Source organism: Syngnathus scovelli, chromosome 2 (assembly GCF_024217435.2).
Source record: "Syngnathus scovelli strain Florida chromosome 2, RoL_Ssco_1.2, whole genome shotgun sequence".
Taxonomy (NCBI): Eukaryota; Metazoa; Chordata; class Actinopteri; order Syngnathiformes; family Syngnathidae; genus Syngnathus; species Syngnathus scovelli.
In genome coordinates, this window is record NC_090848.1 from 28,653,046 (window position 1) to 28,794,525 (window position 141,480).

At 55.8% G+C, this 141,480-nt stretch overlaps 1 protein-coding gene, 6 long non-coding RNA genes, 1 other non-coding gene and 2 pseudogenes across 10 annotated transcripts; 6 read left to right on the top strand and 4 right to left on the bottom strand.

Annotated features, from left to right (window-relative positions):
* Window positions 1–14,855: 14,855 nt before the first annotated feature.
* On the bottom strand, window positions 14,856–16,874 carry LOC137840106 (uncharacterized). The gene is made up of 3 exons (XR_011086547.1): window positions 16,118–16,874; window positions 15,428–15,859; window positions 14,856–15,196 (listed from the first exon to the last, which is right to left on the bottom strand). It is a non-coding gene; the product is annotated as an uncharacterized lncRNA (long non-coding RNA).
* An 18,003-nt stretch (window positions 16,875–34,877) lies between these two features.
* Window positions 34,878–36,474, top strand: LOC125988419 (janus kinase and microtubule-interacting protein 3-like; annotated as a pseudogene).
* Window positions 36,475–42,571: 6,097 nt separating this feature from the next.
* Window positions 42,572–50,407, top strand: LOC125988429 (uncharacterized). The gene is made up of 6 exons (XR_007488366.2): window positions 42,572–43,482; window positions 43,660–43,830; window positions 43,976–44,053; window positions 45,581–45,671; window positions 50,011–50,040; window positions 50,249–50,407. It is a non-coding gene; the product is annotated as an uncharacterized lncRNA (long non-coding RNA).
* A 120-nt stretch (window positions 50,408–50,527) lies between these two features.
* LOC125988421 (janus kinase and microtubule-interacting protein 3-like) lies at window positions 50,528–61,249 on the top strand. 3 transcript variants are annotated; one of them, XM_068649987.1, is made up of 21 exons: window positions 50,528–50,605; window positions 51,066–51,242; window positions 51,422–53,859; window positions 54,006–54,243; window positions 54,481–54,674; window positions 54,799–54,912; window positions 55,144–55,496; window positions 56,320–56,390; window positions 56,527–56,631; window positions 56,778–56,888; window positions 58,777–58,838; window positions 59,065–59,127; window positions 59,214–59,312; window positions 59,386–59,484; window positions 59,566–59,625; window positions 59,740–59,805; window positions 59,867–59,935; window positions 60,013–60,090; window positions 60,147–60,380; window positions 60,460–60,585; window positions 60,955–61,249. In XM_068649987.1, exons 11-20 carry the CDS (start codon window positions 58,779–58,781, stop codon window positions 60,574–60,576), a joined length of 945 nt encoding a protein of 314 aa, XP_068506088.1. In that variant the 5' UTR covers window positions 50,528–50,605; window positions 51,066–51,242; window positions 51,422–53,859; window positions 54,006–54,243; window positions 54,481–54,674; window positions 54,799–54,912; window positions 55,144–55,496; window positions 56,320–56,390; window positions 56,527–56,631; window positions 56,778–56,888; window positions 58,777–58,778; the 3' UTR covers window positions 60,577–60,585; window positions 60,955–61,249. The 3 variants fall into 3 exon arrangements, with proteins under 3 accessions (XP_068506088.1, XP_049609593.2, XP_068506087.1); XM_049753636.2 differs by lacking the exons at window positions 50,528–50,605; window positions 51,066–51,242; window positions 51,422–53,859; ... (5 more) ...; window positions 56,527–56,631; window positions 56,778–56,888 and having other exon boundaries at window positions 57,000–58,838; XM_068649986.1 differs by lacking the exons at window positions 50,528–50,605; window positions 51,066–51,242; window positions 51,422–53,859; ... (5 more) ...; window positions 56,527–56,631; window positions 56,778–56,888 and having other exon boundaries at window positions 57,000–58,838; window positions 59,566–59,619.
* A 123-nt stretch (window positions 61,250–61,372) lies between these two features.
* Window positions 61,373–68,121, top strand: LOC137840103 (uncharacterized). Its single transcript, XR_011086544.1, has 6 exons — window positions 61,373–62,262; window positions 62,441–62,611; window positions 62,757–62,834; window positions 64,363–64,453; window positions 67,725–67,754; window positions 67,963–68,121. It is a non-coding gene; the product is annotated as an uncharacterized lncRNA (long non-coding RNA).
* A 137-nt stretch (window positions 68,122–68,258) lies between these two features.
* Window positions 68,259–71,829, top strand: LOC137840108 (uncharacterized). Its single transcript, XR_011086549.1, has 3 exons — window positions 68,259–68,319; window positions 68,792–68,968; window positions 69,138–71,829. It is a non-coding gene; the product is annotated as an uncharacterized lncRNA (long non-coding RNA).
* Window positions 71,830–79,387: 7,558 nt separating this feature from the next.
* Window positions 79,388–79,506, bottom strand: LOC125989533 (5S ribosomal RNA; annotated as a pseudogene).
* A 629-nt stretch (window positions 79,507–80,135) lies between these two features.
* LOC125989518 (5S ribosomal RNA) lies at window positions 80,136–80,254 on the bottom strand. The gene has a single exon (XR_007488696.1). It is a non-coding gene; the product is annotated as a 5S ribosomal RNA (ribosomal RNA).
* An 11,667-nt stretch (window positions 80,255–91,921) lies between these two features.
* Window positions 91,922–96,333, bottom strand: LOC137840087 (uncharacterized). Its single transcript, XR_011086526.1, has 2 exons — window positions 92,906–96,333; window positions 91,922–92,822 (listed from the first exon to the last, which is right to left on the bottom strand). It is a non-coding gene; the product is annotated as an uncharacterized lncRNA (long non-coding RNA).
* A 9,753-nt stretch (window positions 96,334–106,086) lies between these two features.
* LOC137840091 (uncharacterized) lies at window positions 106,087–106,601 on the top strand. Its single transcript, XR_011086533.1, has 2 exons — window positions 106,087–106,264; window positions 106,407–106,601. It is a non-coding gene; the product is annotated as an uncharacterized lncRNA (long non-coding RNA).
* Window positions 106,602–141,480: the final 34,879 nt, after the last annotated feature.

A 141,480-nucleotide genomic window follows, 5' to 3' on the forward strand; every position in this document is an offset into this window, starting at 1 on the left:
ACCGTGGCGAACCAAAGTGGATTCCTGCCACTGTTATTGCACAAACGGGACCTGTATTTTATACTGTTCAAACATCTGATAGTGTGTGTTGATCAACTCCTACAGACTCAGTTAGGGCTAGCGGAGCTGTCCCTCAAAGATTTTCCTGATGGCTCTTCCAATGTCAAAACACCGGTTCACATACCCTCCCGAGTGCAGGACTCAACCACACTAACGCCAACAGTCCCAGCTGAGGATGTGCCCGAAACAGAGACTGAGACATCTCCCTTTGCAGAAGCTCCTGCAACAAGTTCGCCATTGGTCGACCATAGAGCTGATCCTGTGCCCCCTGATAGGAGATATCCTATCAGAGAGCGGCGAGCTCCTGCACGCTTGGACTTATAGGTTAGTGGATGACCCGAGTTATGGGGGTGCGGAATATTCCCATGGGTGTAAATTGAGGTTATCCCCTCTCACCCAAAGTTAGTTTTCATGGGAACATAATTGTCATAAGTAGGCTGGACCACATATGATAATTGTTTAATGGTAGTTACTGATAGATCTTGGGAATGTCTAGTTCTAGGTGCGTAAGACTATGTTGTTCATGCATATAGCACGTTCATTGTAAGGGGGGAAGGAGATGTTGTGTATTTTGGGCTAACTCATGTTCCGTAGTAGGAAAACTCCGGAAGTGGGAGGGGCAGCTTTGGGGGCGTTCAGTGTTGTGATGTACGCCCTGTGAACTGATTGTGTGCAAGGAATAAAGCAGTATCTATCACGTCGTTGTCCGAACAATTCTTGCTACATAAGAACCTGGAAAATAGTAAGGATATAACACGTCCCTGCCACAATCATGCGCCCAGCGCGTAACGGCCGCGTGCAATGGCTGCGCACAAACGCCGCGAGCAACCGCCGCGAGCAACCGCCGCGCGCAACGGCCGCTGAAAAGCCGCACACTTCCTCTTGGTTACAACTGCAATAGCCGATCGGAATTGCTGCGCGCAACAACCGCGCGCAATGACCGATCGGAAAGGCCGCGCTCAATTGCTGATCGCAACGGCGGCGCGCAACGTCCGCTCAAAAGCTGCACACTTCCTCTCGGTTGAAACCACTATGAGCGATTGGAATTGCCGCGTGCAATGACCGCGCGCAATGGCCGATCGGAACTGCGGCGCGCAATAGCCAATTGCAACGGCCGCACGGAACGGCCGCTATAAGCTGCATACTTCTTCTCGGTTGAAACTGCAATGGCCGATCGGAATTGTTGCGCGCAACGACTGTGCGCAATGGCCGATCGGAATGTCCCCTCGCAATGGCCAATTGCAACGGCCGCGCGAAACGGCCACTCCAAAGCAACACAGTTTCTCTCGGTTGAAACTGCAATGGCCGATCGGAGCTTTCGCACGCAGTAACCGCGCGCAATGGCCGATTGGCACGGCCGTGCGCAACGGCCGCGCGCAACGGCCGCTCCAAAGCCCCACACTTCCTCTCGGGTGAAACTGCAATGGCCCCACAACGGCCGCGCGCAACGGCCGCTCCCAAGTGGCACGCTTCCTTTCAGTTGAAATTACACAAAGTGCGAAGGCCCATTCATTTACTTTTGGGATTTCGGTGGAGGGCGACATTCCCACAGCGGCAATCCAACAGTAGCGCAATAACAGCGCAGAATGGCATATCGGAAACGGCCACGAGCAACGACTGCGCATAATGGACGATCGGATTGCCGTCCCACACTGACGGAAGTGTTTTTTTCGGCCACCTCGTGCTTGTGCGCGGCCTCCCGGTAGTCCCAAGAGCGCATAGAAAAGGCACAAAGTGCCGTCGGACCGCTGAAAATTGTCTATCCGCTCTCCTGGTGCTTTTTTCGGCCGCCTCAGGCGTGTGAGCGGCCTCCCGGTAACCCCAGGAGCTCGTGGAAACGGCACAAAGTGCCGTCGGACAGCTAAAAAGTGTCCATCCGCTCTCCTGGTTCTTTGTTCGTCCGCCTCGGGCGTGTGCGCGGCCTCTCGGTAGTCCCAGGAGCGCATGGAAAAGACACAAATTGCCGTCGGACCGCAAAAAAGTGTCCATCCTCTCTCTTGGTGCTTTTTTCGGCCACCTCCCGCGTGTGCACGGCCCCCAGGTAGTCCCAGGAGCGCGTGGAAAAGGCACGAACTGCCATCGGACCGCTAAAAAGTGTACATCCGCTCTCCTGGTGCATTTTTCGGCCACCTCGCGCGTGTGCACGGCCTCCCAGTAGTCCCAGGAGCGCGTGGAAAATGCACAAATTGCCGTCGGACAGGAGAAGAGGCGGATCTCCGCTAAGTGCGATTGACGGTGTATTGACACGGCGTGTCCGCCTGAGGGAGGTAATTCCCCCCTACAGCTGCAGCGGCAGCGCTGAAAAGTCTCCCCGAGCCCCTGGAACTCTGCGCGGGGGGGAGATGCGTCCCGTGCGAGGTACATAATCGCGCTCCACGGTCAGCAAAGCCGCTTTTGGTGGGCTAGCGGCCCGCTAGAAGTCTACTAACACTCCGTGATCTCCGCCGCGGAGCTTAAATAGTGTCTATCCGTTCTCCTGGTGCTCTTTTCAGCCACCTCACGCGTGTGCGCGGCCTTTATGTAGTCCCAGGAGCGCGTGGAAAAGGCACAAAGTGCCGTCAGACCACTTCACTGGTTTCTTTTATATCAAACAAATTGTTTTAGGTTATTCACCTGACATGTTTCGGCGGTTTCTTCCGCGTGATTAAATAAGGAAAAACAAAATGAACTTAGTACAATTATGCCGTCAGACCGCTAAAAAGTGTCCATCCGCTTTCCTGGTGCTTTTTTCGGCCGACTCGCGCGTGTGCACGGCCTTTCGGTAGTACCAGGAGCGCGTGGAAAAGACACAAAGTGCCGTCAGACCGCTAGAAAGTGTCCATCCGCTCTCCTGGTTCTTTTTTTGGCCGCCTCGCGCGTGTGCGCGGCCTCCCGGTATTCCCAGAAGCGAGTGGAAAAAGCAAAAAGTTCCATCGAATCGCTAAAAAGTGTCCATCCACTCTCCTGGTGTGTTTTTCGGCCACCTTGCGTGTGTGCGTGGCCTTCTGGTAGTCCCAGGAGCGCGTCGAAAACGTATAAAGTGCCGTTGGACCGGAGAAGAGGCGGATATGCGGTAAGTGCAACTGACGGTGTATTGACAAGACGTTTCCGCCAGAGGGAGGTAATTCCCCACTACAGCTGCAGCGGCAGCGCTGAGAAGTCTCCACGAGCCCCTGGAACTCTGCGCGGGGGGGAGATGCGTCCCGTGCAAGGTACATAATCGCGCTCCACGGTCAGCAAAGTCGCTTTTGGTGGGCTAGCGGCCCGCTGGAAGTCTATTAACGCTCTGTGATCTCCGCCGCGGAGCTTAAAAAATGTCTATCCGCTCTTCTGGTGCTTTTTTCGGCCGCCTCCCACGTGTGCGCGGCCTCCCGGTAGTCCCAGGAGGGCGTGGAAAATGCCCAATGTGCCTTTGGACCGCTAAAAAGTGTCCATCCGCTTTCCTGGTGCTTTTTTCGGCCGCCTCGGGCGTGTGAGCGGCCTCCCGGTATTCCCAGCTGCGCGTGGATAAGGAACAAAGTGCCTTCTGACCGCTGAAAATTGTCTATCCGTTCTCCTGGTGCTTTTTGCGGCCGCCTCGGTTGTGTGAGCAGCCTCCCGGTAGTCCCAGGAGCGCGTGGAAAAGACACAAAGTGCCGTCAGACCGCTAAAAAGTGTCAATCCGCTCTCCTGGTTCTTTTTTCGGCCACCTCCCGCGGGTGCATGGCCCCCCGGTAGTCCCAGGAGCGCGTGGAAAAGGCACAAAGTGCCATCGGACCGCTGAACATTGATTATCCGCTCTCCTGGTGCTTTTTGCGGCCGCCTCGGGCGTGTGAGCGGCCTCCCGGTAGACCCAGGAGCTCGTGGAAAAGGCACAAAGTGCCATCGGACCGCTAAAAAGTGTCCATCCGCTCTCCTGGTTCTTTTTTCGGCCGCCTCGCGCATTTGCGCGGCCTCTCGGTAGTCCCAGGAGCGCGTGGAAAAGACACAAAGTGCCGTCGTACCGCTAAAAAGTGTCCATCCGCTCTTCTGGTGCTATTTCCGGCCACTTCCCGCGTGTGCACGGCCCCCCGGTAGTCCCAGGAGCGCGTGGAAAAGGCACAAATTGACATCGGACCGCTAAAAAGTGTACATCCGCTCTCCTGGTGCTTTTTTGGCCACCTCGCGCGTGTGCACGGCCTCCCGGTAGTCCCAGGAGCGCGTGGAAAAGGCACAAATTGACATCGGACCGCTAAAAAGTGTACATCCGCTCTCCTGGTGCTTTTTTGGCCACCTCGCGCGTGTGCACGGCCTCCCGGTAGTCCCAGGAACGCGTGGAAAAGGCACAAATTGCCGTCGGATCGGAGAAGAGGCGGATCTGTGTTAAGTGCGATTAACGGTGTATTGACTCGGCGTGTCCGCCTTAGGGAGGTAATTCCCCGCTACAGCTGCAGCGGCAGCGCTGAAAAGTCTCCCCGAACCCCTGGAACTCTGCGCCGGGGGGAGATGCGTCCCGTGCGAGGTACCAAATCGCGCTCCACGGTCAGCTAAGCCGCTTTTGGTAGGTTAGTGGCCCGCTGGAAGTCTAATAACGGTCCGTGATCTCCGCCGCGGAGCTTAAATAGTGTCTATCCGTTGTCCTGGTGCTTTTTTCGGCCACCTCACGCGCGTGCGCGGCCTTTATGTAGTCCCAGGAGCGCGTGGAAAAGGCACAATTTGCTGTCAGACCGCTAAAAAGTGTCCATCCGCTTTCCTGGTGCTCTTTTCAGCCGACTCGTGCGTGTGCGCGGCCTTTCGGTACTACCAGGAGCGCGTGGAAAATACACAAAGTGCCGTCTGACCGCTAAAAAGTGTCCATCCGCTCTCCTGGTTCTTTTTTCGGCCGCCTCGCGCGTGTGCGCGGCCTTTCGGTGTACCAGGAAAGTCAAAGTCAAAGTCAGCTTTATTGTCAATTTCTCCACATGCCAAAGACACACAAAGAAACCGAAATTTCGTTCCCCCCTATCCCACGGTGACAAGACATGGCTCACAACAGACAAACAAGTAAACAAGTATGACAAAAGCGTGCTGAATAAATAATGAGTAAATAACACAACAATAAATAAATAAATAAGAGGAGCAGAAAAAAAGGAGCAAGTGCGCGTACAGCAGACATTCCCAAAAATAGCGCAACAGTGCCGCACGCTACGCAGAAGGGGGTAGCGAGTTCAGGGCCCTAACAGCCCGGAGAAAGAAGCTGTTGGCGAGTCTAGTGGTGCGGGAGCGCAGGCTCCTGTACCTCTTCCCAGAGGGCAGAAGGTCAAACAAAGAGTGAGCCGGGTGACTCACATCTCTGGCAATCGAGGTTGCCTTGCGGGCGAGATGGGAGGTGTAAATGTCCTTCAGGGAGGGGAGCGAAGCACCAATAATCTTACCAGCCGTATTCACTATGCGCTGCAGGGCCTTCAAGTTCTGTTCAGTGCAGTTACCACCCCAGACAGCGATGCAACTGGTGAGGACGCTCTCAATGGTGCCACGGTAGAATGTAGACAGGACTGCCTGAGGAGCACATGCACGCCTGAGCTTCCGCAGGAAGTACAGGCGGCGCTGAGCTTTCTTTGCCAGTGACGAGGTGTTTGCGGACCAGGAGTCACTGATGTGCACCCCCAGGAACTTGGTGCAGCTCACCCTCTCCACCACAGCACCGTCGATGATCAGCGGCAGGTGTGTTGTGTGACCCTTCCGGAAGTCAACAATGATTTCCTTGGTCTTATTGACGTTCAGCAGGAGGTTGTTGTCCCTGCACCACGTGGTCAGAAGGTCAACTTCCGGCCTGTACCGAGTCTCGTCGCCCTTCGTGATGAGACCCACCAGAGTCGTGTCGTCAGCAAACTTCACTATGTGGTTGTCGCTGTAGGTCGCAGTGCAGTCATGCATCAGCAGGGTGAAGAGCAATGGACTGAGCACGCAGCCCTGGGGGGCTCCCGTGCTCAGCGTGATGCTGGCGGAGATTTTGTCGCCAACACGCACCCCACATCTGGTGATGTGTCTTTCCTGATTGTGTAAGAAGTCCAGTAGCCAGTTGCAGAGGGAGGTACTGAGGCCCAGCTCGTAAAGCACGACGAAACGAACACATAAGACTGTCGGACGAACACTCATTAGACGAACAAATCACCGTACTGACGGGACAGAGAGTGGCCGCTGCGTGTGCGTGTGCACGCGCCGCCATCTTGAAAGGAAGGAGCGCGTGGAAAAGACACAAAGTGCCGTCGAACCGCTAAAAAGTGTCCATCCGATCTCCTGGTGCGTTTTTCGGCCACCTTGCGCATGTGCGTGGCCTCCTGGTAGTCCCAGGAGCGCGTGGTAAAGGCACAAAGTCAAGGCGTTTCCACCAGAGGGAGGTAATTCCCCACTACAGCTGCAGCGGCAACACTGAAAAGTCTCCCCGAGCCCCTGGAACTCTTCGCGAGGGGGAGATGCGTTCCGTGAGAGGTACCAGATCGCGCTCCACGGTCAGCAAAGCCGCTTTTGGTGGGCTAGCGGCCCGCTGGAAGTCTATTAATGCTCTGTGATCTCCGCCGTGGAGCTTAAAAAAGTGTCTATCCGCTCTCCTAGTTCTTTTTTCGGCCACCTCACGCGTGTGCGCGGCCTCTTTATAGTCCCAAGAGCGCGTGGAAAAGACACAAAGTGCCGTCTGACCGCTAAAAAGTGTCCATCCGCTCTCCTGGTTCTTTTTTCGGCCGCCTCGCTCGCAGAGATGCACTCGGGCGAAGCATCCAAGCTCCAAATGACGCCTCAAAAAGCCCCGAACATCAGTGAGTCACTGATTGTGTAAGAGTGCACTTACCTTTGTTGTTGCCTGGGTTGTGTGCTTAATTGCATATGACGTTGTGAACGCGTGTGCATGTGTGTGTATGTGCGTGTGTGTGTGTGCGGGTGTGCGCTTGCGCTTGTGCGTGCGTAACGGCCGCATGCAATAGCCGCGCACCACGGCCGCGAGCAACCGTCGGGCGCAACGGCCGCTCAAAAGCCGCACACTTCCTCTTGGTTACAACTGCAATGGCCGATCGGAATTGCTGCGCGCAACAACCGCGCGCAATGGCCGATCGGAAAGGCTGCGCGCAATTGCCGATCGCAACGGCGGCGCGCAACGTCCGCTCAAAAGCTGCACACTTCCTCTTGGTTGAAACCGTTATGACCGATTGGAATTGCCGCGTGCAATGACCGCGCGCAATGGCCGATCGGAACTGCGGTGCGCAATAGCCGATTGCAACGGCCGCGCGGAACGGCCGCTATAAGCTGCATACTTCTTCTCGGTTGAAACTGCAATGGCCGATCGGAATTTTTGCGCAATGGCCGCTCGGAATGTCCCCTCGCAATGGCCAATTGCAACGGCAGCGTGCAACGGCCACTCCAAAGCAACACACTTTCTCTCGGTTGGAACTGCAATGGCCGATCGGCGCTGCCGCGCGCAGTAACCGCGTGCAATGGCCGATTGGCACGGCCGTGCGCAATTACGATCGCAACGGCCGCGCGCAACGTCCGCTCCAAAGCCGCACACTTCCTCTGGGTGAAACTGCAATGGCCGATCGGAATAGCTGCGTGCAACGACCGCGCGCAATGGCCGACCACAACGGCCGCGCGCAACGGCCGCTCCCAAGTGGCACACTTCCTTTCAGTTGAAATTACAGAAACTGCGAAGGCCCATTCATTTACTTTTGGGATTTCGGTGGAGGGCGACATTCCCACAGCGGCAATCCAACAGTAGCGCAATAACCGCGCAGAATGGCATATCGGAAACGGCTTAACTACAGAAATTAGTTAATATAGCCACAGTGTTTGAACGATCAAACAGCGACATAGAGACAGACAGTTCAGTCTAACTGCATAACCTGTCAGCATAACCGTGTGATTACGCAATCCTCATAGGAGGCCAGGCACGAAGTTGCCTGCTCTGAGCGACTTGTCTAGTTTCAACATAACTATAAAAATTCAGCGACTTTGGTTCAAAATGATACAAAACTACTGAAATTGTAAAGAAAATGCCTTTATAATACAAATAATTGAATTTGTTTTTTCCCCTATTAATGATGACACGGGAGGCATGGCCTCCCTTGCCTCCACTGACCACACGTCCCTGGAAGCCATAGAAAGTCAGTCGGCATCCGGGCCGCGCAGTCGGGTTTTCTCAGGTCCTCTCGGCTCATCTCGCGAGGTTCGACCTCTCAATTTTTGTTTGACAACTGAAGCAAAAAAATCTCGAGTTTTTCGTTCGAATCCCGATTTTTATACAGTATCTCACAAAAGTTAGTACACGCCTCTCATATCTGCAATGTTTTGATTATATCTTGTCATGGGACAACACTGAAGAAATTACACTTTGATCCAACGTTAAGTAGTCACTGTAAAGTTTGGATAGCGAAGTATATTTATTGTTACTTCTAAGTAACTCGATACACAACAATGAATGTGTTTAATGCTAGCAACAAAAGTGAGTACACCCCAACTGAAATTGTCAAAATCGGACCCAAATATCAATGTTTCGAGTGGCCACCATTATTATTTCCATTGTTTATGTCACGTCTCGTCCCCAACTGCTCCACTATGTGTCTGTTGTCTTGGTTTCTGTCTGTGTGCTCGCCCCTCCCCTCCTGTGTGCCCATGATCAGTGTGATTGTTCCCACCTGCCTCTCGTTACCTGTTGTGTATAAAAGTCCTGTCTGCCCCTCACTCCCTGTCGGATCATTGGTATTGGTTGCTGCTGGTTTTGGTTTTGGTTTTGGTTTTGGTTGCTGTCGTTCGGTGTTGTCGTCCTGTCTTGGTGCCGTCATGTCCTGCTGTCTTCTTGTTCCACGTCCCGGTCAGTCAGTCAAGTTATTGTTTAAGTCATGTCAGTTTACCGAGTCTGTATTTTGAGTTGCTTCAATAAACCCTGGTCCAAGCTGCACTTGGTCGTCCTGCTCCATGCTACACCAACCGACCGTGACAGAATGATCCGACCATCACAACGACCAGCGCTTGGACCCCCCTCCACCACCAGCTCCCGCTGCGACGCCCGATCCACATCCGAGCATGTTCCAGCGCCATGGGCTTGCAGCCGCCATCGGATCTTGCTCCAGCGACGCCGGACTCACGGTCGCCATCGGAATTCCCCCCCGGCGCCATCAGCTCTGCGACCGTCGTCGGACTTCGCTGCCGCGACGCCGGACCCGCGGCCGCTATCGGAGTGCCCCCCCGGCGTCATCAGATCATTTTTATTGATCTGAAAAAAGCCTTCAACACAATAAATCATGATATATTTTTGCAAAAACTTGAAAGGTATGGGATCAGAGGGGTGGGGCTACACTGGTTAAAAAGTTACATAGACAACAAAAAAAACAGTTTGTGCAGGTGGGCGAAATAAAATCCTCTCTTTTGGATACAACTTGTGGTGTACCGCAAGGGTCGATATTGGGACCAAAATTATTCATATTATACATAAACAAAATCTGTGATTTCTCAACAATTCTGAAATATGTCATTTTTGCTGATGACACAAACATCTTCTGTATAGGTAATGATCTCCAGCAGCTGTCAGAGGCTGTTACAGCAGAATTGCGGAAGCTTAAGTTGTGGTTCGACGCAAAGAAACTATCCTTAAATTTAAAAAAAGACCAAATGCATGGTGTTTGGCAAAATAAATAAACACCCATATACTTCTGCAGAATTAATGATCGATAGTGTTAAATTGGAAAGAGTGTTTGAGAATACATTTTTAGACGTGATAATCGACCACAACTTAAACTGGAAACCACATATCAAGCATATCAAATCCAAGCTGGCAAGTACTGTGGGAATTTTATGTAAAACAAGAACAACTGAACAACAAATCACTGCAAACACTGTACTGTACACTCTTTTTACCATATCTGAATTATTGTGTCGAAGTATGGGGAAACACCTACAGGAGTAACCTGTAGACAATATACAACATGCAAAAGAGAGCAATACAGATAGTTCATATTATGAACACACAAATGCACTGTTTCTAAAAACACAGTCATTTAAATTTTGGGATCTGGTAGAACTAAAAACTGCTAAATTTCTGTTTAAAGCACGTCAAAATCCACTCCCCGGAAATAATCAGAGATTGTTTAGTGAGCGAGAAGGGGAATAGGAGCTGAGAGGCAGATTGAACCTCAAACAACCGATTGCTCATAGCACTTTGAAGAGCATGTGTCTGTCTGTCTGTGGGGTGAAACTGTGGAACACATTGCCGGAAGAGATCAAGGAATGTAAAAATCTTGTCCAGTTTAAAAGAAAGTACTTTATTCTAGAGAAGTACAAATATGATGGGAGGTAAATAAGGACCTATGGGACATTTTGTATTTCTATTTGTTTAAGTGTATTTAAATGTATAGGTGGTAGGTGGCATGTATATGGCCATGTATGTATATGTATGAACACTAGGTGTTGTAAATCAAGGAAATCATTGTTGACTTCCGGAAGGGTCACACAACACACCTGCCGCTTATCATCGACGGTGCTGTGGTGGAGAGGGTGAGCTGCACCAAGTTCCTGGGGGCGCACATCAGTGAGGACCTCTCCTGTTCCGCAAACACCTCGTCACTGGCAAAGAAAGCTCAGCGCCGCCTGTACTTCCTGCGGAAGCTCAGGCGTGCATGTGCTCCTCAGGCAGTCCTGTCTACATTCTACCATGGCACCATTGAGAGCGTCCTCACCAGTTGCATCGCTGTCTGGGGTGGTAACTGCACTGAACAGAACTTGAAGGCCCTGCAGCGCATAGTGAATACGGCTGGTAAGATTATTGGTGCTTCGCTCCCCTCCCTGAAGGACATTTACACCTCCCATCTCGCCCGCAAGGCAACCTCGATTGCCAGAGATGTGAGTCACCCGGCTCACTCTTTGTGTGACCTTCTGCCCTCTGGGAAGAGGTACAGGAGCCTGCGCTCCCGCACCACCAGACTCACAAACAGCTTCTTTCTCCAGGCTGTTAGGGCCCTGAACTCGCTACCCCCTTCTGCGTAGCGTGCGGCACTGTTGCGCTATTTTCGGGAATGTCTGCTGTACGCGCACTTGCTCCTTTTTTTTTTCTGCTCCTCTTATTTATTTATTTATTGTTGTGTTATTTATTCATTATTTATTCAGCACGCTTTTGTTATACTTGTTTACTTGTTTGTCTGTTGTGAGCCATGTCTTGTCACCGTGGGATAGGGGGGAACGAAATTTCGGTTTCTTTGTGTGTCTTTGGCATGTGGAGAAATTGACAATAAAGCTGACTTTGACTTGACTTTGACTTGACTTGAAATATATCCATCCATCCATCCATTTTCTGAACCGCTTAGTCCCCACGGGGGTCGCGGGCGTGCTGGAGCCTATCCCAGCCGTCATCGGGCAGTAGGCGGGGGACACCCTGAACTGGTTGCCAGCCAATCGCAGGGCACACAGAGACAGACAACCAATCGCACACACACTCACACCTAGGGACAATTTGGAGTCTTCAATCGGCCTACCAAGCATGTTTTTGGAATGTGGGAGGAAACCGGAGTGCCCGGAGAAAACCCACGCAGGCCCGGGGAGAACATGCAAACTCCACACAGGGAGGGCCGGAGGTGCAATCGAACCCGCACCCTCGTAACTGTGAGGCGGACGTGCTACCCAGTGCGCCACCGAGCCGCCACTTGAAATATATACATTTGTATATTTAAATGTATGCATGTGTACTGCATATGCCTACATATAAGACTTAAAGGCAAACAGGTTAGGGCATTTACAAGCTATTTAGCTTCAGCCTTAACCATTTCGGTCAGCTTTCTGAACTTTGAGCCTCAGGGCTCTTTTCCTTTTGTTTTGTTTCTGTTTTATCGTTTGTTTGTTTTTAATTCGCCTTCTGTGGATACTTTTGTACTGAATATGATGTATATATTTTGCTGATCGAAATAAACTAAACTAAAAAAAAAACCAGGTTGTTCAAATGTGCATCATTAGGCTAAAATGCTTTATTGTGTTAAGAACGTTTTCTCACCATCACAAGGTGAATGTATACTGACACAAAGTAGTACAAAGAAGACGATTACAAACACACCTCGGCAAATATGGAGATAGATTGACTAGCCACACAGTTCACGCAACAAACAGCGAGCCTAAACGCACGGAGTCCTTTTTAAGTAGCAGGTTCAATCAGTGCACCTGGTGGCACATCGGAAACCAATCACTGATGAAGCCACACCCACCCTGCACTGATGGGTCAGATGGGTATGAGGGGCACCAATCAGGAATCACCACCATTCATGTTATGAACTGCCACAAAATATTGTGGCAACGGAGGATAAATTTGCTAAAGCATTACTAGCCGTAACAGCTTAAAGCAATATCATCACATGATTAACAAAGGGATGCCCACTGCCATAGGATTGTATGGTGGTGTGTTAAGAATTAGTAAAATAAACTGGTGGATCCAAATGTTTTTATGATGTTTTAACCACTGCAGTTAATCAACAGGTTGATTCAAATGTTTGTATGATGTTTTAATCAGTACAGTTTATCAACAGTTTGATTCAAATATGTTTTATGTTATCTTAAGTTTTAATTAGTATCGTACATCAACAGGTTGATTAAAATGTTTTTATGATGTTTTATTCAGTAATCAACAGGTTGATTAAAATGTTTTTAGGAGGTTTTACACTACACTACAATACACTACAATGACAACATATTTAATGCTCAAACGCATAAACTCCATTTTATTTTATTTTTTTAAATGCAATTTCTAGAGAAACTGCATGTGAAAGTGAACTATTTAAATAACGTCTTGGAGAATGCTGCTGAATGATGTTGAAACGAGTTGAATTACTTGAGAAATGTGTGTGAGTGTGTGCGTTTCTGAATGTGATTTGAATGTGGTGAATGTTGTGGAATAGGTAGAAAAAAGATGGAGAGTTGAAAGTTGGAAAAACGAAATTTTTTAAAATTTGGTTGGATTTCAAAGTTGAAAAGTTAAATTTTTTTAACTCGGCACATGAAGAAATGACCACCTGCAAAGTTTGGTTTAGGTTTTATAAGTATCGTCGTAGCCGTAAAATGTTTCGATGACCTGCGGGCGCGGAAGCAAACATCTCTCTGAACAAACTAAAGCGACACCTCACGATGAATCGACGAGAGGAACGATAGCGAGAAAAAGGCCATTTCCTCTTGCGCAACACCAAGCAGCCGCAAACAAACAGACTCACCTTGCAGGACCTCACGCTTTGTTCCTCCTCAGAGATTCTTGACTTTTTTTTTTTTCAAAGTCAAAGTCTCCTTTATTGTCAATTCCTCCGCATGTCAAGACACACAAAGAGATCGAAATTACGTTTCTCACTATCCCAGGGTGACAAGACAGAGTTCACAACGCACATACAAGTAAAACAACACAGGAAAAATAAAACAAGAAGATGAACAATAAGAGTGATAGCACGCTAGCCGCTCCCGATGCACAGCAGAGTCCGGAAAGATGACAGTCAACCAGGCCACTGTGAACACGAGCACACAGCAGGCACGCACTGTCCGGTTCGTAGATCCTATCAGGCGAACGCAACCCATCTTGTCGTCCCGCGAACGAACGTACGCCAGGAGAAGGGAAGGCACGGCTTGGCTAGCTGGGTTGGGCGCAAGCCTGGCCCGACGTCTCCGCGCTGGCCCCTCTTCCGCTGCCTCGCAGACCCGCTGCCGACGCATCCCAACAATGCTCCAGGACGGAGCAGTCCGAGCTCACGACGCAGTCCAACCGAGGGAGGAAGAGCAGGCCAGTCCGGCGTCGCTCCATGACGAAGCAGTCCGAGCGCCCTTAATCTCTCCGCACCAAAGTCCAGAACGCCATAAAACTTCCGCCGATGTTGAGCAGAACATGCCCGCCGCGTAGCACGACGTATCAAACGAGACGAACATACACAAAACTGCCGGACAAACACTCAGTAAACACTCACAAAACACCGAACGGGACAGAGAGTGGCCGCTGCGTGTGCACGCGCCGCCATCTTGACGTCGGTATCGTAGCAGCAAATCTCTCTCCTTTCGACACAAATAATCCGCCTTTGAGATTCTTTGGATGCAAAGGGAACGAACGGCTCCGGCGCAGAAATGCGACTCACAATGACATTTCTGACATGAGCTCCTGCCTCCAGAGCCTGAAAAACATGTCACCGGCAATGATTGGAGGGACGCTCGTCTTTTCCAAAAGTGACAACTACAGGGTGTGTCAGGGTTTTCCAGATTATCTTTATCGTATGATTATGTTGCTTTGACTTTGACTGCAACCTGTAATAAATAATATTATTTATCCCTTATTTATCCCTATCGCTTATCCCTTCCTACACAAAGTCGTAAAACACCCCTTGCTATGTTTTGACTAGAGGTCAAGGGCTTTCTCTATCCAATCCACTCTAACACCCACCCTGTTTCTCTTAATAAAAATGCTCGTGCAGGAGCCGAGAGTCAGACTTCATGCGTACAACGGATGGACTCTCCACCTGCAGGTGTCCAAAAGAACTTACTTGTCTCCCGTGTGGTTCTTGCAAAATAAGTTGGAGCGAGCGCAACTCTAACAGGGTGCATTTTGCCACTAGCTGCCTACGGACAATGACGTCGCGCTCGCGGCTCATGGTTGACGGGCTGAGCAGCCGGGCGAGTCCGTCGTTTTCAGGGCACAGCGAGTGGCAAAGGCGCTGACAAAACGGGAGCTTTGAGCTGCTGAAAACGGCAAAACAAGTCTAAAGCATGTTCAAACGCGTGCGCACAATGCTCCTGCTTGAAAGGTCGGAATTTAAGGGGCCAATTTTTTGGATGGCGGCCGCCGGCCAAGCTTTGGACGGAAAAGGTTTCCTGGCGACAGCGAGCGAGTCGCCTGCCTGAAGACCTTGGACAAGTTGTCGATGATGTGCCGCTGCTCCACAACTTGAAGGAACTCCAGTTCACCGTCCTGCTGGCCGCAACCGCGGTCCAGGTCATTGAGTGAACTAGGCCTTCTCTGTGGACCACAAATGCAGTGGACTCTGTTGGCACGCCGCCGTTGTCCGCGTCGACTTACCAAGCTTGCCATCTCCTCGTTCTCCTGGGTGACAAAAGGCGCTTTGTTTTCAAGGCGACACAGCACCAGCGAGAGTTCTTCATTCTTCCTGCTCAGGCGTTTGTTTTTGTACAGGAGTGGCAGAAACTGGCTTTCTGTTTCTCTCAGTCGCTTTAGCTGCAAGCATGAAGTGCGGGATGTGAAAGACGCACAACACGCGGGCCAGAACGTATCCATTCCTTTTGCATCGGTTTGAACGGAATCGTGGCTTTGGCTCCCAATAAAAGACATCTACCAGGCAACCGATTTGCCGCGCCGCTCAACTAATAAGCAAGCGCAATGGGTGCCTCGCTGGATGGCGCGCATCAAACGTAGCGCAAACCTTCAAGCGTGCCGTCAATAAATTACCAGTTCGTTGCGCTCTTCAGAAAGCAGGGCGTTTCGATCCTCCAGTTTCCTGATGACTGCGCTGAGCTCAGCGATTTTCAGATGAAACCTTCGCGTGTCCCGATCCTCCTGAGACTGAAAACGCCCCGCAACACACACACACAACCACTCGTTCAAAGTTTAAAACTGTTTTTGTGCTACCTTCCTCCAGCAACGAACTAAGTCATGCGTACTGCAAGTGTGTGATGAGGTGGCTTATGCTATGAAGAGGATTGCTAGTAGCGGCGTTGACCCCACTTCCAGGGTAGTTTAGGCCCGCCCTTTGGGAATCCCTCAGGGCAGCGATCTGCTGCTCGGCAGCCTGAGTCTGCAGCTGAAGGCGGTGGACGTGGCCGGCCCCAGGGCTTTATCCAAAACACTAACCGCTCTGTCTTTCAGCTTGATCTCATCCATCTGGATGTGCAAACGGGGAGCGCTCAGGCAGGCGGGCAAACCCATTTGCCAGAATTGTGACAAAAACAAAGAGAGAAACCGGCCAATTTTTTTCTTGAATCGACTAGAACACCTTTGCTGTGACAAAAGCGAAGCGAGCAACCGGACGTTTTCTTCTTGTGAAATAGAATAGAATAGAATGCCTTAGGTGTCATTGCACTGCAGGTATACAACGAAATTGGGAACATAGCCACGCACCGCGCATCTGATCGGTCCTACCAGTCGGCGGATCTCCCTCTCGCAGTCTGTCTTGGTTCGGCTCAGCTCCTCCCGATGCTGGTGATGAGCCGATCGGAGCTCGGCCGCTCGGGACTGCCAGGCCTGCTGGGCCGCTGCCAGGGCTTCTTCCGCGCTCCTGGTGGAGGCGACACCGCTCGGTCTCCCGACACCGCCGCGTCTCCTCCACCTCCGCCAGCGAAGCGCCCCCGCTCCTCACCTGAGCAGACATTGCGCCACACCGGGCCGTTGAGACCGCAACGGAGCGCCGCGACGCTTGCTGGGGACAAGCTACACAATACGGTAGCGGCCGCATCGGAGCCCGACGTGGCGTGCGGATAGTCAGACACGGATTGAGCGGATCACCTCGTTCATGGAGCCGTCCCTCAGGCTGAGCACCAAGGCATTCAGTCGCTGGATCTCTCCATCTTTGATTTTGATCACTCTCATCAGCTCCATTTCATGCTGCCGCAGTAATGTCTCCCTGGTAACGGCTAACTCTTTCTGCTTCTCCTCATGGAGTTTGCTTTTGAGTTCCGTCATGGTGGCGGTGGCACGGTGGTGCTCCGCCCGCAGGTCCTGACTTCTCTCTCTCTCCAGACAGCTGACCTGACATGACTTAGACTTAGACAAACTTTATTGTCATCTTGTCTGCACATGGTGCATACAAAACGAAATTTCGTTGCATACGGCTTACAACAAAGTAGTGATATTGCAGTTGAATAGAAGTAACATATCCTATGAAAATATATATATACATACAGTGGGGGAAATAAGTATTTGACCCCTTGCTGATTTTGCAGGTTTGCCCACTTACAAAGAATGCAACGATCTACTATTTTAATCATATGTACATTCTAACAGTGAGAGACAGAATCCCCCAAAAAATTCCAGAAATTCACATCATATGAATTTATAAAAATTGATAACCGTCTGATGAGGAAAAACAAGTATTTGAACCCCTGGACAAACAGCATGTAAAAGCCATTATTGGCCAGCACAGATGTCAAACGGTTTTTATAGTTGGTGACAAGCTTTGTGCACATTTCGGCAGGGATGTTGCCCCACTCCTCCCTGCAGACAGCCTCCAAATCATTCAGGTTCCGAGGTTGTTGCCTGGCAACTCGAATTTTAAGCTCCCTCCAAAGATTTTCAATTGGATTCAGGTCTGGAGACTGGATTGTTGATCTGCACAAGGCTGGGATGGGCTACAAGAGAATTGGAAAGCAACTTGGAGAGAAAAGATCAACTGTCGGTGCAGTAATCAGGAAATTGAAGAAGCACCACACCACCGCCAACCTCCCTCGGTCTGGGCCTCCACACAAGATCTCACCTCGTGGGGTCTCCCTGATCATGCAAATGGTGAGGAATCATCCCAAAACCATAAGGGGGGAACTGATGAATCAACTGAAGGCAGCTGGGACCACAGTTGCAAAAGAAACGGTTGGTAACACACTACGCCGTCATGGATTGAAATCCTGCCGCGCACGCAAGGTCCCCCTGCTCAAGAAGAAACATGTACAGGCCCCCATGAAGTTTGCCATTCAGCACCTGGACGACTCAGAAGAGGCCTGGAATAAAGTGATGTGGTCAGATGAGACCAAAATAGAACTTTTTGGCCTCAACTCAACTTGTCGTGTTTGGAGGGCAAAGAACACCGAGTACAACCCAAAGAACACCATCCCCACCGTCAAGCATGGTGGTGGCAACATCATGCTTTGGGGGTGCTTTTCAGCCAAGGGGACGGGACAACTCCATCGTATTGAGGGGAGGATGGACGGGGCCATGTATCGTAGAATTCTGGACCAACATCTCCCTCCCTCAGTGAGAAAGCTGAAGATGGGTCGAGGGTGGGTGTTTCAGCACGACAACGATCCTAAGCACACCGCCAAAGCAACAAAAGAGTGGCTGAAGAAGAAGCACATCAAGGTTCTGGAGTGGCCTAGCCAGTCTCCAGACCTGAATCCAATTGAAAATCTTTGGAGGGAGCTTAAAATTCGAGTTGCCAGGCGACAACCTCGGAACCTGAATGATTTGGAGGCTGTCTGCAGGGAGGAGTGGGCCAACATCCCTGCCGAAATGTGCACAAAGCTTGTCACCAACTATAAAAACCGTTTGACATCTGTGCTGGCCAATAATGGCTTTTCTACAAAATATTAACATGCTGTTTGTCCAGGGGTTCAAATACTTGTTTTTCCTCATCAGACGGTTATCAATTTTTATAAATTCATATGATGTGATTTTCTGGAATTTTCTTTGGGATTCCGTCTTTTACTGTTAGAATGTACATATGATTAAAATTATAGATCGTTGCATTCTTTGCAAGTGGGCAAACCTGCAAAATCAGCAAGGGGTCAAATACTTATTTCCCCCACTGTATACTATATATATATATATATATATATATATATATATATATATATATATATATATATATATATATATATATATATATATATATATATATATATATATATATATATATGTGTGTGTATATATATATTAAAAATAAGTATAATATATTGTACCTGTCCAGGACCAGGAAACGTGCAAGTAACATCTCAACAGACCCTTCGCACCCATGTTGCAGCCTGTTTGAACTACTCCTCTCCGGACGCCGTTATAGAGCTCTGTACACTAAAACCAGCAGACACAGAGACAGCTTCTTCCCCCAGGCTGTCGCTCTGATGAACTCACACCACTCTTAGAGTCTCAGAGTCATTACTGTGCAATAACATCCCGCTTGCCACACCTTTTTTGTCTACACTGTTTGTACTATGTGTCCTCTCTGCATCCATTGCAGCCTGGTCATCCTAGAAGAGGGACCCTCCCATCTGTGGTCTCTTCTCAAGGTTTCTCATTTCCCCTAGGTGGAGTTTTGAGTTTTTCCTGGCCCTCTTGGGAGTTTAAGATCAGGGGCTGTTTGAGAATATCTTTCGTTCTTCACATGTCCTGAGTGTTGTTGTTAGTCACCTAAATGTTGAACAGAGGCTGTGATTTACCGAAGTCAAATTCCTTGTTTGGCACGCTCAAACATGGCGAATAAAAAACTCTTGAATCTTGAATCTCTTGAATCTTGAATAAAGTGCAGCAGTGATAATTATGCAATAGTGCAAGTAGGCAAAACAGTATTCAAGAGTGTGCAGTGGAATGCTAAACCTTGTATTAAACTTCTATTTAAAGGGTTTATACAAGTTCAGTAAAGTTGGTAGTGCGAGATAGTGCAAGATAGAGGTACATAGTGTCATAAAGTACAGTTCTGTGAATGTGTGATGCAGAGTTCAGTTTAGAGCTCAACAGTTCTAGTGTTCAACTGATGACAGCAGGGGAAAAGCTGTTGCAGAACCTGGTGGACCTGCAGCGGATGGTGCGAAACCTCTTCCCAGAGGGCAGCAGGGAGAACAGTCCATGGTGGGGGTGTGATGGGTCATTGATGATGTTACGGGCACGGGACATGCAGCGCTGAGATGAAATGTCCCTAATGGATGGAAGAGGAGCCCCTATGATCCTCTGTGCTGTCCTCACCACTCTCCTCACGTTCTTCCAATCGGAGGTGGTGCAGCCTCCACACCACACAGAGAGACAGCTTGTCAGAATGCTCTCTATGGTGCTCCTGTAGAACGTCCTCATGATGGGTGGGGGCAGGTGGGCTCTCCTCATCCTCCGCAGGAAGTGCAAGCGCTTCTGTGCCCTCTTGACCAGTGCCGTAGTGTTCATAGTCCAGGTGAGGTCTTCTGTGATGTGGACCCCCAGGAATTTGGTGCTGCTGACCACCTCCACAGCTGAGCTGTTGATGATCAGTGGAGCGTGGTGAGGCTGGTTTTTACTGAAGTCGATCTCCTTCATCTTCTCCACATTCAGGATCAGGCTGTTGTCTCTGCACCAGCCCACCAGCTGGTACCTCGCACGGCTCTCATCTTCCCCCCGCACGGACTTCCGAGCGCTCGGGGAGACGCTCGGAAGCTGCCGGTGCCGCCGTGGCGGGGAATTGCCTCGCTCTGGCGGACGCGGCGAGTAAAAACACCACCTCTCGCACTTAGCGCACACTCTCGCGTTGCTACGCCTCCCGTGGCACTTTAAGCGGCCGAACGGCGGGAATAACTCTAACTTTCTTAAGGTAGGCTCACTTGACATTTTTTTAACGGTTCGCGGAGGCGACCGGGACCACCGGGAGGCCGTGAGCGCGCGCCGGGTAGCCGGAAATAGCTCCAAGACGAGCGGATCGGCTGTTTGTAAGCACCGCGGATGAGATTGCGGGGCAGCATTCGACCTCCAGCGGCCGGTGCACTCGCGCACGCCGCCCGGCACCGCCGAAAGGCCGTGCGCATGCGCCAAGTGGCCGAAAATAGCCCCGGCCCAGGGTTCGGCACTTTACAAGCACCGCGGATGAGATCGCGGGGCCGCATTCGACTTCCAGCGGCCGGTGCACTCGCGCACGCCGCCCGGCACCGCCGAAAGGCCGTGCGCATGCGCCAAGTGGCCGAAAATGGCCCCGGCCCAGCGGTTCGGCACTTTACAAGCACCGCGGATGAGATCGCGGGGCCGCATTCGACTTCCAGCGGCCGGTGCACTCGCGCACGCCGCCCTGCACCGCCGAAAGGCCGTGCGCATGCGCCAAGTGGCCGAAAATAGCCCCGGCCCAGCGGTTCGGCACTTTACAAGCACCGCGGATGAGATCGCGGTGCCGCATTCGACTTCCAGCGGCCGGTGCACTCGCGCACGCTACACACCGAATCGCCCATAACCAGCACCACTCCCATTGAAGCAGACTCTCCTTCGAACTTGCCCCACCCCGAAGACTCATCGCCCATCAATCCCGGCCCACAATGTGCTACTGAATATAAAACTGATCTAACAACCTTGGACTTTGCCTTTTCTGAATGGAGACTTTCCGCTCTTGAAGGGCCCAGCGCTGTATTGTACTTTCCTGAAAACAGAGCTTTTTGAACAAGAATTGTGATTGAACTCAACCAATCTGTCTAAGTCTAATTTCTGCTTCAGTGTCTTTGCATTTTCCTAAATCTGAAGAAATCAAACGAGCACGCAGTGAGTAAATTGGATAACAGGTGATTGGCAAAGGCTTTTGCCGTGAGGCGCAGATAACGCGCTCCCTAAATTGCGGACAAAATCCAACAACATCACACACAACCAGAAGCGTAACACTCACGTAGTGCGCCATTTCCGCCGGCACGGGTTGCATAACTTGAGCATACGGGTTTTAGAGAGCTGTGCGGGCTGGACACAAAGAGATAGGGATAACGCGGAGATGAGATGGGTTAAGAGTTTGAAAACTAAATATCCACAAGGACTCAATTTGACAACAAAGGAAGCGGAAAACACTTGAATATCTGGGTTAAAATAGAAATTCTAGTGGTAATGTTTATACGTTTAAGAAAATTTAAAAGGAATGCCCTCCCAAAATGATATATAGAAATTAGGGAAAATATCATAATAGTTCCTTGGTTTATGCTCTGGTGGGGTGTGTGTTTTTTTTTTTGGTGTGTTGGGAGACGGCTGAAAAGAGGTTGGACTGGGACTGAAAGTGAATGAGGAACTTAGCCCGGACAGGAGTATGACATTGTACGTCACGTCTGGGGGCTTCTGACACTTTCCATTTAGTCAAAAAGTCTAACTCTGGTTGGCTGGTTTTCCGGCCAGCATAAATACAGTGCCCAACTCGGACACCAAATTCTAATCTTCATCCTTATTTGGAATTTACTCTAACATTAAATCTGTCAAATGCACCTCTTGGATTAAGGTGCCCCCGGCTTCCCGGTAACGGGTTTGTTTTAGCCGGGTTCGGAGATTCGTCCGTAATCTAACCACCCGAGTTAAATTAACTCCACCGGAATCAATCTAATTTCTGTACGACGCCAATCCCTCTCAAGTCACCCTAAGCTCGAGCCGAGTAACTCAATTCGAGGCAAGACTTCGAAGTGACCGCATCGTATTGATGGCTCCCCGCTAATGTTTGAAGTTCTTATTATGTTACGGATATTTTTAGATGTCTTTGTTAAGACCTCAGGGATTCGTTTGTATAGCGCACCCTAGCACTAGTTTTGCCGAAGTAAATGTTGATATGGGTCCGTTCTACTTGGTCGCTCAAGCAGCGAGCCGACCAACTTGTTTATTCGAAAGAGAATCGAATTAATAAAAGTGTGACAATAATAGCATTTAAGGAGAAAATTAATGCACTTTACGTTATTAATTCTAACTTCCTATACGTAGATCTAGCACTTAACCGTCGGAGTTCTTCACCCCACATAATTGCTTTAAAAAGAATGACAACTTTCTTAAACCGGATAAAAATGTCGTGCTCTATTTAGATTTGCCCAATAATTAATTTGGAAGGCAAGTCTATTTTTTGATCATGTCCCGTTTAACTTTTGACGCGGCCCGACAAATTTAGGAACTGGGTCGGGCCCGACGGACAATCGAAATACTTTTATCCTCCACCAACTCCAATGATTTATTTTAACCGTCGTCGTTATTTTATTTAGAAGAAGTAAATTTCCAACAATTCACTTTTAACGAAATCCACTCTTCCCTTAAATATTTACGAAAGTTAGTCAATTCTCTAACTTGCTCGGAGTTACTTTTTCCGCGGCCCGTCAAAAAGGGGAAGCGGGCCTGAGCCTTTCAAATAGTTAAATAACTTTCCGTTCTACACAAAACCAATAATCCGATTTAAACACCTCCGTTAATTTATTCAGACGAAACAAACTTTCGAACGGATCGAAATTCACCCGTGGCTCAAATAACTACGGAAGTTATTCAAGTCTCTAACTTGTTCGGAGTTATTTTTTACGCGGCCCGTCAAAAAGGGGAAGCGGGCCTGAGCCTTTCGAATAGTTAAATAACTTTCCGTTCTACACAAAACCAATAATCCGATTTAAACACTTCCGTTAATTTATTTTATTTAAATCGGCCCCAAACCATCGGTTGCATATTCAGTACAAATCCGCGCACAACGAAGTAGGTAATATACAAAACACATTTATTGAAGAAACATGGAATAGAATTACAAATCTCAATTACTCCAGAAACCGAACAATTTCACTCACTGATACCCGTGTTAACAAAATCATTCAATCCCAGAACAATTCGACTGCAAAACACAGTTCATGAAAGAGGGAAGAGGTAAATACCAGCTGCGTGCTATTTTTGGTGGAAGCAAAGTCAAGTGATCAATTCGATCTTACTTCTAAAATCCAAATTAGAGAAACAGGCTGGCCTCGAGGGAGCCGGCGGCCCGATGACTATTCCCCCCTCTCGCTAAAATACATAAAAATGGTAAACCCTCAATGTTAGAGATTTGCTCACTCCAACTTATTTTGCAAGAACGAAACAGGAGACAAGCAAGTTCTTTTAGACACCTGCAGGTGGAGAGTCCATTCGTCGCTGTCTGAACAGCGATTATCGAATGAAGTCTAAAAGTCTCCTCCCTGCAAGGGCATATTTATTAGGAGGAACAGAGTGGGGGTGAGTGGACAGGTTTGGTGAACCCCCGGCCTCTGATAAGATCAGAGTAGGGGGTGTTTTACACTGTTGTGGGAAACAGAACAACTTTGATTGCTTCCCCTGCAGCTGGTCAATCAAGCAGAGGAAGCAACCACTTCATCTTACTCTGCATTGTGAGGGCAAGACGTGATTGATTTAATCATTGCATTGTGAGGGCAAGACAAGATTGATTTAATCATTACAGTCTACATTCCAACATAATCCTACGATAAAGATAACCTGGAAAACCCTAACATCTCCCTCCTGTTTTATCATATGATTATGTCACCCCAAACAACAAAGACAAGCAAGAAGAAAAAAACACATATATATATATACGTATAATGAAGAAAGTAAAATGGTAAAAATAAAAACAACAAACAATGATAGCAACACTTTCCAGTGAAGATGAGGCATTACCTCAACACCCCAGATCAAACTTATTGTGTAAGCGAAAAACCTGCTGGCCAGATGTTATTAGCAGGAAAATTCTTACACGGCCCCGTCGCCACAGGCGGCCAGAATGCTATGAATAACAAAAAATAAAAAGAAAAACATAGAAACAGTACATCATTGTATCCATCACTTGCGAAGCATTTTCGATGGTCAAATCATCAAGTTTCTGTAAAACATGCTCAACAGAACAGCATCTACGCAATCCACGTGTCATTATCGTCATCACATCCGTCATCTCTAAGAAGTTGTATATGAACTTGGGCTACAGTAGAGGACACAAACTTCGACACAGCAGACTTCAAACATGGGATAACGCAGGTCGTAAACGAGCACAACACCACCAGCACAACAAGTACAGGAGACAGCAATTTCAAAAGCAGTTGCCACCAGTTGCCAGAGAAAAACCACGAAAAGAAATCAAACTGATGTGGGACCTTGTCATTAGACATGGCCTGCTGTAAGTTCTTCAGTGAATTCATGGCGTCGTTGATGTGGGTGTCATTTTCTCCTGGTATGTATGTGCAACAGGAAGTCCCAATGATGTGGCACACACCACCTTGTGCTGCCGTCAACAAGTCCAGAACCATCCTGTTTTGCAAGACCATCAGTCTGATAGCCTGAATCTCTCTATTTTGTCCATCGTTGACTTGCAGCGAGAGATTCACAAAGGATTGAAAACGATAGTTCAGTGTCTCGATGAAGAGCGATAGTTTCCCAACCCCAATCTGAGGGAAGAGCGCAAGGACAACTTTGTCTCCGGCAGACCATACTTTATGGTCCTCTGGAACGTTCACACCCCAGACAGGGTCATGAGGGTCAAAGGTTGTAACTGCTCTGCGTCGGCGTCCAGTAGAGTTACGTGCTCCTGTCAACAAATGGTGTCGTATCCTGTAGGTGTGGTCTGTCACCCACACTGGTGCACACACTCCTGTCCAGTTGGCGGGCAGCATCGGATAAACCTTGTGACCACAAAGCCACCAGCCATTCTGTATGAAGTATGTTCCGTTCGATGGTGTAGCCATGTTGGTTTCGTATGGGTTTTGTGGGGTCCCATGACCAGTCTTCAAAGTTCTCATCATGTGACCATCGTTTACCACGGGCAACATTGTCATTTGGTCTGTTCAGATGAGTCAATAGACCATAGCACGCTCCAACCACAACGCAGCAGAGGATCCATCTGGCATATGGAGCCCCGTTGCTACTAGGATGGCAGAGACACTGGGACATCCCCTCGCCTAGCGGAGTGGGGATCGATGAATTCTTCACCAACATTGAGACGCCTCGCCCTAAACGACAGGGCCCCTTTGTAGTCAGCCTTCCCCACCACTCCGAATTAGGGGTCCAGCACTCTCTGCAACTTGCAGTGGCTGAGGTGAATCCAGCTGGGCCGTTGAGAGATTTTTACTGCCGTGGGAGTAGCAAGCAAAACTTGGAACGGTCCCTCCCACCGCGGGCTGGCCCATTTCTTTCTTTTGATGACCTTGATGTAGACCCAGTCTCCTGGATTGATGGGGTTGTCCACCTGTGAGGAGGAAAGATCAAGCGGCAGTAAATTTGTCTTTGACACAGTTTGAGCGTCCTGATCATATAATCTGCCAAGGACTGCTCATTCATCTGTTGTTTGCAACTCTCGTAGTCAATTGTAGTGCCCATTTAACTGGCAAATAGGAATGTTTGCGGGAAGAGTTTGAACACTTCCTAATGATTCCCTTTAACCAAAAACTATTTATGCAAGCCCTGATCTGTATGTCTTGACCTCTCACATGTTATTGTCATGCTTGCTCAAAAATGTGACTTAGAGTATGGTGCTGTGAATTCTCAATCTCCCCAATGAAATTGGATCCCACCTCGTAGTTCTTATCGTTCTCATGTTCCTGTTAGCCTGCAATTGTCCAAATCAAAAAATTTCTTTTAACTGTCTGTCTTTTGAACCTCTAAATCTCTCGTGTTGCTAACCTATCTACACCAGAACAAAAAATTTACCACAATATAACACCAAATGTATTCGAAAATTCATTGTCATAAAGTGTTGTATTATTACTATCTTCCACTATCTGTCCTACTCACTCCCCCCCTTTTGAGGCTTGGCAACGCCCATGCCTCACACCTTGACAAATTGTTTGGGAGAATGCGTTCTTTACTACATACGATTCCATCATCATTTAATTTGACTTTCTTTCCAAAACGCTTCTCAATTTCTCAGTTCACACATCTTCTACATGTGTTACTGGTTCTCCAGTTTTTTTTCTAGTTAATTATCAATTCAAAAGCTACGTGTTTCTTTCTAACATTCAACCTGCTCAAAATCACTCATCAAAGTCGCTCTACTAATTTTCTATAGTAGTCGCCAACAACTTCAACCATTCAACCTTTCATTCAGGCAATCATTCATCAATGCTCATCATATGCATCTCACACAGTCTCCAAAAAGGAGTCTTCCTATCACATTGGTCCCAATTCATCCAAGCTCACCACACAACATTCATATATCATTTTCAACTCAGGTTTCCTGGTAGAACAATCCACCAATTCAAAAAAAACTTAACTAAAACAAACAATTGGCAAATTAATCTGATTTTTTTCTTTGTTTTTAAATTTGAAGAACTCAATCTCTCAGATTTAGCTTGCAATTAGAATTTTGCATAATCTTATAACACAACCAATCAATTATTCCTATTAAATGTAGCATTGCAAAATCTTAAATTCACAATTTAGCTTCTTCCAATTCCTGAAAGCATGTTCTGTCTTTTTTTTTTTTTTTTTTTCGAATTTCTCATGTGGGCTCGACACTTAACATGCACTAGTGTGGATTCGTTTCTGCTTGCAAACAGATTTCTTTTTCCTCTCATTTTTATCTTTCAAAATCATTTCTGTTCTGCGGTGCAAATTGGATAGACCACCGTCTAGCAAAATTTTTTTTATACTAAAACTTTAGCCAATGTTCATCATTTTAACATACGCACACACATGCACAGCTCTCGCACGCAAAAGGTAGTTCCCAGCACCAATGATTCGTCACAGGCTGGCCATTTCCTGTGGTCGATCATGAGCTGGTCCCTTCCATGCACACGAGGACAGCACATTCTAATTTTATTTATTTATCTTCTAGAAGCAAGTTGCATTTCTTTACCACTTGAACTCTCAACTTCCTTTCTACTCCATACTTTCTCTTCCACTTCGGCATATATTGCATACAATTAAGAAATCTACTTGCCATGAACTTCTCGTTTTAAAGAAGAGCAGAGCAAGAGATTTACCGTTTTTATTTCCCATATTAATTCTAGTAGTTTTAGGTTATACAATCTCTTTGTCTCAAAAATATTATTATTATTATTATTACTATTATTACTTATTTATTTATTTAACTATTGCTTTGAGGATCCTCAATGCAGGTTTAAATTGACCTTTCAACAAATTACTAGCCTGTTTTATTGCCATGGATCAACGCTAGAACTGCTTTTTAGTCAATTTATCCTACCAGTCACACACTCAATCACACAAACTCCAGCGCTTTTTTAGGCCTCATGGCTCGGACAAACCAAAGCCGTATCTCATAGCTCGGATAAACCAAAGCCGAATCTCATAGCTCGGACAAACCAAAGCCGTATCTCATAGCTCGGACAAACCAAAGCCGTATCTCATAGCTCGGACAAACCAAAGCCGAATCTCATAGCTCGGACAAACCAAAGCCGAATCTCATAGCTCGGACAAACCAAAGCCGAATCTCATAGCTCGGACAAACCAAAGCCGTATCTTTAGCGCTTTAACTTACTTGTCCCCTGGTTCGTTGCACCGCCGGATCCCGTCAATCCACCTCTGTCAGACGAAGGCAGACCTAAGATGCTGGCCCAGCGAAGAATTCTCTTCCCAGGACTTTCTTTTCCAGGTCCTCCTAATGGACGCTGGCTTGTCGACAATGCAGCACGTCCTCCTTCGCCGGTCAGATGGTGGGTATGAGGATCCCGGGTTTCGGCACCAAAATGTTAGAGATTTGCTCACTCCAACTTATTTTGCAAGAACGAAACAGGAGACAAGCAAGTTCTTTTAGACACCTGCAGGTGGAGAGTCCATTCGTCGCTGTCTGAACAGCGATTATCGAATGAAGTCTAAAAGTCTCCTCCCTGCAAGGGCATATTTATTAGGAGGAACAGAGTGGGGGTGAGTGGACAGGTTTGGTGAACCCCCGGCCTCTGATAAGATCAGAGTAGGGGGTGTTTTACACTGTTGTGGGAAACAGAACAACTTTGATTGCTTCCCCTGCAGCTGGTCAATCAAGCAGAGGAAGCAACCACTTCATCTTACTCTGCATTGTGAGGGCAAGACGTGATTGATTTAATCATTGCATTGTGAGGGCAAGACAAGATTGATTTAATCATTACAGTCTACATTCCAACATAATCCTACGATAAAGATAACCTGGAAAACCCTAACACTCACCTATTTCTCCTTTAAAGTTGTCCAGTCCAATTTTTGGGAGTAAATCCAAGTTAATTTCAGTCCAGTGATCCTGCGTCTCACACAAAGATCTTCGGGACTTTGGAAAAAAAATCTTGAAACTCCTCCGGGCTTCTTCACGTATGAGTGCTCTTTTGGGGGAAAAAGCCCTGAAGCTGTCCCTGCAGGACTTTTTATAGACTTCTCATTCCCCCCCCTCCCCTTTCTTTGTTCTATACCTTCCCTATAGGGTAAGACTGCCCAGTTTTCCCACGCCTATAGAATGAACTGGTCAGTTTTCCCACGCCTACTATAGAGTAGGAATGCCCTGTTTTCTTCCCACGCTTGGACATCTGTGGCCTTCAGCAGCTGTTTCCGCCCTGACCACTCAGTACTTTCCACCAAATGCACAGCTAGCCCCTGGTAAAACCTTTCACGTCCCCTTTTCTTCTCTTCCTGTTCCATGACAATAACTTTTTAAAGTTACGCTTCAATCAACTCTGAAATATAAATCCAAACCCTTGACCTACTTCTCTAAACAATTTAGGTCACGCCACTATTCTCATAGTGACGGGTCTCTTGATCGAATTGACAAATAATATTGCTTAAAGCGGTTACAGAATACATTTTTAGCCAAGCAAAGAAATCAAAAAATAAAAATCACATTTGTGCTTCTCCAAACAATTTATGTCACGCCACTATTCTCATAGTGACGGGTCTCTTGATCGAATTGACAAATAATATTGCTTAAAGCGGTTACAGAATACATTTTTAGCCAAGCAAAGAAATCAAAAAATAAAAATCACATTTGTGCTTCTCCAAACAATTTATGTCACGCCACTATTCTCATAGTGACGGGTCTCTTGATCGAATTGACAAATAATATTACTTAAAGCGGTTACAGAATACATTTTTAGCCAAGCAAAGAAATCAAAAAATAAAAATCACATTTGTGCTTCCATGCGTGACTCACACTCTGACACCGTGTTCCTCTTTTATTTCTATTTTAACTGGCTTAGCTTATTCTGGCCCCTCTTTTGGTCTCACGTTTTGGTCTGGCGCCATCTTTTGGACAAATTTGGAATTTCAACTCTGCCAATTTATTCCTGTGAACAATCCATATTCTACCATTTGCACCATCTCTACCCCCCATGTTACATGACAAATCCTAACACCTAATCAATTCACAAAACTTACATAAGTGCAGATTCAGGAAAAAAAACCTAACCCAAACCCTAATTCTAACCTTGACCCCTGACCCTAACCCTTAGAACCTTATTTTGATTCTAAATGCAATGAGATTTCAGAATGAATTTTAAATCCAACCAAATCTGAAAATTTACGATTAAATTTAATTAAATTACATAACAAAAAATAGGGGGAACTATACTCAAATTATATTTTGGATTTTAAGCAAACTCTAAAATAAAAAATAAAAATAAAAAAAAGGATTTTTCTTCAAACACATAAAAGAAAACATAGTACGTGATAGGACGCTTGAGGGCGCCCTTGTCACACTAAATCGCTGTGGTACGAACAGGGCTCGGTTAGACGCAAATATTAGGGGATTAATGATACCCTTTAAATTCAGAAATAAATACGTTGGAAAACACTATTAAGTGGTATGGAAAGGGGTGGCGTTAGGCGGTGGCACTGTGACTCAGGAGAGTGGCACTGGGGAAGACCTTCTTTCCAGGTAAGTTGTAAGATTCTTCCGATTCTTTGAGAGAAACAGGTGAACCCTTTTTAATCGCTAAAGCTACGTTATGCGGTACTACGCTATGCTAGACTTTATTGGGATAGGATATGCGGGAGTATGCTAAGCTAAAAGAGAACGAAAAGAAAAGAAAGAAAATATTAAATTGCCGGATGAATGGGACCGGATATCAGTAAAGGAACGGGTTCAAGAGGTGGAATTAAAATTTATTGGATCCTTATTAATTTATGGAACGGCTTTGGTAATATTAGTGTCTAGGGGAGAGGCCATTGGGTTTTACTGGGACTTACGTGTACTTCCGCAGAGCTAACGCTCATGACATTAGCTACGATACGCTTACGGGGATTTGGTTACAAATATACGATCGTATTAATGTTATAAATTAATTCTACGAATGAAGGGGATCGGGTAACACACTTTAATAATACCAGGGGATTTAGGATAATTTTATTCCATTTTGATCGTTTATTTGGGGGAGGTGAGGTTTTTGGAAGATACGGGGATTACAGAAAAAAGAGCCGCCAGAGTGATTGACAGGAGCTTACGAGTATTTCCGATTTACGTAGATGAATGTATGATTTGATTTAGATTATGAATTCAATTTACATTTAAATGTGGCATGACTAACCCAATTAAACGGTACCAATAGGGGTTGCCGGAATTTTTTAGTGCTTATCAGTTAGAGGGGGGAACGTGATTGGATGACGAGAGCCGTCAGTTGCTTCGCTGAGGCTCGTGTGGGGGGGCGTTCGGCTGTGACTCCGGAGAGTGGCACTGGGGAAGACCTTTTTTCCAGGTAATGTGTAAGATTTTTCAGATTCTTTGAGAGAAACAGGTGAAACCTCTTTTAATCATTAAAGCTACGTTATGTTGTACTACGCTATGCTAGACTTTACTGGGATGGGATATGCGGGAGTATGCTAAGCAAAACTATACCAGGTTAGCCCTAAACTATGTTTTACCAGACTTATGGCATGCCATACAAAGGAATACAAAGGTTGTGTATGTATGTTTAATGGTTGAACAAATCAGTACAACAAAAGGACTAAAAGACTGACCAATTGATTTACGCTGTCTGCGTTAAAGCTGGACAGTTGACTAGACAAATACTGAAATTTCGATTGAGGTGGTAGACACACTCCGGGGCTTGATCGACCCCGGTGGGGCCTCCCTTGGGCGAGGGTGTCTGGTGATAATGGCCGAAACACTCTGAGACCCCAAGGTCCACTACTGATGAGGTGTCTACAAAATTCTGACATTCAAATTACCCACAACAATGACGACTTAGTGGGACCCCTTTTGAAGAAAGCTGTTGGTTGAGTATAGAAACAAGATATTGGGTCAAAAATGCTTCAAGGTTGGTAGACATGATGTGGTCCAAGGGTAGGACTTTGGGTTGCTTTCTTCTCTCACGTCCCGCTGTTTTTCCATCTTGCTGGCCGAGGACCGGGGGGCGCCTCGGCTGCTCGGGAGAGGTTCTGGTTGAGGTGCAGTCTCACTTCGCCGTCCTTCGTACCCATTCCAGAGTTTGTGCGACTCCGGTTCGGCGAGGTTTGCTGAGGGGGACATGCGGTTAGGGGTTAGGGTTAGGATTGGATTGTGGAGTCAACCCCCTACCAGGGACGGGGAACTGATGTACCCCCTAGCAGAAGAGGACAACGCACGGTCCATCCATCCGTGGCCATACCTCGCCACCCGCTCCCGCCCCCGGATTGCAGGCTGGCGCTGTCGCCCCCTACGGACAACTGTCCATTCCCCGTTGTAATTAAATGACATACTAATTTTTGGACTTCAAATTTTTATTATCTCTTACTTATATATTTTTAATTTTCAAATTTCAAAGATATACAAATGAGTGGGTAAAATTTGAATTTTTAGCTTTTTTATTCTAAAACGAATTATCAAATGTCTATTTTTTTAAAAACGTTTTAGTGTCCAAATTGTCAGAATTTAGCAACGTATTTTATTGCAATGAAATAAAATAAATGATTTGTAAATAACTGTAAATAAAATAAACAATAGTAAATTATTAAATCGACTCTAAATAGTAAATTATTGAATTGAATGTAAATAGTAGTGTGCCTTAACAACGTTTCAGCTATACTAAGCCTTCTTCAGGTCTGCCACACCCGTATTGAATGAAATATTTTTGTTTCTCATAGGGTACAACGATGTGTCTTGCTCGAAATCCGAATTCGTACTGAAGGGCTTTTGTCTTGCGAGTTCTTTTTATTAAATCTTTTTGGTTTTTCAAAATTTTGTTCTAGAAACGTAACATGTTTTAGCTTGTATTTGCGTTTTCCAATTGACTTTAATAATATACTAGTCTTCTTATTAGGTTTAAACGAAATAATTACAATTAGTCAAATTGAAATTGTATATTTCTATAGATAAGAATTTATTTTATTTTTTTTCTCTCCAGGGGTCCAGGGTGCAAGATTGCGGTTCCAACTGCAGGTAAGTAGTTCCATCTACAGGTAAGTAGTGAAGGTAGGTGTATATTTTTATTTTTATTTTATTTTATTTATTTTTTTTGTGGGTGAGGTTGGGGTTGGGGTTAGGGTTGGGGTTAGGGTGGGGTGGGGTTGGGTTAGGGTTAGGGTGGGGTTGGGTTAGGGTTAGGGTGGGGTTGGGGCTAGGATTAGGGTTAGGGTGGGGTTGGGGCTAGGATTAGGGTTAGGGTGGGGTTGGGGTTAGGATAGGACTGGGTTTAGGGTAGGTTTAGGGTAGGAACCCGATAGGGTCTAGGATTGACCTTTACGCCTGCTGAGATGGCATTTAGAGGCTCTTAACCCTAGCCTTGAAATGTTAGGAAGAGGAGGTACTCTGCCTTGACTCCGCCGATGTGTTGAAGACCCTGAGGAGAGTCAACCCCCGTAAGGCCCCTGGCCCCGACAACATTCCTGGGCGTGTGTTCAGGGAATGTGCAAGTCAGCTGGCTGGGGTCATCACAGACATTTTTAACACCTCGCTGGGCCAAGCCACAGTGCCAGCGTGCTTTAAGACTGCCTCCATCATTCCGGTGCCGAAGAAACCTCAAATCACCTCATTTAATGATTACCGGCCTGTTGCACTGACTCCGGTCATGATGAAGTGCTTCGAAAGGCTGCTTAAAGATCACATCGTTTCCAGACTCCCCCCATTATTTGACCCGTTCCAGTTTGCCGACCGGCAAAACCGCTCCACTCAGGACGCCATCTCCTCCGTTCTTCACCTGAGCCTGGCTCACCTGGAGGAGAAGAACACCCATGTTCGGATGCTGTTCCTGGACTTCAGCTCAGCGTTTAACACCATCATCCCACAGCATCTAGTAGGAAAATTGGAACACCTGGGCTTCAACACCCCCCTTCGCAACTGGCTGCTAGACTTCCTCACCAACAGACCTCAGTCAGTCCGGGTCGGACAGAACACCTCTGATGTCATCACCCTCAGCACAGGCTCCCCTCAGGGCTGCGTCCTGAGCCCCCTGCTGTTCACCCTGATGACACACGACTGCGTCCCCAGGTTCACCACCAATCACATCGTGAAGTTCGCAGACGACACAACGGTGGTGGGGCTCATCAGAGACAACAACGACCTGGACTACAGAGAGGAGGTGGAGCAGCTGGTGGGCTGGTGCAGAGACAACAGCCTGATCCTGAATGTGGAGAAGATGAAGGAGATCATCGTCGACTTCAGGAAAAACCAGCCTCACCACGCTCCACTGATCATCAACAGCTCAGCTGTGGAGGTGGTCAGCAGCACCAAATTCCTGGGGGTCCACATCACAGAAGACCTCACATGGACTATGAACACTACGGCACTGATCAAGAGGGCACAGAAGCGCTTGTACTTCCTGCGGAGGATGAGGAGAGCCCACCTGCCCCCACCCATCATGAGGACGTTCTACAGGAGCACCATAGAGAGCATTCTGACAAGCTGACTCTCTGTGTGGTGTGGAGGCTGAACCGCCTCCGATTGGAAGAACGTGAGGAGAGTGGTGAGGACAGCAGAGAGGATCATAGGGGCTCCTCTTCCCTCCATTCAGGACATTTCATCTCAGCGCTGCATGTCCCGTGCCCGTAACATCATCAATGACCCATCACACCCCCACCATGGACTGTTCTCCCTGCTGCCCTCTGGGAAGAGGTTTCGCACAATCCGCTGCAGGTCCACCAGGTTCTGCAACAGCTTTTTCCCTGCTGTCATCAGACTGTTGAACATTAGAACTGTTGAGCTCTAAACTGAACTCTGCATCACACATTCACAGAACTGTACTTTATGACACTACGGACCTCTATCTTGCACTATCTCGCACTACCAACTTTACTGAACTTGTGTAAACCCTTTAAATAGAAGTTTAATACATGGTTTAGCATTCCTCTGCACACTCTTGAATACTGTTTTGCCTACTTGCACTATTGCATAATTAGCACTGCTGCACTTTATACTTATTTATAATATATATATATATACAGTATATGTATATATATATTTTCATAGGATATGTTACTTCTATTCAACTGCAATATCACTACTTTGTTGTAAGCCGTGTGCAACGAAATTTCGTTTTGTATGCACCATGTGCAGACAAGATGACAATAAAGTTTGTCTAAGTCATGTCAGGTCAGCTGTCTGGAGAGAGAGAGAAGTCAGGACCTGCGGGCGGAGCACCACCGTGCCACCGCCGCCATGACGGAACTCAAAAGCAAACTCCATGAGGAGAAGCAGAAAGAGTTAGCCGTTACCAGGGAGACATTACTGCGGCAGCATGAAATGGAGCTGATGAGAGTGATCAAAATCAAAGATGGAGAGATCCAGCGACTGAATGCCTTGGTCCTCAGCCTGAGGGACGGCTCCATGGACAAGGTGATCCGCTCAATCCGTGTCTGACTATCCGCACGCCACGTCGGGCTCCGATGCGGCCGCTACCGTATTGTGTAGCTTGTCCCCAGTAAGCGTCGCGGCGCTCTGTTGCGGTCTCAACGGCCCGATGTGGCGCAATGTCTGCTCAGGTGAGGAGCGGGGGCGCTTTGCTGGCGGAAGTGGAGGAGACGCGGCGGTGTCGGGAGACCGAGCGGTGTCGCCTCCACCAGGAGCGCGGAAGAAGCCCTGGCAGCGGCCCAGCAGGCCTGGCAGTCCCGAGCGGTCGAGCTCCGATCGGCTCATCACCAGCATCGGGAGGAGCTGAGCCGAACCAAGAGAGACTGCGAGAGGGAGATCCGCCGACTGGTAGGACTGATCAGATGCGCGGTGCGTGGCTATGTTCCCAATTTCGTTGTATACCTGCAGTGCAATGACACCTAAGGCATTCTATTCTATTCTATTTCACAAGAAGAAAACGTCCGGTTGCTCGCTTCGCTTTTGTCACAGCAATGGTGTTCTAGTCGATTCAAGATAAAAATTGGCCGGTTGCTCTCTTTGTTTTTGTCACAATTCTGGCAAATGAGTTTGCCCGCCTGCCTGAGCGCTCCCCGTTTGTACATCCAGATGGATGAGATCAAGCTGAAAGACAGAGCGGTTAGTGTTTTGGATAAATCCCTGGGGCCGGCCACGTCCACCGCCTTCAGCTGCAGACTCAGGCTGCCGAGCAGCAGATCGCTGCCCTGAGGGATTCCCAAAGGGCGGGCCTAAACTACCCTGGAAGTGGGGTCAACGGCGCTACTAGCAATCCTCTTCATAGCGTAAGCCACCTCATCACACACTTGCAGTACGCATGACTTAGTTCGTTGCTGGAGGAAGGTAGCACAAAAACAGTTTTGAACTTTGAACGAGTGGTTGTGTGTGTGTGTTGCGGGGCGTTTTCAGTCTCAGGAGGATCGGGACACGCGAAGGTTTCATCTGAAAATCGCTGAGCTCAGCGCAGTCATCAGGAAACTGGAGGATCGAAACGCCCTGCTTTCTGAAGAGCGCAATGAACTGGTAATTTATTGACGGCACGCTTGAAGGTTTGCGCTACGTTTGATGCGCGCCATCCAGCGAGGCACCCATTGCGCTTGCTTATTAGTTGAGCGGCGCGGCGAGTCGGTTGCCTGGTAGATGTCTTTTATTGGGAGCCAAAGCGACGATTCCGTTCAAACCGATGCAAAAGGAATGGATACGTTCTGGCCCGCGTGTTGTGCGTCTTTCACATCCCGCACTTCATGCTTGCAGCTTAAGCGACTGAGAGAAACAGAAAGCCAGTTTCTGCCACTCCTGTACAAAAACAAACGCCTGAGCAGGAAGAATGAAGAACTCTCGCTGGTGCTGTGTCGCCTTGAAAACAAAGTGCGCTTTGTCACCCAGGAGAACGAGGAGATGGCAAGCTTGGTAAGTCGACGCGGACAACGGCGGCGTGCCAACAGAGTCCACTGCATTTGTGTTCCACAGAGAAGGCCTAGTTCGCTCAATGACCTGGACCGCGGTTGCGGCCAGCAGGACGGTGAAATGGAGTTCCTTCAAGTTGTGGAGCAGCGGCACATCATCGACGACTTGTCCAAGGTCTTCAGGCAGGCGACTCGGTGCACGTACGGCAGCGCCGCGCTCGCTCGCTGTCGCCAGGAAACCTTTTCCGTCCAAAAAATTGGCCCCTTAAATTCCGACCTTTCAAGCAGGAGCATTGTGCGCACGCGTTTGAACACGCCTTAGACTTGTTTTGCCATTTTCAGCAGCTCAAAGCTCCCGTTTTGTCAGCGCCTTTGCCACTCGCTGTGCGCTGAAAACGACGGACTCGCCCGGCTGCTCAGCCCGTCAACCATGAGCCGCGAGCGCGACGTCATTGTCCGTAGGCAGCTAGTGGCAAAATGCACCCTGTTAGAGTTGCGCTCGCTCCAACTTATTTTGCAAGAACCACACGGGAGACAAGTAAGTTCTTTTGGACACCTGCAGGTGGAGAGTCCATCCGTTGTACGAATGAAGTCTGACTCTCGGCTCCTGCACGAGCATTTTTATTAAGAGAAACAGGGTGGGTGTAAGAGTGGATTGAATAGAGAAAGCCCTTGACCTCTAGTCAAAACATAGCAAGGGATGTTTTACGACTTTGTGTAGGAAGGGATAAGCGCTAGGGATAAATAAGGGATAAATAATATTATTTATTACAGGTTGCAGTCAAAGTCAAAGCAACATAATCATACGATAAAGATAATCTGGAAAACCCTGACACACCCTGTAGTCGTCACTTTTGGAAAAGACTAGCGTCCCTCCAATCATCGCCGGTGACGGGTTTTTCAGGCTCTGGAGACAGGAGCTCATGTCAGAAATGTCATCGTGAGTCGCGTTTGTTTCTGCGCCGGAGCCGTTCGTTCCCTTTGCATCCAAAGAATCTCAAAGGCGGATTATTTGTGTCGACAGGAGAGAGATTTGCTGCTACGATACCGACGTCGAGAATCTCTGAGGAGGAACAAAGCGTGAGGTCCTGCAAGGTGAGTCTGTTTGTTTGCGGCTGCTTGGTGTTGCGCAAGATGAAATGGCCTTTTTCTCGCTATCGTTCCTCTCGTCGATTCATCGTGAGGTGTCGCTTCAGTTTGTTCAGACAGATGTTTGCTTCCGCGCCCGCAGGTCATCGAAACATTTTACGGCTACGACGAAGACGTGTTGGTGGACTCGGACGGATCGTCCTTGTCTTTTCACACCGACAGAACCCCCGACACGGAACCCGAAGAGGTAGCCCGCCATTTCTGCCAGCGTATTGGCGCCAAACATTCCTCTTCAGCCTGGAATCGGACTCGTCTTTGCGTCGCGGGTGCTTTGTCGCCGGTCTGACTGATTCTGGTACTAGTGCTGTGTTGCATTGGTGTGTGCATGAGGAGGCGGAGCTTCGCTACCGCCAGCTGACGCAAGAATATCAAGCGCTGCAACGAGCCTACGCTCTGCTAGCCCAGACCAGCGGAGGGGACTACGACGCCGAGAAGGAGATCAAGGTGGCGCCCCTTCCCGCAACCCCCGGCCGGGTCGCAGCCTCCCCGTTCTCACCCAGCCTCGGGTGTTCTCTGGTCTGAAAGGAGGAGGAGGAGCCTCCCTCCTCCTCCTTTCAGACCAGAGAAAAGCTGATGGTAGTGTCAAACGCACCTCTTTCAATAAGGTGCCCCCGGCTTCCCGGTAACGGGTTTGTCTTAGCCGGGTTCGGAGATTCGTCCGTAATCTAACCACCCGAGTTAAATTAACTCTACCGGAATCAATCTAATTTCTGTACGACGCCAATCCCTCTCAAGTCACCCTAAGCTCGAGCCGAGTAACTCAATTCGAGGCAAGACTTCGAAGTGACCGCATCGTATTGATGGCTCCCCGCTAATGTTTGAAGTTCTTATTATGTTACGGATATTTTTAGATGTCTTTGTTAAGACCTCAGGGATTCGTTTGTATAGCGCACCCTAGCACTAGTTTTGCCGAAGTAAATGTTGATATGGGTCCGTTCTACTTGGTCGCTCAAGCAGCGAGCCGACCAACTTGTTTATTCGAAAGAGAATCGAATTAATAAAAGTGTGACAATAATAGCATTTAAGGAGAAAATTAATGCACTTTACGTTATTAATTCTAACTTCTTATATGTAGATCTAGCACTTAACTGTCGGAGTGCTTCACCCCACTTGATTGCTTAAAAAGAATAACAACTTTCTTAAAACGAATAAAAATGTCTTACTCTATTTAGATTTGCCCAGTAATTAATTTGGAAGGCAAGTCTATTTTTCGATCGTGTCCTGTTTAACTTTTGACGCGGCCCGACAAAATTAAGAACTGGGCCGCGCCCGACGGACAATCGAAATACTTTTATCCGTCACCAACTCAAATAATCTATTTTAACCATCGTCGTTATTTTATTTAGAGGAAGTAAATTTTCAAACGAATTCACTTTTGACGAAATTCACTCTTCCCTTAAATATCTACGAAAGTTATTTAATTCTCTAACATGTTCGGAGTTACTTTTTACGCGGCCCGTCAAAAGGGGAAACGGGCCTGCGCCCTTCAAATAATGAAATTACTTTCAGTTCTACACCAAACCAATAATCCGATTCAAACACTTCCGTTAATTTATTCAGACGAAGCAAACTTTCAAACGGATTGAAATTCACTCGTGTCTCAAATAACTACGAAAGTTATTTAATTCTCTAAAATTGTCTGATGTTACTTTTATTTATTACGGTCCTATGTTATACCATAATAACCCCCCGCACATTAATCAAATTGTCAAATCAACCCCGAACCATCGATTGTACATTCAGTACAAATCAGCGCACAACAAAGTAGATGAATATACACAACACATTTATTGAAGAAACATGAAATAGAATTACAAATCTTAATCACTCCAGAAACCGAACAATTTCACCCACTGATACCCGTGTTAATAAAATCATTCAATCCCAGAACAATTCGATTGCAAAACACAGTTCATGAAAGAGGGAATCAATTTTTAGCCAAGCAAAGAAATCAAAAAGCAAAAATCACATTTGTGCTTCTCCAAACAATTTGTCACGCCACTATTCTCATAGTGACGGGTCCCTTGATCGAATTGACTAACAATATTGCTTTAAGCTGTTACAGAATACATTTTTAGCCAAGCAAAGAAATCAAAAAGTAAAAATCACATTTGTGCGTCCATGCGTGACTCACAATCCGACACTGTGTTCCTGGTTTATTTCTATTTTAACTTGCTTAGCTTATTTTGGCCCCTTTTTTGGTCTCATGTTTTGGTCTGGCGTCATCTTTTGGACAAATTTGGAATTTCAGCTCTGCCAATTTATTCCTGTGAACAATCCATATTTTACCATTTGCACCATCTCTTCCCCCCATGTTACATGACAGTAGAAATGGGTCACTATCAAAGCAGAGTAGCAGATCTGGAGTCAGCGCTGAAGCAACAAGGACAGGTAAGCTTATCAATGAGCACACCTTTTTCTCAGACAAAATAGCTACATTCTTCAGTCACTCATTCGTCTGGCATTACTGGACCAACCCCCCCCCCCCCCTCCCCCCCCGAACGTGGCTGGGAAAATGCGGAGAAAAGCAAATGTCATTTTCCAGTCAACCAAAGAATTTGTGGATGAAAATGACACAACATTCCAAAGCTGTCCACGCGTTTGTCTCTTCTAGAATGTCAAGTGGGTGGAGGAGAAGCAGCTGCTGCGTCAGAGCAATCAGCAGTTGGCCGAAAAGGTGACGGAAAGAAAGGCGCTGGGCGGAGTCGCTTGGCGTCACACCCGTCCGGAAGCCCCGCAGATGAGGTCTGACTGTCTTTTCAGGTCAGGCGGATGGAGGCGGAAGAAGCGCGTCTGAAAGAGCACATCCAAGATATCCGAGACCAAAACGAACTGCTTGAGTTCCGCATCCTGGAGCTGGAGGTGGGAAGACTCGCACAAGCGTGTTGAGGCCAGAGATGTGACGGACGGACGGATGCATGCCTCTGCCTTTCAGGAGAGGGAGTGGCGCTCCCCCGTCTTGAAGTTTCTGCAAGTCCGTTTCCCAGACGGCCTCAGCCCTTTGCAGATCTACTGCGAGGCCGACGGCGTGAGCGTACGTAAGGCGTCCCTCGCAACCCTAACCTTAACCTGAGGTCCCAGAACACCTTACATTGCTCCTTGCGCCTTTCCCCAGGACATCGTCATCAGTGATCTGATGAAGAAGCTGGACATCCTGGGCGATAACGCCGTAAGTGTATGTCGAACTCCTTATGTTCGCACTCCACGAGACTCGGCGGCTCAAATGTGACTTTTGGAAGGCTTTGCGCTGAAAGAACCTTGTTGACGCTGTGCCTTTGGGCTCTTGCAGAATCTCACCAACGAGGAGCAGGTGGTCGTGATTCACGCCAGGACCCTTCCCACCCTAGCCGAGAAGGTAACGCGCACGTCCACGCACGCTCTCGCATTCTGCTTATGTGACAGCAGCCTTTCCTCAGTGGTTAGAATACATCAAAGTGACCAAGTCAGCACTTCAACAGAAGATGTTGGACATTGAAAGTGAGAAGGTAGACAGACACGCGACATCAGCCAAGGGGAACTCGGGGCAATGTGCCCCAACAATTCTGACCTTGAGCTGTGCTAGGATATGTTCTGCAACCAGAAGGGCTACCTGGATGAAGAGTTGGACTTCAGGAAGCGTTCCATGGACCAGGCTCATAAGGTAAGCCGCCCTCAAATCTCCCGCCGGACCACTGATGGACGAGGATTGCGGCCCAGAGGATCATGGAGCTGGAGGCCATGTTGTACGAGGCGCTACCGCAGCGGGACTGCCCCGCCACGGACGGCGAAAAAGCCAGCCACGCTGGCGTGAATGACGTGCTGACGGCGGATCAGAGACAAGAGCTTAGGAGCGCCGTGGACCAATGGAAGCGAGCCCTGATGTGGGAGTTGAGGGAGCGCGACGCTTGCATCCTCCAAGAGAGAATGGATCTGCTGCACAGCGCGCAACAGGTAAGGGCCCAAAGCCAGCCCGGCACTTACTTGCACGCTTACTGGCTTTTGAAGGCTACTTTCCATTTGTCCGTCCTAGAGGAACAAAGAGCTGAAAGAATTCATCGAAGCTCAGAAGAGACAAATCAAACAATTGGAGGAGAAGTTTCTGTTTCTCTTTCTAGTCTTCTCCTTGGCCTTCATTCTGTGGCCCTAACACCAGCTGGTGAGTGAGCTCCAGCGGCACCGCACTCGACACCTCCGATACACTGCCAGCCGGTCTCAGACGTTGGCAGACGCTCCGATGCCGACGTATACCCCCCGCCACGGTGACAGAGGCACCGCGTCACACCGGCGCTCATCCAATCAGAAGGCAGGAAAGGCAAATTCACATGCAGGGCACTCTTGAACCAGAAGAGAGCGCCACAAAAAACGGTTGTTGCCCCAAACGCGCACTAAAAAGGGTCAGAATAACAAGAGTCCCACCGGCCAGCCGGGGCCACCCGTCCATCCATTTCTTCAGGGGGGGAAAAAATTGGAGTCACCGGTGAGTACATTTTGCATTTAGCTCTGCTTTTCTGCTTCTGTCTTCAAGTGTGTGGCATCCTGCGACCAAAGATTCAGCCAACCCCAAAGCGGTTGACCTCAACGTCCCACCACCATTCCTACCAGAGCAGGTGACGTGATGCTTTGGACATCCTTCCGTCTCAGATGCCCAAAAGTACTCTTTGCCACATCTGCGGCAATACGGTGTCTTTTCAAAGGTGCAAATAAATCCAGCGTGGGCGGAACACGCACGTCTTCGGTTTTTCCCGCTTTGTTTGTGTGACAGCTGTTGTGAAAATTTTATACAAATAAAGTTGTATAGTACAGGTTTGGCCAAGCCGCAACTCCCGAACCGCATGCGGCTCTTTTATGTTCATATCAACATTTGTGTGTGTGTGTAGGTGTGTGTGTGTGTGTGTGTGGGGGGGGGGGGTTGTGCGTGTTGGCTTCACTTGAGTTCAATTTAGTATTTTCGTCAAAAGCGCATGTGGTGAAATTCCACAAAGTAGGATGGGCAAACACATTCCAGTAAACTATTAGTGTCAATTGGGCTCTCGAAATGGCAGGGAAAAGATGCACAGCAAAACGAAAATATGTAGATGAACACAGGACGTTTTTATCAGAGTGGGAAAGTTTCTATTTTTTGTTGAACGTGATGGCAAACCATTCTGCCTGATACGTCAGACCTCAGCGCATTTCAAAGATTCAAATCTTCAGCGCCATGCACTTAAGCTCACTCCATGCTAACATTGATCAGGCGTCGAACCCGCAACATCATGCTTAAGAGGTGGACATGCTAACCAGTGCGCCATTATGTCAACGCATAACAACTGTAAATCTACTAAACAACACAGCGGTTGCTATATGACATCTGCCGCGTGTGGTCACGTGACAGACGTCACGTGATGGGCAGAACTTCCGCCGGAATTCAAATCCGCGGGGAGAGTTAACTTGTTTAAAAGGGAGTGGGCAGAAGAATTATTTAATTTATTTAAATCTATTTGGAGTGTGCGCCATTATGTCAATGCATAACAACTGTAAGTCTACTAAACAAAACAGCGGTTGCTATATGACGTCTGCCACGTCGTGGTCACGTGACGCGGACGTGACGTCGACGCCTACTTTACATCCCACCGATCACAGGACCCCTCGGCTGCATAACCGCGCCCCCTTCCCAACCAATCGGATTTGCTATACGCGAAAACTACGCCAATGGGCGGAACTTCCGCCACAATTTAAATCCGTGGGCGTGGCTCGCAACAGGAAGTAGGAAAATGGCGATGTTGACAAAGACACAGCGGATGGTAACATACGACTAACAAGAGAAATATTTTTATTTTCTGCTTGCAACTGGACCGTCCAGAGCGTACACGGTAAGTACAACTAATCGTTTTTAAAAAGAAGTACTTTTGTTGCCCTGAAAAGCGAGTGAGTGTGGCGTTTGGGGGGAACGTCGAATTTCGACGATTCTTTCTGGTCAACGGTTGTAAATGATTGCGTTGATTAAAAAAGAAAACTTGATGTAACTCTACTTTTAACCGCCGTTTCAGATAAGCGGGTATTACGTCGCAGTCATGTGCCGCGGATATGACGTAATTGGCTGAACTTCCACCAAAATTCAAATCTGTTGGCGCGATGGCCGTGAGCCACTGAGCAACGACGAATATCAACAGAAATATCTTTATTTTCTGCTTGCAACTGGACCGTCTACAGCGTACACGGTAAGTAACACTCATTGTGTTTAAAGAGATTTACGTTTGTAATAGCAACGTGTAGCTGAGGCGCTAGCAGAAGTGTAGCCGCGTTGCGTTGTACGTGTGAATATTGGTCCAGGCGAAATGTTAATGTTTAATCTCATTCCTTTAGGTTCCACGGTGTTTGTTGGCTGCAAGTTTTCCACTGCAAGAAGAGGCTCGTATCATTGACCAGGAGCGAGCTACAATGGTGAGTAGCCATAACATTTATGTTAAACACTTCCTATTTCATGTCTAACAGTACTTGATTTAACAAATAACCATAAATAAATACAGTGTGGGCACTGAAGTTAACATATGTGATTATACTGCCTAATCTGTCACCGAGTATATTGTTGCAAAGTAATATAAGATCCAAAGTTGTAATTCAGAATAGTTTTCAAAAGAAGGCCATTAGAATTATATACAAGTCTGATTACCCTGAACATAACAACAAGCTATTAATTAAATCACAAATTCTTCAATTCAAAGATTAGGTAGATTATCAGAATAATAATGTCTAACAGTAATTGATTTAACACATCACGATAAGTAGATTGAGTGTGGGCACTCTCAAGTTAACATATGTGATTATACTGCCTAATCTGTTACAGAGTATGTTGTTGCCAAGTAATGTAGAATAGATCCAAAGTAGTAATCCAGAATAGTTTTGAAAAGGCCATTAGAATAATAAACAAATCTGATTACCTTGAACATAATAGTTAAGTGTTGAATATGTCCTATGAAGTCAAAATTTGGCACCATCATGTGGTGAAATTTGGAATTGCATCACATCCAATTTTGCCTGGGAACAAACAGATTAAATAAATCTTAGTCTTAAATAAGCCACTCCTTCTCAAACAAGTAAACTCTGCCCATTTTGCGCAGTAGATGTTCTGTTAATATCTAGTATTTATACAAAGTCATAATTTAAATTGCTTTCAACCTTAATTCATCGCTTCAACCAACATTACTCGCGCTTATTACCAACTTGTATCGATTTAACTAAGCGTTTAATACTTCCTATCAGGTCTCAAGTCAAGATTTGGCAAAATACAATTTCAGCAAATCCAATTTTGCCAGGCAACAAAAAGAGATTAAATAAACTAAATAAGTCTTCTTCCCATTAAATAAATCAGAAAAGTCTGTCTTGTAACCAGTCCTCTTCAAACAAGTAAAGTCTGCCCGTTTTGTGCCGTAGATTTTGTGTCTATGCCTAGTATTTATACAAAATCATAATTTAAACGACTTCATTCCTTCATTCACTTTGGAAATTTGGAATTGCAGCAAATCGAATTTTGCCAGGGAACAAAAATAGATCAATTAAACTAAATAAGTCTTCTTCCCATTAAATAAATTAAAACAGTCTGTCTTGTAACCAGTCCTTTTCAAACAAGTAAAGTCTGCCCATTTTGTGCCGTAGATTTTATGTTTATGCCTAGTATTTATACAAAATCATAATTTAAAGGATTTCATTCCTTCATTCACTTTGGAAATTTGGAATTGCAGCACATCAAATTTTGCCTGGGAAGAAAAGTAGATTAAATAAATTTAATAAGTCTTACTACTTCCCAATAAATAAATTAAATACGTCTTACTTGTTCCCACTCCTTTTCAAAAAAGTAGTTTAAAACGAGGGCCCTTCACTCAACCTTTAACCTCAACCCCGCACGTCACATTGTGTTGTATCTGTGAATGTTGGTTGTGGCAAAATGATAGTTTTCTTTCATTCGTTTAGGTTCTACGGTGTTTGTTGGCTATATGTTTTCCACTGTCAGAAGGATGAAAATACAAAGTAAAACGCTTGGACGTGGGCGACGACGTCACCGGTGAGTCCTTCCTTCCTATTTATTTACCTTCTAGGTGCTAGAGGCTAAGTGTTAGAAGCTAAGTGTTAGAGGCAACACAATACGAACAACACAACACAATACGAACAACTCAACACAATATGAACAACTCAACACAATATGAACAACACAACAAAATACGAACAACACAACACAATACCAACAACACAATACCAACAACTCAACACAATATGAACAACTCAACACAATATGAACAACACAACAAAATACGAACAACACAACACAATAACAACAACACAATACGAACAACACAACACATTACGAACAACACAACACAATACGAACAACACAACGATACCGCACTGAACAACACGATACCGCACTGAACAACACGATACCGCACTGAACAACACGATACCGCACTGAACAACACGATACCGCACTGAACAACACGATACCGCACTGAACAACACAATACCGCACTGAACAACACCATGCCGCACTGAACAACACCATGCTGCACCGAACAACACCATGCCGCACTGAACAACACCATGCCGCACTGAACAACACCATGCCGCACTGAACAACACCATGCCGCACTGAACAACACCATGCCGCACTGAACAACACCATGCCGCACTGAACAACACCATGCCGCACTGAACAACACCATGCCGCACTGAACAACATTATGCCGCACTGAACAACACCATGCCGCACTGAACAACACCATGCCGCACCGAACAACACCATCCCGCACCGAACAACACCATCCCGCACCGAACAACACCATGCCGCACCGAACAACACCATGCCGCACTGAACAACACCATGCCGAACTGAACAACACCATGCCGCACTGAACAACTCCATGCCGCACTGAACAACACCATCCCGCACTGAACAACACCATCCCGCACTAAACAGCACCATGCCGCACTGAACTGCACCATGCCACACTGAACAGCACCATGCCGCACTGAACTGCGCCATGCCGCACTGAACAACGCCATGCCGCACTGAACAACACCATGCCGCACTGAACAACACCATGCCGCACTGAACAACACCATGCCGCACTGAACAACACCATGCCGCACTGAACAACACCATGCCGCACTGAACAACACCATGCCGCACTGAACAACACCATGCCGCACTGAACAACACCATGCCGCACTGAACAACACCATGCAGCACTGAACAACACCATGCAGCACTGAACAACATTATGCCGCACTGAACAACATTATACCGCACTGAACAACATTATGCCGCACTGAACAACATTATGCCGCACTGAACAACACCATGCCGCACTGAACAACATTATGCCGCACTGAACAACATTATGCCGCACTGAACACCATGCCGCACTGAACAACACCATGCCGCACTGAACAACACCATCCCGCACTGAACAACACCATGCCGCACTGAACAACACCATGCCGCACTGAACAACACCATGCCGCACTGAACAACACCATGCCGCACTGAACAACACCATGCCGCACTGAACAACACCATGCCGCACTGAACAACACCATGCCGCACTGAACAACACCATGCCGCACTGAACAACACCATGCCGCACTGAACAACATTATGCCGCACTGAACAACATTATGCCGCACTGAATAACATTATGCCGCACTGAACAACATTATGCCGCACTGAAAAACACCATGCCGCACTGAACAACACCATGCCGCACTGAACAACACCATGCCGCACTGAACAACACCATGCCGCACTGAACAACACCATGCCGCACTGAACAACACCATGCCGCACTGAACAACACCATGCCGCACTGAACAGCACCATGCCGCACTGAACAACACCATGCCGCACTGAACAACACCATGCCGCACTGAACAACACCATGCCCCACTGAACAACATTACGCCGCACTGAACAACACCATGCCGCACTTAACAACACCATGCCGCACTGAACAACACCATGCCGCACTGAACAACACCATCCCGCACTGAACAACACCATCCCGCACTGAACAACACCATGCCGCACTGAACACCATCCCGCACTGAACAACACCATGCCGCACTGAACAACACCATGCCGCACTGAACAACACCATGCCGAACAACACCATGCCGAACAACACCATGCCGAACAACACCATGCCGCACTGAACAACACCATGCCGCACTGAACAACACCATGCCGCACTGAACAACATTATGCCGCACTGAACAACATTATGCCGCACTGAACAACATTATGCCGCACTGAACAACATTATGCCGCACTGAAAAACACCATGCCGCACTGAACAACACCATGCCGCACTGAACAACACCATGCCGCACTGAACAACACCATGCCGCACTGAACAACACCATGCCGCACTGAACAACACCATGCCGCACTGAACAACACCATGCCGCACTGAACAGCACCATGCCGCACTGAACAACACCATGCCGCACTGAACAACACCATGCCCCACTGAACAACATTACGCCGCACTGAACAACACCATGCCGCACTTAACAACACCATGCCGCACTGAACAACACCATCCCGCACTGAACAACACCATGCCGCACTGAACACCATCCCGCACTGAACAACACCATGCCGCACTGAACAACACCATGCCGCACTGAACAACACCATGCCGCACTGAACAACACCATGCCGAACAACACCATGCCGCACTGAACAACACCATGCCGCACTGAACAACACCATCCCGCACTGAACAACACCATGCCGCACTGAACAACACCATGCCGCACTGAACAACACCATGCCGCACTGAACAACACCATGCCCCACTGAACAACATTACGTCGCACTGAACAACACCATGCCGCACTTAACAACACCATGCCGCACTGAACAACACCATGCCGCACTGAACAACACCATGCCGCACTGAACAACACCATCCCGCACTGAACAACACCATCCCGCACTGAACACCATCCCGCACTGAACAACACCATGCCGCACTGAACAACACCATGCCGCACTGAACAACACCATGCCGCACTGAACAACACCATGCCGCACTGAACAACACCATCCCGCACTGAACAACACCATCCCGCACTGAACAACACCATCCCGCACTGAACAACACCATGCCGCACTGAACAACACCATGCCGCACTGAACAACACCATGCCGCACTGAACAACACCATGCCAAACTGAACAACACCATCCCGCACTGAACAACACCATCCCGCACTGAACAACACCATCCCGCACTGAACAACACCATCCCGCACTGAACAACACCATGCCGCACTGAACAACACCATGCCGCACTGAACTACACCATGCCGCACTGAACTACACCATGCCGCACTGAACAACACCATGCCGCACTGAACAACACAATGCCGCACTGAACAACACCATGCCGCACTGAACAACACCATGCCGCACTGAACAACACCATGCCGCACTGAACAACACCATGCCGCACTGAACAACACCATCCCGCACTGAACAACACCATGCCGCACTGAACAACATTATGCCCCACTAAACAACATTCATACCGCACTGAACAACATTATGCCGCACTGAACAACATTATGCCACACTGAACAACACCATGCCGCACTGAACAACATTATGCCGCACTGAACAACATTATGCCGCACTGAACAACATTATGCCGCACTGAACAACATCATGTCGCACTGAACAACACCATGCCGCACTGAACAACACCATGCCGCACTGAACAACACCATGCCCCACTGAACAACATTACGCCGCACTGAACAATATTATGCCGCACTGAACAACACCATGCCGCACTGAACAACACCATGCCGCACTGAACAACACCATGCCGCACTGAACAACACCATGCCGCACTGAACAACACCATGCCGCACTGAACAACACCATGCCGCACTGAACACCACCATCCCGCACTGAACAACACCATGCCGCACTGAACAACACCATGCCGCACTGAACAACACCATGCCGCACTTAACAACACCATGCCGCACTGAACAACACCATGCCGCACTGAACAACAACATGCCGCACTGAACAACAACATGCCGCACTGAACAACACGACGCCGCACTGAACAACACTACGCCGCACAGAACAACACGACGCCGCACAGAATAACACAATACCGCACAGAACAACACCATGCCGCACAAACAGTTTTAGATAATATTACGTCGCAGTCATGCGACGCGGACATGACTTCAATAGGCGGAACTCATGGCAAAATTATAATCCGTGGGCGTGGCTTGCAACAGGAAGTAGGAACGGGGCAATGCTGGCAAACAAGACACAGCGGTTAGTAACACGACGACTAACAAGACAAATATTTTTGTTTTCAGCTTGCAACTTGACCGTCTAGAGCGTACAAGGTAATTACAACTCATTGTTTTGAAAAATATGTTTTTTTGTAGGCCTGAAAAGCGAGGCAGTGTGGCATTTGGGAGGAACGTCGAACTCGGCGTCTGCTTCCAGCCACAGACGCCAAATTTCGACGATTATTTCGACTGGTCAACGTTTGTAAATTATTGCGTTGATTAAAAACTTTATTTAACTCTACTCTTAACTTTGCCGTTTCAGATATGCGGGTATTACACCGCGGAAATGACGTCAATAGGCTGAACTCTCGCCAAAATTCAAATCTGTGGGCGCAATGGCCTCGAGCGAGACAACGGATACAAACACGACGATTATCAACAGAAATATCTTTATTTTCTGCTTGCAAGTGGACCGTCTAGAGCGTACACGGTAAGTACAACTCATTGTGTTTAAAAAGATTTACGTTTGTGTAGTTTGCGTTGCGTTGTATCTGTGAATGTTGGTTGAGGCTAAATGTTAATGTTTAATTTCCTTCCTTTAGGTTCCACGGTGTTTGTTGGCTGTATGTTTTCCACTGCAAGAAGAGGCTCGTATCATTGACCAGCAGGAGCTACAATGGTGAGTACCCCTTTCGTCGTCCATTTATGTTAAACACTTCCTATTTCATGTCTAACAGTACTCGATTTAACAAATAACCATAAATAAATACAGTGTGGGCAGTCAAGTTAACATATGTGATTATCCTGCCTAATATGTTTATCACAAATATGTCACTAATATGTTTATTTGTTTATCACAACACCTTTGGACCTTCAGCAATCGATTATTTCCCTTCATCTACATAGAGACAGAACGATGGTGTCTTAAACATCTCATTCATTTCACCAAATAACTTCACGCAGGTGGATAACGGCCGTCTCGGTCACGCTATGTTGCGTGATGCAGTTTTGAAGAACCAAATGCATTTATTCAATGAATAAGTCAAGCTAGATCTATGTTTATGATGTTGTACGTTACGGTACCGATTGAAGTTGAGTCCGAAGCCAGTGGAAAACAGCGCTGCGTTTGTGCTCTCCAGGTACAAATGTTGTGATCTCTGACTGACGACCGGGCGAGACTCGAGTAAGAGATGTCCAAACGAGCTCCGGCAGGGCGGGTCAAGGCGGAGCGAACGGACGCCTTTCAGGCCGCCAATGACGAGCTGAGAGCCAAACTGATGGACGTCCAGTTAGAACTTCAGCAGGAGAAGAACAAGGTGAAAACCTCAACAGACAGACACTGCCTTCCTCCCTGCCTGCTTCCCTGCCTGCCTCCCTGCCTGCCTCCCTGCCTGCCTGCCTCCCTGCTTGCCTCCCTCCCTCCCGCCCTCCCTCCCTCCCTCCCTCCCAGTTTCCCCGATGTAGATTTGACATGCGTGTGCCATGACTGTGTCAGCCTACGTCAACAAATGCACCGAGGACGTCAGCACCACTAAGAATATCATCACCCGGGGCAACCAACGACCCTGGATGACTGAGGAGGTACGTCAAACGCTACGAGCGCGGAACTCTGCCTTCAAGTCTGGCGACAAGGAGACACTGAGGACAGCGAGAGCCAACTTGAACCGTGCCATCAGGGTAGCGAAGCGAGACCACAGTCGAAAAATTCAGGATCGTTTCCACGACGCCAACAACACCAGGAGTATGTGGCAAGGCATACGGGCGATTACAGACTACAACTCACCCTCCCCCCCCGGTGGGTGAAGTTGATGCTGACTTTCTAAATGGTCTAAATAACTTCTTTGGGAGGTTCGAGGCACTAAACGGCACTCCAGCAGTTAAAACTGTCCCCCATCAGGAAGAGGAGGTACTCTGCCTTGACTCCGCCGATGTGTTGAAGACCCTGAGGAGAGTCAACCCCCGTAAGGCCCCTGGCCCCGACAACATTCCTGGGCGTGTGTTCAGGGAATGTGCAAGTCAGCTGGCTGGGGTCATCACAGACATTTTTAACACCTCGCTGGGCCAAGCCACAGTGCCAGCGTGCTTTAAGACTGCCTCCATCATTCCGGTGCCGAAGAAACCTCAAATCACCTCATTTAATGATTACCGGCCTGTTGCACTGACTCCGGTCATGATGAAGTGCTTCGAAAGGCTGCTTAAAGATCACATCGTTTCCAGACTCCCCCCATTATTTGACCCGTTCCAGTTTGCCGACCGGCAAAACCGCTCCACTCAGGACGCCATCTCCTCCGTTCTTCACCTGAGCCTGGCTCACCTGGAGGAGAAGAACACCCATGTTCGGATGCTGTTCCTGGACTTCAGCTCAGCGTTTAACACCATCATCCCACAGCATCTAGTAGGAAAATTGGAACACCTGGGCTTCAACACCCCCCTTCGCAACTGGCTGCTAGACTTCCTCACCAACAGACCTCAGTCAGTCCGGGTCGGACAGAACACCTCTGATGTCATCACCCTCAGCACAGGCTCCCCTCAGGGCTGCGTCCTGAGCCCCCTGCTGTTCACCCTGATGACACACGACTGCGTCCCCAGGTTCACCACCAATCACATCGTGAAGTTCGCAGACGACACAACGGTGGTGGGGCTCATCAGAGACAACAACGACCTGGACTACAGAGAGGAGGTGGAGCAGCTGGTGGGCTGGTGCAGAGACAACAGCCTGATCCTGAATGTGGAGAAGATGAAGGAGATCATCGTCGACTTCAGGAAAAACCAGCCTCACCACGCTCCACTGATCATCAACAGCTCAGCTGTGGAGGTGGTCAGCAGCACCAAATTCCTGGGGGTCCACATCACAGAAGACCTCACCTGGACTATGAACACTACGGCACTGATCAAGAGGGCACAGAAGCGCTTGTACTTCCTGCGGAGGATGAGGAGAGCCCACCTGCCCCCACCCATCATGAGGACGTTCTACAGGAGCACCATAGAGAGCATTCTGACAAGCTGACTCTCTGTGTGGTGTGGAGGCTGCACCGCCTCCGATTGGAAGAACGTGAGGAGAGTGGTGAGGACAGCAGAGAGGATCATAGGGGCTCCTCTTCCCTCCATTCAGGACATTTCATCTCAGCGCTGCATGTCCCGTGCCCGTAACATCATCAATGACCCATCACACCCCCACCATGGACTGTTCTCCCTGCTGCCCTCTGGGAAGAGGTTTCGCACAATCCGCTGCAGGTCCACCAGGTTCTGCAACAGCTTTTTCCCTGCTGTCATCAGACTGTTGAACATTAGAACTGTTGAGCTCTAAACTGAACTCTGCATCACACATTCACAGAACTGTACTTTATGACACTACGGACCTCTATCTTGCACTATCTCGCACTACCAACTTTACTGAACTTGTGTAAACCCTTTAAATAGAAGTTTAATACATGGTTTAGCATTCCTCTGCACACTCTTGAATACTGTTTTGCCTACTTGCACTATTGCATAATTAGCACTGCTGCACTTTATACTTATTTATAATATATATATATATACAGTATATGTATATATATATTTTCATAGGATATGTTACTTCTATTCAACTGCAATATCACTACTTTGTTGTAAGCCGTGTGCAACGAAATTTCGTTTTGTATGCACCATGTGCAGACAAGATGACAATAAAGTTTGTCTAAGTCATGTCAGGTCAGCTGTCTGGAGAGAGAGAGAAGTCAGGACCTGCGGGCGGAGCACCACCGTGCCACCGCCGCCATGACGGAACTCAAAAGCAAACTCCATGAGGAGAAGCAGAAAGAGTTAGCCGTTACCAGGGAGACATTACTGCGGCAGCATGAAATGGAGCTGATGAGAGTGATCAAAATCAAAGATGGAGAGATCCAGCGACTGAATGCCTTGGTCCTCAGCCTGAGGGACGGCTCCATGGACAAGGTGATCCGCTCAATCCGTGTCTGACTATCCGCACGCCACGTCGGGCTCCGATGCGGCCGCTACCGTATTGTGTAGCTTGTCCCCAGTAAGCGTCGCGGCGCTCCGTTGCGGTCTCAACGGCCCGATGTGGCGCAATGTCTGCTCAGGTGAGGAGCGGGGGCGCTTTGCTGGCGGAAGTGGAGGAGACGCGGCGGTGTCGGGAGACCGAGCGGTGTCGCCTCCACCAGGAGCGCGGAAGAAGCCCTGGCAGCGGCCCAGCAGGCCTGGCAGTCCCGAGCGGCCGAGCTCCGATCGGCTCATCACCAGCATCGGGAGGAGCTGAGCCGAACCAAGAGAGACTGCGAGAGGGAGATCCGCCGACTGGTAGGACTGATCAGATGCGCGGTGCGTGGCTATGTTCCCAATTTCGTTGTATACCTGCAGTGCAATGACACCTAAGGCATTCTATTCTATTCTATTTCACAAGAAGAAAACGTCCGGTTGCTCGCTTCGCTTTTGTCACAGCAATGGTGTTCTAGTCGATTCAAGATAAAAATTGGCCGGTTGCTCTCTTTGTTTTTGTCACAATTCTGGCAAATGAGTTTGCCCGCCTGCCTGAGCGCCCCCCGTTTGTACATCCAGATGGATGAGATCAAGCTGAAAGACAGAGCGGTTAGTGTTTTGGATAAATCCCTGGGGCCGGCCACGTCCACCGCCTTCAGCTGCAGACTCAGGCTGCCGAGCAGCAGATCGCTGCCCTGAGGGATTCCCAAAGGGCGGGCCTAAACTACCCTGGAAGTGGGGTCAACGGCGCTACTAGCAATCCTCTTCATAGCGTAAGCCACCTCATCACACACTTGCAGTACGCATGACTTAGTTCGTTGCTGGAGGAAGGTAGCACAAAAACAGTTTTGAACTTTGAACGAGTGGTTGTGTGTGTGTGTTGCGGGGCGTTTTCAGTCTCAGGAGGATCGGGACACGCGAAGGTTTCATCTGAAAATCGCTGAGCTCAGCGCAGTCATCAGGAAACTGGAGGATCGAAACGCCCTGCTTTCTGAAGAGCGCAATGAACTGGTAATTTATTGACGGCACGCTTGAAGGTTTGCGCTACGTTTGATGCGCGCCATCCAGCGAGGCACCCATTGCGCTTGCTTATTAGTTGAGCGGCGCGGCGAGTCGGTTGCCTGGTAGATGTCTTTTATTGGGAGCCAAAGCCACGATTCCGTTCAAACCGATGCAAAAGGAATGGATACGTTCTGGCCCGCGTGTTGTGCGTCTTTCACATCCCGCACTTCATGCTTGCAGCTTAAGCGACTGAGAGAAACAGAAAGCCAGTTTCTGCCACTCCTGTACAAAAACAAACGCCTGAGCAGGAAGAATGAAGAACTCTCGCTGGTGCTGTGTCGCCTTGAAAACAAAGTGCGCTTTGTCACCCAGGAGAACGAGGAGATGGCAAGCTTGGTAAGTCGACGCGGACAACGGCGGCGTGCCAACAGAGTCCACTGCATTTGTGTTCCACAGAGAAGGCCTAGTTCGCTCAATGACCTGGACCGCGGTTGCGGCCAGCAGGACGGTGAAATGGAGTTCCTTCAAGTTGTGGAGCAGCGGCACATCATCGACGACTTGTCCAAGGTCTTCAGGCAGGCGACTCGGTGCACGTACGGCAGCGCCGCGCTCGCTCGCTGTCGCCAGGAAACCTTTTCCGTCCAAAAAATTGGCCCCTTAAATTCCGACCTTTCAAGCAGGAGCATTGTGCGCACGCGTTTGAACACGCCTTAGACTTGTTTTGCCATTTTCAGCAGCTCAAAGCTCCCGTTTTGTCAGCGCCTTTGCCACTCGCTGTGCGCTGAAAACGACGGACTCGCCCGGCTGCTCAGCCCGTCAACCATGAGCCGCGAGCGCGACGTCATTGTCCGTAGGCAGCTAGTGGCAAAATGCACCCTGTTAGAGTTGCGCTCGCTCCAACCTATTTTGCAAGAACCACACGGGAGACAAGTAAGTTCTTTTGGACACCTGCAGGTGGAGAGTCCATCCGTTGTACGAATGAAGTCTGACTCTCGGCTCCTGCACGAGCATTTTTATTAAGAGAAACAGGGTGGGTGTAAGAGTGGATTGAATAGAGAAAGCCCTTGACCTCTAGTCAAAACATAGCAAGGGATGTTTTACGACTTTGTGTAGGAAGGGATAAGCGATAGGGATAAATAAGGGATAAATAATATTATTTATTACAGGTTGCAGTCAAAGTCAAAGCAACATAATCATACGATAAAGATAATCTGGAAAACCCTGACACACCCTGTAGTTGTCACTTTTGGAAAAGACTAGCGTCCCTCCAATCATCGCCGGTGACGGGTTTTTCAGGCTCTGGAGACAGGAGCTCATGTCAGAAATGTCATCGTGAGTCGCGTTTGTTTCTGCGCCGGAGCCGTTCGTTCCCTTTGCATCCAAAGAATCTCAAAGGCGGATTATTTGTGTCGACAGGAGAGAGATTTGCTGCTACGATACCGACGTCGAGAATCTCTGAGGAGGAACAAAGCGTGAGGTCCTGCAAGGTGAGTCTGTTTGTTTGCGGCTGCTTGGTGTTGCGCAAGATGAAATGGCCTTTTTCTCGCTATCGTTCCTCTCGTCGATTCATCGTGAGGTGTCGCTTCAGTTTGTTCAGAGAGATGTTTGCTTCCGCGCCCGCAGGTCATCGAAACATTTTACGGCTACGACGAAGACGTGTTGGTGGACTCGGACGGATCGTCCTTGTCTTTTCACACCGACAGAACCCCCGACACGGAACCCGAAGAGGTAGCCCGCCATTTCTGCCAGCGTATTGGCGCCAAACATTCCTCTTCAGCCTGGAATCGGACTCGTCTTTGCGTCGCGGGTGCTTTGTCGCCGGTCTGACTGATTCTGGTACTAGTGCTGTGTTGCATTGGTGTGTGCATGAGGAGGCGGAGCTTCGCTACCGCCAGCTGACGCAAGAATATCAAGCGCTGCAACGAGCCTACGCTCTGCTAGCCCAGACCAGCGGAGGGGACTACGACGCCGAGAAGGAGATCAAGGTGGCGCCCCTTCCCGCAACCCCCGGCCGGGTCGCAGCCTCCCCGTTCTCACCCAGCCTCGGGTGTTCTCTGGTCTGAAAGGAGGAGGAGGAGCCTCCCTCCTCCTCCTTTCAGACCAGAGAAAAGCTGATGGTAGTGTCAAACGCACCTCTTTCAATAAGGTGCCCCCGGCTTCCCGGTAACGGGTTTGTCTTAGCCGGGTTCGGAGATTCGTCCGTAATCTAACCACCCGAGTTAAATTAACTCTACCGGAATCAATCTAATTTCTGTACGACGCCAATCCCTCTCAAGTCACCCTAAGCTCGAGCCGAGTAACTCAATTCGAGGCAAGACTTCGAAGTGACCGCATCGTATTGATGGCTCCCCGCTAATTTTTGAAGTTCTTATTATGTTACGGATATTTTTAGATGTCTTTGTTAAGACCTCAGGGATTCGTTTGTATAGCGCACCCTAGCACTAGTTTTGCCGAAGTAAATGTTGATATGGGTCCGTTCTACTTGGTCGCTCAAGCAGCGAGCCGACCAACTTGTTTATTCGAAAGAGAATCGAATTAATAAAAGTGTGACAATAATAGCATTTAAGGAGAAAATTAATGCACTTTACGTTATTAATTCTAACTTCTTATATGTAGATCTAGCACTTAACTGTCGGAGTGCTTCACCCCACTTGATTGCTTTAAAAAGAATAACAACTTTCTTAAAACGAATAAAAATGTCTTACTCTATTTAGATTTGCCCAGTAATTAATTTGGAAGGCAAGTCTATTTTTCGATCGTGTCCTGTTTAACTTTTGACGCGGCCCGACAAAATTAAGAACTGGGCCGCGCCCGACGGACAATCGAAATACTTTTATCCTTCACCAACTCAAATAATCTATTTTAACCATCGTCGTTATTTTATTTAGAGGAAGTAAATTTTCAAACGAATTCACTTTTGACGAAATTCACTCTTCCCTTAAATATCTACGAAAGTTATTTAATTCTCTAACATGTTCGGAGTTACTTTTTACGCGGCCCGTCAAAAGGGGAAACGGGCCTGCGCCCTTCAAATAATTAAATTACTTTCAGTTCTACACCAAACCAATAATCCGATTCAAACACTTCCGTTAATTTATTCAGACGAAGCAAACTTTCAAACGGATTGAAATTCACTCGTGTCTCAAATAACTACGAAAGTTATTCAATTCTCTAAAATTGTCTGATGTTACTTTTATTTATTACGGTCCTATGTTATACCATAATAACCCCCCGCACATTAATCAAATTGTCAAATCAACCCCGAACCATTGATTGTACATTCAGTACAAATCAGCGCACAACAAAGTAGATGAATATACACAACACATTTATTGAAGAAACATGAAATAGAATTACAAATCTTAATCACTCCAGAAACCGAACAATTTCACCCACTGATACCCGTGTTAATAAAATCATTCAATCCCAGAACAATTCGATTGCAAAACACAGTTCATGAAAGAGGGAATCAATTTTTAGCCAAGCAAAGAAATCAAAAAATAAAAATCACATTTGTGCTTCTCCAAACAATTTATGTCACGCCACTATTCTCATAGTGACGGGTCCCTTGATCGAATTGACTAACAATATTGCTTTAAGCTGTTACAGAATACATTTTTAGCCAAGCATAGAAATCAAAAAGTAAAAATCACATTTGTGCGTCCATGCGTGACTCACAATCCGACACCGTGTTCCTGGTTTATTTCTATTTTAACTTGCTTAGCTTATTTTGGCCCCTTTTTTGGTCTCATGTTTTGGTCTGGCGTCATCTTTTGGACAAATTTGGAATTTCAGCTCTGCCAATTTATTCCTGTGAACAATCCATATTTTACCATTTGCACCATCTCTTCCCCCCATGTTACATGACAGTAGAAATGGGTCACTATCAAAGCAGAGTAGCAGATCTGGAGTCAGCGCTGAAGCAACAAGGACAGGTAAGCTTATTAATGAGCACACCTTTTTCTCAGACAAAATAGCTACATTCTTCAGTCACTCATTCGTCTGGCATTACTGGACCAACCCCCCCCCCCCCCCCCTCCCCCCCCGAACGTGGCTGGGAAAATGCGGAGAAAAGCAAATGTCATTTTCCAGTCAACCAAAGAATTTGTGGATGAAAATGACACAACATTCCAAAGCTGTCCACGCGTTTGTCTCTTCTAGAATGTCAAGTGGGTGGAGGAGAAGCAGCTGCTGCGTCAGAGCAATCAGCAGTTGGCCGAAAAGGTGACGGAAAGAAAGGCGCTGGGCGGAGTCGCTTGGCGTCACACCCGTCCGGAAGCCCCGCAGATGAGGTCTGACTGTCTTTTCAGGTCAGGCGGATGGAGGCGGAAGAAGCGCGTCTGAAAGAGCACATCCAAGATATCCGAGACCAAAACGAACTGCTTGAGTTCCGCATCCTGGAGCTGGAGGTGGGAAGACTCGCACAAGCGTGTTGAGGCCAGAGATGTGACGGACGGACGGATGCATGCCTCTGCCTTTCAGGAGAGGGAGTGGCGCTCCCCCGTCTTGAAGTTTCTGCAAGTCCGTTTCCCAGACGGCCTCAGCCCTTTGCAGATCTACTGCGAGGCCGACGGCGTGAGCGTACGTAAGGCGTCCCTCGCAACCCTAACCTTAACCTGAGGTCCCAGAACACCTTACATTGCTCCTTGCGCCTTTCCCCAGGACATCGTCATCAGTGATCTGATGAAGAAGCTGGACATCCTGGGCGATAACGCCGTAAGTGTATGTCGAACTCCTTATGTTCGCACTCCACGAGACTCGGCGGCTCAAATGTGACTTTTGGAAGGCTTTGCGCTGAAAGAACCTTGTTGACGCTGTGCCTTTGGGCTCTTGCAGAATCTCACCAACGAGGAGCAGGTGGTCGTGATTCACGCCAGGACCCTTCCCACCCTAGCCGAGAAGGTAACGCGCACGTCCACGCACGCTCTCGCATTCTGCTTATGTGACAGCAGCCTTTCCTCAGTGGTTAGAATACATCAAAGTGACCAAGTCAGCACTTCAACAGAAGATGTTGGACATTGAAAGTGAGAAGGTAGACAGACACGCGACATCAGCCAAGGGGAACTCGGGGCAATGTGCCCCAACAATTCTGACCTTGAGCTGTGCTAGGATATGTTCTGCAACCAGAAGGGCTACCTGGATGAAGAGTTGGACTTCAGGAAGCGTTCCATGGACCAGGCTCATAAGGTAAGCCGCCCTCAAATCTCCCGCCGGACCACTGATGGACGAGGATTGCGGCCCAGAGGATCATGGAGCTGGAGGCCATGTTGTACGAGGCGCTACCGCAGCGGGACTGCCCCGCCACGGACGGCGAAAAAGCCAGCCACGCTGGCGTGAATGACGTGCTGACGGCGGATCAGAGACAAGAGCTTAGGAGCGCCGTGGACCAATGGAAGCGAGCCCTGATGTGGGAGTTGAGGGAGCGCGACGCTTGCATCCTCCAAGAGAGAATGGATCTGCTGCACAGCGCGCAACAGGTAAGGGCCCAAAGCCAGCCCGGCACTTACTTGCACGCTTACTGGCTTTTGAAGGCTACTTTCCATTTGTCCGTCCTAGAGGAACAAAGAGCTGAAAGAATTCATCGAAGCTCAGAAGAGACAAATCAAACAATTGGAGGAGAAGTTTCTGTTTCTCTTTCTAGTCTTCTCCTTGGCCTTCATTCTGTGGCCCTAACACCAGCTGGTGAGTGAGCTCCAGCGGCACCGCACTCGACACCTCCGATACACTGCCAGCCGGTCTCAGACGTTGGCAGACGCTCCGATGCCGACGTATACCCCCCGCCACGGTGACAGAGGCACCGCGTCACACCGGCGCTCATCCAATCAGAAGGCAGGAAAGGCAAATTCACATGCAGGGCACTCTTGAACCAGAAGAGAGCGCCACAAAAAACGGTTGTTGCCCCAAACGCGCACTAAAAAGGGTCAGAATAACAAGAGTCCCACCGGCCAGCCGGGGCCACCCGTCCATCCATTTCTTCAGGGGGGGAAAAAATTGGAGTCACCGGTGAGTACATTTTGCATTTAGCTCTGCTTTTCTGCTTCTGTCTTCAAGTGTGTGGCATCCTGCGACCAAAGATTCAGCCAACCCCAAAGCGGTTGACCTCAACGTCCCACCACCATTCCTACCAGAGCAGGTGACGTGATGCTTTGGACATCCTTCCGTCTCAGATGCCCAAAAGTACTCTTTGCCACATCTGCGGCAATACGGTGTCTTTTCAAAGGTGCAAATAAATCCAGCGTGGGCGGAACACGCACGTCTTCGGTTTTTCCCGCTTTGTTTGTGTGACAGCTGTTGTGAAAATTTTATACAAATAAAGTTGTATAGTACAGGTTTGGCCAAGCCGCAACTCCCGAACCGCATGCGGCTCTTTTATGTTCATATCAACATTTGTGTGTGTGTGTGTGTGTGGGGGGGGGGGGTTGTGCGTGTTGGCTTCACCTGAGTTCAATTTTGTATTTTCGTCAAAAGCGCATGTGGTGAAATTCCACAAAGTAGGATGGGCAAACACATTCCAGTAAACTATTAGTGTCAATTGGGCTCTCGAAATGGCAGGGAAAAGATGCACAGCAAAACGAAAATATGTAGATGAACACAGGACGTTTTTGTCAGAGTGGGAAAGTTTCTATTTTTTGTTGAACGTGATGGCAAACCATTCTGCCTGATACGTCAGACCTCAGCGCATTTCAAAGATTCAAATCTTCAGCGCCATGCACTTCAGCTCACTCCATGCTAACATTGATCAGGCGTCGAACCCGCAACATCATGCTTAAGAGGTGGACATGCTAACCAGTGCGCCATTATGTCAACGCATAACAACTGTAAATCTACTAAACAAAACAGCGGTTGCTATATGACATCTGCCGCGTGTGGTCACGTGACAGACGTCACGTGATGGGCAGAACTTCCGCCGGAATTCAAATCCGCGGGGAGAGTTAACTTGTTTAAAAGGGAGTGGGCAGAAGAATTATTTAATTTATTTAAATCTATTTGGAGTGTGCGCCATTATGTCAATGCATAACAACTGTAAGTCTACTAAACAAAACAGCGGTTGCTATATGACGTCTGCCACGTCGTGGTCACGTGACGCGGACGTGACGTCGACGCCCACTTTACATCCCACCGATCACAGGACCCCTCGGCTGCATAACCGCGCCCCCTTTCCAACCAATCGGATTTGCTATACGCGAAAACTACGCCAATGGGCGGAACTTCCGCCAAAATTTAAATCCGTGGGCGTGGCTCGCAACAGGAAGTAGGAAAATGGCGATGTTGACAAAGACACAGCGGATGGTAACATACGACTAACAAGAGAAATATTTTTATTTTCTGCTTGCAACTGGACCGTCCAGAGCGTACACGGTAAGTACAACTAATCGTTTTTAAAAAGAAGTACTTTTGTTGCCCTGAAAAGCGAGTGAGTGTGGCGTTTGGGGGGGAACGTCGAATTTCGACGATTCTTTCTGGTCAACGGTTGTAAATGATTGCGTTGATTAAAAAAGAAAAGTTGATGTAACTCTACTTTTAACTGCCGTTTCAGATAAGCGGGTATTACGTCGCAGTCATGTGCCGCGGATATGACGTAATTGGCTGAACTTCCACCAAAATTCAAATCTGTTGGCGCGATGGCCGTGAGCCACTGAGCAACGACGAATATCAACAGAAATATCTTTATTTTCTGCTTGCAACTGGACCGTCTACAGCGTACACGGTAAGTAACACTCATTGTGTTTAAAGAGATTTACGTTTGTAATAGCAACGTGTAGCTGAGGCGCTAGCAGAAGTGTAGCCGCGTTGCGTTGTACGTGTGAATATTGGTCCAGGCGAAATGTTAATGTTTAATTTCATTCCTTTAGGTTCCACGGTGTTTGTTGGCTGCAAGTTTTCCACTGCAAGAAGAGGCTCGTATCATTGACCAGGAGCGAGCTACAATGGTGAGTAGCCATAACATTTATGTTAAACACTTCCTATTTCATGTCTAACAGTACTTGATTTAACAAATAACCATAAATAAATACAGTGTGGGCACTGAAGTTAACATATGTGATTATACTGCCTAATCTGTCACCGAGTATATTGTTGCAAAGTAATATAAGATCCAAAGTTGTAATTCAGAATAGTTTTCAAAAGAAGGCCATTAGAATTATATACAAGTCTGATTACCCTGAACATAACAACAAGCTATTAATTAAATCACAAATTCTTCAATTCAAAGATTTGGTAGATTATCAGAATAATAATGTCTAACAGTAATTGATTTAACACATCACGATAAGTAGATTGAGTGTGGGCACTCTCAAGTTAACATATGTGATTATACTGCCTAATCTGTTACAGAGTATGTTGTTGCCAAGTAATGTAGAATAGATCCAAAGTAGTAATCCAGAATAGTTTTGAAAAGGCCATTAGAATAATAAACAAATCTGATTACCTTGAACATAATAGTTAAGTGTTGAATATGTCCTATGAAGTCAAAATTGGGCACCATCATGTGGTGAAATTTGGAATTGCATCACATCCAATTTTGCCTGGGAACAAACAGATTAAATAAATCTTAGTCTTAAATAAGCCACTCCTTCTCAAACAAGTAAACTCTGCCCATTTTGCGCAGTAGATGTTCTGTTAATATCTAGTATTTATACAAAGTCATAATTTAAATTGCTTTTAACCTTCATTCATCGCTTCAACCAACATTACTCGCTCTTATTACCAACTTGTATCGATTTAACTGAGCGTTTAATACTTCCTATCAGGTCTCAAGTCAAGATTTGGCAAAATACAATTTCAGCAAATCCAATTTTGCCAGGCAACAAAAATAAATTAAATAAACTAAATAAGTCTTCTTCCCATTAAATAAATCAGAAAAGTCTGTCTTGTAACCAGTCCTCTTCAAACAAGTAAAGTCTGCCCGTTTTGTGCCGTAGATTTTGTGTCTATGCCTAGTATTTATACAAAATCATAATTTAAACGACTTCATTCCTTCATTCACTTTGGAAATTTGGAATTGCAGCAAATCGAATTTTGCCAGGGAACAAAAATAGATCAATTAAACTAAATAGTGTCTTCTTCCCATTAAATAAATTAAAAAAGTCTGTCTTGTAACCAGTCCTTTTCAAACAAGTAAAGTCTGCCCATTTTGTGCCGTAGATTTTGTGTTTATGCCTAGTATTTATACAAAATCATAATTTAAAAGATTTCATTCCTTCATTCACTTTGGAAATTTGGAATTGCAGCACATCAAATTTTGCCTGGGAAGAAAAGTAGATTAAATAAATTTAATAAGTCTTACTACTTCCCAATAAATAAATTAAATACGTCTTACTTGTTCCCACTCCTTTTCAAAAAAGTAGTTTAAAACGAGGGCCCTTCACTCAACCTTTAACCTCAACCCCGCACGTCACATTGTGTTGTATCTGTGAATGTTGGTTGTGGCCAAATGATAGTTTTCTTTCATTCGTTTAGGTTCCACGGTGTTTGTTGGCTATATGTTTTCCACTGTCAGAAGGATGAAAATACAAAGTACAACGCTTGGACGTGGGCGACGACGTCACCGGTGAGTCCTTCCTTCCTATTTATTTACCTTCTAGGTGCTAGAGGCTAAGTGTTAGAAGCTAAGTGTTAGAGGCAACACAATACGAACAACACAACACAATACGAACAACTCAACACAATATGAACAACTCAACACAATATGAACAACACAACAAAATACGAACAACACAACACAATACCAACAACACAATAGGAACAACACAACACATTACGAACAACACAACACAATACCAACAACACAACGATACCGCACTGAACAACACGATACCGCACTGAACAACACGATACCGCACTGAACAACACGATACCGCACTGAACAACACGATACCGCACTGAACAACACGATACGGCACTGAACAACACGATACCGCACTGAACAACACCATCCCGCACTGAACAACACCATGCAGCACTGAACAACATTATGCCGCACGGAACAACATTATACCGCACTGAACAACATTATGCCGCACTGAACAACATTATGCCGCACTGAACAACACCATGCCGCACTGAACAACATTATGCCGCACTGAACAACATTATGCCGCACTGAACAACATTATGCCGCACTGAACACCATGCCGCACTGAACAACACCATCCCGCACTGAACAACACCATGCCGCACTGAACAACACCATGCCGCACTGAACAACACCATGCCGCACTGAACAACATTATGCCGCACTGAACAACATTATGCCGCACTGAACAACATTATGCCGCACTGAACAACATTATGCCGCACTGAACAACATTATGCCGCACTGAACAACATTATGCCGCACTGAACAACATTATGCCGCACTGAAAAACACCATGCCGCACTGAACAACACCATGCCGCACTGAACAACACCATGCCGCACTGAACAACACCATGCCGCACTGAACAACACCATGCCGCACTGAACAACACCATGCCGCACTGAACAACACCATGCCGCACTGAACAACACCATGCCGCACTGAACAGCACCATGCCGCACTGAACAGCACCATGCCGCACTGAACAACACCATGCCGCACTGAACAACACCATGCCGCACTGAACAACACCATGCCGCACTGAACAACACCATGCCGCACTTAACAACACCATGCCGCACTGAACAACACCATGCCGCACTGAACAACACCATTCCGCACTGAACAACACCATGCTGCACTGAACAACACGACGCCGCACTGAACAACACGACGCCGCACTGAACAACACCATGCCGCACTGAACAACACCATGCCGCACTGAACAACACCATGCCGCACTGAACAACACCATGCCGCACTGAACAACACCATCCCGCACTGAACAACACCATCCCGCACTGAACAACACCATGCCGCACTGAACAACACCATGCCGCACTGAACAACACCATGCCGCACTGAACAACACCATGCCGCACTGAACAACACTATGCCGCACTGAACAACACTATGCCGCACTGAACAACACTATGCCGCACTGAACAACATTATGCCGCACTGAACAACATTATGCCGCACTGAACAACATTATGCCGCACTGAACAACATTATGCCGCACTGAACAACATTATGCCGCACTGAACACCATGCCGCACTGAACAACACCATGCCGCACTGAACAACACCATGCCGCACTGAACAGCACCATGCCGCACTGAACAGCACCATGCCGCACTGAACAACACCATGCCGCACTGAACAACACCATGCCGCACTGAACAACACCATGCCGCACTGAACAACACCATCCCGCACTGAACAACACCATCCCGCACTGAACAACACCATCCTGCACTGAACAACACCATGCCGCACTGAACAACACCATGCCGCACTGAACAACACCATGCCGCACTGAACAACACCATGCCGCACTGAACAACACCATGCCGCACTGAACAACACCATGCCGCACTGAACAACACCATCCCGCACTGAACAACACCATCCCGCACTGAACAACACCATGCCGCACTGAACTACACCATGCCGCACTGAACAACACCATGCCGCACTGAACAACACCATGCCGCACTGAACAACACCATGCCGCACTGAACAACACCATGCCGCACTGAACAACACCATGCCGCACTGAACAACACCATGCCGCACTGAACAACACCATGCCGCACTGAACAACACCATGCCGCACTGAACAACACCATGCCGCACTGAACAACACCATGCCGCACTGAACAACACCATGCCGCACTGAACAACACCATCCCGCACTGAACAACACCATGCCGCACTGAACAACATTATGCCGCACTGAACACCATGGCGCACTGAACAACACCATCCCGCACTGAACAACACCATGCCGCACTGAACAACACCATGCCGCACTGAACAACACCATGCCGCACTGAACAACACCATGCCGCACTGAACAACACCATGCCGCACTGAACAACACCATGCCGCACTGAACAACACCATGCCGCACTGAACAACACCATGCCGCACTGAACAACACCATGCCGCACTGAACAGCACCATGCCGCACTGAACAGCACCATGCCGCACTGAACAGCACCATGCCGCACTGAACAACACCATGCCGCACTGAACAACACCATGCCGCACTGAACAACACCATGCCGCACTGAACAACACCATGCCCCACTGAACAACATTACGCCGCACTGAACAACACCATGCCGCACTTAACAACACCATGCCGCACTGAACAACACCATGCCGCACTGAACAACACCATGCCGCACTGAACAACACCATGCCGCACTGAACAACACCATGCCGCACTGAACAACGCCATGCCGCACTGAACAACGCCATGCCGCACTGAACAACGCCATGCCGCACTGAACAACACCATGCCGCACTGAACAACACCATGCCGCACTGAACAACACCATGCCGCACGGAACAACACCATGCCGCACTGAACAACACCATGCCGCACTGAACAACACCATGCCGCACTGAACAACACCATGCCGCACTGAACAACACGACGCCGCACTGAACAACACGACGCCGCACTGAACAACACCATGCCGCACTGAACAACACCATCCCGCACTGAACAACACCATCCCGCACTGAACAACACCATGCCGCACAAACAGTTTTAGATAATATTACGTTGCATTCATGCGACGCGGACATGACGTCAATAGGCGGAACTCACGGCAAAATTATAATCCGTGGGCGTGGCTTGCAACAGGAAGTAGGAAAGCGGCAATGCTGGCAAACAAGACACAGCGGTTAGTAACACGACGACTAACAAGACAAATATTTTTGTTTTCAGCTTGCAACTTGACCGTCTAGAACGTACAAGGTAATTACAACTCATTGTTTTGAAAAATATGTTTTTTTGTAGCCCTGAAAAGCGAGGGAGTGTGGCATTTGGGAGGAACGTCGAACTCGGCGTCTGCTTCCAGCCACAGACGCTAAATTTCGACGATTATTTCGACTGGTCAACGTTTGTAAATTATTGCGTTGATTAAAAACTTGATTTAACTCTACTCTTAACTTTGCCGTTTCAGATATGTGGGTATTACACCGCGGAAATGACCTCAATAGGCTGAACTCTCGCCAAAATTCAAATCTGTGGGCGCAATGGCCTTGAGCGAGACAACGGATACAAACACGACGATTATCAACAGAAATATCTTTATTTTCTGCTTGCAAGTGGACCGTCTAGAGCGTACACGGTAAGTACAACTCATTGTGTTTAAAAAGATTTACGTTTGTGTAGTTTGCGTTGCGTTGTATCTGTGAATGTTGGTTGAGGCTAAATGTTAATGTTTAATTTCCTTCCTTTAGGTTCTATGGTGTTTGTTGGCTGTATGTTTTCCACTGCAAGAAGAGGCTCGTATCATTGACCAGCAGGAGCTACAATGGTGAGTACCCCTTTCGTCGTCCATTTATGTTAAACTATGTTAAACCTATTTCATGTCTAACAGTACCCGATTTAACAAATAACCATAAATAAATACAGTGTGGGCAGTCAAGTTAACATATGTGATTATCCTGCCTAATATGTTTATCACAAATATGTCACTAATCACTAATATGTTTATTTGTTTATCACAACACCTTTGGACCTTCAGCAATCGATTATTTCCCTTCATCTACATAGAGACAGAACGATGGTGTCTTAAACATCTCATTCATTTCACCAAATAACTTCACGCAGGTGGATAACGGCCGTCTCGGTCACGCTATGTTGCGTGATGCAGTTTTGAAGAACCAAATGCATTTATTCAATGAATAAGTCAAGCTAGATCTATGTTTATGATGTTGCACGTTACGGTACCGATTGAAGTTGAGTCCGAAGCCGGTGGAAAGCAGCGGTGCGTTTGTGCTCTCCAGGTACAAATGTTGTGATCTCTGACTGACAACCGGGCGAGACTCGAGTAAGAGATGTCCAAACGAGCTCCGGCAGGGCGGGTCAAGGCGGAGCGAACGGACGCCTTTCAGGCCGCCAATGACGAGCTGAGAGCCAAACTGATGGACGTCCAGTTAGAACTTCAGCAGGAGAAGAACAAGGTGAAAACCTCAACAGACAGACACTGCCTTCCTCCCTGCCTGCTTCCCTGCCTGCCTCCCTGCCTGCCTCCCTGCCTGCCTGCCTCCCTGCTTGCCTCCCTCCCGCCCTCCCTCCCTCCCTCCCAGTTTCCCCGATGTAGATTTGACATGCGTGTGCCATGACTGTCAGCCTACGTCAACAAATGCACCGAGGACGTCAGCACCACTAAGAATATCATCACCCGGGGCAACCAACGACCCTGGATGACTGAGGAGGTACGTCAAACGCTACGAGCGCGGAACTCTGCCTTCAAGTCTGGCGACAAGGAGACACTGAGGACAGCGAGAGCCAACTTGAACCGTGCCATCAGGGTAGCGAAGCGAGACCACAGTCGAAAAATTCAGGATCGTTTCCACGACGCCAACAACACCAGGAGTATGTGGCAAGGCATACGGGCGATTACAGACTACAACTCACCCTCCCCCCCCGGTGGGTGAAGTTGATGCTGACTTTCTAAATGGTCTAAATAACTTCTTTGGGAGGTTTGAGGCACTAAACGGCACTCCAGCAGTTAAAACTGTCCCCCATCAGGAAGAGGAGGTACTCTGCCTTGACTCCGCCGATGTGTTGAAGACCCTGATGAGAGTCAACCCCCGTAAGGCCCCTGGCCCCGACAACATTCCTGGGCGTGTGTTCAGGGAATGTGCAAGTCAGCTGGCTGGGGTCATCACAGACATTTTTAACACCTCGCTGGGCCAAGCCACAGTGCCAGCGTGCTTTAAGACTGCCTCCATCATTCCGGTGCCGAAGAAACCTCAAATCACCTCGTTTAATGATTACCGGCCTGTTGCACTGACTCCGGTCATGATGAAGTGCTTCGAAAGGCTGCTTAAAGATCACATCGTTTCCAGACTCCCCCCATTATTTGACCCGTTCCAGTTTGCCGACCGGCAAAACCGCTCCACTCAGGACGCCATCTCCTCCGTTCTTCACCTGAGCCTGGCTCACCTGGAGGAGAAGAACACCCATGTTCGGATGCTGTTCCTGGACTTCAGCTCAGCGTTTAACACCATCATCCCACAGCATCTAGTAGGAAAATTGGAACACCTGGGCTTCAACACCCCCCTTCGCAACTGGCTGCTAGACTTCCTCACCAACAGACCTCAGTCAGTCCGGGTCGGACAGAACACCTCTGATGTCATCACCCTCAGCACAGGCTCCCCTCAGGGCTGCGTCCCGAGCCCCCTGCTGTTCACCCTGATGACACACGACTGCGTCCCCAGGTTCACCACCAATCACATCGTGAAGTTCGCAGACGACACAACGGTGGTGGGTTAGGGTTAGGGGTTAGGGGTTAGGGTTAGGGGTTAGGGTTAGGGTTGCGGTAGGAGCCCCCCTTCCTGTTGGAAGCAGGGGCAAAAGCACGGTCCATCCATCCGGCACACCTCCCAGCTCCCAGCCCAGGGTTCTGATGAGCAAAGCGGCGGCGTCGGCCATAGTGGACCGTGGTCCAACCTTGCTCCATGGCTGGAATTCGCCTTTGTTATATATATAATAAATGTGTTTTTATCAAAAAAAATTGTTTTTAATATGGTTGTTTTTATTGAAATAGTTTTTAATAAAATTTCTTTTGTTAGATTTTGTTTGGCCAGTATATAATGTAAGTGTGCCTTGACAACGTTTCGGCCGCTAGGGCCTTCCTCAGGTCTGGCACACAAACAAAAAAATGAAATTGATGCTTATATCCACTGTTTGTAATTGCTGCTGAGTTGTTTTCTCTTTGCTCTCTCTCCACGCACTGAGCGTCTGTTGCGCCGCGTGTCCTTTTATAGTCTCTGTTTGGTTAGAGTTTCTATTTTCAAATTTTAGTTTTTGTTTCTGACTTTTTCTTTTTTGGAAATAAAATTGGTTTTAGCCTCATTGAATGTTTTCCAATTACGATTTGATATTATGAATTATGATTTTGAATATTTTATTGTTTTGTTTTTTGTTTTGTTTTTTTTAATTTTTGTTATTTAATTTTTTGTTTCTCATTTTCCGTTTCTCATTTTTCTTACTGCGGGTAAGTAGATTATTCAGGTAGGTATTTACGTATATATTTTGTGAATTGTAATTTTGAATTTTTATTGTTTTGTTTTTGTTTTGTTTTTTAAATTTTTGTTTCTCATTTTTCTTACTGCAAGTAAGTGGTTAGTTGAGGTAGGTATTTACGTATATATTTTTTTGATTTTTGTCTTTTCTAATTTTTTAGGTGGGCATGGTCCGGGGACCAGGGTTAGGGGTAGGGTTAGAGTTTAGGGTTGTGGGTTAGGGGTTAGGGTTAGGGTTAGGATTGCGGTAGGAGCCCCCCTTCCTGTTGGAAGCAGGGGCAAAAGCACGGTCCATCCATCCGGCACACCTCCCAGCTCCCAGCCCAGGGTTCTGATGAGCAAAGCGGCGGCGTCGGCCATAGTGGACTGTGGTCCAACCTTGCTCCATGGCTGGAATTCGCCTTTGTTATATATATAATAAATTTGTTTTTATCAAAAAAAAATTGTTTTTAATATGGTTCTTTTTATTGAAATAGTTTTCAATAAAATTTCTTTTGTTAGATTTTGTTTGGCCAGTATATAATGTAAGTGTGCCTTGACAACGTTTCGGCCGCTAGGGCCTTCCTCAGGTCTGGCACACAAACAAAAAAAAAATGAATGAAATTGATGCTGATATCCACTGTTTGTAATTGCTGCTGAGTTGTTTTCTCTTTGCTCTCTCTCCACGCACTGAGCGTCTGTTGCGCCGCGCGTCCTTTTATAGTCTCTGTTTGGTTAGAGTTTCTATTTTCAAATTTTAGTTTTTGTTTCTGACTTTTTCTTTTTTGGAAATAAAATTGGTTTTAGCCTCATTGAATGTTTTCCAATTACGATTTGATATTATGAATTATGATTTTGAATATTTTATTGTTTTGTTTTTTGTTTTGTTTTTTTAAATTTTTGTTATTTAATTTTTTGTTTCTCATTTTTCTTACTGCAGGTAAGTAGATTATTCAGGTAGGTATTTACGTATATATTTTGTGAATTGTAATTTTGAATTTTTATTGTTTTGTTTTTGTTTTGTTTTTTAAATTTTTGTTTCTCATTTTTCTTACTGCAAGTAAGTGGTTAGTTGAGGTAGGTATTTACGTATATATTTTTTTGATTTTTGTCTTTTCTAATTTTTTAGGTGGGCATGGTCCGGGGACCAGAGGCGTGGTACCAATTTGAGGTAAGTATCCAAGGTAGGTATCTAAGGTAAGTGAGTCCGAATTGATTTTATTAAATTTGTCCTAATTATGTTAATTGAGCCTGCTGTTTGGAATTTCTGTTCCTAGTAGGACATAAAAAGGGAATTGGATTGAGGTAAGGATTAGGGTTGGGGTTAGGGTTGGGGTTAGGGTTAGGATTGGGGGTAGGGTTGGGTGTTAGGACATGGAGTGGGCCTAGGTCCCCCTTGGGTGGGGCTTAGAACGAAGATTATATCGAGGTCGAATGTTAGGGAGTTCTTCGGGCTCCCAATTAGTTGAATCATCGGAATCAGTTGACTCATCGGAGAAGGACCCGAGTTCAGGTTCCCCCAAAGGGTCAATGATGGGGTCCAGATTGGGGTTCGGGTTCAGCACTCCGACCTCATATGAAGTCGGACCTCGACCGTCAACCCAACGTGCAGTAGAGCTACGCGAATGCGATGGCATACAGAAGACCGATTTTTGGTTCTTCCCACCCTCTCGAGCCACCGTCCTCTGGGCCTGGACTGGCATGGAAGATGCCAAGGGCACCGAAACTAAACTCGGTGTCGGTGAAGTCTGGGCCAGGACTGGCGTCAACAGAGCCACGGGCACCGGAACTCGACTTGGTGCCGGCGACGACTGGGTCCGAATTGGCGTCAATAGAGTCACGGGCTCCGTCTTTGGAGTCACGGGCTCCAGATCCGGACGTGGTGTTGGAGGGGAAGTGGGGCTAGGTGAATCAGGAGGTAGATCCACCATGCTTGCCCTGATCTGCCCCGCTACATAGTCCAAAGTGTCCTGCGAGAGCCGCGGAAAATTCCGTCTGGCCCACCTCGTCGCCACCGCAAAGGCAGCGTCCCATTCCGGCGTAATGAGTACCAGCAGGTCATCCAATAATTGGGTAAGGCAGGTCAGGTAATGGTCGGTGAGGATTTGGCATGTTGTGTGACCCCAATTCAGAGCATTGCCCATGATCAGGTCCAACGCATCCCCGGTAGGGAACGCTGGCCTGACCATGGTCGACAACACCTCCACCATCCTTGCAATCATTCGCGGTTGCGGGGCTCCTCCCTCAGGGTTCACATTCCGCAGATGGTGGGTCACCTTAATGATGCTGTGCAACTTCCGGACTACGAGGCCAAAATGAGCATCAGCTTGTCGCCACCCATTGGCCGGAGCCTTACTTTGGGTGGAATAGGGTTAAGGGTTAGGGGTTAGGGTTATGGTGGGAGCCCCCCCTCCTGGAGGAGGGAAAGGCAAAAGCACGGTCCATCCATCCGGGATTCCAATCAGCCCCCAGCTCACGGTTCCGGCGGGCAACGCGGTGGCGTCGGCCATAGTGGACCGTCGTCCAACCCTGATCCATGGCTGTGGAGCTAGAATTTGCCTTTGTTATATATTTAATAAAGTTGTTTTTTTAAAAAAATAAAGTTTCTTTTTTGATTTATTCTGGCCAATATGCAATGTGTGCCCTGACAACGTTTCGGCTATCTCAAGCCTTCATCAGGTCTGGCACACATGTATTATATGAAAAAGTATTTTTGTTTTGTAAGGTGCAGCAATGTGTCTTGCTTGCAGTCCAAATTCGCACTAAAGGCTCTTTGCCTTGCGGATTCCTCTTATACCCTCAGCTCGGTTGAAGTTTTAAATCTTTTTGTTTTGGGTTAGGGTTATGGTGGGAGCCCCCCCTCCTGGAGGAGGGAAAGGCAAAAGCACGGTCCATCCATCCGGGATTCCAATCAGCCCCCAGGGTTTGGGTTAGGGGTTAGGGTTAGGGGGTTAGGGTTAGGTAAAGAGTTCCTCCCCCGAAGGAGAGGAACAAAGGCACGGTCCTACCATCCTGGCCCGCACCCCACAACCAGCTCCAGAGCATCCTGCCCGTTGCGGCCGCACCCGCCATGCTGGCCAGGACTAATTAGGGCTTAATAAAGATCATTTTTGACCTTGAACACGTGTTTGTGCTTATTGTATGCTTGTTTTTGATTGCACTTTACCTATCCGGTCGCCTTTGTTATATAATTAATAAGTGAGTCTCGATTTGGCATGTAAGATTGACAGCTGCGCTTGCGTTCAACTAAATATTCGTACCTCGCACCTAATTCATCGACTCCCCTATCTGGGTGGAGCGAGAGCATCTTGCTCTGTGCGGCATCCATGCGCTCTCCTATCTGGGTAGAGCGTGGGTAAATTACTATTTGTTTCCAATTGGTTTTGTACCGGCGTCATTTTGCGCTAAATTTTGTTCATCTGTGTGGCCATCGACAACGTTTCGGCATCTTTTGTGCCTTCTTCAGGTCTGGCACACAGGAATTGCATCTAAATTTAGTTTAGTTTCATCACATGGGGAGCTGCTTCCTCCTCCACGGCCGCATCGAGACTGAGAGCTCCTGCTCCGAACGGTGCTTATATACACTCCTCCAAGTGGGCGGAGCCAAAGATTTGGGCTTGTTTCTTTAGCATAGTAACTTGTTTTCTTGCAGGCACCGATTGGGCGTGGATTTGTGATCTCCGGATTAGGTAAGTATATTTTTGTTTTGGGTAAGTATTTACTTTTAACTGCTTTTTTTGCTTTTTTTTGTCCCAAATAATGCTTATTTGCAATTGTTTACATTCAAATTTGATAGGTATGCAAATTTTTTTGTTTTGGGTGAGTATTGTGATTTTATTTGAGGTAAGTATTTACTTTTAACTGCCTTTTGGTCTCAAATAGTGCTTATTTGCAATTATTATTCAAATTTGTGTTTACGTTCAAATTTTGACTTGTTTATTTTCAAATTTTAACTTGCAGGTTGACGTTTTTGTCTTATCGGGAAATGGGGTCAGGTTAGGGTTAGGGTTAGGGTTAGGGATTTAGGGTTAGGGTTAGGGTTAGGGTTAGGGGTTTAGGGTTAGGGTTAGGGTTAGGGTTGGGGTTGGGGTTAGGGGTTGGGGTTAGGGTTAGGGTTAGGGTTAGGGTAGGGGGGGGGGGTTAGGGTTAGGGTTAGGGTTAGGGTTAGGATTATGTAGGGAGTTCCTCCCCCGAAGGAGAGGAGCAAAGGCACGGTCCTACCATCCACGCCCACGTCCCACAACCAGCCCCAGAGCACCCTGTCCGTCGTGGCTGCGCCAGCCATGCTGGTCAGGCCAAATTGGGCTTAATAAACAAGTATTTGTGTTGTAATTGTTGTTTGTTTTTGATTTTACTTTGCCTATCCGGTCGCCTTTGTTATATATGTAATAAATGAGTCTCGATTTGGCATGTTAGATTGACAGCTGTACTTGCTTTCAAATTGGTCGTACCTCGCACTTAATTCATCAACTCCCCTATTTGGGTGGAGCGAGAGCATCTTGCTCTGTGCGGCATCCATGCGCTCTCCTATCTGGGTAGAGTGTGGGTAAATTATAATTTTGCGTCTAATTATTTTCCTATCGGCGCTAATTTGCGCTCCCTTTTATTTCCTCCGTGTGGCCATCGACAACGTTTCGGCATCTTTTGTGCCTTCCTCAGGTCTGGCACACGGGAATTGCAGCTAAATTTAGTTTTATTGCATGTGGAGCTGTTTCCTCCTTCATGGCCGCATCGAGACTGAGTTTCCTGCTTTGAGCGGTCCTTATATAGTTTTATGTCAGCAATTTGCGTTTCGTTCCGGATAATTTCCCATCAACTTGTTTTAGCTTATTAACTTGTTGTTTTCGCTCTTGTGTATTTCTGTTTTTTTCTCTTGCAGGCACCGGTTGGGCGTGAATATGTGATCTCGGCATAGGTAAGTATAACTGTGTTTCCTTTTTTCAGGTTTGTATCAGGTAGGTATTGTTTTTTGATAGTGTAAATATTTACTTCCAACCACTTTTAGTTTATATTCAATTTTGTGTTTGTTTCCTTTTTTCAGGTTTGTATCAGGTAAGTATTGTTTTTTGATAGTGTAAATATTTACTTCCAACCACTTTTTAGTTTATATTCAATTTTGTGTTTATGTTCAAATTTTTGACTTCTTAATTTCCAATTTTTGATTTACAGGTTGAATTTTTTTCCTATTGGGAGTCAGGGAGGGATTTGGATTAGGGTTGGGGTTAGGGTTAGGGTTGGGGTTAGGTTTAGGGTTTGGGGTTAGGTTAGGGTTAGGGTAGGATCGGTTTAGGGGACAGCGCACAGACGCAGCAGGAGCTCAATGGAAACTGGAAACGTGGGGGGCAGTGGAGGTGGCACAGGCGAGTTAGGATTATGTAGGGAGTTCCTCCCCCGAAGGAGAGGAGCAAAGGCACGGTCCTACCATCCACGCCCACGTCCCACAACCAGCCCCAGAGCACCCTGTCCGTCGTGGCTGCGCCAGCCATGCTGGTCAGGCCAAATTGGGCTTAATAAACAAGTATTTGTGTTGTAATTGTTGTTTGTTTTTGATTTTACTTTGCCTATCCGGTCGCCTTTGTTATATATGTAATAAATGAGTCTCGATTTGGCATGTTAGATTGACAGCTGTACTTGCTTTCAAATTAGTCGTACCTCGCACTTAATTCATCAACTCCCCTATTTGGGTGGAGCGAGAGCATCTTGCTCTGTGCGGCATCCATGCGCTCTCCTATCTGGGTAGAGCGTGGGTAAATTATAATTTTGCGTCTAATTGTTTTCCTATCGGCGCTAATTTGCGCTCCCTTTTATTTCCTCCGTGTGGCCATCGACAACGTTTCGGCATCTTTTGTGCCTTCCTCAGGTCTGGCACACGGGAATTGCAGCTAAATTTAGTTTTATTGCATGTGGAGCTGTTTCCTCCTTCATGGCCGCATCGAGACTGAGTTTCCTGCTTTGAGCGGTCCTTATATAGTTTTATGTCAGCAATTTGCGTTTCGTTCCGGATAATTTCCCATCTACTTGTTTTAGCTTATTAACTTGTTGTTTTCGCTCTTGTGTATTTCTGTTTTTTTCTCTTGCAGGCACCGGTTGGGCGTGAATATGTGATCTCGGCATAGGTAAGTATAACTGTGTTTCCTTTTTTCAGGTTTGTATCAGGTAGGTATTGTTTTTTGATAGTGTAAATATTTACTTCCAACCACTTTTAGTTTATATTCAATTTTGTGTTTGTTTCCTTTTTTTCAGGTTTGTATCAGGTAAGTATTGTTTTTTGATAGTGTAAATATTTACTTCCAACCACTTTTTAGTTTATATTCAATTTTGTGTTTATGTTCAAATTTTTGACTTCTTAATTTCCAATTTTTGATTTACAGGTTGAATTTTTTTTCCTATTGGGAGTCAGGGAGGGATTTGGATTAGGGTTAGGGTTAGGGTTAGGGTTGGGGTTAGGGTTAGGGTTTGGGGTTAGGTTAGGGTTAGGGTTAGGGTAGGATCGGTTTAGGGGACAGCGCACAGACGCAGCAGGAGCTCAATGGAAACTGGAAACGTGGGGGGCAGTGGAGGTGGCACAGGCGAGTTAGGATTATGTAGGGAGTTCCTCCCCCGAAGGAGAGGAGCAAAGGCACGGTCCTACCATCCACGCCCACGTCCCACAACCAGCCCCAGAGCACCCTGTCCGTCGTGGCTGCGCCAGCCATGCTGGTCAGGCCAAATTGGGCTTAATAAACAAGTATTTGTGTTGTAATTGTTGTTTGTTTTTGATTTTACTTTGCCTATCCGGTCGCCTTTGTTATATATGTAATAAATGAGTCTCGATTTGGCATGTTAGATTGACAGCTGTACTTGCTTTCAAATTAGTCGTACCTCGCACTTAATTCATCAACTCCCCTATTTGGGTGGAGCGAGAGCATCTTGCTCTGTGCGGCATCCATGCGCTCTCCTATCTGGGTAGAGCGTGGGTAAATTATAATTTTGCGTCTAATTGTTTTCCTATCGGCGCTAATTTGCGCTCCCTTTTATTTCCTCCGTGTGGCCATCGACAACGTTTCGGCATCTTTTGTGCCTTCCTCAGGTCTGGCACACGGGAATTGCAGCTAAATTTAGTTTTATTGCATGTGGAGCTGTTTCCTCCTTCATGGCCGCATCGAGACTGAGTTTCCTGCTTTGAGCGGTCCTTATATAGTTTTATGTCAGCAATTTGCGTTTCGTTCCGGATAATTTCCCATCTACTTGTTTTAGCTTATTAACTTGTTGTTTTCGCTCTTGTGTATTTCTGTTTTTTTCTCTTGCAGACACCGGTTGGGCGTGAATATGTGATCTCGGCATAGGTAAGTATAACTGTGTTTCCTTTTTTCAGGTTTGTATCAGGTAGGTATTGTTTTTTGATAGTGTAAATATTTACTTCCAACCACTTTTAGTTTATATTCAATTTTGTGTTTGTTTCCTTTTTTCAGGTTTGTATCAGGTAAGTATTGTTTTTTGATAGTGTAAATATTTACTTCCAACCACTTTTTAGTTTATATTCAATTTTGTGTTTATGTTCAAATTTTTGACTTCTTAATTTCCAATTTTTGATTTACAGGTTGAATTTTTTTTCCTATTGGGAGTCAGGGAGGGATTTGGATTAGGGTTAGGGTTAGGGTTAGGGTTTATTGGTTAGGGTTAGGGTTAGGGTTAGGGGTTAGGGTTAGGGGTTAGGGGTTAGGGTTAGGATTAGGGTTAGGGTTAGGGTTAGGGGTTAGGGGTTAGGGGTTAGGGTTAGGGTTAGGGTTAGGGTTTGGGTTGGGTTAGGGTTAGGGTTAGGGTTAGGGTTAGGGGTTAGGGGTTAGGGTTGGGGTTAGGGTTAGGGTTAGGGTTAGGGTTAGGGTTTGGGTTGGGTTAGGGTTAGGGTTAGGGTTAGGGGTTAGGGTTAGGGTTAGGGTTAGGGTTAGGGTTAGGGTTGGGGTTAGGGGTTAGGGTTAGGGTTAGGGTTAGGGGTTAGGGGTTAGGGTTAGGGTTAGGGTTAGGGGTTAGGGTTAGGGTTAGGGTTAGGGGTTAGGGTTAGGGTTAGGGTTAGGTTTGGATTGTGGAGTCCACCTACCAGGGACGGGGAACTGATGTCCCCCCCTAGCAGAAGTAAAGACTGCTGCTTTGAGTTCACAGGGAGCCATGCTCTTTATTCACTGTACATAGTCTGTCCTCTAGCGGTAAAAACGTGAACTGCAATGCTATGGCTGTCGCCACACAATGTAGGTTTTAAACTCGTGTTGTAGTTTCAGTGTCGGAGTTCAAACTAGGCTTGCAGTTTCCGAATGCCATTCGTGATGGGTGCTGTAAAAAGTTCTTGGCTTAAACGATTGAAGTGCACATAAGAAAAAAAAAAAAAAAAAAAAAAGCTCACGGTAAATGGTATTCCCAGGCGGTCTCCCATCCAACTACTTACCAGGCCCGACCCTGCTTAGCCTCCGAGATCGGACGAGATCGGGCGCTCTCAGGGTAGTATGGCCGTAAGCCGTGAGACCGCTCAGAATTTTTCATTTTATAGACACAATCGCCCCTGAAACCATGCCAAGCAGCGGCGGGACTTGATTGCTGTGGTAAAAGTTTCCTTTCACAATTGACGTGGGAAAAAAAAAAAAAAAAGGCTTTCAGCACCTGGTATTCCCGGACGGTCACCCTTCCCTTTTGTTTTTTTTTGTTTTTTTTACAACCAGGGCCGAAACAGGCTTTCTTCCAAGGCTTTTGGTGTTTTCTGGAAACATGGCTATCATGAAAAGTTATTGACAGCTTTTTATGCGGTAGCACGAATTTGCCGTTGCGACCTGCATTTTGCTGAATCAAAATAAATGCCTTGAAAAGTTTAAAAACACTTCATGGAAGTGTTGTGTTGGGTTCTTTTACAAGTCAAGCCTGCTGCTTTGAGTTCACAGGGAGCCATGCTCACTGTACATAGTCTGCTCTCTAGCGGTAAAAAATTTAACTACAATGCTGTGGATGTCACCACATAATATAGCTTTCAAACTCGTGTTATAGTTTCAATGTCGGAGTTTAAATTAGGCTTGCTGTTTCCGGATGCCATTCGTGATGGGTGTTGTAAAAAATAGCTTCTTAAACGATTGAAGTGCACATAAGAAAAAGAAAAAGCTTACAGCACCTGGTATTCCCAGGCGGTCTCCCATCCAAGTACTAACCAGGCCCAACCCTGCTTAGCTTCCGAGATCGGACGAGATCGGGCGTTCTCAGGGTAGTATGGCCGTAAGCCGTGAGGTGACCCAACATTTTGCATTTTATAGACACAATCGCCCCTGAAACGCGAGCGAGCCAATGAAGCCTTCAAAACTGCTTCGGCACATGGAGACCAAGCATCCTGCATTAAAAGACAAACCTTAACCACTTCGGGTTTCATTGTCTCCGATTACGCCTGGATGGGACCGGCTCGTTTCTGAGAAACAAGCTCGGTGCTCCCAATAATTCAACGTAATGGTGACTTTTATTTTTATGTGGTTTATATTTGTTTTTATGCCAGTCGTATCATTTTATTTAATCGTATTTACCGTATTTGCCGGTGTACAGGTCGACTCGGTGTATAAGTCGACCCCCTAAAATTCGACGGAAATTTACGATTTTATGATATATCCTTTGTATAAGTCGAGCTCAATTGTTGCATTATATTAAACTTCAAAATTCAATATGCGAAATTTATTGACGAAATGTGTTCAAATTCTGGGAGGCCGTGCGCATGCTGCTGTTTATAAGCACCGCGGAGGAGATCGCGGCCGGCGAGCTAGCGCACGCCGCCCGGCACCAACGGGAGGCCGGAAATAGCTCCAAGCCGAGCGGATCGGCACTTTATAAGCACCGCGGAGGAGATCGCGGCGCCTCATTGGACTTCCAGCGGCCGGCGAGCTCGCGCACCCGCCCGGCACATCCGGGAGGCCGTGCGCACGAGCCAAGTGGCCGAAAATAGCCCCCGCCGAGCGGATCGGCTGTTTATAAGCACCGCGGAGGTGGTCGCGGCGCCTCATTCGACTTCCAGCGGCCGGCGAGCTCGCGCACCCGCCCGGCACATCCGGGAGGCCGTGCGCACGAGCCAAGTGGCCGAAAATAGCCCCCGCCGAGCGGATCGGCTGTTTATAAGCACCGCGGAGGTGGTCGCGGCGCCTCATTCGACTTCCAGCGGCCGGCGAGCTCGCGCACCCGCCCGGCACATCCGGGAGGCCGTGCGCACGAGCCAAGTGGCCGAAAATAGCCCCCGCCGAGCGGATCGGCTGTTTATAAGCACCGCGGAGGTGGTCGCGGCGCCTCATTCGACTTCCAGCGGCCGGCGAGCTCGCGCACCCGCCCGGCACATCCGGGAGGCCGTGCGCACGAGCCAAGTGGCCGAAAATAGCCCCCGCCGAGCGGATCGGCTGTTTATAAGCACCGCGGAGGTGGTCGCGGCGCCTCATTCGACTTCCAGCGGCCGGCGAGCTCGCGCACCCGCCCGGCACATCCGGGAGGCCGTGCGCACGAGCCAAGTGGCCGAAAATAGCCCCCGCCGAGCGGATCGGCTGTTTATAAGCACCGCGGAGGTGGTCGCGGCGCCTCATTCGACTTCCAGCGGCCGGCGAGCTCGCGCACCCGCCCGGCACATCCGGGAGGCCGTGCGCAAGAGCCAAGTGGCCGAAAATAGCCCCCGCCGAGCGGATCGGCTGTTTATAAGCACCGCGGAGGTGGTCGCGGCGCCTCATTCGACTTCCACCTGCCGGCGAGCTCGCGCACCCGCCCGGCACATCCGGGAGGCCGTGCGCACGAGCCAAGTGGCCGAAAATAGCCCCCGCCGAGCGGATCGGCTGTTTATAAGCACCGCGGAGGTGGTCGCGGCGCCTCATTCGACTTCCAGCGGCCGGCGAGCTCGCGCACCCGCTCGGCACATCCGGGAGGCCGTGCGCACGAGCCAAGTGGCCGAAAATAGCCCCCGCCGAGCGGATCGGCTGTTTATAAGCACCGCGGAGGTGGTCGCGGCGCCTCATTCGACTTCAAGCGGCCGGCGAGCTCGCGCACCCGCCCGGCACATCCGGGAGGCCGTGCGCACGAGCCAAGTGGCCGAAAATAGCCCCCGCCGAGCGGATCGGCTGTTTATAAGCACCGCAGAGGTGGTCGCGGCGCCTCATTCGACTTCCAGCGGCCGGCGAGCTCGCGCACCCGCCCGGCACATCCGGGAGGCCGTGCGCACGAGCCAAGTGGCCGAAAATAGCCCCCGCCGAGCGGATCGGCGGTTTATAAGCACCGCGGAGGTGGTCGCGGCGCCTCATTCGACTTCCAGCGGCCGGCGAGATCGCGCACCCGCCCGGCACAACCGGGAGGCCGTGCGCACGAGCCAAGTGGCCGAAAATAGCCCCCGCCGAGCGGATCGGCTGTTTATAAGCACCGCGGAGGTGGTCGCGGCGCCTCATTCGACTTCCGGCGGGCGGCGAGCTTGCGCACCCGCCCGGCACATCCGGGAGGCCGTGCGCACGAGCCAAGTGGCCGAAAAAAGCCCCCGCCGAGCGGATCGGCTGTTTATAAGCACCGCGGAGGTGGTCGCGGCGCCTCATTCGACTTCAAGCGGCCGGCGAGATCGCGCACCCGCCCGGCACATCCGGGAGGCCGTGCGCACGAGCCAAGTGGCCGAAAATAGCCCCCGCCGAGCGGATCGGCAGTTTATAAGCACCGCGGAGGTGGTTGCGGCGCCTCATTCGACTTCCAGCGGCCGGCGAGCTCGCGCACCCGCCCGGCACATCCAAGAGGCCGTGCGCACGAGCCAAATGGCCGAAAATAGCCCCCGCCGAGCGGATCGGCTGTTTATAAGCACCGCGGAGGTGGTCGCGGCGCCTCATTCGACTTCCAGCGGCCGGCGAGCTCGCGCACCCGCCCGGCAACTCCGGGAGGCCGTGCGCACGAGCCAAGTGGCCGAAAATAGCCCCCGCCGAGCGGATCGGCTGTTTATAAGCACCGCGGAGGTGGTTGCGGCGCCTCATTCGACTTCAAGCGGCCGGCGAGCTCGCGCACCCGCCCGGCACATCCGGGAGGCCGTGCGCACGAGCCAAGTGGCCGAAAATAGCCCCCGCCGAGCGGATCGGCTGTTTATAAGCACCGCGGAGGTGGTCGCGGCGCCTCATTCGACTTCAAGCGGCCGGCGAGCTCGCGCACCCGCCCGGCACATCCGGGAGGCCGTGCGCACGAGCCAAGTGGCCGAAAATAGCCCCCGCCGAGCGGATCGGCTGTTTATAAGCACCGCGGAGGTGGTCGCGGCGCCTCATTCGACTTCCAGCGGCCGGCGAGCTCGCGCACCCGCCCGGCACATCCGGGAGGCCGTGCGCACGAGCCAAGTGGCCGAAAATAGCCCCCGCCGAGCGGATCGGCTGTTTATAAGCACCGCGGAGGTGGTCGCGGCGCCTCATTCGACTTCCAGCGGCCGGCGAGCTCGCGCACCCGCCCGGCACATCCGGGAGGCCGTGCGCACGAGCCAAGTGGCCGAAAATAGCCCCCGCCGAGCGGATCGGCTGTTTATAAGCACCGCGGAGGTGGTCGCGGCGCCTCATTCGACTTCCAGCGGCCGGCGAGATCGCGCACCCGCCCGGCACATCCGGGAGGCCGTGCGCACGAGCCAAGTGGCCGAAAATAGCCCCCGCCGAGCGGATCGGCTGTTTATAAGCACCGCGGAGGTGGTCGCGGCGCCTCATTCGACTTCCGGCGGGCGGCGAGCTCGCGCACCCGCCCGGCACATCCGGGAGGCCGTGCGCACGAGCCAAGTGGCCGGAAATAGCCCCCGCCGAGCGGATCGGCTGTTTATAAGCACCGCGGAGGTGGTCGCGGCGCCTCATTCGACTTCCAGCGGCCGGCGAGCTCGCGCACCCGCCCGGCACATCCGGGAGGCCGTGCGCACAAGCCAAGTGGCCGAAAATAGCCCCCGCCGAGCGGATCGGCTGTTTATAAGCACCGCGGAGGTGGTCGCGGCGCCTCATTCGACTTCCAGCGGCCGGCGAGCTCGCGCACCCGCCCGGCACATCCGGGAGGCCGTGCGCACGAGCCAAGTGGCCGAAAATAGCCCCCGCCGAGCGGATCGGCTGTTTATAAGCACCGCGGAGGTGGTCGCGGCGCCTCATTCGACTTCCGGCGGGCGGCGAGTTCGCGCACCCGCCCGGCACATCCGGGAGGCCGTGCGCACGAGCCAAGTGGCCGAAAATAGCCCCCGCCGAGCGGATCGGCTGTTTATAAGCACCGCGGAGGTGGTCGCGGCGCCTCATTCGACTTCCAGCGGCCGGCGAGCTCGCGCACCCGCCCGGCACATCCGGGAGGCCGTGCGCACGAGCCAAGTGGCCGAAAATAGCCCCCGCCGAGCGGATCGGCTGTTTATAAGCACCGCGGATGTGGACGCGGCGCCTCATTCGACTTCCAGCGGCCGGCGAGCTCGCGCACCCGCCCGGAACATCCGTGAGGCCGTGCGCACGAGCCAAGTGGCCGAAAATAGCCCCCGCCGAGAGGATCGGCTGTTTATAAGCACCGCGGAGGTGGTCGCGGCGCCTCATTCGACTTCCAGCGGCCGGCGAGCTCGCGCACCCGCCCGGAACATCCGGGAGGCCGTGCGCACGAGCCAAGTGGCCGAAAATAGCCCCCGCCGAGCGGATCGGCTGTTTATAAGCACCGCGGAGGTGGTCGCGGCGCCTCATTCGACTTCCAGCGGCCGGCGAGCTCGCGCACCCGCCCGGCACATCCGGGAGGCCGTGCGCACAAGCCAAGTGGCCGAAAATAGCCCCCGCCGAGCAGATCGGCTGTTTATAAGCACCGCGGAGGTGGTCGCGGCGCCTCATTCGACTTCCAGCGGCCGGCGAGATCGCGCACCCGCCCGGCACATCCGGGAGGCCGTGCGCACGAGCCAAGTGGCCGAAAATAGCCCCCGCCGAGCGGATCGGCTGTTTATAAGCACCGCGGAGGTGGTCGCGGCGCCTCATTCGACTTCCGGCGGGCGGCGAGCTCGCGCACCCGCCCGGCACATCCGGGAGGCCGTGCGCACGAGCCAAGTGGCCGGAAATAGCCCCCGCCGAGCGGATCGGCTGTTTATAAGCACCGCGGAGGTGGTCGCGGCGCCTCATTCGACTTCCAGCGGCCGGCGAGATCGCGCACCCGCCCGGCACATCCGGGAGGCCGTGCGCACGAGCCAAGTGGCCGAAAATAGCCCCCGCCGAGCGGATCGGCAGTTTATAAGCACCGCGGAGGTGGTCGCGGCGCCTCATTCGACTTCCAGCGGCCGGCGAGCTCGCGCACCCGCCCGGCACATCCGGGAGGCCGTGCGCACGAGCCAAGTGGACGAAAATAGCCCCCGCCGAGCGGATCGGCTGTTTGTAAGCACTGCGGAGGTGGTCGCGGCGCCTCATTCGACTTCCAGCGGCCGGCGAGCTCGCGCACCCGCCCGGCAACTCCGGGAGGCCGTGCGCACGAGCCAAGTGGCCGAAAATAGCCCCCGCCGAGCGGATCGGCTGTTTATAAGCACCGCGGAGGTGGTCGCGGCGCCTCATTCGACTTCCAGCGGCCGGCGAGCTCGCGCACCCGCCCGGCACATCCGGGAGGCCGTGCGCACGAGCCAAGTGGCCGAAAATAGCCCCCGCCGAGCGGATCGGCTGTTTATAAGCACCGCGGAGGTGGTCGCGGCGCCTCATTCGACTTCCAGCGGCCGGCGAGCTCGCGCACCCGCCCGGCACATCCGGGAGGCCGTGCGCACGAGCCAAGTGGCCGAAAATAGCCCCCGCCGAGCGGATCGGCTGTTTATAAGCACCGCGGAGGTGGTCGCGGCGCCTCATTCGACTTCCAGCGGCCGGCGAGCTCGCGCACCCGCCCGGCACATCCGGGAGGCCGTGCGCACGAGCCAAGTGGCCGAAAATAGCCCCCGCCGAGCGGATCGGCAGTTTATAAGCACCGCGGAGGTGGTCGCGGCGCCTCATTCGACTTCCAGCGGCCGGCGAGCTCGCGCACCCGCCCGGCACATCCGGGAGGCCGTGCGCACGAGCCAAGTGGACGAAAATAGCCCCCGCCGAGCGGATCGGCTGTTTGTAAGCACTGCGGAGGTGGTCGCGGCGCCTCATTCGACTTCCAGCGGCCGGCGAGCTCGCGCACCCGCCCGGCAACTCCGGGAGGCCGTGCGCACGAGCCAAGTGGCCGAAAATAGCCCCCGCCGAGCGGATCGGCTGTTTATAAGCACCGCGGAGGTGGTCGCGGCGCCTCATTCGACTTCCAGCGGCCGGCGAGCTCGCGCACCCGCCCGGCACATCCGGGAGGCCGTGCGCACGAGCCAAGTGGCCGAAAATAGCCCCCGCCGAGCGGATCGGCTGTTTATAAGCACCGCGGAGGTGGTCGCGGCGCCTCATTCGACTTCCAGCGGCCGGCGAGCTCGCGCACCCGCTCGGCACATCCGGGAGGCCGTGCGCACGAGCCAATTGGCCGAAAATAGCCCCCGCCGAGCGGATCGGCTGTTTATAAGCACCGCGGAGGTGGTCGCGGCGCCTCATTCGACTTCAAGCGGCCGGCGAGCTCGTGCACCCGCCCGGCACATCCGGGAGGCCGTGCGCACGAGCCAAGTGGCCGAAAATAGCCCCCGCCGAGCGGATCGGCTGTTTATAAGCACCGCGGAGGTGGTAGCGGCGCCTCATTCGACTTCCAGCGGCCGGCGAGCTCGCGCACCCGCCCGGCACATCCGGGAGGCCGTGCGCACGAGCCAAGTGGCCGAAAATAGCCCCCGCCGAGCGGATCGGCTGTTTATAAGCACCGCGGAGGTGGACGCGGCGCCTCATTCGACTTCCAGCGGCCGGCGAGCTCGCGCACCCGCCCGGAACATCCGGGAGGCCGTGCGCACGAGCCAAGTGGCCGAAAATAGCCCCCGCCGAGCGGATCGGCTGTTTATAAGCACCGCGGAGGTGGTCGCGGCGCCTCATTCGACTTCCAGCGGCCGGCGAGATCGCGCACCCGCCCGGCACATCCGGGAGGCCGTGCGCACGAGCCAAGTGGCCGAAAATAGCCCCCGCCGAGCGGATCGGCTGTTTATAAGCACCGCGGAGGTGGTCGCGGCGCCTCATTCGACTTCCGGCGGGCGGCGAGCTCGCGCACCCGCCCGGCACATCCGGGAGGCCGTGCGCACGAGCCAAGTGGCCGGAAATAGCCCCCGCCGAGCGGATCGGCTGTTTATAAGCACCGCGGAGGTGGTCGCGGCGCCTCATTCGACTTCCAGCGGCCGGCGAGCTCGCGCACCCGCCCGGCACATCCGGGAGGCCGTGCGCACAAGCCAAGTGGCCGAAAATAGCCCCCGCCGAGCGGATCGGCTGTTTATAAGCACCGCGGAGGTGGTCGCGGCGCCTCATTCGACTTCCAGCGGCCGGCGAGATCGCGCACCCGCCCGGCACATCCGGGAGGCCGTGCGCACGAGCCAAGTGGCCGAAAATAGCCCCCGCCGAGCGGATCGGCAGTTTATAAGCACCGCGGAGGTGGTCGCGGCGCCTCATTCGACTTCCAGCGGCCGGCGAGCTCGCGCACCCGCCCGGCACATCCGGGAGGCCGTGCGCACGAGCCAAGTGGACGAAAATAGCCCCCGCCGAGCGGATCGGCTGTTTGTAAGCACTGCGGAGGTGGTCGCGGCGCCTCATTCGACTTCCAGCGGCCGGCGAGCTCGCGCACCCGCCCGGCACATCCGGGAGGCCGTGCGCACGAGCCAAGTGGCCGAAAATAGCCCCCGCCGAGCGGATCGGCTGTTTATAAGCACCGCGGAGGTGGTCGCGGCGCCTCATTCGACTTCCAGCGGCCGGCGAGCTCGCGCACCCGCCCGGCACATCCGGGAGGCCGTGCGCACGAGCCAAGTGGCCGAAAATAGCCCCCGCCGAGCGGATCGGCTGTTTATAAGCACCGCGGAGGTGGTCGGGCGCCTCATTCGACTTCCAGCGGCCGGCGAGCTCGCGCACCCGCCCGGAACATCCGGGAGGCCGTGCGCACGAGCCAAGTGGCCGAAAATAGCCCCCGCCGAGCGGATCGGCTGTTTATAAGCACCGCGCAGGTGGTCGCGGCGCCTCATTCGACTTCTAGCGGCCTGCGAGCTCGCGCACCCGCCCGGCACATCCGGGAGGCCGTGCGCACAAGCCAAGTGGCCGAAAATAGCCCCCGCCGAGCGGATCGGCTGTTTATAAGCACCGCGGAGGTGGTCGCGGCGCCTCATTCGACTTCCAGCGGCCGGCGAGATCGCGCACCCGCCCGGCACATCCGGGAGGCCGTGCGCACGAGCCAAGTGGCCGAAAATAGCCCCCGCCGAGCGGATCGGCTGTTTATAAGCACCGCGGAGGTGGTCGCGGCGCCTCATTCGACTTCCAGCGGCCGGCGAGCTCGCGCACCCGCCCGGCACATCCGGGAGGCCGTGCGCACGAGCCAAGTGGCCGAAAATAGCCCCCGCCGAGCGGATCGGCTGTTTATAAGCACCGCGGAGGTGGTCGCGGCGCCTCATTCGACTTCAAGCGGCCGGCGAGCTTGCGCACCCGCCCGGCACATCCGGGAGGCCGTGCGCACGAGCCAAGTGGCCGAAAATAGCCCCCGCCGAGCGGATCGGCATTTTATAAGCACCGCGGAGGTGGTCGCGGGGCCTCATTCGACTTCAAGCGGCCGGCGAGCTCGCGCACCCGCCCGGCACATCCGGGAGGCCGTGCGCACGAGCCAAGTGGCCGAAAATAGCCCCCGCCGACCGGATCGGCTGTTTATAAGCACCGCGGAGGTGGTCGCGGCGCCTCATTCGACTTCCAGCGGTCGGCGAGCTCGCGCACCCGCCCGGCACATCCGGGAGGCCGTGCGCACGAGCCAAGTGGCCGAAAATAGCCCCCGCCGAGCGGATCGGCTGTTTATAAGCACCGCAGAAGTGGTCGCGGCGCCTCATTCGACTTCCGGCGGGCGGCGAGCTCGCGCACCCGCCCGGCACATCCGGGAGGCCGTGCGCACGAGCCAAGTGGACGAAAATAGCCCCCGCCGAGCGGATCGGCTGTTTGTAAGCACTGCGGAGGTGGTCGCGGCGCCTCATTCGACTTCCAGCGGCCGGCGAGCTCGCGCACCCGCCCGGCAACTCCGGGAGGCCGTGCGCACGAGCCAAGTGGCCGAAAATAGCCCCCGCCGAGCAGATCGGCTGTTTATAAGCACCGCGGAGGTGGTCGCGGCGCCTCATTCGACTTCCAGCGGCCGGCGAGCTCGCGCACCCGCCCGGCACATCCGGGAGGCCGTGCGCACGAGCCAAGTGGCCGAAAATAGCCCCCGCCGAGCGGATCGGCTGTTTATAAGCACCGCGGAGGTGGTCGCGGCGCCTCATTCGACTTCCGGCGGGCGGCGAGCTTGCGCACCCGCCCGGCACATCCGGGAGGCCGTGCGCACGAGCCAAGTGGCCGAAAAAAGCCCCCGCCGAGCGGATCGGCTGTTTATAAGCACCGCGGAGGTGGTCGCGGCGCCTCATTCGACTTCAAGCGGCCGGCGAGATCGCGCACCCGCCCGGCACATCCGGGAGGCCGTGCGCACGAGCCAAGTGGCCGAAAATAGCCCCCGCCGAGCGGATCGGCTGTTTATAAGCACCGCGGAGGTGGACGCGGCGCCTCATTCGACTTCCAGCGGCCGGCGAGCTCGCGCACCCGCCCGGAACATCCGGGAGGCCGTGCGCACGAGCCAAATGGCCGAAAATAGCCCCCGCCGAGCGGATCGGCTGTTTATAAGCACCGTGGAGGTGGTCGCGGCGCCTCATTCGACTTCCAGCGGCCGGCGAGCTCGCGCACCCGCCCGGCACATCCGGGAGGCCGTGCGCACAAGCCAAGTGGCCGAAAATAGCCCCCGCCGAGCGGATCGGCTGTTTATAAGCACCGCGGAGGTGGTCGCGGCGCCTCATTCGACTTCCGGCGGCCGGCGAGATCGCGCACCCGCCCGGCACATCCGGGAGGCCGTGCGCACGAGCCAAGTGGCCGAAAATAGCCCCCGCCGAGCGGATCGGCTGTTTATAAGCACCGCGGAGGTGGTCGCGGCGCCTCATTCGACTTCCGGCGGGCGGCGAGCTCGCGCACCCGCCCGGCACATCCGGGAGGCCGTGCGCACGAGCCAAGTGGCCGGAAATAGCCCCCGCCGAGCGGATCGGCTGTTTATAAGCACCGCGGAGGTGGTCGCGGCGCCTCATTCGACTTCCAGCGGCCGGCAAGCTCGCGCACCCGCCCGGCACATCCGGGAGGCCGTGCGCACAAGCCAAGTGGCCGAAAATAGCCCCCGCCGAGCGGATCGGCTGTTTATAAGCACCGCGGAGGTGGTCGCGGCGCCTCATTCGACTTCCAGCGGCCGGCGAGATCGCGCACCCGCCCGGCACATCCGGGAGGCCGTGCGCACGAGCCAAGTGGCCGAAAATAGCCCCCGCCGAGCGGATCGGCTGTTTATAAGCACCGCGGAGGTGGTCGCGGCGCCTCATTCGACTTCCAGCGGCCGGCGAGCTCGCGCACCCGCCCGGCACATCCGGGAGGCCGTGCGCACGAACCAAGTGGCCGAAAATAGCCCCCGCCGAGCGGATCGGCTGTTTATAAGCACCGCGGAGGTGGTCGGGCGCCTCATTCGACTTCCAGCGGCCGGCGAGCTCGCGCACCCGCCCGGCACATCCGGGAGGCCGTGCGCACGAGCCAAGTTGCCGAAAATAGCCCCCGCCGAGCGGATCGGCTGTTTATAAGCACCGCGGAGGTGGTCGCGGCGCCTCATTCGACTTCCAGCGGCCGGCGAGCTCGCGCACCCGCCCGGCACATCCGGGAGGCCGTGCGCACGAGCCAAGTGGCCGAAAATAGCCCCCGCCGAGCGGATCGGCTGTTTATAAGCACCGCGGAGGTGGTCGCGGCGCCTCATTCGACTTCCAGCGGCCGGCGAGCTCGCGCACCCGCCCGGCACATCCGGGAGGCCGTGCACACGAGCCAAGTGGCCGAAAATAGCCCCCGCCGAGCGGATCGGCTGTTTATAAGCACCGCGGAGGTGGTAGCGGCGCCTCATTCGACTTCCAGCGGCCGGCGAGCTCGCGCACCCGCCCGGCACATCCGGGAGGCCGTGCGCACGAGCCAAGTGGCCGAAAATAGCCCCCGCCGAGCGGATCGGCTGTTTATAAGCACCGCGGAGGTGGTCGCGGCGCCTCATTCGACTTCCAGCGGCCGGCGAGCTCGCGCACCCGCCCGGCACATCCGGGAGGCCGTGCGCACGAGCCAAGTGGCCGAAAATAGCCCCCGCCGAGCGGATCGGCAGTTTATAAGCACCGCGGAGGTGGTCGCGGCGCCTCATTCGACTTCAAGCGGCCGGCGAGCTCGCGCACCCGCCCGGCACATCCGGGAGGCCGTGCGCACGAGCCAAGTGGCCGAAAATAGCCCCCGCCGACCGGATCGGCTGTTTATAAGCACCGCGGAGGTGGTCGCGGCGCCTCATTCGACTTCCGGCGGGCGGCGAGCTCGCGCACCCGCCCAGCACATCCGGGAGGCCGTGCGCACGAGCCAAGTGGCCGAAAATAGCCCCCGCCGAGCGGATCGGCTGTTTATAAGCACCGCGGAGGTGGTCGCGGCGCCTCATTCGACTTCCAGCGGCCGGCGAGCTCGCGCACCCGCCCGGCACATCCGGGAGGCCGTGCGCACGAGCCAAGTGGCCGAAAATAGCCCCCGCCGAGCGGATCGGCTGTTTATAAGCACCGCGGAGGTGGACGCGGCGCCTCATTCGACTTCCAGCGGCCGGCGAGCTCGCGCACCCGCCCGGAACATCCGGGAGGCCGTGCGCACGAGCCAAGTGGCCGAAAATAGCCCCCGCCGAGCGGATCGGCTGTTTATAAGCACCGCGGAGGTGGTCGCTGTTAGAGATTTGCTCACTCCAACTTATTTTGCAAGAACCAAACAAGAGACAAGCAAGTTCTTTTAGACACCTGCAGGTGGAGAGTCCATTCGTCGCTGTCTGAACAGCGATTATCGAATGAAGTCTAAAAGTCTCCTCCCTGCAAGGGCATATTTATTAGGAAGAACAGAGTGGGGGTGGGAGTGGACAGGTTTGGTGAACCCCCGGCCTCTGATAAGATCAGAGCAGGGGGTGTTTTACACTATTGTGGGAAACAGACTCTGCATTGTGAGGGCCAGACGTGATTGATTTAATTATTACATTGTGAGGGCCAGACGTGATTGATTTAATCATTACATTGTGAGGGCAAGACAGGATTGATTTAATCATTACAGTCTACATTCCAACATAATCATAGGATCAAACTAACCTGAAAACCCTAACATCTCCCTCCTGATTTATCATATGATTATGCCACCCCAAACAACAACGATAAGCAAGAAAAAAAACATATATACGTATAATGAAGAAAGTAGAATGGTAAAAATAAAAACAACAAACAATGATAGCAACACTTTCCAGTGAAGATGAGGCATTACCTCAATACCCCAGATCAAACTTATTGTGTAAGCGAAAAACCTGCTGGCCAGATGTTATTAGCAGGAAAATTCTTACACGGCCCCTGTGCCACAGGCGACCAGAATGCTATCAATAAAAACAAAAAGAAAAACACAGAAACAGTACATCTGAGGGAAGAGCGCAAGGACAACTTTGTCTCCGACGGACCATACTTTATGGTCATCTGGAACGTTCGCACCCCAGACAGGGTCATGAGGGTCAAAGGTTGCAACTGCTCTGCGTCGAGTCCAGAAGAGTTGTGTGCTCCTGTCAGCTGATGATGTCATATCCTGTAGGTGTGGTCTGTCACCCACACTGGTGCACACACTCCTGTCCAGTTGGCGGGCAGCATCGGATAAACCTTGTGACCACAAAGCCACCAGCCATTCTGTATGAAGTATGCTCCGTTTGATGGTGTAGCCATGTTGGTTGGAGAGCCCTCACCACCTGAAATGGCTCTCTTATCTTGACACTCATCGGTGATGTCCAGAGCTCCCATCCAGTTTCCTCCTGGAGAGCAGTCGTCGTTAATGCAGACGTGGGTCTTGTTACCTTGGATGTAACATGTGTAATTCACTCCAGCTGGTCTCTCTGTGTAGGCCACTTGTGGTATTGTTCGTCCTTTAACAGTCACATTGAGATTTGCCCAGAAGTGTTCATCATAGGCACCGTGTTTCGCTTCAGTGACATTCATTGCTCTGGCCTCCAAGCGAACTTGCGTGGAGGAAGGCGGGAGTTTCGAACACACATAGCACGCCTCCTGTGTGTGAGCTCTCACAGTGAACCTGAGGGTTGTCCACCTGTGAGGGGGAGAGATCAGGCGGCAGTAAATTTGCATTGGACACATCTTTCAGTTTGAGCGTCCTGATTAGATAATCTGCCCAGGACTGCTCTTCATCTGTTGCTTGCAACTCTCGTAGTCAATTGTAGTGCCCATTTAACTGGCAAATAGGAGGTTTTTTTTTTTTTTTTTTTGAAACAAGCTCTACAAAAAAAAAAAAAAATGTTTGTTTTGTTTTGAAAATGTTTTGAATATGAATCAAATCCATATGTTGTATAAAGCTGACTGACCTGCCCCACTATCCCTCCTCTTGAGCCATGTGACGCGCACCATGGCTCAATATTGCAGCCCATTTGCATCGGTTCTTTGGTAGGGTAGGTCATTTATAGATGCCATTCTCTAATCTTGCCCCTGTTTTGACAACTAGCTTAGCAAGTAAATGGATGGCCTCCCCGAATGGGGAGCGACTCAGCTAGCAAATGATTAGACATTTTCCCTTTGTTGTAGTTTCTTTAGTTACTTTTCAATCGTTTTCTCATTGTTTATCACAAGAATCTTAGAAATTTGAATACAAATCAAAACGTATGTTTTATTTTACTCAATTGTATGATTTAGAGAATCCATATGTAGTAAAGTTTTGTAGTACTACATATGATTTCATCATCATTTAGTTTGACTTTCTTTCCAAAACGCTTCTTAATTTCTCAGTTCACACATCTTCTACATGTGTTACTGGTTCTCCATTTTTTTTCTAGTTAATTATCAATCCAAAAGCTACGTGTTTCTTTCTAACATTCAACCTGCTCAAAATCACTCTTTCATCAAAGTCGCTCTAATTTTCCATAGTAGTCGCCAACGACTTCAACCATTCAACCTTTCATTCAGGCAATCATTCATCAATGCTCATCATATGTATCTCACACAGTCTCCAAAAAGGAGTCTTCCTATCACATCGGTCCCAATTCATCCAAGCTCACCACACAACACTCATATATCACTTTCAACTCAGGTTTCCTGGTAGAACAATCCACCAATTAAAAAAAAACTCAACTAAAACAAACAATTGGCAAATTAATCTGAATTTTTCTTTGTTTTTAAATTTGAAGAACTCAATCGCTCAGATTTAGCTTGCAATTAGAATTTTGCATAATCTTATAACACAACCAATCAATTATTCCTATTAAATGTAGCATTGCAAAATCTTAAATTCACAATTTAGCTTCTTCCAATTCCTGAAAGCATGTTCTGTCATTTTTTTTTTTTTTTCTTCGAATTTCTCATGTGGGCTCGACACTTAACATGCACTAGTGTGGATTAGTTTCTGCTTGCAAACAGATTTCTCTCTTTTTCCTCTCATTTTTATCTTTCAAAATCATTTCTGTTCTGCGGTGCAAATTGGATAGACCACAGTCTAGCAATTTTTTTTATACTAAAACTTTAGCCAATGTTCATCATTTTAACATATACGCACACACATGCACAGCTCTCGCACGCAAAAGGTAGTTCCCAGCACCAATGATTCGTCACAGGCTGGCCATTTCCTGTGGTCGATCATGAGCTGGTCCCTCCCATGCACACGAGGACAGCACATTCTAATTTTATTTATTTATCTTCTAGAAGCAAGTTGCATTTCTTTACCACTTGAACTCTCAACTTCCTTTCTACTCCATACTTTTTCTTCCACTTCGGCATATATTGCATACAATTAAGAAATCTACTTGCCATGAACTTCTCGTTTTAAAGAAGAGCAGAGCAAGAGATTTACCGTTTTTATTTCCCATATTAATTCTAGTAGTTTTAGGTTATACAATCTCTTTGTCTCAAAAATATTATTATTATTATTATTACTATTATTACTTATTTATTTATTTAACTATTGCTTTGAGGATCCTCAATGCAGGTTTAAATTGACCTTTCAACAAATTACTAGCCTGTATTATTGCCGTGGATCAATGCTAGAACTGTTTCTTAGTCAATTTATCCTACCAGTCACACACTCAATCACACAAACTCCAGCGCTTTTTTAGGCCTATCCAGGGATGGGTGTAAAACCCTCCCAAACAGCTTTGGAAAAACGGACAAAAGAAAAAATCTACGCCCTTCTTCAATTAAGAAAAAGAAGCTCTGTTTTTCTTAGCCCGTTTCTTCCACTGGGACTTGAACCCAAGCTATTCTTTGGCTTGGAAAAACATACAAAGAAAAATCTACGCCCTTCTTTGATTAACAAAAAAGAAGCTCCGTGTTTCTTAGCACGTTCCTTCCACTGGGACTTTAACCCAAGCCAGATCCCTCAGCTCGGAAAAACAGACAAAGAAGAGTCTACACACTTCTTCGATGAACGAAAAAGAAGCTCTGCCTTTCTTAGCCTGTTTCTTCCACTGGGACTTGAACCCAAGCTATCTCCCGTGCACCTCTATGTGTTACGCGTTTAACAACACAACACAATTTCAAGAACTTACTTGTCCCCTGGTTCGTTGCACTGCCGGGTCCCGTCAATCCACCTCTGTCAGACGAAGGCAGACCTAAGATGCTGGCCCAGCGAAGAATTTCCTTCCCAGGTCTTTCTTTACCAGGTCCGGCTAATGGACGCTGGCCCGTCGACGGTGTACAGCGCGTCGTCCTCCGTCAGCCAGATGATGGGTATGAGGGTCCCGGGTTTCGGCACCAAAATGTTAGAGATTTGCTCACTCCAACTTATTTTGCAAGAACCAAACAAGAGACAAGCAAGTTCTTTTAGACACCTGCAGGTGGAGAGTCCATTCGTCGCTGTCTGAACAGCGATTATCGAATGAAGTCTAAAAGTCTCCTCCCTGCAAGGGCATATTTATTAGGAAGAACAGAGTGGGGGTGGGAGTGGACAGGTTTGGTGAACCCCCGGCCTCTGATAAGATCAGAGCAGGGGGTGTTTTACACTATTGTGGGAAACAGACTCTGCATTGTGAGGGCCAGACGTGATTGATTTAATTATTACATTGTGAGGGCCAGACGTGATTGATTTAATCATTACATTGTGAGGGCAAGACAGGATTGATTTAATCATTACAGTCTACATTCCAACATAATCATAGGATCAAACTAACCTGAAAACCCTAACAGTCGCGGCGCCTCATTCGACTTCCAGCGGCCGGCGAGCTCGCGCACCCGCCCGGCACATCCGGGAGGCCGTGCGCACGAGCCAAGTGGCCGAAAATAGCCCCCGCCGAGCGGATCGGCTGTTTATAAGCACCGCGGAGGTGGTCGCGGCGCCTCATTCGACTTCCAGCGGCCGGCGAGCTCGCGCACCCGCCCGGCACATCCGGGAGGCCGTGCGCACGAGCCAAGTGGCCGAAAATAGCCCCCGCCGAGCGGATCGGCTGTTTATAAGCACCGCGGAGGTGGTCGCGGCGCCTCATTCGACTTCCAGCGGCCGGCGAGCTCGCGCACCCGCCCGGCACATCCGGGAGGCCGTGCGCACGAGCCAAGTGGCCGAAAATAGCCCCCGCCGAGCGGATCGGCTGTTTATAAGCACCGCGGAGGTGGTCGCGGCGCCTCATTCGACTTCCAGCGGCCGGCGAGCTCGCGCACCCGCCCGGCACATCCGGGAGGCCGTGCGCACGAGCCAAGTGGCCGAAAATAGCCCCCGCCGAGTGGATCGGCTGTTTATAAGCACTGCGGAGGTGGTCGCGGCGCCTCATTCGACTTCCAGCGGCCGGCGAGATCGCGCACCCGCCCGGCACATCCGGGAGGCCGTGCGCACGAGCCAAGTGGCCGAAAATAGCCCCCGCCGAGCGGATCGGCTGTTTATAAGCACCGCGGAGGTGGACGCGGCGCCTCATTCGACTTCCAGCGGCCGGCGAGCTCGCGCACCCGCCCGGAACATCCGGGAGGCCGTGCGCACGAGCCAAGTGGCCGAAAATAGCCCCCGCCGAGCGGATCGGCTGTTTATAAGCACCGCGGAGGTGGTCGCGGCGCCTCATTCGACTTCCAGCGGCCGGCGAGCTCGCGCACCCGCCCGGCACATCCGGGAGGCCGTGCGCACGAGCCAAGTGGCCGAAAATAGCCCCCGCCGAGCGGATCGGCTGTTTATAAGCACCGCGGAGGTGGTCGCGGCGCCTCATTCGACTTCCAGCGGCCGGCGAGCTCGCGCACCCGCCCGGCACATCCGGGAGGCCGTGCGCACGAGCCAAGTGGCCGAAAATAGCCCCCGCCGAGCGGATCGGCTGTTTATAAGCACCGCGGAGGTGGTCGCGGCGCCTCATTCGACTTCCAGCGGCCGGCGAGCTCGCGCACCCGCCCGGCACATCCGGGAGGCCGTGCGCACGAGCCAAGTGGCCGAAAATAGCCCCCGCCGAGCGGATCGGCTGTTTATAAGCACCGCGGAGGTGGTCGCGGCGCCTCATTCGACTTCCAGCGGCCGGCGAGCTCGCGCACCCGCCCGGCACATCCGGGAGGCCGTGCGCACAAGCCAAGTGGCCGAAAATAGCCCCCGCCGAGCGGATCGGCTGTTTATAAGCACCGCGGAGGTGGTCGCGGCGCCTCATTCGACTTCCAGCGGCCGGCGAGCTCGCGCACCCGCCCGGCACATCCGGGAGGGCGTGCGCACGAGCCAAGTGGCCGAAAATAGCCCCCGCCGAGCGGATCGGCTGTTTATAAGCACCGCGGAGGTGGTCGCGGCGCCTCATTCGACTTCCAGCGGCCGGCGAGCTCGCGCACCCGCCCGGCACATCCGGGAGGCCGTGCGCACGAGCCAAGTGGCCGAAAATAGCCCCCGCCGAGCGGATCGGCAGTTTATAAGCACCGCGGAGGTGGTCGCGGCGCCTCATTCGACTTCCAGCGGCCGGCGAGCTCGCGCACCCGCCCGGCACATCCGGGAGGCCGTGCGCACGAGCCAAGTGGCCGAAAATAGCCCCCGCCGAGCGGATCGGCTGTTTATAAGCACCGCGAAGGTGGTCGCGGCGCCTCATTCGACTTCCAGCGGCCGGCAAGCTCGCGCACCCGCCCGGCACATCTGGGAGGCCGTGCGCACGAGCCAAGTGGCCGAAAATAGCCCCCGCCGAGCGGATCGGCTGTTTATAAGCACCGCGGAGGTGGTCGCGGCGCCTCATTCGACTTCCAGCGGCCGGCGAGCTCGCGCACCCGCCCGGCACATCCGGGAGGCCGTGCGCACGAGCCAAGTGGCCGAAAATAGCCCCCGCCGAGCGGATCGGCTGTTTATAAGCACCGCGGAGGTGGTCGCGGCGCCTCATTCGACTTCCAGCGGCCGGCGAGCTCGCGCACCCGCCCGGCACATCCGGGAGGCCGTGCGCACGAGCCAAGTGGCCGAAAATAGCCCCCGCCGAGCGGATCGGCTGTTTATAAGCACCGCGGAGGTGGTCGGGCGCCTCATTCGACTTCCAGCGGCCGGCGAGCTCGCGCACCCGCCCGGCACATCCGGGAGGCCGTGCGCACGAGCCAAGTTGCCGAAAAAAGCCCCCGCCGAGCGGATCGGCTGTTTATAAGCACCGCGGAGGTGGTCGCGGCGCCTCATTCGACTTCCAGCGGCCGGCGAGCTCGCGCACCCGCCCGGCACATCCGGGAGGCCGTGCGCACGAGCCAAGTGGCCGAAAATAGCCCCCGCCGAGCGGATCGGCTGTTTATAAGCACCGCGGAGGTGGTCGCGGCGCCTCATTCGACTTCCAGCGGCCGGCGAGCTCGCGCACCCGCCCGGCACATCCGGGAGGCCGTGCGCACGAGCCAAGTGGCCGAAAATAGCCCCCGCCGAGCGGATCGGCTGTTTATAAGCACCGCGGAGGTGGTCGCGGCGCCTCATTCGACTTCCAGCGGCCGGCGAGCTCGCGCACCCGCCCGGCACATCCGGGAGGCCGTGCGCACGAGCCAAGTGGCCGAAAATAGCCCCCGCCGAGCGGATCGGCTGTTTATAAGCACCGCGGAGGTGGTCGCGGCGCCTCATTCGACTTCCAGCGGCCGGCGAGCTCGCGCACCCGCCCGGCACATCCGGGAGGCCGTGCGCACGAGCCAAGTGGCCGAAAATAGCCCCCGCCGAGCGGATCGGCTGTTTATAAGCACCGCGGAGGTGGTCGCGGCGCCTCATTCGACTTCCAGCGGCCGGCGAGCTCGCGCACCCGCCCGGCACATCCGGGAGGCCGTGCGCGCGAGCCAAGTGGCCGAAAATAGCCCCCGCCGAGCGGATCGGCTGTTTATAAGCACCGCGGAGGTGGTCGCGGCGCCTCATTCGACTTCAAGCGGCCGGCGAGCTCGCGCACCCGCCCGGCACATCCGGGAGGCCGTGCGCACGAGCCAAGTGGCCGAAAATAGCCCCCGCCGAGCGGATCGGCATTTTATAAGCACCGCGGAGGTGGTCGCGGGGCCTCATTCGACTTCAAGCGGCCGGCGAGCTCGCGCACCCGCCCGGCACATCCGGGAGGCCGTGCGCACGAGCCAAGTGGCCGAAAATAGCCCCCGCCGAGCGGATCGGCAGTTTATAAGCACCGCGGAGGTGGTCGCGGCGCCTCATTCGACTTCCAGCGGCCGGCGAGCTCGCGCACCCGCCCGGCACATCCGGGAGGCCGTGCGCACGAGCCAAGTGGCCGAAAATAGCCCCCGCCGAGCGGATCGGCTGTTTGTAAGCACCGCGGAGGTGGTCGCGGCGCCTCATTCGACTTCCAGCGGCCGGCGAGCTCGCGCACCCGCCCGGCACATCCGGGAGGCCGTGCGCACGAGCCAAGTGGCCGAAAATAGCCCCCGCCGAGCGGATCGGCTGTTTATAAGCACCGCGGAGGTGGTCGCGGCGCCTCATTCGACTTCCAGCGGCCGGCGAGCTCGCGCACCCGCCCGGCACATCCGGGAGGCCGTGTGCACGAGCCAAGTGGCCGAAAATAGCCCCCGCCGAGCGGATCGGCTGTTTATAAGCACCGCGGAGGTGGTCGCGGCGCCTCATTCGACTTCCAGCGGCCGGCGAGCTCGCGCACCCGCCCGGCACATCCGGGAGGCCGTGCGCACGAGCCAAGTGGCCGAAAATAGCCCCCGCCGAGCGGATCGGCTGTTTATAAGCACCGCGGAGGTGGTCGCGGCGCCTCATTCGACTTCCAGCGGCCGGCGAGCTCGCGCACCCGCCCGGCACATCCGGGAGGCCGTGCGCACGAGCCAAGTGGCCGAAAATAGCCCCCGCCGAGCGGATCGGCTGTTTATAAGCACCGCGGAGGTGGTCGCGGCGCCTCATTCGACTTCAAGCGGCCGGCGAGCTCGCGCACCCGCCCGGCACATCCGGGAGGCCGTGCGCACGAGCCAAGTGGCCGAAAATAGCCCCCGCCGAGCGGATCGGCTGTTTATAAGCACCGTGGAGGTGGTAGCGGCGCCTCATTCGACTTCCAGCGGCCGGCGAGCTCGCGCACCCGCCCGGCACATCCGGGAGGCCGTGCGCACGAGCCAAGTGGCCGAAAATAGCCCCCGCCGAGCGGATCGGCTGTTTATAAGCACCGCGGAGGTGGTCGCGGCGCCTCATTCGACTTCCAGCGGCCGGCGAGCTCGCGCACCCGCCCGGCACATCCGGGAGGCCGTGCGCACGAGCCAAGTTGCCGAAAATAGCCCCCGCCGAGCGGATCGGCTGTTTATAAGCACCGCGGAGGTGGTAGCGGCGCCTCATTCGACTTCCAGCGGCCGGCGAGCTCGCGCACCCGCCCGGCACATCCGGGAGGCCGTGCGCACGAGCCAAGTGGCCGAAAATAGCCCCCGCCGAGCGGATCGGCTGTTTATAAGCACCGCGGAGGTGGTCGCGGCGCCTCATTCGACTTCCAGCGGCCGGCGAGCTCGCACACCCGCCCGGCACATCCGGGAGGCCGTGCGCACGAGCCAAGTGGCCGAAAATAGCCCCCGCCGAGCGGATCGGCTGTTTATAAGCACCGCGGAGGTGGTCGCGGCGCCTCATTCGACTTCCGGCGGGCGGCGAGCTCGCGCACCCGCCCGGCACATCCGGGAGGCCGTGCGCACGAGCCAAGTGGCCGAAAATAGCCCCCGCCGAGCGGATCGGCTGTTTATAAGCACCGCGGAGGTGGTCGCGGCGCCTCATTCGACTTCCAGCGGCCGGCGAGCTCGCGCACCCGCCCGGCACATCCGGGAGGCCGTGCGCACGAGCCAAGTGGCCGAAAATAGCCCCCGCCGAGCGGATCGGCTGTTTATAAGCACCGCGGAGGTGGTCGCGGCGCCTCATTCGACTTCCAGCGGCCGGCAAGCTCGCGCACCCGCCCGGCACATCCGGGAGGCCGTGCGCACAAGCCAAGTGGCCGAAAATAGCCCCCGCCGAGCGGATCGGCTGTTTATAAGCACCGCGGAGGTGGTCGCGGCGCCTCATTCGACTTCCAGCGGCCGGCGAGCTCGCGCACCCGCCCGGCACATCCGGGAGGCCGTGCGCACGAGCCAAGTGGCCGAAAATAGCCCCCGCCGAGCGGATCGGCTGTTTATAAGCACCGCGGAGGTGGTAGCGGCGCCTCATTCGACTTCCAGCGGCCGGCGAGCTCGCGCACCCGCCCGGCACATCCGGGAGGCCGTGCGCACGAGCCAAGTGGCCGAAAAAAGCCCCCGCCGAGCGGATCGGCTGTTTATAAGCACCGCGGAGGTGGTCGCGGCGCCTCATTCGACTTCCGGCGGCCGGCGAGCTCGCGCACCCGCCCGGCACATCCGGGAGGCCGTGCGCACGAGCCAAGTGGCCGAAAATAGCCCCCGCCGAGCGGATCGGCTGTTTATAAGCACCGCGGAGGTGGTCGCGGCGCCTCATTCGACTTCCGGCGGGCGGCGAGCTCGCGCACCCGCCCGGCACATCCGGGAGGCCGTGCGCACGAGCCAAGTGGCCGAAAATAGCCCCCGCCGAGCGGATCGGCTGTTTATAAGCACCGCGGAGGTGGTCGCGGCGCCTCATTCGACTTCCAGCGGCCGGCGAGCTCGCGCACCCGCCCGGCACATCCGGGAGGCCGTGCGCACGAGCCAAGTGGCCGAAAATAGCCCCCGCCGAGCGGATCGGCTGTTTATAAGCACCGCGGAGGTGGTCGCGGCGCCTCATTCGACTTCCAGCGGCCGGCGAGCTCGCGCACCCGCCCGGCACATCCGGGAGGCCGTGCGCACGAGCCAAGTGGCCGAAAATAGCCCCCGCCGAGCGGATCGGCTGTTTATAAGCACCGCGGAGGTGGTCGCGGCGCCTCATTCGACTTCCGGCGGGCGGCGAGCTCGCGCACCCGCCCGGCACATCCGGGAGGCCGTGCGCACGAGCCAAGTGGCCGAAAATAGCCCCCGCCGAGCGGATCGGCTGTTTATAAGCACCGCGGAGGTGGTCGCGGCGCCTCATTCGACTTCCAGCGGCCGGCGAGCTCGCGCACCCGCCCGGCACATCCGGGAGGCCGTGCGCACGAGCCAAGTGGCCGAAAATAGCCCCCGCCGAGCGGATCGGCTGTTTATAAGCACCGCGGAGGTGGTCGCGGCGCCTCATTCGACTTCCAGCGGCCGGCAAGCTCGCGCACCCGCCCGGCACATCCGGGAGGCCGTGCGCACAAGCCAAGTGGCCGAAAATAGCCCCCGCCGAGCGGATCGGCTGTTTATAAGCACCGCGGAGGTGGTCGCGGCGCCTCATTCGACTTCCAGCGGCCGGCGAGCTCGCGCACCCGCCCGGCACATCCGGGAGGCCGTGCGCACGAGCCAAGTGGCCGAAAATAGCCCCCGCCGAGCGGATCGGCTGTTTATAAGCACCGCGGAGGTGGTAGCGGCGCCTCATTCGACTTCCAGCGGCCGGCGAGCTCGCGCACCCGCCCGGCACATCCGGGAGGCCGTGCGCACGAGCCAAGTGGCCGAAAATAGCCCCCGCCGAGCGGATCGGCTGTTTATAAGCACCGCGGAGGTGGTCGCGGCGCCTCATTCGACTTCCGGCGGCCGGCGAGCTCGCGCACCCGCCCGGCACATCCGGGAGGCCGTGCGCACGAGCCAAGTGGCCGAAAATAGCCCCCGCCGAGCGGATCGGCTGTTTATAAGCACCGCGGAGGTGGTCGCGGCGCCTCATTCGACTTCCGGCGGGCGGCGAGCTCGCGCACCCGCCCGGCACATCCGGGAGGCCGTGCGCACGAGCCAAGTGGCCGAAAATAGCCCCCGCCGAGCGGATCGGCTGTTTATAAGCACCGCGGAGGTGGTCGCGGCGCCTCATTCGACTTCCAGCGGCCGGCGAGCTCGCGCACCCGCCCGACACATCCGGGAGGCCGTGCGCACGAGCCAAGTGGCCGAAAATAGCCCCCGCCGAGCGGATCGGCTGTTTATAAGCACCGCGGAGGTGGACGCGGCGCCTCATTCGACTTCCAGCGGCCGGCGAGCTCGCGCAACCGCCCGGAACATCCGGGAGGCCGTGCGCACGAGCCAAGTGGCCGAAAATAGCCCCCGCCGAGCGGATCGGCTGTTTATAAGCACCGCGGAGGTGGTCGCGGCGCCTCATTCGACTTCCAGCGGCCGGCGAGCTCGCGCACCCGCCCGGCACATCCGGGAGGCCGTGCGCACAAGCCAAGTGGCCGAAAATAGCCCCCGCCGAGCGGATCGGCTGTTTATAAGCACAGCGGAGGTGGTCGCGGCGCCTCATTCGACTTCCAGCGGCCGGCGAGATCGCGCACCCGCCCGGCACATCCGGGAGGCCGTGCGCACGAGCCAAGTGGCCGAAAATAGCCCCCGCCGACCGGATCGGCTGTTTATAAGCACCGCGGAGGTCGTCGCGGCGCCTCATTCGACCTCCAGCGGCCGGCGAGCTCGCGCACCCGCCCGGCACATCCGGGAGGCCGTGCGCACGAGCCAAGTGGCCGAAAATAGCCCCCGCCGAGCGGATCGGCTATTTATAAGCACCGCGGATGTGGTCGCGGCGCCTCATTCGACTTCCAGCGGCCGGCGAGCTCGCGCACCCGCCCGGCACATCCGGGAGGCCGTGCGCACGAGCCAAGTGGCCGAAAATAGCCCCCGCCGAGCGGATCGGCTGTTTATAAGCACCGCGGAGGTGGTCGCGGCGCCTCATTCGACTTCCAGCGGCCGGCGAGCTCGCGCACCCGCCCGGCACATCCGGGAGGCCGTGCGCACGAGCCAAGTGGCCGAAAATAGCCCCCGCCGAGCGGATCGGCTGTTTATAAGCACCGCGGATGTGGTCGCGGCGCCTCATTCGACTTCCAGCGGCCGGCGAGCTCGCGCACCCGCCCGGCACATCCGGGAGGCCGTGCGCACGAGCCAAGTGGCCGAAAATAGCCCCCGCCGAGCGGATCGGCTGTTTGTAAGCACCGCGGAGGTGTGTCACGTGCTGGTGCCACCTGCGACGGGACCACGCCCCCCTGTCAGTGGGATCACCGTCACCTGCCACGGGTTCATGGACAGCGCTATATCAGCGCTGCCAGCGCAGACCCGAGTGCCAGTCTGTCCCTTGATGCTGCTTCGCTCATCATTCCCGGAGAGAATTGACTCACTTGACTACTCGAAACCCTCGCAGAATCGTTGTCCTCTCCAGCCCGATCGCCGCTCCAGCGCCAGCTGTTCCCATCATCCCCTTCAAATAAAGTCCGTCGTTACGCACTTGGCTGTACTGTCCGATCCTTAACAGTACAGACTGGCCAACACGATGCAGTCAGCGAACGACGAGACGGCATTGGGCCGACTGGAGCGAGCCGAGACCGCCATCAGCAGCCTGTCCGCCGACATCCGGAACCTGATCGAGGTTGGTCAGCAACAACAGCTGCAGCAGCAGGAGATGGCCCAAGCCCTCCAGAGACTGTCGGTGGCTGCGTCCCCGGCTGTCACGGCACCCCCGCACCGCCCGTCTGCCGAGGCCAGGAGGCTCGTGGACGTCCCGGAGCCCCGCCTCGGCAACATTGAAAAGTTCAACGGCGATCCCAAGCACGTGAGGGCGTTTGTGACCAACTGTCGCATAATGTTCAGCCTCCAGCCCGTCACGTTTGCGTCAGAATCAGCCAAGGTCGGTTTCGTTCTAACCCACCTCACGGGCGAGGCGCGGCTATGGGGTTTGGCAGAGTATGAACGGATGGCCCCGGCATGCGATTCCTTCGACGCCTTCGCAGAGGAATTGCTCTTCCTGTTCGACCTGGGATCCGCCGCCGAAGACGCCGCCGAGGAACTGGCGACGCTGCGTCAGGGTAGCCGATCGGTCGCGGAGTACGCCCTTAAATTCCAGACGTTGGCCGGCAGCAGCGGATGGAACGCGCCAGCGCTCGTCAGCACGTTCCTAAACGGCCTCGCGGATTATATGAAGGACGAACTGGTGTCGTACGATCGCCCGCGAACCCTGAGGGGCGCGATGGACTTGGCGGCCCGAGTAGACCGGCGGATCCGGACGCGGCGGCGCGATCGGGAGAGGAGGTCCCCGCGGAATCCGCGTGGCCACATTCCTCCGTCTGCTGGGGACCCGCCCACCACTCCACCCGCCGAGCCCATGGATCTGGGAGGGGCTCGGGTCTCCTCGGAGGAGCACCGTCGACGCCTTTCGCTGGGCTTGTGTTTTTACTGTGGGGAGGGGGGCCATCGGGTGGCGGGGTGCCCGCTAAAAGGCCGGAGCTCACGCGGCGTCGGGGGATCCGCGTGAGCTCGACCAGCACCGGCTCTCCCAGTCCCAGCACGCTCACGCTGCAGGCACGTGTCCAGCTTGCGGGGGGCGACCAGAACGTGGCAGCCTTGGTGGATTCCGGCGCGGAGGGGAACATCATGGACATTAGCCTGGCGCGTCGGTGGGGTGTCGGCTTCCTCCCTCTGAGCCCGCCCATTCCCGCGCGTGCCATTGATGGCCGCCTGATTGGCGAGGTGGCGTTCGTGACAGAACCGGTTAAGGTACTGCTCTCCGACAATCACCACGAGACCATCCAGTTTTTTCTTCTTTCCCTCCCAGGACAGCAGCTCATCCTGGGGCACCCTTGGTTGCGGCAGCACAACCCGGTGCTGGACTGGGAGGTGGGGGTTGTACGGCAGTGGAGCGAACGCTGCCATCGAGTGTGCCTGAAGGCGGCCACCAGCCCACTCGGCAGAGCCCCGCCCAGGTACAGTCCCGACATCTCCAAGGTCCCAGCAGTTTATCACGAACTCAAGGAGGTTTTTAGTAAAGCCAGGGCCGCTTCTCTTCCTCCACACCGGTCCTACGATTGCGCCATCGACCTGTTGCCCGGCACCTTCCCTCCCAAGGGGCGCGTCTACTCCCTGTCCGCTCCTGAGCGCCGGGCTATGGAGGAGTACATCCGGGAGTCCCTGGCAGCCGGCATCATACGGCCGTCCTCTTCACCTGCGGGAGCGGGGTTTTTCTTCGTGAAGAAGAAGGAGGGCACGCTCCGTCCGTGTATCGACTACCGGGGAATAAACGCAATCACCGTAAAGAACCGATACCCTCTGCCTCTTCTTTCGTCCGCCTTTGAGAGCCTTCAGGGTGCCACCATCTTCACCAAGCTGGATCTTCGCAACGCCTACCACCTGATCCGCATCCGGGAGGGAGACGAGTGGAAGACGGCTTTCAACACCCCGAGCGGACACTACGAGTACTTGGTGGTTCCGTTTGGGCTCACCAACGCCCCAGCAGTTTTCCAGTCACTGATAAACGACGTGTTACGAGACATGCTGGACAAATTTGTGTTCGTTTATTTGGACGACATCCTCATCTTCTCCCGCTCGCTTCCTGAACACATCAAGCATGTTCGGGCGGTGCTGCGACGCCTCCTAGAGAATTCGCTCTACGTGAAGGCAGAGAAGTGCGAGTTCCACACCTCCTCTGTCAAATTCCTCGGCTACGTGGTGCGTGAGGGATCCATCGAAATGGACCCTGGGAAGGTGGAGGCGGTCACGTCATGGCCTGTTCCCGAGACACGCAAGCGGCTGCAACAATTCTTAGGTTTCGCGAACTTTTATCGCCGTTTTATCCGTGGATACAGCACGGCGGCCGCGCCACTCACCGCCCTTACCAGCCCCGCCTCTCCATACAAATGGACAGAACGGGCAGAACAAGCATTTCAGGAGCTTAAGAGGAGGTTCACATCCGCTCCCATCCTCAGAGTTCCCGATCCCGACAGACAGTTCGTGGTCGAAGTGGACGCCTCGAACGTGGGTGTCGGGGCGGTGTTGTCTCAACGCAGCCGCCAAGACGATCGTCTCCATCCGTGCGCCTTCTTCTCTCGCCGTTTGTCAGCCTCAGAACGGAACTATGACATCGGTAATCGGGAGCTCCTCGCCGTCAAGTTGGCTTTGGAGGAGTGGCGACATTGGCTGGAGGGCGCCACCACTCCGTTCATTGTCTGGACCGACCACCGCAACTTGGAGTATCTGAGATCGGCCAAGAGACTGAACGCGAGACAGGCACGGTGGGCTCTGTTCTTTGACCGGTTTGAGTTCTCTCTTTCCTACAGACCGGGTTCCCGTAACGCGAAGGCGGACGCCCTGTCGCGTTTGTTTCCTGGTGGGGAGGAGGGACAGGGTCCGCCTCCCACTATCCTCCCGAGCTCGGTTCGGGTGGCGGCTCTTACATGGGAGATCGAACGCCAAGTGGAAGCCGCATCACGCGATCAACCCGGCCCTAGCAACTGCCCGGAGGGTCGCCTGTTCGTCCCTGAAGGCCTGCGATCGGCCGTGCTGCAATGGGCGCACGACTCACGCCTGGCCTGTCATCCCGGCGCTGCACGCACGAGGTACGTGGTGGCACAGCGTTTCTGGTGGCCCACCTGGCAAGTGGACACCAGCGACTACGTCAGAGCCTGCTCAATCTGTAACCGCTACAAGACGCCTACTCGTCCTCCGGCCGGGCTGCTTCAACCCTTGCCGGTTCCCCAGCGTCCCTGGTCTCACCTGTCGATCGACTTTGTCACGGGCCTCCCCCCCTCAGAGGGAAACACGGTGGTCCTCACGGTGGTAGACCGTTTTAGCAAGATGACGCATTTCATCCCTCTGCCTAGGCTCCCATCTGCAAAGCAGACAGCGTCCATCATGGTGCGGGAGGTGTTTCGTCACCACGGTCTCCCACGAGACATCGTGTCAGACCGAGGACCTCAATTCGCCTCCACCTTCTGGACGGAGTTCTGCCGACTCCTCGGCGCCACGGCCAGCCTCTCCTCGGGGTTTCACCCTCAGTCCAACGGTCAAGCGGAGCGCCTGAACCAGGAACTGGGCAGGTCTCTCCGATGCATGGCCGCCGGAGACCAGCGCGGGTGGGTACAACAGCTTCCCTGGGTAGAGTACGCTCACAATTCCCTTCCCAGCTCGGCCACGGGACTTTCGCCTTTCCACTGCGTCTTCGGGTACCAGCCACCCTTGTTCGCCCACCAGGAGCGTGGTGCGGCGTGCCCGTCGGCCCAGGCTTGTGTCCGCCGTTGTCATCGTGCCTGGGCGAGGGGCCGGGCCACTCTTCTCCGCTCTGTTTCAGGCTACGCCCGCCAGGCGAACAAGCACCGGACGCCGGCTCCGGAGTACAGAGTGGGGCAGCGTGTGTGGCTCTCGACGCGGGATTTGCCGCTGCGAGCGGGATCCCGCAAACTGGCGCCCCGCTTTGTTGGACCGTTCCCTATCCAGAGGGTGATTGGCCCGGCCGCAGTCCGTCTGCTCCTTCCAGACTCCATGAAGGTTCATCCCACGTTCCACGTGTCCCGTGTGCGGCCCATCCATGAAAGCGCGTTGGCGCCGGCGCCCGTTCCGCCGCCGCCGCCCCAGCTCGTCGATGGGGGCCCGGCTTACGCTGTCCGCTCCCTGCTCCGATCGCGGCGGCGTGGTCGGGGCCTACAATACCTCGTGGACTGGGAGGGTTATGACGACGCGCACCGCTCCTGGATTCCGAGCCGCTGGATACTCGACCGTTCGCTCATCACGGAGTTCCATCGCTGTCATCCGGACCAACCGGGTCCTCGGCGCGGGCGCCCGAGGAGGGACGGGGGGGACCAGGGGTGAGGGTCCAGGGTGGTCTTGCCCACTGGTACCGGGGTCTTCTGCCCCCGCGCCCGTCGATCCTGCGTCTGGCGAGGTGTCGGACGTTTCAGCGGTGTGCTGACCCCTCCACCTGGCCACCCGGGGTAGTGCCTTCCTTTTAGTTTTTTTTTTGTTTTGTTATTTTCGGTTCCTGGGGACGTCGGGAGCCGTCCCTTGTGGGGGGGGTTCTGTCACGTGCTGGTGCCACCTGCGACGGGACCACGCCCCCCTGTCAGTGGGATCACCGTCACCTGCCACGGGTTCATGGACAGCGCTATATCAGCGCTGCCAGCGCAGACCCGAGTGCCAGTCTGTCCCTTGATGCTGCTTCGCTCATCATTCCCGGAGAGAATTGACTCACTTGACTACTCGAAACCCTCGCAGAATCGTTGTCCTCTCCAGCCCGATCGCCGCTCCAGCGCCAGCTGTTCCCATCATCCCCTTCAAATAAAGTCCGTCGTTACGCACTTGGCTGTACTGTCCGATCCTTAACAAGGTGGTCGCGGCGCCTCATTCGACTTCCAGCGGCCGGCGAGCTCGCGCACCCGCCCGGCAACTCCGGGAGGCCGTGCGCACGAGCCAAGTGGCCGAAAATAGCCCCCGCCGAGCGGATCGGCTGTTTATAAGCACCGCGGAGGTGGTCGCGGCGCCTCATTCGACTTCCGGCGGGCGGCGAGCTCGCGCACCCGCCCGGCACATCCGGGAGGCCGTGCGCACGAGCCAAGTGGCCGGAAATAGCCCCCGCCGAGCGGATCGGCTGTTTATAAGCACCGCGGAGGTGGTCGCGGCGCCTCATTCGACTTCCAGCGGCCGGCGAGCTCGCGCACCCGCCCGGCACATCCGGGAGGCCGTGCGCACAAGCCAAGTGGCCGAAAATAGCCCCCGCCGAGCGGATCGGCTGTTTATAAGCACCGCGGAGGTGGTCGCGGCGCCTCATTCGACTTCCAGCGGCCGGCGAGATCGCGCACCCGCCCGGCACATCCGGGAGGCCGTGCGCACGAGCCAAGTGGCCGAAAATAGCCCCCGCCGAGCGGATCGGCAGTTTATAAGCACCGCGGAGGTGGTCGCGGCGCCTCATTCGACTTCCAGCGGCCGGCGAGCTCGCGCACCCGCCCGGCACATCCGGGAGGCCGTGCGCACGAGCCAAGTGGACGAAAATAGCCCCCGCCGAGCGGATCGGCTGTTTGTAAGCACTGCGGAGGTGGTCGCGGCGCCTCATTCGACTTCCAGCGGCCGGCGAGCTCGCGCACCCGCCCGGCACATCCGGGAGGCCGTGCGCACGAGCCAAGTGGCCGAAAATAGCCCCCGCCGAGCGGATCGGCTGTTTATAAGCACCGCGGAGGTGGTCGCGGCGCCTCATTCGACTTCCAGCGGCCGGCGAGCTCGCGCACCCGCCCGGCACATCCGGGAGGCCGTGCGCACGAGCCAAGTGGCCGAAAATAGCCCCCGCCGAGCGGATCGGCTGTTTATAAGCACCACGGAGGTGGACGCGGCGCCTCATTCGACTTCCAGCGGCCGGCGAGCTCGCGCACCCGCCCGGAACATCCGGGAGGCCGTGCGCACGAGCCAAGTGGCCGAAAATAGCCCCCGCCGAGCGGATCGGCTGTTTATAAGCACCGCGGAGGTGGTCGCGGCGCCTCATTCGACTTCTAGCGGCCTGCGAGCTCGCGCACCCGCCCGGCACATCCGGGAGGCCGTGCGCACAAGCCAAGTGGCCGAAAATAGCCCCCGCCGAGCGGATCGGCTGTTTATAAGCACCGCGGAGGTGGTCGCGGCGCCTCATTCGACTTCCAGCGGCCGGCGAGATCGCGCACCCGCCCGGCACATCCGGGAGGCCGTGCGCACGAGCCAAGTGGCCGAAAATAGCCCCCGCCGAGCGGATCGGCTGTTTATAAGCACCGCGGAGGTGGTCGCGGCGCCTCATTCGACTTCCAGCGGCCGGCGAGCTCGCGCACCCGCCCGGCACATCCGGGAGGCCGTGCGCACGAGCCAAGTGGCCGAAAATAGCCCCCGCCGAGCGGATCGGCTGTTTATAAGCACCGCGGAGGTGGTCGCGGCGCCTCATTCGACTTCAAGCGGCCGGCGAGCTTGCGCACCCGCCCGGCACATCCGGGAGGCCGTGCGCACGAGCCAAGTGGCCGAAAATAGCCCCCGCCGAGCGGATCGGCATTTTATAAGCACCGCGGAGGTGGTCGCGGGGCCTCATTCGACTTCAAGCGGCCGGCGAGCTCGCGCACCCGCCCGGCACATCCGGGAGGCCGTGCGCACGAGCCAAGTGGCCGAAAATAGCCCCCGCCGACCGGATCGGCTGTTTATAAGCACCGCGGAGGTGGTCGCGGCGCCTCATTCGATTTCCAGCGGTCGGCGAGCTCGCGCACCCGCCCGGCACATCCGGGAGGCCGTGCGCACGAGCCAAGTGGCCGAAAATAGCCCCCGCCGAGCGGATCGGCTGTTTATAAGCACCGCAGAAGTGGTCGCGGCGCCTCATTCGACTTCCGGCGGGCGGCGAGCTCGCGCACCCGCCCGGCACATCCGGGAGGCCGTGCGCACGAGCCAAGTGGACGAAAATAGCCCCCGCCGAGCGGATCGGCTGTTTGTAAGCACTGCGGAGGTGGTCGCGGCGCCTCATTCGACTTCCAGCGGCCGGCGAGCTCGCGCACCCGCCCGGCAACTCCGGGAGGCCGTGCGCACGAGCCAAGTGGCCGAAAATAGCCCCCGCCGAGCAGATCGGCTGTTTATAAGCACCGCGGAGGTGGTCGCGGCGCCTCATTCGACTTCCAGCGGCCGGCGAGCTCGCGCACCCGCCCGGCACATCCGGGAGGCCGTGCGCACGAGCCAAGTGGCCGAAAATAGCCCCCGCCGAGCGGATCGGCGGTTTATAAGCACCGCGGAGGTGGTCGCGGCGCCTCATTCGACTTCCAGCGGCCGGCGAGCTCGCACACCCGCCCGGCACATCCGGGAGGCCGTGCGCACGAGCCAAGTGGCCGAAAATAGCCCCCGCCGAGCGGATCGGCTGTTTATAAGCACCGCGGAGGTGGTCGCGGCGCCTCATTCGACTTCCAGCGGCCGGCGAGATCGCGCACCCGCCCGGCACAACCGGGAGGCCGTGCGCACGAGCCAAGTGGCCGAAAATAGCCCCCGCCGAGCGGATCGGCTGTTTATAAGCACCGCGGAGGTGGTCGCGGCGCCTCATTCGACTTCCGGCGGGCGGCGAGCTTGCGCACCCGCCCGGCACATCCGGGAGGCCGTGCGCACGAGCCAAGTGGCCGAAAAAAGCCCCCGCCGAGCGGATCGGCTGTTTATAAGCACCGCGGAGGTGGTCGCGGCGCCTCATTCGACTTCAAGCGGCCGGCGAGATCGCGCACCCGCCCGGCACATCCGGGAGGCCGTGCGCACGAGCCAAGTGGCCGAAAATAGCCCCCGCCGAGCGGATCGGCTGTTTATAAGCACCGCGGAGGTGGACGCGGCGCCTCATTCGACTTCCAGCGGCCGGCGAGCTCGCGCACCCGCCCGGAACATCCGGGAGGCCGTGCGCACGAGCCAAATGGCCGAAAATAGCCCCCGCCGAGCGGATCGGCTGTTTATAAGCACCGTGGAGGTGGTCGCGGCGCCTCATTCGACTTCCAGCGGCCGGCGAGCTCGCGCACCCGCCCGGCACATCCGGGAGGCCGTGCGCACAAGCCAAGTGGCCGAAAATAGCCCCCGCCGAGCGGATCGGCTGTTTATAAGCACCGCGGAGGTGGTCGCGGCGCCTCATTCGACTTCCGGCGGCCGGCGAGATCGCGCACCCGCCCGGCACATCCGGGAGGCCGTGCGCACGAGCCAAGTGGCCGAAAATAGCCCCCGCCGAGCGGATCGGCTGTTTATAAGCACCGCGGAGGTGGTCGCGGCGCCTCATTCGACTTCCGGCGGGCGGCGAGCTCGCGCACCCGCCCGGCACATCCGGGAGGCCGTGCGCACGAGCCAAGTGGCCGGAAATAGCCCCCGCCGAGCGGATCGGCTGTTTATAAGCACCGCGGAGGTGGTCGCGGCGCCTCATTCGACTTCCAGCGGCCGGCAAGCTCGCGCACCCGCCCGGCACATCCGGGAGGCCGTGCGCACAAGCCAAGTGGCCGAAAATAGCCCCCGCCGAGCGGATCGGCTGTTTATAAGCACCGCGGAGGTGGTCGCGGCGCCTCATTCGACTTCCAGCGGCCGGCGAGCTCGCGCACCCGCCCGGCACATCCGGGAGGCCGTGCGCACGAGCCAAGTGGCCGAAAATAGCCCCCGCCGAGCGGATCGGCTGTTTATAAGCACCGCGGAGGTGGTCGCGGCGCCTCATTCGACTTCCAGCGGCCGGCGAGCTCGCGCACCCGCCCGGCACATCCGGGAGGCCGTGCGCACGAGCCAAGTGGCCGAAAATAGCCCCCGCCGAGCGGATCGGCTGTTTATAAGCACCGCGGAGGTGGTCGCGGCGCCTCATTCGACTTCCAGCGGCCGGCGAGCTCGCGCACCCGCCCGGCACATCCGGGAGGCCGTGCGCACGAGCCAAGTGGCCGAAAATAGCCCCCGCCGAGCGGATCGGCTGTTTATAAGCACCGCGGAGGTGGTCGCGGCGCCTCATTCGACTTCCAGCGGCCGGCGAGCTCGCGCACCCGCCCGGCACATCCGGGAGGCCGTGCGCACGAGCCAAGTGGCCGAAAATAGCCCCCGCCGAGTGGATCGGCTGTTTATAAGCACTGCGGAGGTGGTCGCGGCGCCTCATTCGACTTCCAGCGGCCGGCGAGATCGCGCACCCGCCCGGCACATCCGGGAGGCCGTGCGCACGAGCCAAGTGGCCGAAAATAGCCCCCGCCGAGCGGATCGGCTGTTTATAAGCACCGCGGAGGTGGACGCGGCGCCTCATTCGACTTCCAGCGGCCGGCGAGCTCGCGCACCCGCCCGGAACATCCGGGAGGCCGTGCGCACGAGCCAAGTGGCCGAAAATAGCCCCCGCCGAGCGGATCGGCTGTTTATAAGCACCGCGGAGGTGGTCGCGGCGCCTCATTCGACTTCCAGCGGCCGGCGAGCTCGCGCACCCGCCCGGCACATCCGGGAGGCCGTGCGCACGAGCCAAGTGGCCGAAAATAGCCCCCGCCGAGCGGATCGGCTGTTTATAAGCACCGCGGAGGTGGTCGCGGCGCCTCATTCGACTTCCAGCGGCCGGCGAGCTCGCGCACCCGCCCGGCACATCCGGGAGGCCGTGCGCACGAGCCAAGTGGCCGAAAATAGCCCCCGCCGAGCGGATCGGCTGTTTATAAGCACCGCGGAGGTGGTCGCGGCGCCTCATTCGACTTCCAGCGGCCGGCGAGCTCGCGCACCCGCCCGGCACATCCGGGAGGCCGTGCGCACGAGCCAAGTGGCCGAAAATAGCCCCCGCCGAGCGGATCGGCTGTTTATAAGCACCGCGGAGGTGGTCGCGGCGCCTCATTCGACTTCCAGCGGCCGGCGAGCTCGCGCACCCGCCCGGCACATCCGGGAGGCCGTGCGCACAAGCCAAGTGGCCGAAAATAGCCCCCGCCGAGCGGATCGGCTGTTTATAAGCACCGCGGAGGTGGTCGCGGCGCCTCATTCGACTTCCAGCGGCCGGCGAGCTCGCGCACCCGCCCGGCACATCCGGGAGGGCGTGCGCACGAGCCAAGTGGCCGAAAATAGCCCCCGCCGAGCGGATCGGCTGTTTATAAGCACCGCGGAGGTGGTCGCGGCGCCTCATTCGACTTCCAGCGGCCGGCGAGCTCGCGCACCCGCCCGGCACATCCGGGAGGCCGTGCGCACGAGCCAAGTGGCCGAAAATAGCCCCCGCCGAGCGGATCGGCAGTTTATAAGCACCGCGGAGGTGGTCGCGGCGCCTCATTCGACTTCCAGCGGCCGGCGAGCTCGCGCACCCGCCCGGCACATCCGGGAGGCCGTGCGCACGAGCCAAGTGGCCGAAAATAGCCCCCGCCGAGCGGATCGGCTGTTTATAAGCACCGCGAAGGTGGTCGCGGCGCCTCATTCGACTTCCAGCGGCCGGCAAGCTCGCGCACCCGCCCGGCACATCTGGGAGGCCGTGCGCACGAGCCAAGTGGCCGAAAATAGCCCCCGCCGAGCGGATCGGCTGTTTATAAGCACCGCGGAGGTGGTCGCGGCGCCTCATTCGACTTCCAGCGGCCGGCGAGCTCGCGCACCCGCCCGGCACATCCGGGAGGCCGTGCGCACGAGCCAAGTGGCCGAAAATAGCCCCCGCCGAGCGGATCGGCTGTTTATAAGCACCGCGGAGGTAGTCGCGGCGCCTCATTCGACTTCCAGCGGCCGGCGAGCTCGCGCACCCGCCCGGCACATCCGGGAGGCCGTGCGCACGAGCCAAGTGGCCGAAAATAGCCCCCGCCGAGCGGATCGGCTGTTTATAAGCACCGCGGAGGTGGTCGGGCGCCTCATTCGACTTCCAGCGGCCGGCGAGCTCGCGCACCCGCCCGGCACATCCGGGAGGCCGTGCGCACGAGCCAAGTTGCCGAAAAAAGCCCCCGCCGAGCGGATCGGCTGTTTATAAGCACCGCGGAGGTGGTCGCGGCGCCTCATTCGACTTCCAGCGGCCGGCGAGCTCGCGCACCCGCCCGGCACATCCGGGAGGCCGTGCGCACGAGCCAAGTGGCCGAAAATAGCCCCCGCCGAGCGGATCGGCTGTTTATAAGCACCGCGGAGGTGGTCGCGGCGCCTCATTCGACTTCCAGCGGCCGGCGAGCTCGCGCACCCGCCCGGCACATCCGGGAGGCCGTGCACACGAGCCAAGTGGCCGAAAATAGCCCCCGCCGAGCGGATCGGCTGTTTATAAGCACCGCGGAGGTGGTAGCGGCGCCTCATTCGACTTCCAGCGGCCGGCGAGCTCGCGCACCCGCCCGGCACATCCGGGAGGCCGTGCGCACGAGCCAAGTGGCCGAAACTAGCCCCCGCCGAGCGGATCGGCTGTTTATAAGCACCGCGGAGGTGGTCGCGGCGCCTCATTCGACTTCCAGCGGCCGGCGAGCTCGCGCACCCGCCCGGCACATCCGGGAGGCCGTGCGCACGAGCCAAGTGGTCGAAAATAGCCCCCGCCGAGCGGATCGGCAGTTTATAAGCACCGCGGAGGTGGTCGCGGCGCCTCATTCGACTTCCAGCGGCCGGCGAGCTCGCGCACCCGCCCGGCACATCCGGGAGGCCGTGCACACGAGCCAAGTGGACGAAAATAGCCCCCGCCGAGCGGATCGGCTGTTTGTAAGCACTGCGGAGGTGGTCGCGGCGCCTCATTCGACTTCCAGCGGCCGGCGAGCTCGCGCACCCGCCCGGCAACTCCGGGAGGCCGTGCGCACGAGCCAAGTGGCCGAAAATAGCCCCCGCCGAGCGGATCGGCTGTTTATAAGCACCGCGGAGGTGGTCGCGGCGCCTCATTCGACTTCCAGCGGCCGGCGAGCTCGCGCACCCGCCCGGCACATCCGGGAGGCCGTGCGCACGAGCCAAGTGGCCGAAAATAGCCCCCGCCGAGCGGATCGGCTGTTTATAAGCACCGCGGAGGTGGTCGCGGCGCCTCATTCGACTTCCAGCGGCCGGCGAGCTCGCGCACCCGCTCGGCACATCCGGGAGGCCGTGCGCACGAGCCAATTGGCCGAAAATAGCCCCCGCCGAGCGGATCGGCTGTTTATAAGCACCGCGGAGGTGGTCGCGGCGCCTCATTCGACTTCAAGCGGCCGGCGAGCTCGCGCACCCGCCCGGCACATCCGGGAGGCCGTGCGCACGAGCCAAGTGGCCGAAAATAGCCCCCGCCGAGCGGATCGGCTGTTTATAAGCACCGCGGAGGTGGTAGCGGCGCCTCATTCGACTTCCAGCGGCCGGCGAGCTCGCGCACCCGCCCGGCACATCCGGGAGGCCGTGCGCACGAGCCAAGTGGCCGAAAATAGCCCCCGCCGAGCGGATCGGCTGTTTATAAGCACCGCGGAGGTGGTCGCGGCGCCTCATTCGACTTCCAGCGGCCGGCGAGTTCGCGCACCCGCCCGGCACATCCGGGAGGCCGTGCGCACGAGCCAAGTGGCCGAAAATAGCCCCCGCCGAGCGGATCGGCTGTTTGTAAGCACCGCGGAGGTGGTCGCGGCGCCTCATTCGACTTCCAGCGGCCGGCGAGCTCGCGCACCCGCCCGGCACATCCCGGAGGCCGTGCGCACGAGCCAAGTGGCCGAAAATAGCCCCCGCCGAGCGGATCGGCTGTTTATAAGCACCGCGGAGGTGGTCGCGGCGCCTCATTCGACTTCCAGCGGCCGGCGAGCTCGCGCACCCGCCCGGCACATCCGGGAGGCCGTGCGCACGAGCCAAGTGGCCGAAAATAGCCCCCGCCGAGCGGATCGGCTGTTTATAAGCACCGCGGAGGTGGTCGCGGCGCCTCATTCGACTTCCAGCGGCCGGCGAGCTCGCGCACCCGCCCGGCACATCCGGGAGGCCGTGCGCACGAGCCAAGTGGCCGAAAATAGCCCCCGCCGAGCGGATCGGCTGTTTATAAGCACCGCGGAGGTGGTCGCGGCGCCTCATTCGACTTCCAGCGGCCGGCGAGCTCGCGCACCCGCCCGGCACATCCGGGAACCCGTGCGCACGAGCCAAGTGGCCGAAAATAGCCCCCGCCGAGCGGATCGGCTGTTTATAAGCACCGCGGAGGTGGACGCAGCGCCTCATTCGACTTCCAGCGGCCGGCGAGCTCGCGCACCCGCCCGGCACATCCGGGAGGCCGTGCGCACGAGCCAAGTGGCCGAAAATAGCCCCCGCCGAGCGGATCGGCTGTTTATAAGCACCGCGGAGGTGGTCGCGGCGCCTCATTCGACTTCCGGCGGGCGGCGAGCTCGCGCACCCGCCCGGCACATCCGGGAGGCCGTGCGCACGAGCCAAGTGGCCGGAAATAGCCCCCGCCGAGCGGATCGGCTGTTTATAAGCACCGCGGAGGTGGTCGCGGCGCCTCATTCGACTTCCAGCGGCCGGCGAGCTCGCGCACCCGCCCGGCACATCCGGGAGGCCGTGCGCACGAGCCAAGTGGCCGAAAATAGCCCCCGCCGAGCGGATCGGCTGTTTATAAGCACCGCGGAGGTGGTCGCGGCGCCTCATTCGACTTCCAGCGGCCGGCGAGATCGCGCACCCGCCCGGCACATCCGGGAGGCCGTGCGCACGAGCCAAGTGGCCGAAAATAGCCCCCGCCGAGCGGATCGGCTGTTTATAAGCACCGCGGAGGTGGTCGCGGCGCCTCATTCGACTTCCAGCGGCCGGCGAGCTCGCGCACCCGCCCGGCACATCCGGGAGGCCGTGCGCGCGAGCCAAGTGGCCGAAAATAGCCCCCGCCGAGCGGATCGGCTGTTTATAAGCACCGCGGAGGTGGTCGCGGCGCCTCATTCGACTTCAAGCGGCCGGCGAGCTCGCGCACCCGCCCGGCACATCCGGGAGGCCGTGCGCACGAGCCAAGTGGCCGAAAATAGCCCCCGCCGAGCGGATCGGCATTTTATAAGCACCGCGGAGGTGGTCGCGGGGCCTCATTCGACTTCAAGCGGCCGGCGAGCTCGCGCACCCGCCCGGCACATCCGGGAGGCCGTGCGCACGAGCCAAGTGGCCGAAAATAGCCCCCGCCGAGCGGATCGGCAGTTTATAAGCACCGCGGAGGTGGTCGCGGCGCCTCATTCGACTTCCAGCGGCCGGCGAGCTCGCGCACCCGCCCGGCACATCCGGGAGGCCGTGCGCACGAGCCAAGTGGCCGAAAATAGCCCCCGCCGAGCGGATCGGCTGTTTGTAAGCACCGCGGAGGTGGTCGCGGCGCCTCATTCGACTTCCAGCGGCCGGCGAGCTCGCGCACCCGCCCGGCACATCCGGGAGGCCGTGCGCACGAGCCAAGTGGCCGAAAATAGCCCCCGCCGAGCGGATCGGCTGTTTATAAGCACCGCGGAGGTGGTCGCGGCGCCTCATTCGACTTCCAGCGGCCGGCGAGCTCGCGCACCCGCCCGGCACATCCGGGAGGCCGTGTGCACGAGCCAAGTGGCCGAAAATAGCCCCCGCCGAGCGGATCGGCTGTTTATAAGCACCGCGGAGGTGGTCGCGGCGCCTCATTCGACTTCCAGCGGCCGGCGAGCTCGCGCACCCGCCCGGCACATCCGGGAGGCCGTGCGCACGAGCCAAGTGGCCGAAAATAGCCCCCGCCGAGCGGATCGGCTGTTTATAAGCACCGCGGAGGTGGTCGCGGCGCCTCATTCGACTTCCAGCGGCCGGCGAGCTCGCGCACCCGCCCGGCACATCCGGGAGGCCGTGCGCACGAGCCAAGTGGCCGAAAATAGCCCCCGCCGAGCGGATCGGCTGTTTATAAGCACCGCGGAGGTGGTCGCGGCGCCTCATTCGACTTCAAGCGGCCGGCGAGCTCGCGCACCCGCCCGGCACATCCGGGAGGCCGTGCGCACGAGCCAAGTGGCCGAAAATAGCCCCCGCCGAGCGGATCGGCTGTTTATAAGCACCGTGGAGGTGGTAGCGGCGCCTCATTCGACTTCCAGCGGCCGGCGAGCTCGCGCACCCGCCCGGCACATCCGGGAGGCCGTGCGCACGAGCCAAGTGGCCGAAAATAGCCCCCGCCGAGCGGATTGGCTGTTTATAAGCACCGCGGAGGTGGTCGCGGCGCCTCATTCGACTTCCAGCGGCCGGCGAGCTCGCGCACCCGCCCGGCACATCCGGGAGGCCGTGCGCACGAGCCAAGTTGCCGAAAATAGCCCCCGCCGAGCGGATCGGCTGTTTATAAGCACCGCGGAGGTGGTAGCGGCGCCTCATTCGACTTCCAGCGGCCGGCGAGCTCGCGCACCCGCCCGGCACATCCGGGAGGCCGTGCGCACGAGCCAAGTGGCCGAAAATAGCCCCCGCCGAGCGGATCGGCTGTTTATAAGCACCGCGGAGGTGGTCGCGGCGCCTCATTCGACTTCCAGCGGCCGGCGAGCTCGCACACCCGCCCGGCACATCCGGGAGGCCGTGCGCACGAGCCAAGTGGCCGAAAATAGCCCCCGCCGAGCGGATCGGCTGTTTATAAGCACCGCGGAGGTGGTCGCGGCGCCTCATTCGACTTCCGGCGGGCGGCGAGCTCGCGCACCCGCCCGGCACATCCGGGAGGCCGTGCGCACGAGCCAAGTGGCCGAAAATAGCCCCCGCCGAGCGGATCGGCTGTTTATAAGCACCGCGGAGGTGGTCGCGGCGCCTCATTCGACTTCCAGCGGCCGGCGAGCTCGCGCACCCGCCCGGCACATCCGGGAGGCCGTGCGCACGAGCCAAGTGGCCGAAAATAGCCCCCGCCGAGCGGATCGGCTGTTTATAAGCACCGCGGAGGTGGTCGCGGCGCCTCATTCGACTTCCAGCGGCCGGCAAGCTCGCGCACCCGCCCGGCACATCCGGGAGGCCGTGCGCACAAGCCAAGTGGCCGAAAATAGCCCCCGCCGAGCGGATCGGCTGTTTATAAGCACCGCGGAGGTGGTCGCGGCGCCTCATTCGACTTCCAGCGGCCGGCGAGCTCGCGCACCCGCCCGGCACATCCGGGAGGCCGTGCGCACGAGCCAAGTGGCCGAAAATAGCCCCCGCCGAGCGGATCGGCTGTTTATAAGCACCGCGGAGGTGGTAGCGGCGCCTCATTCGACTTCCAGCGGCCGGCGAGCTCGCGCACCCGCCCGGCACATCCGGGAGGCCGTGCGCACGAGCCAAGTGGCCGAAAATAGCCCCCGCCGAGCGGATCGGCTGTTTATAAGCACCGCGGAGGTGGTCGCGGCGCCTCATTCGACTTCCGGCGGCCGGCGAGCTCGCGCACCCGCCCGGCACATCCGGGAGGCCGTGCGCACGAGCCAAGTGGCCGAAAATAGCCCCCGCCGAGCGGATCGGCTGTTTATAAGCACCGCGGAGGTGGTCGCGGCGCCTCATTCGACTTCCGGCGGGCGGCGAGCTCGCGCACCCGCCCGGCACATCCGGGAGGCCGTGCGCACGAGCCAAGTGGCCGAAAATAGCCCCCGCCGAGCGGATCGGCTGTTTATAAGCACCGCGGAGGTGGTCGCGGCGCCTCATTCGACTTCCAGCGGCCGGCGAGCTTGCGCACCCGCCCGGCACATCCGGGAGGCCGTGCGCACGAGCCAAGTGGCCGAAAAAAGCCCCCGCCGAGCGGATCGGCTGTTTATAAGCACCGCGGAGGTGGTCGCGGCGCCTCATTCGACTTCAAGCGGCCGGCGAGATCGCGCACCCGCCCGGCACATCCGGGAGGCCGTGCGCACGAGCCAAGTGGCCGAAAATAGCCCCCGCCGAGCGGATCGGCTGTTTATAAGCACCGCGGAGGTGGACGCGGCGCCTCATTCGACTTCCAGCGGCCGGCGAGCTCGCGCACCCGCCCGGAACATCCGGGAGGCCGTGCGCACGAGCCAAATGGCCGAAAATAGCCCCCGCCGAGCGGATCGGCTGTTTATAAGCACCGTGGAGGTGGTCGCGGCGCCTCATTCGACTTCCAGCGGCCGGCGAGCTCGCGCACCCGCCCGGCACATCCGGGAGGCCGTGCGCACAAGCCAAGTGGCCGAAAATAGCCCCCGCCGAGCGGATCGGCTGTTTATAAGCACCGCGGAGGTGGTCGCGGCGCCTCATTCGACTTCCGGCGGCCGGCGAGATCGCGCACCCGCCCGGCACATCCGGGAGGCCGTGCGCACGAGCCAAGTGGCCGAAAATAGCCCCCGCCGAGCGGATCGGCTGTTTATAAGCACCGCGGAGGTGGTCGCGGCGCCTCATTCGACTTCCGGCGGGCGGCGAGCTCGCGCACCCGCCCGGCACATCCGGGAGGCCGTGCGCACGAGCCAAGTGGCCGGAAATAGCCCCCGCCGAGCGGATCGGCTGTTTATAAGCACCGCGGAGGTGGTCGCGGCGCCTCATTCGACTTCCAGCGGCCGGCAAGCTCGCGCACCCGCCCGGCACATCCGGGAGGCCGTGCGCACAAGCCAAGTGGCCGAAAATAGCCCCCGCCGAGCGGATCGGCTGTTTATAAGCACCGCGGAGGTGGTCGCGGCGCCTCATTCGACTTCCAGCGGCCGGCGAGCTCGCGCACCCGCCCGGCACATCCGGGAGGCCGTGCGCACGAGCCAAGTGGCCGAAAATAGCCCCCGCCGAGCGGATCGGCTGTTTATAAGCACCGCGGAGGTGGTCGCGGCGCCTCATTCGACTTCCAGCGGCCGGCGAGCTCGCGCACCCGCCCGGCACATCCGGGAGGCCGTGCGCACGAGCCAAGTGGCCGAAAATAGCCCCCGCCGAGCGGATCGGCTGTTTATAAGCACCGCGGAGGTGGTCGCGGCGCCTCATTCGACTTCCAGCGGCCGGCGAGCTCGCGCACCCGCCCGGCACATCCGGGAGGCCGTGCGCACGAGCCAAGTGGCCGAAAATAGCCCCCGCCGAGCGGATCGGCTGTTTATAAGCACCGCGGAGGTGGTCGCGGCGCCTCATTCGACTTCCAGCGGCCGGCGAGCTCGCGCACCCGCCCGGCACATCCGGGAGGCCGTGCGCACGAGCCAAGTGGCCGAAAATAGCCCCCGCCGAGTGGATCGGCTGTTTATAAGCACTGCGGAGGTGGTCGCGGCGCCTCATTCGACTTCCAGCGGCCGGCGAGATCGCGCACCCGCCCGGCACATCCGGGAGGCCGTGCGCACGAGCCAAGTGGCCGAAAATAGCCCCCGCCGAGCGGATCGGCTGTTTATAAGCACCGCGGAGGTGGACGCGGCGCCTCATTCGACTTCCAGCGGCCGGCGAGCTCGCGCACCCGCCCGGAACATCCGGGAGGCCGTGCGCACGAGCCAAGTGGCCGAAAATAGCCCCCGCCGAGCGGATCGGCTGTTTATAAGCACCGCGGAGGTGGTCGCGGCGCCTCATTCGACTTCCAGCGGCCGGCGAGCTCGCGCACCCGCCCGGCACATCCGGGAGGCCGTGCGCACGAGCCAAGTGGCCGAAAATAGCCCCCGCCGAGCGGATCGGCTGTTTATAAGCACCGCGGAGGTGGTCGCGGCGCCTCATTCGACTTCCAGCGGCCGGCGAGCTCGCGCACCCGCCCGGCACATCCGGGAGGCCGTGCGCACGAGCCAAGTGGCCGAAAATAGCCCCCGCCGAGCGGATCGGCTGTTTATAAGCACCGCGGAGGTGGTCGCGGCGCCTCATTCGACTTCCAGCGGCCGGCGAGCTCGCGCACCCGCCCGGCACATCCGGGAGGCCGTGCGCACGAGCCAAGTGGCCGAAAATAGCCCCCGCCGAGCGGATCGGCTGTTTATAAGCACCGCGGAGGTGGTCGCGGCGCCTCATTCGACTTCCAGCGGCCGGCGAGCTCGCGCACCCGCCCGGCACATCCGGGAGGCCGTGCGCACAAGCCAAGTGGCCGAAAATAGCCCCCGCCGAGCGGATCGGCTGTTTATAAGCACCGCGGAGGTGGTCGCGGCGCCTCATTCGACTTCCAGCGGCCGGCGAGCTCGCGCACCCGCCCGGCACATCCGGGAGGGCGTGCGCACGAGCCAAGTGGCCGAAAATAGCCCCCGCCGAGCGGATCGGCTGTTTATAAGCACCGCGGAGGTGGTCGCGGCGCCTCATTCGACTTCCAGCGGCCGGCGAGCTCGCGCACCCGCCCGGCACATCCGGGAGGCCGTGCGCACGAGCCAAGTGGCCGAAAATAGCCCCCGCCGAGCGGATCGGCAGTTTATAAGCACCGCGGAGGTGGTCGCGGCGCCTCATTCGACTTCCAGCGGCCGGCGAGCTCGCGCACCCGCCCGGCACATCCGGGAGGCCGTGCGCACGAGCCAAGTGGCCGAAAATAGCCCCCGCCGAGCGGATCGGCTGTTTATAAGCACCGCGAAGGTGGTCGCGGCGCCTCATTCGACTTCCAGCGGCCGGCAAGCTCGCGCACCCGCCCGGCACATCTGGGAGGCCGTGCGCACGAGCCAAGTGGCCGAAAATAGCCCCCGCCGAGCGGATCGGCTGTTTATAAGCACCGCGGAGGTGGTCGCGGCGCCTCATTCGACTTCCAGCGGCCGGCGAGCTCGCGCACCCGCCCGGCACATCCGGGAGGCCGTGCGCACGAGCCAAGTGGCCGAAAATAGCCCCCGCCGAGCGGATCGGCTGTTTATAAGCACCGCGGAGGTAGTCGCGGCGCCTCATTCGACTTCCAGCGGCCGGCGAGCTCGCGCACCCGCCCGGCACATCCGGGAGGCCGTGCGCACGAGCCAAGTGGCCGAAAATAGCCCCCGCCGAGCGGATCGGCTGTTTATAAGCACCGCGGAGGTGGTCGGGCGCCTCATTCGACTTCCAGCGGCCGGCGAGCTCGCGCACCCGCCCGGCACATCCGGGAGGCCGTGCGCACGAGCCAAGTTGCCGAAAAAAGCCCCCGCCGAGCGGATCGGCTGTTTATAAGCACCGCGGAGGTGGTCGCGGCGCCTCATTCGACTTCCAGCGGCCGGCGAGCTCGCGCACCCGCCCGGCACATCCGGGAGGCCGTGCGCACGAGCCAAGTGGCCGAAAATAGCCCCCGCCGAGCGGATCGGCTGTTTATAAGCACCGCGGAGGTGGTCGCGGCGCCTCATTCGACTTCCAGCGGCCGGCGAGCTCGCGCACCCGCCCGGCACATCCGGGAGGCCGTGCACACGAGCCAAGTGGCCGAAAATAGCCCCCGCCGAGCGGATCGGCTGTTTATAAGCACCGCGGAGGTGGTAGCGGCGCCTCATTCGACTTCCAGCGGCCGGCGAGCTCGCGCACCCGCCCGGCACATCCGGGAGGCCGTGCGCACGAGCCAAGTGGCCGAAACTAGCCCCCGCCGAGCGGATCGGCTGTTTATAAGCACCGCGGAGGTGGTCGCGGCGCCTCATTCGACTTCCAGCGGCCGGCGAGCTCGCGCACCCGCCCGGCACATCCGGGAGGCCGTGCGCACGAGCCAAGTGGTCGAAAATAGCCCCCGCCGAGCGGATCGGCAGTTTATAAGCACCGCGGAGGTGGTCGCGGCGCCTCATTCGACTTCCAGCGGCCGGCGAGCTCGCGCACCCGCCCGGCACATCCGGGAGGCCGTGCACACGAGCCAAGTGGACGAAAATAGCCCCCGCCGAGCGGATCGGCTGTTTGTAAGCACTGCGGAGGTGGTCGCGGCGCCTCATTCGACTTCCAGCGGCCGGCGAGCTCGCGCACCCGCCCGGCAACTCCGGGAGGCCGTGCGCACGAGCCAAGTGGCCGAAAATAGCCCCCGCCGAGCGGATCGGCTGTTTATAAGCACCGCGGAGGTGGTCGCGGCGCCTCATTCGACTTCCAGCGGCCGGCGAGCTCGCGCACCCGCCCGGCACATCCGGGAGGCCGTGCGCACAAGCCAAGTGGCCGAAAATAGCCCCCGCCGAGCGGATCGGCTGTTTATAAGCACCGCGGAGGTGGTCGCGGCGCCTCATTCGACTTCCAGCGGCCGGCGAGCTCGCGCACCCGCCCGGCACATCCGGGAGGGCGTGCGCACGAGCCAAGTGGCCGAAAATAGCCCCCGCCGAGCGGATCGGCTGTTTATAAGCACCGCGGAGGTGGTCGCGGCGCCTCATTCGACTTCCAGCGGCCGGCGAGCTCGCGCACCCGCCCGGCACATCCGGGAGGCCGTGCGCACGAGCCAAGTGGCCGAAAATAGCCCCCGCCGAGCGGATCGGCAGTTTATAAGCACCGCGGAGGTGGTCGCGGCGCCTCATTCGACTTCCAGCGGCCGGCGAGCTCGCGCACCCGCCCGGCACATCCGGGAGGCCGTGCGCACGAGCCAAGTGGCCGAAAATAGCCCCCGCCGAGCGGATCGGCTGTTTATAAGCACCGCGAAGGTGGTCGCGGCGCCTCATTCGACTTCCAGCGGCCGGCAAGCTCGCGCACCCGCCCGGCACATCTGGGAGGCCGTGCGCACGAGCCAAGTGGCCGAAAATAGCCCCCGCCGAGCGGATCGGCTGTTTATAAGCACCGCGGAGGTGGTCGCGGCGCCTCATTCGACTTCCAGCGGCCGGCGAGCTCGCGCACCCGCCCGGCACATCCGGGAGGCCGTGCGCACGAGCCAAGTGGCCGAAAATAGCCCCCGCCGAGCGGATCGGCTGTTTATAAGCACCGCGGAGGTAGTCGCGGCGCCTCATTCGACTTCCAGCGGCCGGCGAGCTCGCGCACCCGCCCGGCACATCCGGGAGGCCGTGCGCACGAGCCAAGTGGCCGAAAATAGCCCCCGCCGAGCGGATCGGCTGTTTATAAGCACCGCGGAGGTGGTCGGGCGCCTCATTCGACTTCCAGCGGCCGGCGAGCTCGCGCACCCGCCCGGCACATCCGGGAGGCCGTGCGCACGAGCCAAGTTGCCGAAAAAAGCCCCCGCCGAGCGGATCGGCTGTTTATAAGCACCGCGGAGGTGGTCGCGGCGCCTCATTCGACTTCCAGCGGCCGGCGAGCTCGCGCACCCGCCCGGCACATCCGGGAGGCCGTGCGCACGAGCCAAGTGGCCGAAAATAGCCCCCGCCGAGCGGATCGGCTGTTTATAAGCACCGCGGAGGTGGTCGCGGCGCCTCATTCGACTTCCAGCGGCCGGCGAGCTCGCGCACCCGCCCGGCACATCCGGGAGGCCGTGCACACGAGCCAAGTGGCCGAAAATAGCCCCCGCCGAGCGGATCGGCTGTTTATAAGCACCGCGGAGGTGGTAGCGGCGCCTCATTCGACTTCCAGCGGCCGGCGAGCTCGCGCACCCGCCCGGCACATCCGGGAGGCCGTGCGCACGAGCCAAGTGGCCGAAACTAGCCCCCGCCGAGCGGATCGGCTGTTTATAAGCACCGCGGAGGTGGTCGCGGCGCCTCATTCGACTTCCAGCGGCCGGCGAGCTCGCGCACCCGCCCGGCACATCCGGGAGGCCGTGCGCACGAGCCAAGTGGTCGAAAATAGCCCCCGCCGAGCGGATCGGCAGTTTATAAGCACCGCGGAGGTGGTCGCGGCGCCTCATTCGACTTCCAGCGGCCGGCGAGCTCGCGCACCCGCCCGGCACATCCGGGAGGCCGTGCACACGAGCCAAGTGGACGAAAATAGCCCCCGCCGAGCGGATCGGCTGTTTGTAAGCACTGCGGAGGTGGTCGCGGCGCCTCATTCGACTTCCAGCGGCCGGCGAGCTCGCGCACCCGCCCGGCAACTCCGGGAGGCCGTGCGCACGAGCCAAGTGGCCGAAAATAGCCCCCGCCGAGCGGATCGGCTGTTTATAAGCACCGCGGAGGTGGTCGCGGCGCCTCATTCGACTTCCAGCGGCCGGCGAGCTCGCGCACCCGCCCGGCACATCCGGGAGGCCGTGCGCACGAGCCAAGTGGCCGAAAATAGCCCCCGCCGAGCGGATCGGCTGTTTATAAGCACCGCGGAGGTGGTCGCGGCGCCTCATTCGACTTCCAGCGGCCGGCGAGCTCGCGCACCCGCTCGGCACATCCGGGAGGCCGTGCGCACGAGCCAATTGGCCGAAAATAGCCCCCGCCGAGCGGATCGGCTGTTTATAAGCACCGCGGAGGTGGTCGCGGCGCCTCATTCGACTTCAAGCGGCCGGCGAGCTCGCGCACCCGCCCGGCACATCCGGGAGGCCGTGCGCACGAGCCAAGTGGCCGAAAATAGCCCCCGCCGAGCGGATCGGCTGTTTATAAGCACCGCGGAGGTGGTAGCGGCGCCTCATTCGACTTCCAGCGGCCGGCGAGCTCGCGCACCCGCCCGGCACATCCGGGAGGCCGTGCGCACGAGCCAAGTGGCCGAAAATAGCCCCCGCCGAGCGGATCGGCTGTTTATAAGCACCGCGGAGGTGGTCGCGGCGCCTCATTCGACTTCCAGCGGCCGGCGAGTTCGCGCACCCGCCCGGCACATCCGGGAGGCCGTGCGCACGAGCCAAGTGGCCGAAAATAGCCCCCGCCGAGCGGATCGGCTGTTTGTAAGCACCGCGGAGGTGGTCGCGGCGCCTCATTCGACTTCCAGCGGCCGGCGAGCTCGCGCACCCGCCCGGCACATCCCGGAGGCCGTGCGCACGAGCCAAGTGGCCGAAAATAGCCCCCGCCGAGCGGATCGGCTGTTTATAAGCACCGCGGAGGTGGTCGCGGCGCCTCATTCGACTTCCAGCGGCCGGCGAGCTCGCGCACCCGCCCGGCACATCCGGGAGGCCGTGCGCACGAGCCAAGTGGCCGAAAATAGCCCCCGCCGAGCGGATCGGCTGTTTATAAGCACCGCGGAGGTGGTCGCGGCGCCTCATTCGACTTCCAGCGGCCGGCGAGCTCGCGCACCCGCCCGGCACATCCGGGAGGCCGTGCGCACGAGCCAAGTGGCCGAAAATAGCCCCCGCCGAGCGGATCGGCTGTTTATAAGCACCGCGGAGGTGGTCGCGGCGCCTCATTCGACTTCCAGCGGCCGGCGAGCTCGCGCACCCGCCCGGCACATCCGGGAACCCGTGCGCACGAGCCAAGTGGCCGAAAATAGCCCCCGCCGAGCGGATCGGCTGTTTATAAGCACCGCGGAGGTGGACGCAGCGCCTCATTCGACTTCCAGCGGCCGGCGAGCTCGCGCACCCGCCCGGCACATCCGGGAGGCCGTGCGCACGAGCCAAGTGGCCGAAAATAGCCCCCGCCGAGCGGATCGGCTGTTTATAAGCACCGCGGAGGTGGTCGCGGCGCCTCATTCGACTTCCGGCGGGCGGCGAGCTCGCGCACCCGCCCGGCACATCCGGGAGGCCGTGCGCACGAGCCAAGTGGCCGGAAATAGCCCCCGCCGAGCGGATCGGCTGTTTATAAGCACCGCGGAGGTGGTCGCGGCGCCTCATTCGACTTCCAGCGGCCGGCGAGCTCGCGCACCCGCCCGGCACATCCGGGAGGCCGTGCGCACGAGCCAAGTGGCCGAAAATAGCCCCCGCCGAGCGGATCGGCTGTTTATAAGCACCGCGGAGGTGGTCGCGGCGCCTCATTCGACTTCCAGCGGCCGGCGAGATCGCGCACCCGCCCGGCACATCCGGGAGGCCGTGCGCACGAGCCAAGTGGCCGAAAATAGCCCCCGCCGAGCGGATCGGCTGTTTATAAGCACCGCGGAGGTGGTCGCGGCGCCTCATTCGACTTCCAGCGGCCGGCGAGCTCGCGCACCCGCCCGGCACATCCGGGAGGCCGTGCGCGCGAGCCAAGTGGCCGAAAATAGCCCCCGCCGAGCGGATCGGCTGTTTATAAGCACCGCGGAGGTGGTCGCGGCGCCTCATTCGACTTCAAGCGGCCGGCGAGCTCGCGCACCCGCCCGGCACATCCGGGAGGCCGTGCGCACGAGCCAAGTGGCCGAAAATAGCCCCCGCCGAGCGGATCGGCATTTTATAAGCACCGCGGAGGTGGTCGCGGGGCCTCATTCGACTTCAAGCGGCCGGCGAGCTCGCGCACCCGCCCGGCACATCCGGGAGGCCGTGCGCACGAGCCAAGTGGCCGAAAATAGCCCCCGCCGAGCGGATCGGCAGTTTATAAGCACCGCGGAGGTGGTCGCGGCGCCTCATTCGACTTCCAGCGGCCGGCGAGCTCGCGCACCCGCCCGGCACATCCGGGAGGCCGTGCGCACGAGCCAAGTGGCCGAAAATAGCCCCCGCCGAGCGGATCGGCTGTTTATAAGCACCGCGGAGGTGGTCGCGGCGCCTCATTCGACTTCAAGCGGCCGGCGAGCTCGCGCACCCGCCCGGCACATCCGGGAGGCCGTGCGCACGAGCCAAGTGGCCGAAAATAGCCCCCGCCGAGCGGATCGGCTGTTTATAAGCACCGTGGAGGTGGTAGCGGCGCCTCATTCGACTTCCAGCGGCCGGCGAGCTCGCGCACCCGCCCGGCACATCCGGGAGGCCGTGCGCACGAGCCAAGTGGCCGAAAATAGCCCCCGCCGAGCGGATTGGCTGTTTATAAGCACCGCGGAGGTGGTCGCGGCGCCTCATTCGACTTCCAGCGGCCGGCGAGCTCGCGCACCCGCCCGGCACATCCGGGAGGCCGTGCGCACGAGCCAAGTTGCCGAAAATAGCCCCCGCCGAGCGGATCGGCTGTTTATAAGCACCGCGGAGGTGGTAGCGGCGCCTCATTCGACTTCCAGCGGCCGGCGAGCTCGCGCACCCGCCCGGCACATCCGGGAGGCCGTGCGCACGAGCCAAGTGGCCGAAAATAGCCCCCGCCGAGCGGATCGGCTGTTTATAAGCACCGCGGAGGTGGTCGCGGCGCCTCATTCGACTTCCAGCGGCCGGCGAGCTCGCACACCCGCCCGGCACATCCGGGAGGCCGTGCGCACGAGCCAAGTGGCCGAAAATAGCCCCCGCCGAGCGGATCGGCTGTTTATAAGCACCGCGGAGGTGGTCGCGGCGCCTCATTCGACTTCCGGCGGGCGGCGAGCTCGCGCACCCGCCCGGCACATCCGGGAGGCCGTGCGCACGAGCCAAGTGGCCGAAAATAGCCCCCGCCGAGCGGATCGGCTGTTTATAAGCACCGCGGAGGTGGTCGCGGCGCCTCATTCGACTTCCAGCGGCCGGCGAGCTCGCGCACCCGCCCGGCACATCCGGGAGGCCGTGCGCACGAGCCAAGTGGCCGAAAATAGCCCCCGCCGAGCGGATCGGCTGTTTATAAGCACCGCGGAGGTGGTCGCGGCGCCTCATTCGACTTCCAGCGGCCGGCAAGCTCGCGCACCCGCCCGGCACATCCGGGAGGCCGTGCGCACAAGCCAAGTGGCCGAAAATAGCCCCCGCCGAGCGGATCGGCTGTTTATAAGCACCGCGGAGGTGGTCGCGGCGCCTCATTCGACTTCCAGCGGCCGGCGAGCTCGCGCACCCGCCCGGCACATCCGGGAGGCCGTGCGCACGAGCCAAGTGGCCGAAAATAGCCCCCGCCGAGCGGATCGGCTGTTTATAAGCACCGCGGAGGTGGTAGCGGCGCCTCATTCGACTTCCAGCGGCCGGCGAGCTCGCGCACCCGCCCGGCACATCCGGGAGGCCGTGCGCACGAGCCAAGTGGCCGAAAATAGCCCCCGCCGAGCGGATCGGCTGTTTATAAGCACCGCGGAGGTGGTCGCGGCGCCTCATTCGACTTCCGGCGGCCGGCGAGCTCGCGCACCCGCCCGGCACATCCGGGAGGCCGTGCGCACGAGCCAAGTGGCCGAAAATAGCCCCCGCCGAGCGGATCGGCTGTTTATAAGCACCGCGGAGGTGGTCGCGGCGCCTCATTCGACTTCCGGCGGGCGGCGAGCTCGCGCACCCGCCCGGCACATCCGGGAGGCCGTGCGCACGAGCCAAGTGGCCGAAAATAGCCCCCGCCGAGCGGATCGGCTGTTTATAAGCACCGCGGAGGTGGTCGCGGCGCCTCATTCGACTTCCAGCGGCCGGCGAGCTTGCGCACCCGCCCGGCACATCCGGGAGGCCGTGCGCACGAGCCAAGTGGCCGAAAAAAGCCCCCGCCGAGCGGATCGGCTGTTTATAAGCACCGCGGAGGTGGTCGCGGCGCCTCATTCGACTTCAAGCGGCCGGCGAGATCGCGCACCCGCCCGGCACATCCGGGAGGCCGTGCGCACGAGCCAAGTGGCCGAAAATAGCCCCCGCCGAGCGGATCGGCTGTTTATAAGCACCGCGGAGGTGGACGCGGCGCCTCATTCGACTTCCAGCGGCCGGCGAGCTCGCGCACCCGCCCGGAACATCCGGGAGGCCGTGCGCACGAGCCAAATGGCCGAAAATAGCCCCCGCCGAGCGGATCGGCTGTTTATAAGCACCGTGGAGGTGGTCGCGGCGCCTCATTCGACTTCCAGCGGCCGGCGAGCTCGCGCACCCGCCCGGCACATCCGGGAGGCCGTGCGCACAAGCCAAGTGGCCGAAAATAGCCCCCGCCGAGCGGATCGGCTGTTTATAAGCACCGCGGAGGTGGTCGCGGCGCCTCATTCGACTTCCGGCGGCCGGCGAGATCGCGCACCCGCCCGGCACATCCGGGAGGCCGTGCGCACGAGCCAAGTGGCCGAAAATAGCCCCCGCCGAGCGGATCGGCTGTTTATAAGCACCGCGGAGGTGGTCGCGGCGCCTCATTCGACTTCCGGCGGGCGGCGAGCTCGCGCACCCGCCCGGCACATCCGGGAGGCCGTGCGCACGAGCCAAGTGGCCGGAAATAGCCCCCGCCGAGCGGATCGGCTGTTTATAAGCACCGCGGAGGTGGTCGCGGCGCCTCATTCGACTTCCAGCGGCCGGCAAGCTCGCGCACCCGCCCGGCACATCCGGGAGGCCGTGCGCACAAGCCAAGTGGCCGAAAATAGCCCCCGCCGAGCGGATCGGCTGTTTATAAGCACCGCGGAGGTGGTCGCGGCGCCTCATTCGACTTCCAGCGGCCGGCGAGCTCGCGCACCCGCCCGGCACATCCGGGAGGCCGTGCGCACGAGCCAAGTGGCCGAAAATAGCCCCCGCCGAGCGGATCGGCTGTTTATAAGCACCGCGGAGGTGGTCGCGGCGCCTCATTCGACTTCCAGCGGCCGGCGAGCTCGCGCACCCGCCCGGCACATCCGGGAGGCCGTGCGCACGAGCCAAGTGGCCGAAAATAGCCCCCGCCGAGCGGATCGGCTGTTTATAAGCACCGCGGAGGTGGTCGCGGCGCCTCATTCGACTTCCAGCGGCCGGCGAGCTCGCGCACCCGCCCGGCACATCCGGGAGGCCGTGCGCACGAGCCAAGTGGCCGAAAATAGCCCCCGCCGAGCGGATCGGCTGTTTATAAGCACCGCGGAGGTGGTCGCGGCGCCTCATTCGACTTCCAGCGGCCGGCGAGCTCGCGCACCCGCCCGGCACATCCGGGAGGCCGTGCGCACGAGCCAAGTGGCCGAAAATAGCCCCCGCCGAGTGGATCGGCTGTTTATAAGCACTGCGGAGGTGGTCGCGGCGCCTCATTCGACTTCCAGCGGCCGGCGAGATCGCGCACCCGCCCGGCACATCCGGGAGGCCGTGCGCACGAGCCAAGTGGCCGAAAATAGCCCCCGCCGAGCGGATCGGCTGTTTATAAGCACCGCGGAGGTGGACGCGGCGCCTCATTCGACTTCCAGCGGCCGGCGAGCTCGCGCACCCGCCCGGAACATCCGGGAGGCCGTGCGCACGAGCCAAGTGGCCGAAAATAGCCCCCGCCGAGCGGATCGGCTGTTTATAAGCACCGCGGAGGTGGTCGCGGCGCCTCATTCGACTTCCAGCGGCCGGCGAGCTCGCGCACCCGCCCGGCACATCCGGGAGGCCGTGCGCACGAGCCAAGTGGCCGAAAATAGCCCCCGCCGAGCGGATCGGCTGTTTATAAGCACCGCGGAGGTGGTCGCGGCGCCTCATTCGACTTCCAGCGGCCGGCGAGCTCGCGCACCCGCCCGGCACATCCGGGAGGCCGTGCGCACGAGCCAAGTGGCCGAAAATAGCCCCCGCCGAGCGGATCGGCTGTTTATAAGCACCGCGGAGGTGGTCGCGGCGCCTCATTCGACTTCCAGCGGCCGGCGAGCTCGCGCACCCGCCCGGCACATCCGGGAGGCCGTGCGCACGAGCCAAGTGGCCGAAAATAGCCCCCGCCGAGCGGATCGGCTGTTTATAAGCACCGCGGAGGTGGTCGCGGCGCCTCATTCGACTTCCAGCGGCCGGCGAGCTCGCGCACCCGCCCGGCACATCCGGGAGGCCGTGCGCACAAGCCAAGTGGCCGAAAATAGCCCCCGCCGAGCGGATCGGCTGTTTATAAGCACCGCGGAGGTGGTCGCGGCGCCTCATTCGACTTCCAGCGGCCGGCGAGCTCGCGCACCCGCCCGGCACATCCGGGAGGGCGTGCGCACGAGCCAAGTGGCCGAAAATAGCCCCCGCCGAGCGGATCGGCTGTTTATAAGCACCGCGGAGGTGGTCGCGGCGCCTCATTCGACTTCCAGCGGCCGGCGAGCTCGCGCACCCGCCCGGCACATCCGGGAGGCCGTGCGCACGAGCCAAGTGGCCGAAAATAGCCCCCGCCGAGCGGATCGGCAGTTTATAAGCACCGCGGAGGTGGTCGCGGCGCCTCATTCGACTTCCAGCGGCCGGCGAGCTCGCGCACCCGCCCGGCACATCCGGGAGGCCGTGCGCACGAGCCAAGTGGCCGAAAATAGCCCCCGCCGAGCGGATCGGCTGTTTATAAGCACCGCGAAGGTGGTCGCGGCGCCTCATTCGACTTCCAGCGGCCGGCAAGCTCGCGCACCCGCCCGGCACATCTGGGAGGCCGTGCGCACGAGCCAAGTGGCCGAAAATAGCCCCCGCCGAGCGGATCGGCTGTTTATAAGCACCGCGGAGGTGGTCGCGGCGCCTCATTCGACTTCCAGCGGCCGGCGAGCTCGCGCACCCGCCCGGCACATCCGGGAGGCCGTGCGCACGAGCCAAGTGGCCGAAAATAGCCCCCGCCGAGCGGATCGGCTGTTTATAAGCACCGCGGAGGTAGTCGCGGCGCCTCATTCGACTTCCAGCGGCCGGCGAGCTCGCGCACCCGCCCGGCACATCCGGGAGGCCGTGCGCACGAGCCAAGTGGCCGAAAATAGCCCCCGCCGAGCGGATCGGCTGTTTATAAGCACCGCGGAGGTGGTCGGGCGCCTCATTCGACTTCCAGCGGCCGGCGAGCTCGCGCACCCGCCCGGCACATCCGGGAGGCCGTGCGCACGAGCCAAGTTGCCGAAAAAAGCCCCCGCCGAGCGGATCGGCTGTTTATAAGCACCGCGGAGGTGGTCGCGGCGCCTCATTCGACTTCCAGCGGCCGGCGAGCTCGCGCACCCGCCCGGCACATCCGGGAGGCCGTGCGCACGAGCCAAGTGGCCGAAAATAGCCCCCGCCGAGCGGATCGGCTGTTTATAAGCACCGCGGAGGTGGTCGCGGCGCCTCATTCGACTTCCAGCGGCCGGCGAGCTCGCGCACCCGCCCGGCACATCCGGGAGGCCGTGCACACGAGCCAAGTGGCCGAAAATAGCCCCCGCCGAGCGGATCGGCTGTTTATAAGCACCGCGGAGGTGGTAGCGGCGCCTCATTCGACTTCCAGCGGCCGGCGAGCTCGCGCACCCGCCCGGCACATCCGGGAGGCCGTGCGCACGAGCCAAGTGGCCGAAACTAGCCCCCGCCGAGCGGATCGGCTGTTTATAAGCACCGCGGAGGTGGTCGCGGCGCCTCATTCGACTTCCAGCGGCCGGCGAGCTCGCGCACCCGCCCGGCACATCCGGGAGGCCGTGCGCACGAGCCAAGTGGTCGAAAATAGCCCCCGCCGAGCGGATCGGCAGTTTATAAGCACCGCGGAGGTGGTCGCGGCGCCTCATTCGACTTCCAGCGGCCGGCGAGCTCGCGCACCCGCCCGGCACATCCGGGAGGCCGTGCACACGAGCCAAGTGGACGAAAATAGCCCCCGCCGAGCGGATCGGCTGTTTGTAAGCACTGCGGAGGTGGTCGCGGCGCCTCATTCGACTTCCAGCGGCCGGCGAGCTCGCGCACCCGCCCGGCAACTCCGGGAGGCCGTGCGCACGAGCCAAGTGGCCGAAAATAGCCCCCGCCGAGCGGATCGGCTGTTTATAAGCACCGCGGAGGTGGTCGCGGCGCCTCATTCGACTTCCAGCGGCCGGCGAGCTCGCGCACCCGCCCGGCACATCCGGGAGGCCGTGCGCACGAGCCAAGTGGCCGAAAATAGCCCCCGCCGAGCGGATCGGCTGTTTATAAGCACCGCGGAGGTGGTCGCGGCGCCTCATTCGACTTCCAGCGGCCGGCGAGCTCGCGCACCCGCTCGGCACATCCGGGAGGCCGTGCGCACGAGCCAATTGGCCGAAAATAGCCCCCGCCGAGCGGATCGGCTGTTTATAAGCACCGCGGAGGTGGTCGCGGCGCCTCATTCGACTTCAAGCGGCCGGCGAGCTCGCGCACCCGCCCGGCACATCCGGGAGGCCGTGCGCACGAGCCAAGTGGCCGAAAATAGCCCCCGCCGAGCGGATCGGCTGTTTATAAGCACCGCGGAGGTGGTAGCGGCGCCTCATTCGACTTCCAGCGGCCGGCGAGCTCGCGCACCCGCCCGGCACATCCGGGAGGCCGTGCGCACGAGCCAAGTGGCCGAAAATAGCCCCCGCCGAGCGGATCGGCTGTTTATAAGCACCGCGGAGGTGGTCGCGGCGCCTCATTCGACTTCCAGCGGCCGGCGAGTTCGCGCACCCGCCCGGCACATCCGGGAGGCCGTGCGCACGAGCCAAGTGGCCGAAAATAGCCCCCGCCGAGCGGATCGGCTGTTTGTAAGCACCGCGGAGGTGGTCGCGGCGCCTCATTCGACTTCCAGCGGCCGGCGAGCTCGCGCACCCGCCCGGCACATCCCGGAGGCCGTGCGCACGAGCCAAGTGGCCGAAAATAGCCCCCGCCGAGCGGATCGGCTGTTTATAAGCACCGCGGAGGTGGTCGCGGCGCCTCATTCGACTTCCAGCGGCCGGCGAGCTCGCGCACCCGCCCGGCACATCCGGGAGGCCGTGCGCACGAGCCAAGTGGCCGAAAATAGCCCCCGCCGAGCGGATCGGCTGTTTATAAGCACCGCGGAGGTGGTCGCGGCGCCTCATTCGACTTCCAGCGGCCGGCGAGCTCGCGCACCCGCCCGGCACATCCGGGAGGCCGTGCGCACGAGCCAAGTGGCCGAAAATAGCCCCCGCCGAGCGGATCGGCTGTTTATAAGCACCGCGGAGGTGGTCGCGGCGCCTCATTCGACTTCCAGCGGCCGGCGAGCTCGCGCACCCGCCCGGCACATCCGGGAACCCGTGCGCACGAGCCAAGTGGCCGAAAATAGCCCCCGCCGAGCGGATCGGCTGTTTATAAGCACCGCGGAGGTGGACGCAGCGCCTCATTCGACTTCCAGCGGCCGGCGAGCTCGCGCACCCGCCCGGCACATCCGGGAGGCCGTGCGCACGAGCCAAGTGGCCGAAAATAGCCCCCGCCGAGCGGATCGGCTGTTTATAAGCACCGCGGAGGTGGTCGCGGCGCCTCATTCGACTTCCGGCGGGCGGCGAGCTCGCGCACCCGCCCGGCACATCCGGGAGGCCGTGCGCACGAGCCAAGTGGCCGGAAATAGCCCCCGCCGAGCGGATCGGCTGTTTATAAGCACCGCGGAGGTGGTCGCGGCGCCTCATTCGACTTCCAGCGGCCGGCGAGCTCGCGCACCCGCCCGGCACATCCGGGAGGCCGTGCGCACGAGCCAAGTGGCCGAAAATAGCCCCCGCCGAGCGGATCGGCTGTTTATAAGCACCGCGGAGGTGGTCGCGGCGCCTCATTCGACTTCCAGCGGCCGGCGAGATCGCGCACCCGCCCGGCACATCCGGGAGGCCGTGCGCACGAGCCAAGTGGCCGAAAATAGCCCCCGCCGAGCGGATCGGCTGTTTATAAGCACCGCGGAGGTGGTCGCGGCGCCTCATTCGACTTCCAGCGGCCGGCGAGCTCGCGCACCCGCCCGGCACATCCGGGAGGCCGTGCGCGCGAGCCAAGTGGCCGAAAATAGCCCCCGCCGAGCGGATCGGCTGTTTATAAGCACCGCGGAGGTGGTCGCGGCGCCTCATTCGACTTCAAGCGGCCGGCGAGCTCGCGCACCCGCCCGGCACATCCGGGAGGCCGTGCGCACGAGCCAAGTGGCCGAAAATAGCCCCCGCCGAGCGGATCGGCATTTTATAAGCACCGCGGAGGTGGTCGCGGGGCCTCATTCGACTTCAAGCGGCCGGCGAGCTCGCGCACCCGCCCGGCACATCCGGGAGGCCGTGCGCACGAGCCAAGTGGCCGAAAATAGCCCCCGCCGAGCGGATCGGCAGTTTATAAGCACCGCGGAGGTGGTCGCGGCGCCTCATTCGACTTCCAGCGGCCGGCGAGCTCGCGCACCCGCCCGGCACATCCGGGAGGCCGTGCGCACGAGCCAAGTGGCCGAAAATAGCCCCCGCCGAGCGGATCGGCTGTTTGTAAGCACCGCGGAGGTGGTCGCGGCGCCTCATTCGACTTCCAGCGGCCGGCGAGCTCGCGCACCCGCCCGGCACATCCGGGAGGCCGTGCGCACGAGCCAAGTGGCCGAAAATAGCCCCCGCCGAGCGGATCGGCTGTTTATAAGCACCGCGGAGGTGGTCGCGGCGCCTCATTCGACTTCCAGCGGCCGGCGAGCTCGCGCACCCGCCCGGCACATCCGGGAGGCCGTGTGCACGAGCCAAGTGGCCGAAAATAGCCCCCGCCGAGCGGATCGGCTGTTTATAAGCACCGCGGAGGTGGTCGCGGCGCCTCATTCGACTTCCAGCGGCCGGCGAGCTCGCGCACCCGCCCGGCACATCCGGGAGGCCGTGCGCACGAGCCAAGTGGCCGAAAATAGCCCCCGCCGAGCGGATCGGCTGTTTATAAGCACCGCGGAGGTGGTCGCGGCGCCTCATTCGACTTCCAGCGGCCGGCGAGCTCGCGCACCCGCCCGGCACATCCGGGAGGCCGTGCGCACGAGCCAAGTGGCCGAAAATAGCCCCCGCCGAGCGGATCGGCTGTTTATAAGCACCGCGGAGGTGGTCGCGGCGCCTCATTCGACTTCAAGCGGCCGGCGAGCTCGCGCACCCGCCCGGCACATCCGGGAGGCCGTGCGCACGAGCCAAGTGGCCGAAAATAGCCCCCGCCGAGCGGATCGGCTGTTTATAAGCACCGTGGAGGTGGTAGCGGCGCCTCATTCGACTTCCAGCGGCCGGCGAGCTCGCGCACCCGCCCGGCACATCCGGGAGGCCGTGCGCACGAGCCAAGTGGCCGAAAATAGCCCCCGCCGAGCGGATTGGCTGTTTATAAGCACCGCGGAGGTGGTCGCGGCGCCTCATTCGACTTCCAGCGGCCGGCGAGCTCGCGCACCCGCCCGGCACATCCGGGAGGCCGTGCGCACGAGCCAAGTTGCCGAAAATAGCCCCCGCCGAGCGGATCGGCTGTTTATAAGCACCGCGGAGGTGGTAGCGGCGCCTCATTCGACTTCCAGCGGCCGGCGAGCTCGCGCACCCGCCCGGCACATCCGGGAGGCCGTGCGCACGAGCCAAGTGGCCGAAAATAGCCCCCGCCGAGCGGATCGGCTGTTTATAAGCACCGCGGAGGTGGTCGCGGCGCCTCATTCGACTTCCAGCGGCCGGCGAGCTCGCACACCCGCCCGGCACATCCGGGAGGCCGTGCGCACGAGCCAAGTGGCCGAAAATAGCCCCCGCCGAGCGGATCGGCTGTTTATAAGCACCGCGGAGGTGGTCGCGGCGCCTCATTCGACTTCCGGCGGGCGGCGAGCTCGCGCACCCGCCCGGCACATCCGGGAGGCCGTGCGCACGAGCCAAGTGGCCGAAAATAGCCCCCGCCGAGCGGATCGGCTGTTTATAAGCACCGCGGAGGTGGTCGCGGCGCCTCATTCGACTTCCAGCGGCCGGCGAGCTCGCGCACCCGCCCGGCACATCCGGGAGGCCGTGCGCACGAGCCAAGTGGCCGAAAATAGCCCCCGCCGAGCGGATCGGCTGTTTATAAGCACCGCGGAGGTGGTCGCGGCGCCTCATTCGACTTCCAGCGGCCGGCAAGCTCGCGCACCCGCCCGGCACATCCGGGAGGCCGTGCGCACAAGCCAAGTGGCCGAAAATAGCCCCCGCCGAGCGGATCGGCTGTTTATAAGCACCGCGGAGGTGGTCGCGGCGCCTCATTCGACTTCCAGCGGCCGGCGAGCTCGCGCACCCGCCCGGCACATCCGGGAGGCCGTGCGCACGAGCCAAGTGGCCGAAAATAGCCCCCGCCGAGCGGATCGGCTGTTTATAAGCACCGCGGAGGTGGTAGCGGCGCCTCATTCGACTTCCAGCGGCCGGCGAGCTCGCGCACCCGCCCGGCACATCCGGGAGGCCGTGCGCACGAGCCAAGTGGCCGAAAATAGCCCCCGCCGAGCGGATCGGCTGTTTATAAGCACCGCGGAGGTGGTCGCGGCGCCTCATTCGACTTCCGGCGGCCGGCGAGCTCGCGCACCCGCCCGGCACATCCGGGAGGCCGTGCGCACGAGCCAAGTGGCCGAAAATAGCCCCCGCCGAGCGGATCGGCTGTTTATAAGCACCGCGGAGGTGGTCGCGGCGCCTCATTCGACTTCCGGCGGGCGGCGAGCTCGCGCACCCGCCCGGCACATCCGGGAGGCCGTGCGCACGAGCCAAGTGGCCGAAAATAGCCCCCGCCGAGCGGATCGGCTGTTTATAAGCACCGCGGAGGTGGTCGCGGCGCCTCATTCGACTTCCAGCGGCCGGCGAGCTCGCGCACCCGCCCGGCACATCCGGGAGGCCGTGCGCACGAGCCAAGTGGCCGAAAATAGCCCCCGCCGAGCGGATCGGCTGTTTATAAGCACCGCGGAGGTGGTCGCGGCGCCTCATTCGACTTCCAGCGGCCGGCGAGCTCGCGCACCCGCCCGGCACATCCGGGAGGCCGTGCGCACGAGCCAAGTGGCCGAAAATAGCCCCCGCCGAGCGGATCGGCTGTTTATAAGCACCGCGGAGGTGGTCGCGGCGCCTCATTCGACTTCCGGCGGGCGGCGAGCTCGCGCACCCGCCCGGCACATCCGGGAGGCCGTGCGCACGAGCCAAGTGGCCGAAAATAGCCCCCGCCGAGCGGATCGGCTGTTTATAAGCACCGCGGAGGTGGTCGCGGCGCCTCATTCGACTTCCAGCGGCCGGCGAGCTCGCGCACCCGCCCGGCACATCCGGGAGGCCGTGCGCACGAGCCAAGTGGCCGAAAATAGCCCCCGCCGAGCGGATCGGCTGTTTATAAGCACCGCGGAGGTGGTCGCGGCGCCTCATTCGACTTCCAGCGGCCGGCAAGCTCGCGCACCCGCCCGGCACATCCGGGAGGCCGTGCGCACAAGCCAAGTGGCCGAAAATAGCCCCCGCCGAGCGGATCGGCTGTTTATAAGCACCGCGGAGGTGGTCGCGGCGCCTCATTCGACTTCCAGCGGCCGGCGAGCTCGCGCACCCGCCCGGCACATCCGGGAGGCCGTGCGCACGAGCCAAGTGGCCGAAAATAGCCCCCGCCGAGCGGATCGGCTGTTTATAAGCACCGCGGAGGTGGTAGCGGCGCCTCATTCGACTTCCAGCGGCCGGCGAGCTCGCGCACCCGCCCGGCACATCCGGGAGGCCGTGCGCACGAGCCAAGTGGCCGAAAATAGCCCCCGCCGAGCGGATCGGCTGTTTATAAGCACCGCGGAGGTGGTCGCGGCGCCTCATTCGACTTCCGGCGGCCGGCGAGCTCGCGCACCCGCCCGGCACATCCGGGAGGCCGTGCGCACGAGCCAAGTGGCCGAAAATAGCC

What these genes read in the sequence shown, in the direction of transcription:
- LOC125988421 (XM_049753636.2), top strand. Translation starts at nt 58,569, where the DNA reads ATGCGTGACTCACAATCCGACACCGTGTTCCTGGTTTATTTCTATTTT. An exon ending in TGGACATTGAAAGTGAGAAG is followed by an intron (nt 59,936 to 60,012) that starts GTAGACAGACAC and finishes GAGCTGTGCTAG; the next exon opens with GATATGTTCTGCAACCAGAA. An exon ending in TGCTGCACAGCGCGCAACAG is followed by an intron (nt 60,381 to 60,459) that starts GTAAGGGCCCAA and finishes TGTCCGTCCTAG; the next exon opens with AGGAACAAAGAGCTGAAAGA.